At 44.6% G+C, this 125,918-nt stretch overlaps 4 protein-coding genes, 2 long non-coding RNA genes and 1 pseudogene across 13 annotated transcripts in view; 5 read left to right on the top strand and 2 right to left on the bottom strand.

Moving 5' to 3' along the window:
* Positions 1-21,881: 21,881 nt before the first annotated feature.
* Positions 21,882-41,751, bottom strand: UHMK1 (U2AF homology motif kinase 1). Its single transcript, XM_084794689.1, has 8 exons — positions 41,305-41,751; positions 38,708-39,000; positions 37,873-38,064; positions 35,295-35,389; positions 33,500-33,576; positions 33,270-33,368; positions 32,424-32,512; positions 21,882-28,518 (listed from the first exon to the last, which is right to left on the bottom strand). Exons 1-8 carry the CDS (start codon positions 41,570-41,572, stop codon positions 28,372-28,374), a joined length of 1,260 nt encoding a protein of 419 aa, XP_084650815.1. The 5' UTR covers positions 41,573-41,751; the 3' UTR covers positions 21,882-28,371.
* Positions 41,752-41,836: 85 nt separating this feature from the next.
* On the top strand, positions 41,837-52,729 carry LOC311604663. Its single transcript, XR_014781608.1, has 3 exons — positions 41,837-42,427; positions 42,877-42,938; positions 52,657-52,729. It is a non-coding gene; the product is annotated as an uncharacterized lncRNA (long non-coding RNA).
* LOC311597301 lies at positions 45,557-46,537 on the top strand. Its single transcript, XR_014779178.1, has 2 exons — positions 45,557-45,783; positions 45,820-46,537. It is a non-coding gene; the product is annotated as an uncharacterized lncRNA (long non-coding RNA).
* A 5,483-nt stretch (positions 52,730-58,212) lies between the features above and the next one.
* Positions 58,213-78,499, top strand: SH2D1B (SH2 domain containing 1B). Of its 2 annotated transcripts, XR_014777605.1 has the most exons (5): positions 58,213-58,481; positions 71,664-71,727; positions 73,956-74,118; positions 76,034-77,874; positions 78,298-78,499. XR_014777605.1 is itself a non-coding variant. In XM_084774270.1 (4 exons), exons 1-4 carry the CDS (start codon positions 58,348-58,350, stop codon positions 76,069-76,071), a joined length of 399 nt encoding a protein of 132 aa, XP_084630396.1. In that variant the 5' UTR covers positions 58,213-58,347; the 3' UTR covers positions 76,072-78,115. The 2 variants fall into 2 exon arrangements, 1 of the variants encoding a protein (XP_084630396.1); XM_084774270.1 differs by lacking the exon at positions 78,298-78,499 and having other exon boundaries at positions 76,034-78,115.
* Positions 61,374-62,687, top strand: LOC311596743 (ferritin light chain 1-like; annotated as a pseudogene). Its single transcript has one exon. The product of its transcript is annotated as a ferritin light chain 1-like (transcript).
* A 20,465-nt stretch (positions 78,500-98,964) lies between the features above and the next one.
* LOC311606000 (carboxyl-terminal PDZ ligand of neuronal nitric oxide synthase protein-like) overlaps positions 98,965-125,918 on the bottom strand; it is a 306,430-nt gene continuing 279,476 nt past the window's right edge. For 3 of the 6 annotated variants that reach the window (XM_084796910.1, XM_084796908.1, XM_084796909.1), the window contains exons 9-12: positions 120,489-120,654; positions 118,739-118,891; positions 103,577-103,904; positions 98,965-102,573 (exon numbers count right to left, since the gene is read on the bottom strand). In XM_084796910.1, the coding sequence (XP_084653036.1) occupies positions 102,078-102,573; positions 103,577-103,904; positions 118,739-118,891; positions 120,489-120,654 (1,143 nt within the window). In that variant the 3' untranslated portion in view covers positions 98,965-102,077. Of the gene's footprint in view, positions 102,574-103,576; positions 103,905-106,932; positions 109,610-118,738; positions 118,892-120,431; positions 120,440-120,488; positions 120,655-124,108 lie in introns of those variants that run through there. The other 3 variants (XM_084796911.1, XM_084796912.1, XM_084796913.1) reach the window with 3 other exon arrangements.
* SPATA46 (spermatogenesis associated 46) lies at positions 109,736-112,956 on the top strand. The gene is made up of 2 exons (XM_084796975.1): positions 109,736-110,013; positions 112,298-112,956. The coding sequence occupies exons 1-2, from the start codon at positions 109,803-109,805 to the stop codon at positions 112,807-112,809; spliced, it is 723 nt and encodes a 240-aa protein (XP_084653101.1). The 5' UTR covers positions 109,736-109,802; the 3' UTR covers positions 112,810-112,956.

Below are 125,918 nucleotides of genomic sequence, written 5' to 3'. Positions count from 1 at the left end.
GTGAAAATAATCCAATAATTAAAAAGTTCGATCATGATAATAAATTACTCTGATTTTTTTTTCTTAAAACCACGTGCTTCATACTGTGACAGTTATTCTTCAGTGTCAACTTGACAAGATTTAGAATCACCATGGAAACAAATCTCTGGACATTTTTGTGAGGGTTTTTGTTTTTACAAGATTGGAAGACTTACCCTAAATGTACACAGGCTGAGGTGCCACCTCAATTTAAAAAAAAGGGGGGCGGGGAGACAAGGGAGCCAAAAAGCAGTATTTATCTCTCTGTGTTTCCTGACTATGGACATGCAATAAGGTAGGCTGCCTGCTGCTCCTGCCACCACACTTTCCCTGCCCTGATAGACTGTATCTCTTCAAACTGGGAGCCAAGATAGACCCTTCTTTCTTTAGGCTACTGGTATCAAGTGTTTTGTGTCAACAATGAGACAAGTAACTCAGATCAACATTGTGAATTCTAGGCCAAATATTGAATACTTAAGCTTGGGAAGGTACTTGTCTGGAACTTCTTTTTTAGACAGCTTCACAGTGGTGTTGTCTCCAGGGGATGACATTTGACTTATGGATGAAACTAGAGTAAAGATACATTTTGTTCGAAACCTGCCTCCCCACCTATGAGGTGACTGTTGAGCCGCCCACCTCTGCTTTACTCTACAACTGTTCACAGTACTGTCTTTCGGATATAAATGTTTCTCAAAAGGCAGTTTGGATTTATTATGTATTTTACCTTGGATGCTTCTCAACTAAACATGAATGGTGGACATAAGGTTATCTCAAGTTGTTTTTGCTGGAGAGATCTTTTAGTCTTTGTGTTTAGGAATGCCTACATATTAAATTTGCTTTATATTTTTTCAGGTAATACTTCTTTAAATTAAGAATTTATTTTCTGTGTAAGAGTGTTTTTTTCTGTATATATGTTTATGCACCGTTTCCTTCCTTCTTTCCTTTCTTTTTCTGCTTTTTAGAGACAGAGTTTCTCTGTTTAGCTCTGGCTATCCTTGAACTCACAGAGATCTACCTGCCTCTGCCTCCTGAGTGCTATGGTTAAAGAAAGGCATATGCCACCACACCAGGCTTCTGTACACCACTTCCATGTCTGGTACCTGCAGAGGCCAGAAAAGCATGTCAGGTGTCCTGAGACCGGAGTGAACAGATGTCTATAAGCTGCTGTTTGGGTGCTAGAGTTGGACTCAGCTTCCTTGCAAGAGTAGACTGTGACTGCTGAGCCACCACTCCAGCCCCTCTAGGTAATATCTTTAAACAAGGAAGGGATCAAAAACAAACAAACAAACAAAAAACAAAAAATCTGTTCTACCCTCTACAAGCATTTTTTGTTCTAGGCCCCATATCTTCCCTTAGTCTGTGTCATTTAACATTACTTAGGTAAGAAAAGACCTATGACACAATCAAAGTCTCCAGCAATGCCGGTTGGTTTGCATCAGAGTTAAACTATGGAAGTATAATCTTAAAGCTTAATGTGCTGTGCATGAATACAATCGCAGAGCTCGGTGTGGTGTCATATGCCTTAAATCTTAGCGTTTGGGAGGCAGAGGCAGAGGCAGGTGGATCTCTTGAGTTCGAAGTCAGCTTGGTCTACAACGTGAGTTCCAGGGCAGTCAGGACTACACAGAGAAACCCTGTCTTGAGGAAAAGAAAGAGAGGAGGAAGGGAAGGGAAAGACTCAAGACTTAGAAGGCAGGGTCACGAGTATCTCAAGTTCCAGACCAGGCTGGTGGCATAAAAAGTATCTAGAAACACTGGGAAGAGGGAAAGACTTTCTTGGATTCTCAGGTTGATTGTCTAATTCGTTTCCGTGTCCCCACAGCATTAGCTAATTCACTTCACTTACGCTAGGCAACTCAGCATAATCAACGACAGCATGAACTCCCAGCAGCATGAGTTTGGACTGTGGCTCTGTCTGCAGTCACTAGCTTAATGTCATTAACAAGTTCCTTCAGATCTTTGGGCCCCATCAGGGATATGAATATCTACCTATTAGGGATGTTGTGATGATGGTTATTTTTATAACACTTAAGAGTAATTTCTAATACTGAATTAAAAACAAAACAAAACAGGGCTGATCCCTGCTTGAAAACCAGCATTTGCTGAATGTAACTAGGTGTCAGGAAGTAGGATATAATTTTCTCCTCTGTCCTTGAGTTTAGGCAGGACTCTTTTAAAAAAAAAAAAGTGATGAACTATTGCTGTAGTTTGCATGTCCCCATCAAAACTCATTGAAATCTAACCCCCATGGTAAAGTAAAGTATTAAGGAACAGACTGAACAGGACATAGAAGAGTTGGTCAGATCATGAGGATTCTGAATGGTTTAATGAGCTATTTTAATGGCGTAATGGCTCTGTTTTAGAGCAGGTCTTTTATAAAGAGTTTGACTCTGCTCTTGCGTACACACTTTTTTTTGTTGTTTTGTTTTTTGAGACAGGGTTTCTCTGTGTAGCCTTGGCTGTCCTGGACTCACTTTGTAGATCAGGCTGGCCTAGAACTCACAGCGATCCACCTGCCTCTTCCTCCTGAGTGCTGGGATCAAAGGCCTGTGCCACCACCGCCCAGCCACACTTCTTGCTATATGAAGCCCACTGCTGCCTAGGGACCCAGCAGTGTCACCACCCATATGACCTTGGCCCTCCTGGCCTCTAGAACTGCGAGCTAAACAAAGCCCTATTTATATTTATAAAGAACCCAGTTTGTAATACTCAGCTTTAGCAACAGCAAATGAGCAGAATTTTGTGTTGCATGATGAAGGGGATGGGATGTCCCACTCAAGATCATGTCAGTGGACTTACCTTCATTGCTCTGCTGGCCTTGAGAAAACAAGCTGCTACTCTGCCAACAGCTGTGCACTGAGCTACACGGCAGAGAACTGCGTTAGTGTCTAGATGCTGGGAGTAGACACCAGACAAGAATAAAAATAAGGTGCAGGCGTGCCGGCCTATTCCTGTGATCCCAGCACACAAGATCACAAGACTCAGTGCCAGCCTGAGCGACGTAATGGGGTGCTAACTCAAGACAACAATCCTGCAGTGAAAATATAAACAACAAGCCTACAGTTTTCAATTCTGAAAGCACAAGGAAATAGTTTGGTGGTATATTCTCTGATGGAGCCTCCAGGGTAGGAAGCCTCAGATCTGATACCTTGATCAATCGCAGCCTTGTGAGAGATCTTCAAACAGAGGACATGACTACCATAACGTGCAGGATAGCCATCCTACAATCCACAGACCCAAAGAAGCTAAGTAACAAGGAGGGCCCAAGAAAGGAGGATGCTTGACTCTCACTCAGAGGGGGGAAATAAAATAGACACCTGAAGTAGATGGAGGGAGGGAACTGAGTGGGAGAGGGGATGGGAAGGGAATGGGGGCGGTAGATCACCTGGGGGTGGGGGCTGGGAGAGTGGAAATTGGTGGGGCTGGTGGTGTCTCTGGGACTGGGGAAGCTCCCAGGAGTCTCTGGTGGTGACCCTAACTGAAACTCCTAGCAGCAGGGGGATATGGAGCCTGAAGTGACTACCTCCTGTAGCAAGGGAAGACTTCCATGGAGGGAGGGAGACACCAACCCACCTATAAAACCTTTGACCCAACCAAACAATGACTGCCCCAACTTGAGTCACATGCCATGAGAGAGCCCACTATTAATAATATTCTGCTATACTTGAAGACATGAGCCTAGCATAACATTCATCTAACTGGCTTCACCCAGCAGCTGGTGAAAACAAATGCAGAGACCAACAACTAAACATTAGGTGGAGCTCAGGGATCCTTTTTTTTTTTTAATAATTTATTCAGATTATACCTGAGTTGTTATGCTCTCACTTGTATCTTCCCATCCTACCCTCCCTCCCTCTTTCACCCTATTCCCCTAGCTTAGACCTGCGACAGAATGGGACCTCCTCCCTCACCATATGATCACAGATTATTAGGTCTCATCTGCATAGCCAATTTCCCCTTCCTTTGAGTGCCACCAGGCCTCCCAGCAATCACATGGTGCCTCACGACCATTTGTAATGAGATTCAGTGCCTTCCAGTGGTGGGCAGGCATACATGCAGGCAAATACTGTATAAATAATAAATAAATCATTTTTTAAAGGAAAAAAGAAAGAAAAGAATAGGCTGGAGAAAACCAAGCAACCATGCCATTTGATCTGACTTTCTGGCTTTAAATTCACAGTACACCCCTTTAATCCTAACACTTGAAAACCAGAGGCAGGCAGAGCTTGGGGGTTAAAAACAACCAAAAAACCCCAAAAATTACAATTGAGGTAAACTCAAAATGTCTTGACAGGTAAAGGTGCTTGCCTCCAAGCCCAACAACCTGAGTTCAATCCCCATACCACACATGGAGAAAGAACTGACTTCCACAGTATACACACACACACACACACACACACACACACACACACACACACACACACACACAGTCAGACACTTCCAGCACTCCCAGAAGTCTATAAAGAGTGTCCAGGATAGCAAGGTTACACAGAGAAACCTTGTCTCAAAAAGAAGAAGAAGAAGAAGAAGAAGAAGAAGAAGAAGAAGAAGAAGAAGAAGAAGAAGAAGAAGAAGAAGGAGAAGTAGAAGAAGAAGAAGTAGAAGAAGAAGAAGTAGAAGAAGAAGAAGAAGAAGAAGAAGAAGAAGAAGAAGAAGAAGAAGAAGAGAAAGATCCATAATTATTGTACAAATACTATTTAATATCTGAGACTTCTATTATTTACCACACACTTACTCTCAACAGATAACCTTGTTCTTTCCTTTCATTGAGACATGATGCCTTAGGATTTCATTGCTGTGAAGAGACACCATGACCACAGCAACTCTATAAAGAACAACATTTAATTGGGGCTGGCTTACAGTTTCAGAGGTTTAGTCCATTATCATCATGGTGGGGAACATGGTAGCATGCAGGCAGACATGGTGCTGGAGAAGGAGTTGAAAGTTCTACATCTTAATCTACAGGCAGCAGAAGGAGGTTGTCTTCCTGGGCCTAGCTTGGGCATATATGACCTCAAGGCCCACCTCCACAGTGACACACTTCCTCTAACAAGGCCACATCTTGTTGTAACAAGGCCACAATTTCTAATAGTGCTACTCCCTATGGGCCAAGCATTGAAACACATGGTAAGAGAACTTTCACAGACCACCACCACCACATCTACCCAACTGCTGTATCTGTGCTTATGGCTCTTCTTCAAGTGTTCATGATAAACTGCCCATGGTCCATCCCACTACCTGTCTACACATGGTCATGCAGAGGTCAGAGGTCAGAGGACAACCTCAGGTGTCATCCTCAGACCACCTTCCGCCAGGGTCTCTCATGGATCTGGAATTCACCAATCAGGTTACACTGGCTGCCCAGTGAGCTATAAGGACTGACTCTACTTTCCTAGTGCTAGGATTACAAGACCACACCGCCATGCTGATGGCTGCTGTTGCTGCTGCTGCTGCTTCTTTCTCTTCTTCTCCTTCTTTTTAGATTTATTTTTGTTTTTATGTGTTTGAGTGTTTTTCTACATATGTGCACCATATATGGACTTAGTGCCCAAAGAGTTCAGAAGAGGGTGTTTGAGCCCCTGGAACGGGTGTTACCAGTGGGTGTGAGTTGCCGTGTGGGTGCTGGGAACAGAATCCCAACCCTTTGCAAGAGCAGTGAATGCTCTTAACTACAGAACCAAGCCTCCATCCCCATGCCTGACTTCTTGTCTGAGTTCTGGGAATTGAACTCAGGTCCTCATGCTTGCAAGACAAGGATTTACCATCTGAGCCATCCCTCAGGCCCTAGTAGAAGGGTTTTATTTTTGGGTTTTGGTGTAGTCCATTATGTGGTTTGGAACCCACTAGGTAGATCAGACTTACTTACTCTCAACTGATAACCTTGTTCTTTCCTTTCATTGACACATGGTGTCTTAGGATTCTATTGCTGTGAAGAGACACCAGGGCCACAGCAACTCTTACAAAGAACAACATCTAGTTGGGAGGATCCTCCTGTCTCTACCTCCCTAGTGCTGAGATTACAGGTGTGCCCCACCATGCCAGCCTTAGATACTTCTCTTCATTACATAAGCACTATAAACATTAAAACTTTAAATATATAAAAGAGAAGAAGGAAGAGAAGGAAGAAAATAAGGGAAACACCCGCTGGGGCTGCCTCAGATGAGAATTTATATGAGTATTCCAGTTTCCTTACAGACTAGAAATTCTAAGTACTTTTGAAAAGCATATTTACAGATAATCTGCAGTGCCCCTACCCCTCCCTCTCTCTTCCCCTGAGGGAAGTTTTTGAAAATTTCACTCAGTGTTTACAAACCACACCCTGTTCCTGCTGAGCTCATCTCCAGCCAACAAACTTTAGCAGAGACAACTTGGGATTTGCTTTGTCTGTGAGCCCAGAACTTCCTGACACCTCACAGAAGTCATTTCTGACAAGGCTTTCTTAACTATAAGGCTGTCCGTGTTTTTGTTTTGAAAGAGAAATTTCATTGTCCTATATTACCAACAAATAAAATAAATGGATGATAAATTATAAGCAAAATAGACTGAATCCAACCAAAAAGATTAAATCCTTTAATTGAAAGAAAGGTACACACAGGTGTGGTGGCACATGCCTGTGATCCCAGCACTCTGGGAGGCAGAGGCAGGCTGATCTCTGTGAGTTTGAGGCCAGCCCCCCCCCCAACACCTCCCTCCCCAAGACAGAGTTTCTCTGTATAACCACTCTGGCTGTCCTGGAACTTGCTTTGTAGACCAAGCTGGCCTGGAACTCACAGAGGTGGGCCTACTAGGGAAGGGAAAGGAGGAGAGAGGCGGAGGGAGAAGAAAGAAGAGGTAAGAGCTGAGAAGAAAGAATTCTGAAATGAACATACATCTAAAACAAACCCCTGGCACCTCACCATCCCACTGACAAGCAGCCAATAATCATTTAGTGAATATGGGATTTGACACACTTGAGCAAACCAGTTTTTGTGTGTTGTCTGAATTTGGGGGAAGACTGTTCTACATATATTTGTACCATCTTTTTTCCCCTGCGCTTCAGAGAATCTTCAAAGATAATCCCTAGCAGTGCATAAATTGAACATGGTACTGCTTGCTGCAATTGCAGCACCAAAGCAGTCGACCTAGGAGGAGGATCGGAAAGCTCAAGGTCTCCATGACTACATAGTGAGTTTACAAGGAGCCCAAGATACACGCAACTGCGTCTCAAAAATAAATACATATAAATGAAGACGAGAAAAAAATGAAAATGCCTTTCTCAGTAGTATTGATACATATAGTCACCATTTCTGATGCTCTGGATTTTCTTCCTATGGATTCAAAATGTCACCTGGGCCACTTCCTTTAGCCTAAAGCACTTCCTTCAGTGTTTCTTGAAAACAAGTCTACTGCAAAGAATTCTCTCACACATATCTAAATCCAGGAATATATTTAGCTTGCCTTCATTATTTAAAGCATAGTTTTCCAGAATATAAAGGTCACCCGTTTCTTTCTGATAAACTTTCATATTCTTGCTGAAGCATATGTCTCACTTTCCACCCAAATAAGCCAGCACTCTGCAGCCCGGAACCTTGTGCTCAGCACTGTGAGTCCCACTGGGGCACCCAGGGAACTGGATCACACTGGCAGGAACACCACAGCCTCCATCCAAGCTCAGACAGAAGTGCAGCAGCCTCCCAGAGGAAATGCATATTAATTTCTTGTTTGCTTTTGATCTTCGCCCCAGGCTTGTAAACACTGCTTTTTCTTAAATGCATGTGTGATTTTCTAAGAGTCTAGGAGGAAGGGCTTGCAGATGCTCTGGCCTGTAAGGATTAAGAGTGCTCAAGAGCTTAACCCTTCAAACAGCAGCCCCTGGCTCCAGGACACTTGGTTATGAGAGCTGCAGGGGTTGTCACAGAAACCTGTCCCTCTGAAGTATCCCATGTTAGTTTTTTTCTGCTGGAAATGAGAAAAATGACCTTTTCGTCAGAGATAAAAAAGGGACTCGGATTTCCTGACATCTGCTTGGTTCCTACTTTTGCGTCTTGTCCATGCACTATTGCTCTGCAAAACAGAAATCTGGAATCTGGAAGACCCAAGTCATAGCTCATGTTTGTAATCTCAGCATCTAGGAGGTTGAAGCAGGAGAATCACCGTGAGTTCCAGGCCAGCCTGAGCTACAGAGGGAGATCTGATCTCAAAAGATGATGACAGATCCATCAATGACGGATGATGAAGATGACATGAAGATGAAGACAAGAAGAAGAGGAGGAGGAGGAGGAAGAGGAGGAGGAGGAGAAAGCAGTGGTGTCAAGGTGACAACCTGGACCTTTTATTTCATAAAGTTTGAAGAGCACAGGAAAATTTTACCTTTGGAAATATTTTAAATTTCTTCCACCCCAGAGAGAAGTTTACATGTTTGACATTTGAGTCTATTTTAGATTGCTACCATCGAGAGAAAGACACACTCAACAAATCTGGCATGGTGCCTGTTCCCTCTTTTTCTCTTTCTGTTTCTCTCTATCCCACTCACCCTCCCTCCCCCCAGTGTGTGTGTGTGTGTGTCTGTGTGTCTGTGTGTGTGTCTGTGTGTCTCTGTATAGGAAAGAGAGAATGTGTATATTTACTTCCTCTTAAGATTACAGCCTCTTTCAATGCTTGAGTACAAAAAGCTGTGATGTGGTAGTGCACACCTTTAATCTCAGCACTTGGGAAGCAGAGCCTGGGAGGCAGAGGCATGTGGATCTCTTTGAGTTCTAGGCTAGCTTGGTCTACAAAGCAAGTTCCAGAACAGCCAGGGCTACACGAAGAAATCAAAACAATAAATTTTTTAAATTGTAAAACTTTTTTTTTTAGCAACCATTGGGCATAGACAAGAAATTCATAGACTAAACCTGAGTACAAAGACATATATTTTGATTATATATATTTTAAAAATCTCTATTTTAAGAAGAAATGAGGTGTTTGCCTTCAAAAATGGAGTTTGTTTATTTGGTTAGATTTTTTAAGACAGTGTCTTGTGTCTATATTTATTGTCCTTTATATTAAAATTTTTCATCCCAGTGGCTACATATTTACAATCATGAATTTTCACATATAAATACAGTTTGACACTGTTTGCTCTTTAAAAGTATTGGCTTTAAGTTTGTGAATGCATGCATGCATGTATTGCTGATTTTGAGACAGGGTCTATTATACAACCACGGATATCCTAGAACTTGCTATGTAGCTTAGTCTGGCCTCAAACTTAGTGATCCTCCTGCCTCTGCCTCCCAAATGCTGAGGTTACAGACACACGCCATCATGTTCTATGTAACGATTATTACTGATAGCAGGATAGACTTCCATCCATCAGAACACACGGAAACAAAGGAGAACATTTAAATCAGAGGCCATGCTTCCCCTGCTTTATGGGCTAGCCAGAACGGAATTTATAGAACAGGAGCCCAGGACAGACCGAATGCTTCCGTAGCCAGGAGCAACCACGCCAATAGTGACATCTAATGTTTGGTTTGTTTCCTTAACCTTTATGAGTAACATCCCCAAGGTGGGGGCAGGGGTGAGCACGGGGTAAGTAAGTCCTTAGTCTGGACTTGTGCTCATTTTTAGAATGAAGTCGGTAAGCGATCACTGGCTGACAGGTCATCAGAGGGAGGAGTGCTGAACTGGGAGTGGAGCACCCACCCTCCTCTCTCATTTTCACTCCAGAAAGAGGAGGTTCTCAATCCCCTGGGAGCTGACACAGACTGAGCAGAAAGGGCCATCCCTGCCAACGCCTGAGTCACTTCCCCCAGTGCTTAGGCAAACCCAGAAGAGGCGCAGTTCCTTCGGCATTTGGGACTGAAATTTCACAATGGCTACGGAGAACCTCTCAGATGGAGGGATTTGGAGTCAGGGAAGGGAAAGAACAGAGGCCTGAAGGCAGAAGAGAGCGTAGAGAGATTTGTTAGGCAGACAGCCTGGGTTCTGAAGCCCCATTTGGGAGCCCTGGGGAGGATCTGACCTGGACTCAGTCTTAGAAGTTACCCATTTGCAAAGGTACATGAGGACTAGTCCCAAGTTCAAAACTACACAAAACTTCCATGGCCAACTCCAGCTGTCCCCGAGTGGATTTTCATTGTTCCCGAGAGCATCGTGTTTAGTTATCTACATAAATAAAATAATCTCTGTGCCATGGTGTGTGTGTGTGTGTGTGTGTGTGTGTGTGTGTGTGTGTGTGTGTGTGTTGTGTGATGTGTTTTGCTGGGGACAGAACCCAAGGTTTCATGCATGTTAGCCAAGGGCCCTACCACTGAATTTCCCCAGCTTCCAGAAGTAGCTCGCTCCTTGCTGTGTCCATACACTAGCCTATGTGTCTACCGTTTAATTCTCCAAAGGCCCATTGAATGGTTCCCCCCCAAGCAAAAGCTAATTAAATTTCTCTAGAGCTAGAACATCTGGTCTGCAAAATTAGTGGTTTCGCAACCTGCAGCTGCAATCCAAAACTTGTTTTAAAGTGACTGAAAATTTCCTGGCTTCTTGTTTAAAGTGTATCTTAATTAACCCACCAAGGGTATTTTCTTCTTTCTTTTTATTTTTGAGATAGGTTATCACCTTAGTTTAGGTTGGCACTGAACTCACTGCGTAGCCCAGGCTAGCCTTGGATTTGAGTTCATGGCACTCTTCCTTCCTGTCTTAGCCTCCTGAGTGCTAGGATTATAAACATAACCACTGTGCTCATCTGAGAATATTTTCTTTAAAAAAAAAATACACTCATATTATGGGTGGGAAAAGTATCATTTGTTTTTTATCATACTAATCCCTAGGCAAGATCACATGGCCTGGCTGTTTTAGTTTCAGTTCTGCTGCCTGCCTAGTGTGGTAAAGCAAGGCCTCCTTTTCCCACTCCTGGGCTCTGAGTGTTCATCTGGATTATTCTAACAAAGGTCACAACTGCAATACTTAGTATTTGATTAAAATTATATTTCTTATAAAAAAAGGATGTTGTTTCAAGCTAGTTTAAAAAAAAGCTCATGTGCCTGGCCCAACCATGGGAAAAAGCCAACCCCTGACATTAGTGACACTCTGCTATGCTTGCAGATGGGATCATAGCCATCCTGAGAGGCTCCACCCAGCAGCGGATCCAAACAGCTGTGGAGACTCACAGCCAAACATTGGGCAAAATGTAGGGAGTCTTGAGGGAAAGTGGGGGGAAGGGTAAAAGGACTTGGAGGTGACAGAAGCTCCACAAGAAGACCAGCACAGTCAACTAACCAAGGCCCACAGGCCTTGAGACTGAACCACCAGCCAAGGACCACGCAGAAACTGCATCTATGCCCTCAGTTGCAGCACAGTAGCAGATGGGCAGCTCATGCTTCATGTGGTACCCTAGTAAGGGGAGCGGGAGGGGGACAACACTTACTTGGACATGGACTCAGTTGCCAGCTTTTTGATTACATCCCCATGGCAGGGCTGCCTTGCCCAGCCACAGGGGAAGAGGATGTTGTCAGTCTTGCTGCGACTTGATGAACTCGGGTGGGGGGGGGGCTCCCCTTTTCTGAGGAATAGGGGAAGGGAGGAGTGGGAAGAAGGGTGGGACTGGGAAGAGAGGAGGTAGGAGGCCACAATCAGGATGTAAAGTGAATAAATAAATAAATTTTTAGAAAAGGCCTGTGAACTGAGCTTGAAAACAGGTGTGTTCAGGTCAGATTCGTAACCTTGGAGGTTAGCCTTAATGTATGTCTTGTTTTCTCTTGTGAATAGAAATTTAACTTTTGTTTGTTGCGTTAACCTGTTTACAATTGCTATGACCAAAATACCTGACAGAAATGGGAGAAGGATTTCTTTAGGATCACGGTTTCAGTAAGGCAGGGCAGGGTGGGCAAGGCATGTTTGGCAGGGCAGGGTGGACAAGGCATGTTTGGCAGGGCAGGGTGGGCAGGGCATGGTGAGCAGAGCATGGTGGACAGGGAAGGGTGGGCAGAGCATCGTGGGCAGGGCAGGGTGGATAGGGTATAGTAGAGCAACATATCTCATGGCATGGCAGACAAGGAGGTAGAAAAAGGGAGGAGATAGATGATGTATTCAGCTGGCTTTCTCTTTTTATTTATTTTTGTTTTTAATTTATTATGTATACAGTGTTGCCTGCATGTACACCTGCAGGCCAGAAGAGAGCACCAGATCTCATTATAGATGGTTGGGAGCCACCATGTAATTTCTGGGAATTGAACTCAGGACCTTTAGAAGAGCAAGCAGTGCTCTTAAGCTCTGAGCCATCTCTGCAGCCCTCAGCTGGCTTCCTCTTTTCACCCTTCTGGTTATAAGTGGGCTCTCAGCCCATGAGATGTTGTGGTCCACCTTGTGGGTGGGTTTTCCCCAGCAACTGATCCTCTCGGGAAATTCCCTTACAGACACACCTACCAATCTCCTAGATAAGTCTAAATGCAGTCAAGTTGTAAGATTAATCAGTTCCTAGCCATGTTCCTGGAGCATGAATCAGGGATAATGACTCTGAATGTGAAACATGTCCACCTGCATAAGGAATATGTAGACCAGGGGCAAATACACAAAGCTAATTATGAAAGGCATAATTAGAGATTGAGGGTTTAAAATTCTGGCTACACAGAGGAACAGACTCCCTGAATTCATCTTTACAACTCTATTCCTGACACTAAATAAACACAATGACAAGCAACTAGGTCACATAGATACACTCCTACATTCATTGTAAAAATATCACTTATGAATTAATAATCACCTACTACCAAGATTTTCATCCATGTAATAGGTCCCCCTTGGTGTGTTCATGTAGCTATTGGCTAAGAGATATTGCTAAAAAAAAAAAAAAACCCTCGATAAAACCCTCACCCAGGGATTTAGATCTGACTTTGGATTATTGAAATTCACAGTAGAACTTTGAATAGGAATGGCCCTATAAAGGCTCATATATTTGAATAACTGGTCACGAGGAAGTGGCACTACTCAACAGGGATTAGGAGGTGTGGTCTTGTTGGTAGAAGTGTGTTACTGGTGTGGGTTTCAGAAGCCAGGCCCAGCAGCTCTCTCTCCTCCTGCTGCCTATGAATCCAGATGCAGAACTCTCAGCTACTGAGCACCGTGTCTGTCTGCATGCCACCAAGTTCCCTGCCATGATGACAATAGAGCTCCATCTAAGTGCTTTCCTTTGTAAGAGCTGCCATGGTCATGTCTCTTCACAACCATAGAACGATCACCAACTAAGACAGAAGCTGGTCTTTCCCATGTAATAATTTTATATGAAAGAAAAATACCAGTGATAGAAGCATCAAAATTTCCCATAACATCAAAAAACATAGTGTAGAGTTTACATTTAATAATTTCTTGGCAGAATTAAGGCCCTAATGAAAGATAATAGTTATAATAAAAAAGAGAAAAAAAATCATTAACAAGTATGTTTCTGAATCTATTGCAGATGATGTGCTGTCCGTAATTTTAATTAATAATGAGTTGTCTAGGGGGCTGGAGAGATGGCTTCAGCAATTACAAGTATGTACTGCGCTTGCTGAGGACCTGATTCCAGACCTAGAACCCACACTAGCAAGCTCACAATCAATCACCTATAACTCCAGCTCCAAGGCCACATGACCCAGGAGAGCCAAGGCTACACAGAGAACCCATCTCAAAAATCAAAACAAAAACACACAAAAAGCTGACTGAGTCCTTGACCACAAGCTAGGGGGCACCGTGCTTCCTGTGCTAAGGGTGAAACATCTAGTCTCCATTCCTGGTGCTCCACGAGGAAAGGGCCCCCTTGCCGCAGTCTTGCTGGCTCTGCTGTCACACTCATGCCTGTTCAGAGGACTGGTACACTGGACAGTGGGATCAGAGCATAGACAGGCTGTGAGTGGACAGTGGGATCAGAGCATAGACAGGCTGTGAGCCAGGGCTCTCCAGCCAGGACCAACAGGATGCAGATAAAGAGAGACAAAGACAAATGGAGGAGGCAGTGTTTATTACAATTGACTAGTGCACGTCCAGGGATAGCAGACTGCTGGTGCCAGAGAACTTGAATCCTGACATCCAAAGGCCAGAGGAGGTTGTCCCAGCTCCAGGAGAGCAACTTCACCTTTCCTCTGTTTTTTATTCTGCCCAGACTGTAGTTGGTTAGACAGGAGGACAGATGTTCCCCATTGAGTTCACTGACACAAATGCCGATCTCTCCCAGGAACATGCTCCCAGAAATAACACTTTTACTAGAGATCTGCATAGCTTTCATCCAGCCAAAGTGACACCTAAACAACTTCTCTCCTGGTTCTGCAGAAAGTGTGTGCAGATAGGGTGTAGGTGAGCCAGCAGTAAACGTGCCACGTCTGCAGCGGACAGTCTCACCAATTCTGCACGACTAAATTGTAGTCACCACACCTAAGCTGTTCTGCACCTGTTCTAGCCGGGTCAGAAGCCACCTGACTCCACAGCTGGACCAGCTGCTCAGGAGGCTCAAGACTTGTTCAGAAGCAAAAGAGGGTATTTTATTTATTAATTCTTTCATTTACTTATTTACTAACATAAAAAGTATTAGGTTTTATTACAGCATTTTTTTTTCAAATAAAATTTGTTTGGGCTGTATCTCCTGACCCTTCTGACTCCCGCAGTCTTCTGCTTTCACGTCACGTGTCCTTTTGCTCATCTCCCGTCTTCCTTAACACCTGCTCCCCTCCTGTAGTCTCATCACACATATATAAACATCAAAAGATTTGCATATGAGAACATGTGAGTTCTGTCTTTCTGAATTTGGATCCTCTCACTTAATATAATACTTTCCAGATCTGTCCAATTTCCTGCATATTTCGTAATTTCATTTTTCTTTACAGCTGGGTAAAATTCCATTTGTTTATATGCCACATCTTCACCATATGATCGTGTGTTGACGGCCATCTAGGCTGGCTCCATTTCCTTACCATCAGGAATGTAATGCAGCAATAAGTACAGATGTGTAAGGACCTCTGTGGTAGGATACGAGTCTATCGCTATATGAGCCATCTTAATTTTTCAGTAAATGCCACACTGATCTCAGTAATGTCTGCACTAGTTTACAATTGCACCAGCAGTAAATATGGACTCCCATTTCTCTACATTTCTTCAAGAAGCCACAGGGCATTCTGGCTGTAAATGTATCCTTTTAGCTGTAAAGTAAGCTCGATACAACAGTCACTGCTTTAGAGATCTCATATACAATGAAAATAAGCAGGAAATGTTATCAAGTGTGGACATGAGATGACTAATAGCTGAGTTGGCCTGGCAAGTGCAGGTCTGCAATGCCTAGTTCATGGGTAGAGCCTTAAAGGATATGTGCTGTGCATGTGGGTACTCACACTCACCCTCTTACTCCTCCCACTTCTCCCCCCCCCCCCCAACTAAAATAAAATGTAATTAAATTTTTTTTGTATTTTACAAAATAGCAGGCTTTACTACATGTTAGCTAATTAAATATCTCCAGAACAATGGCCAGGGAATCAACATACCAAGAAAACAGTTTTCCTTTCTCTTTTCTTTTTTTAAATAGAGGGTCTCACTTGCTGTGCTGCCAAAGCTGGCCTAGAGTTTACAATCCTCCCACATCGGCCTACTAAGAACTGGGGCTGCAGACACATACCATCATGCCTGGCTTCTGTAACTTTGGGCAACACAGTCTAACTATGAAGAGACATTGAAGTGCTTAAAAAAATGGAAAAGTAACCAGGACACAATTTCTACTGTGTTGGTAGAGTGGAGCCTGAAGTCACAAAAAGCACCACATTAATAAGCAACGGATTCTAATTGCGTACAACAAGCTGCAATGAATACATGGGCCAGAGGCCACGTTGAAAATGCATTTAAGGGCCGAGTGTGGTAACGCACACCTTTAATCCCAGCACTCAGGAGGCAGAGGCAGGCGGGTCTCTTCCGAGTTTGAGCAGGACAGCCAAGGCTACATAGAGAAACCCTGCCTCAAAAAACCAAAAAAAAACAAAAAACAAAAACAAACACTAAGGAGCCAGAGACAGCTCAGTGGCTATGAGTATGCATTGGTCTTGCTAAGGATCCAGGCCTGGTACCCAGCACTTACCTCAGGCAGCTCACGACTGCCTTTAACTCCAGCTCCAAGGGAATTCAAGGCCTTTATCCGCTGTGGACACCTCACATACCCATACATACACATAATTTAAAAATAGTAAAAATAAATCTTTAAATAATGTATTTAAGGAGATGGCTCCACAGGAAAAGACATTTGTTGCATAAAGTTGATCTGCATTCAGTCCCTACAAACACATAACAGGTGGATGGTGCCTTCTGAGAGCCACTCCCTGCCACGCACACACCCCTCCTCTCGCACACACCCCACATAATGGTAATAAATACAAATCAGTACAGTTTTGGAGCATCTAAAGTCTAAGAGTTACTGAGCGCATGTTGACAAAGAGGGAAAGAGTAATATAATACTGGACAGGAGAGAGACTGACAGCTCCAGGCAGGAATACATGGGAAGCGGCCACAGTCTAAGTGCCTAAGTTAGAGAAGCATTAAGCAGCCTGCCGTGCCAGGCCTTGGGCTGGGGTAAGACCTGGCTGCACTGTTGTTCTTATGCCTCATAAACTCACGTATCCTGACACAAACTCTGGTCAGCTGCTTATATAGTTGCTGACAGTCTAGGAAGAGAGATGGCAAATAGGATTTGGGACATAGTGAGACTAAAATAGCCCTGAGACACTGAGGTGAAGACATCCAATGGGGGCTTTGACCTGTGAGTGTAGCACAGTGCAATCTGAAGGGTTATGGTCATTTCAAAAGAACAGAAGGAAAGCACATAAGGAAAATAAATGCCAAAGGAAAGATTTAAAAAAAAAAATTCCAGCCAGGTGCAGGCACATCCCAGCACTCAGGAAGCAGAGGCAGAGGCAGGGAGATTTCTATAAGTTTGAGGCCAGCCTGGTCTACAAAATGAGTTCAGGAGAGCCAAAGCTATTACACAGAGAAACCTTGTCTCAAACAAACAAACAAACAAACAAACAAAACCAAAGCAAAACAAAATACAAGTCATTAGGACATTAAATGATTAGGAAGCAAAGTTAATAACTTGTTATTTCCTGGAGTGTAGAAATGATCCATTGGGTATTGTGGTAAAGAAAATTGTCCTTCCTATAATTATTAAATATGATTAAATCATATAAATATAATTAATCTAATAAAACTAAAACAATGCATTAATGAAGAGAAAACGTCATGCCAACTAGACATAACACTATATGAATTTTCTTCCAGATGTGTGAAGCATCCATAATCGGTGTTTCCATTCCTTCTTAGGAAAAACCAGCTATTGCTGAGCAGTGTCCATGATGCCACAGATTGCTCAAGGAAGGGGAGTAGTGCCACAGCCAGGCTGAGGTAAGAGCCAGAGTGCCTGAGTTACACACTGCTCCCAACCTGAAAACCACTATGGGATGGGAGTCTGTCTGCATGGTTCCCAAGCATGTGCTAAGCACTATTTATTTATTGGAATTTTATGTAATAAGGCTTATTATTAAATGATCATTGGACTAGGACATATGTCAAGTATGTTAATTCGTTGGACCATATCTGTTCTTTTACCTCTTACACTCAGATATCCCTTTAAATATGTATGTGCATCCCACGATGCAGCCGAGGCTGGCCTTGACCTCACCACGCTCCTCCCTCAGCCTCCTGAGTGCTATGACTACAGGCATACTCCACCTTAACCAGCTAAGATATTTTTTAAAAGCATAGCCTCTGAAACGTATGTCATTTTCACATGCCATTCCCCTGGCACACACACAGATAATATGTTGTATTGACTAGGCACATGCTATAGACAATTAAAGTTTAGACACATGTGCTGGCTTGAATATCCAGAAGGACAACAGTGGACATCTCGGGACAGTAAGTCAGCTGTTGATGAGTGACACTGGATAGCCAGAGGGCCTGGGGTAAGCAGTGACAGAATCTACTAGATAGCTACTCCTGGGGAAATGCCACTTTTGTGTGATTTTGTTTAAATATGGCAGAGAGATCAAAGGCTTCACCTGTGTGTATATAGGCAGGTGTGCCTGATTCTGTGTAGTCTGTGTGTGGTGACGTAGTCTGGGTGCCTAGCAGCATCTACCTGTGTCAGTGAGTAAAGTATGTCACATCTGCCTGTGCCTCCTCACATTTTTAATTTCCCAGCCTCCTGACCTTTCTCCTTTTCCAGTTTTGGAGCTGAGACAGACAGACAAGACAGACACACACACACACACACACACACACACACATTCACATGCACGCATGTGCACATATATAAGCACAAGCACACATGCATACACACATAAGCATATCCACCAACATGTATATTCACATACATGCAAACATACACAAATAAAAACACTGGGACACACAAATGGACATAAACACACAAGAACACAATTATGCATCCAAACATATACACACACATATATACATGTGCACACACTTGCCCAACATACCGACATGCACAGACACAAATACATGCATACATGCAAATGTGAACTTGCCCACAAATACACATGCTTTAAAAGCGTTAGCATATGCCAAATAATAAGAAAAGGGTAGGCCAGGCGGTAGTGGCGCACCTTTAATCCCAGCACTTGGGAGGCAGAGGCAGGCGAATCACTGTGAGTTCGAGGCCAGCCTGGTCTACAAAGCGAGTCCAGGACAGTCAAGGCTACACAGAGAAACCCTGTCTCAAAAAACTGGAAAAAACAAAAAACAAAAAAAGGAAAGGATCTTTAAACATACAATCAAACTATTTTCTCACAGTGTCCTAAGAACACTGCAAACTCACAGATAATTTGAAAACCAAAGATCCGATAGCATGGTGGTACATACCTATAATCTTAGTGCTTTTTTTGTTGTTGTTGTTCTGGAGGCAGGAGGACCAGGAATTCAAGGTCATCCTGGATACATAGTGAGTTTGAGGCCAGTCTGGGTTACATAAAACCCTGTCTCAAAAAGCAAATACACAGAATTTCACATACACAGAAGGTGAGGGGGCAAGGAACTAAAAGGCATTTCAATGAGCAGCTAAGCCACAAGAATGAACTCAGAATGAACAGAAATGTGAGTAGTTCAGAATTAGCTGAAGCATGGACTACAAACTGGGAGGGAAGAGGCATTGACCCAGGACTGGTGGGCGGGGCTAGTTCCTGAAAAGTCTTGACTTAAGAGGATTAGACCACTAACTAAAAGCTAATGGGCAAAACCAATGTATTTTAAAGCAGGGAATGGTGTGATCAAGCTTATGGTTAAGAGATGTAAATGGGGGGCTGGAAAGATGGCTCAGAGGTTAAGAGCACTGTCTGCTCCTCCAAAGTCCCGAGTTCAATTCCCAGCAACCATATGGTGGCTCACAGCCAACAATAATGTGATGTGATGCCCTCTGCATACATGCTCTGTATACATAATAAATAAATCTTTTTTTTTTTTAAACAGAAAGAAATGCAAACAAGCTGCAGGAACGGCTTGGTGACTAAGGGGACTTGCTGCTCATGCAGAGGACGCAGCTTCAGCTCTCAGCACCCATATCAAGTAGCTCACAACTGCATACAACTCCAACTCAAAGGGATTTGGTGCCCTCTTCTGGCCTCTGTGTGCACACACACACAAATACATGTTAATTTTTAAAAGGCACACAGCAGTGTAAAGAGAATATAAAACTGGCAGCAGTGGGGCCTTGAAACCATCTGTCAAAAGGAGAGTTCAAGGGCTGAAGTGTTTGCATAGGAGATGGCAAGGTGACTGTGAAGAGACGGAGGTTCTACCAAGCAGTGGTGCAAACCATACAGCAGGAAGGCTGAGGAGATGGCTCAGTGTTAGAGCATTATGCTGTATGCAAAAGGACTGGCCTTGGGATCCCCAGAACCCACATAAATGATGGGTGGGTGTGTCAACACACCTGAATTCCAGGCATAGAAGACAGAGACAAGACATCCCCAGAGCAAGCTGGCTAAGCAGACCGCTCATATTAGCAAGCTCTGGGATTGATGGGGAGATGCTCCTTAAAGACTAAGGTAGCAGAGTGAGTGACTGAGAGTCCTCACATCAGCCTTAGGCCTTGATGCATGTATGTGCACAACGCCCCCTACACACACACACACACACACACACACACACACACACACACACACGGAAAAATGAGCACAATGCTGAAAGATAGACCATCACTTACTCACTGTACTTACTAGGCAGCTCACGAGAGTCAGCTTCAACCACAGAATGGAATGAGTAATTCCATTACACTCAGAGACTGCGACAGCTCCTCAGAAGGCTACATGGGGGAAGAGATTGTCTGAACAGCTGCTACTGTAGTTACAACTGTCAGGGGTCCCAGGCAGCTTGTGAGCTCGAACTGTTTCCATACTACTCCATAACCAATACTACACTTAGAACAAGAGCTCAATAGTTCTAAATGTGGCTCCAGGCAGGCAGCAGCTGTTATGTACCCATGAACACATTACAAGTGCAGTCTCAGATCTTACAAGGATCTCCTCAGAACCCAAAAGCAGAGCACAGCAACTGTATTCTACAAAGCTCTCTGAGCTGTTGCTTTCAACATATATAATCTCCAGTCAGTTTTTAAAAAAGATTTATTTTATATATGAGCGCTCTATTTGCATGTACACTTACATGCCAGAAGAGGGCACCAGATCTCATTATAGATGGTTGTGAGCCACCACGGGGTTGCTGGAATTGAACTCAGCACCTCTCAAAGAGCAGACAGTGCTCTTAACCTCTGAGCCATCTCTAGTCAGTTCCTGAAGTCCCATGAGATGTCTCTCCTACCTTTCCCTATAATTCATCATTCAGATCACTGTTTTATTTAAAAATAAAAATAAACAAGGTGTCAGTGTCCCTCCTAAACCACAGAAAGCAGATCAGCTTCATGAGATGTTGAATCTCAGAACATTAAACATGATCTGAACTCTGGAAGTCAGGGTCTGCCACCTGATATCCTCTCATGAATGGCTGTTCACCATCATGCCATTTCATTCACTCCTCACAAACACACAACCACTGCCAAAATAACACCACTTGATTAAAGCCACACTATCTGGTAGAATTAGCATACAAATCTCCCAACTGTGGATTTTGTTCAACCAGGTTTATTTCTGCAGTCTCATGAACATTTTTCCTAAACTAAAACTAAAAAAAAATTTACAATTCAGTACTGTCAATTTGACTCACTACTTACCAAAATTAAATATACAGGTTTTCTTTTCTTTTGTGCCTTGTATTTAGTGGCATGTGTGTGCATGCCTATGCATACATATGCTTCAAAGAGGAGCTTTTGGGGTTGGCTTTCCCTCCATCATAGGATTTCCTGGGAAAGAATTCTTTTACTTCATTTTATGTGTGTGTGTGTGTGTGTGTGTGTGTGTGTGTGTGTGTGTGTGTGTGTGTGTGTGTGAGTACATAAATGTACACGCGTGTTCCTGTTGCCCACAGAGGCCAGGAGAGGGCAGCATGCACCCTGGAACTAGCATTACAGACAGTTAATGAGCTGTTGTGTGGGTGCTGGGAACGAAATCTGTGTCCTCTAGAGGAGCAAGAAATGCTAACCACTGAACCATCCGTCCAGTCCTGGGAAAATTTTAGTGGATTAAATCTAGGACCTCATGCATGCTTGGAAAAATTACTAATGATATCTTTTAGTAAAGATTAAAGCATAAAACACATTTATCTATTAGATGAACTTGAATATTCATACTATTAGAAATGTATGAAAAAAATGAGGGCAGTGGTACACACCTGTAACCCCAGCACTTGGGAGGTAGAGGCAGGAGGATCTAGAGTTCAAGGCCAGCCTCAGCCACATAGTGAGCTGAAGGGCAGCTGAGTGACATGAAATAAAGGAGCACTTCTTTTCTTGGTAAGCTTTATTTTACCACTCTTATCCACCACACACCAGGAAGCTATTGACAGTGCATCACATGGCGAATCAGTTTACAACAAAACTGAACAAGGCAATTGTGTTTACAGAGAAGTTTTCAGCAAAAGTACTCAATGCAGCTTGCTGAAACACAGTGCTCACACTTCATAGGGAGGTGGAAATAAAGTCCTCTGCTATACAGCAAGAAAACAGACGTTTGAAAGACTGATACTGAAATCAGAAATTTAGGGATTTGAAAAAAGAACATCTTAGTACTAAAACACATCTATCTACATTTATAGTCCCACTTAGTTCAAACAAATAATAACAACAACAAAAAAACCCCGACCATTTACAAGCAGTAAAACATCATGAAAAACAGAACCATAGCATCAAGAAATGCAAGACCAACAGGCTACTGAAACACCAGGTAGAAACGTTACAGACAACCACTCACTGTGCACTGCAATGTTCCTGTCACTCTGCGGTGAAGGTAAACCTCCTTACAACTGGCTTTGGTTTAGGTGATCTTACACATGTTGTTTAAACCAGACCTTCTTGCCCAAAACAGTAATTCCATGTTTCCAAGGGTTTTGATATTCACAACCAACCACTCTAGTGCCGACACAGTCTCGAGACCAGAAACTATTAAAATGTACTGATTATAAATTTCTAAGAGTGACAAAGAGATTGAAAAGATGGAGCCCTTTTTAGGATGGGAAGAAAAAAAAAAAAGCCCTCTACCCCAAATCTGACACTACTGAAAGGAGATTAAGGAATGTTAAAGTATTTTAAGATTGAAAAGAAAAAGAATGAAAAGTAAATCCTGCTGGGAAAATGTGACAGCTTAATACTCTGCTAGTTTACAGAAGTCAGACTGAAGTCTTTACTGTAATAATAAACATGTCTCACACTTGTTTTCACAAGGTGCTGTACCTACCTCTGCAGTTAGTGCAGACTCATGCCACCCACCACGTGGGTAAAGGGGAGACAGAGATGGCTGAGCTCAGCTTCTTTCTGAGCCTTGATTCACAAGCACAGTAGTGACACCAAACACACAGGGCTGGAATTCAAATACTTTTTAAAAATTAGGACAAACTGAATATGGATATTTAATCTGGCCTCATAAACTCTGACAATAATCTTTTGGGGAAAACAAGGAGGAATGTGCACGAAAGCTAGTAAGTCTAGATTAGACCATGAACTCTCCATGAAAAAGTACTGACACCAGTCAGGGAGCCAGCTTCCTTCTTATTTTTTTTCTCTGTTCATATTAATCTTTTTCTTCCTTACTCCTATCTCTGACAGCTTTCCGATGACTCACCTAATGAAACAACACAGCGAGAGGTAAGTTCAAGCAACTGAAGAGGGTCTGAGTCAACTACACATGCACACTGTTTCAGCATATCATGTTGTCTTGGTAACCATGAATATTAAGAGAAGCTGACAGAGAAAAGGGAAGTGATTCCAATGGAGGATTTTAAAGAATCCATCTTCACAGATCCACTCACGGATAATCAGTAGCCGAAGGTGGCAGTAGCCTGCTGTTCACATAAGTTTCTTAGTACGAAACAAACAAACAAACACAAAAGCAAAAAATTCCAGTTTTCTTCTCAGAATGTGACTTGCTTCATTAAACAGAAGCAGAGCAAGTCCACTGTCTTTTGCACAACAGAGATTCATGGCCACGTAAGGCTAGTAAGAGCGTATCTCGCTGCCTTTCCACCAAAACACTAGGAACTCAATTCACAAAACACACGGCCTTCAAAAGAGCCACCATTTTTCCTTCCCAATGTTGTGCCAGCACCCCAGTTTAATGCTCAGGCAATGGTTTGTGAGGCTCCCACGAACTCCAGCACTTAGGATGGTGCCGACAAACACAACGGCCACGACTGTTATAACTCTCTGAAAGGCACAAATAGAGCAGATTTAAAGCAGTCATCCCACAAGCAGCACAGAAACAGGGAAAGTGCTGAGCTATAGAAAATGAAGTTCTTATCAGGACAACAAAATTTGTGTAAACTTTTGTGTTACTCTTACATCCTGAAAAATCACCTTAATGACCATCTATAAAATGAAGTTTTCTAAAAGAGCTGAGCCTGATGGTGCACACTGTGATAAGCAGTACTTGGAGGCTGAGACAGGAGGATGCTGAGTGGGAGGGCTGTCTAGGCTACACTGAGAAACCCTGTCTCCAGAACGCTTTTTATCCTAAATGTTCCCTGGCTTGTACGTATTTCTTTGACAGCTCATTTCTCCTATAAAGTCATAACAAAAAAATCTAAAGCGTTTACGTTCTTAAATACCTACTAGCTGCCAACTGCTTGTCATGTATGAAGCATTAGTAATCAGTGAACACCATCTAGGGGAGGTGGCAAGGAGAAAATCATGGTCCATCTTGTGGAATAAGATGAAGAAAGGGAAAAAAATCCATTTTTAAAAAGCAGTGGGGGCACTCTAAAAATGGAAATATCCAAGTTTCTCCATGATTAAGAATCTGAAATCTAATTCCAGGACAGCCAGGGCCACATAGAGAAGCCCTGTCTCAACACCCCCTCCAGCAAAATAATCTAAACATACTAGACTCCACATGACAGACTCAACAAGGTAAGTGTATCTTTGAGGAAGCTAATACCAAGTGAAGGGACCACCAAACCCCTGCACGAAAGAAAGGTGAATCGCTGAGCACCTCAAGAAATTGAACTCTTTTGAGCTATCAGTGACCAAGGACTGGTCTGTATGTGACCACAACTTACAAGAAAGAGAGAGCAGGAGCAGTAAGATTTGAGAAAGGAACCTGACCAATGAAACTCGACTCCAGAACTAGACATGCTAGATGACTAGCCTTTCAATCAGTATGCAATACTGAAATAAATCAAATTGGAATCGTTTTATACATTTTAAAAAAATAAGTCAATTTTGGACTCACATGACTCAATCCAAGTTATTCCAAGGCTGCGATGGTACAGTCATCACCTGGAGCTTTCACCCAGATGAGGTTTAATATTCACTAGAAAACACAAGGCACTTGCTCAAAACTTGAGCTAGCTACACATCCAACAGATGGAAAGTCAGGAGGTGGTCCTATCTGTGCCCCAATTCGAATAAACAGCCTGTAGCCTCTGGAGAGAGTCAGGGAAGGACTCCAGGTTCCCAGTGTCTCCCTGACAGATCCCCTCACTCACTGTGCTGCTATAATTACTGCCGAGTCTGACGATGTTCATGTTCAGTGACTGTTGAAAATAAAATTACCTAATAAGCCAGAGTAAGGACACCAAAAATGATGCTAAATTGTCACCCCAAAAGAGCCATGAAAACAGCAAAGTTATTCTGTAAGTGATGCCCTCGCTTGAGGGAAAGTCCAGTGTACTAAGAAAGGTTTCCACCCCTAATACTTCTGTGCCTTTCTCTACGTGGCAGCCCGGTTGTTGGCAGGTTAACATACCTCAACACTCTTTAGCAGCTAAGTAAACAAAGAGAAGGTCATGCTTCTCTCAATTAAAACAGAGACAGATGAGTAACACTAGGCTAGTCATTTGATTCTAAAAGCAGCCATAAATTTAGCTCAAGAGATAGCAGAAAGGGAGTGTTCCCCAGGAGAGCCACTGTGCCAAAGGCCACAAAGGAAGGAGGGTATCCAGTAATAATAAATGCAGATTTAGGGTGGAACGCAGCTCACACCCTTCTGAGGTGTCCAGCTCTACTATTCTCTTCTAAATACAGTTTTGATAATGGCTACTAGTCACCTCCTCCAAATAATTCTAAAAAATTTCCCAGGGGGCAACTGCTTCCTCTGCCTTCTCAGGGACAAAATGTGCCGCCATATAGTAGTACCTTGGAAGAATAAAGAAGAAACTGGGAGAGTAAGAGGGAAGGAAGCACAAATGTTAATATAGGGAAAGAAAAACTACCTGAGATAAAATCTGCCCCAAGAGACAGGGGCTAAGTGACATGAACCCTCACCTCTTTACCTTACCTCTTAACAAGAAAATTCTAGGTTCTTAATAACTTCAAAGATTTAGAATTCCTGTGCATATATTAACTGTGAAAATTGCATCTTTTGTTGTATTTGGTCCCAGTTTAAGAAAGATATTAAAATGAACATCCTGATAGTATGAAGAGAGGAAATCTGCATCTGTCCTCTCTGTAAATGGGCTACAAACTCTCAGCAACAGTTTACATCATAGTAGGATATCTTTTGTTTTCAATTCTGTGGCGTCAATGTAAAATATTTAACTCAATGCAATTACTTGGGCTCATCATTTGCTTCCTCGGCGCCCTTAAAATCTAGCTAGCATCTTCTGTGGGAAGTCTACAGTGTCAAACACTGCACACCTGCATAACCACACCTGCCGTGATGAGGCTCACATGATGCTGTAAGCACAGCAACGTTAGCAGCATACCGCACCACAAAGCTTGGAAGCCTATCTGCAGTGTACTTGCAAGGATCTCGTCTTTATGACATAGGGGAACATGTGCTAAGCATATCTGTCCTTCAAAAGAATTCACTTGTTTCCTGTATTCATCAGCAGAAATGTCGAGACCTGCTACAAATGACCACAGAAGCAGCTCCTTATGTAAATATTTATGTTTTAGGAAAGCTTAGGGTCTCACAGTACTGACTCTGTGCTCTTCAATTTTGACTTGAAAACCAACTACCCAATGAACCCCTGAAACAGAATTCTTCCTAAGGGCACACAGCAGGGACCATGGCATTAGAGCAGTAGGTAATTCATCAGTATTACATTCCCTTTTACCAAATTAAACTTCTTAAGAAGGAGCTCTGAGTAATTTGATTATACTAAAAAATGTGGACAGTAAATGTTTGAATAGGGTAAAATAATTCATCCTCTATAAAATGTAAATTTTAATACAGTTTGCAGGAACCTGTATAGCATGGACAAGAGACTATATTAGCAGGCTGCCAGCAGGGAAGGAAACAAACACTCTTTCCTAAAGAAAAATAAATAAATAAAACTTTCATTCAGGTAAGGAGATAGGAAAAACTTCATACCAAGTGTACAGTTATGGGTTGTCTTATATAATCAGTGCTTTACAACGGTTTCGTAAGTTTGCACCTTTCAAGGCAATCTACTGTAGAGTAAGAATTCACACTCAAGATACTCAAGTCACAGTCAGCCAGTGCCCACACTCATGACAACAGGCACCTCTATCAAGGAAACGTTAGACTGCTACGGCTCTTTTAAAAATTGAGTGTTTCTTCCTTTCTCCTTCCACCTTATAACACCCCAACCTTCCTTTACTCCCTTATAGTCAAAAGCCAGATGACTTGGGACACTGTCCTCCAGCTGCAGACAGAGGCAAAGGAGAAAGGTGCTGAAAGTGGCAGGGCAGCAGGGAGGACGCAGAGAGGAGGAAAGGATCCGTGATTAGCTACACTCTTTGTACTTTTCCCTTTACTGTACATCTAGCTTTTTTCTGATCCATTTCTATTTTCCATTATAACAGAAAGAATCACATCCGGAGAAACTTTACAATTATCACAAGAGGTTCAGTACAAAGCAGAAGAGCCAATCTTGGGTCTAATGTGGAGTGAAGAACGGGATAATTTACACGTACCCAAACTTTTGTTCCAGTCACTTTGAAGAGTTGTAATGTAACGCTGGTCTAAGACTCCATTTGTTCTGCACTTTACAGGAATGAACTGTTTTGCTACTTACATTCTGTCAGTCAGACCAACTTTCAAGAAACCTAGACCCCAAGTCTCTCAAGTGGGAAACAGGTAGGAAGAAATGATAGACTGTATTAGCTTACAAGACTCACACTATAGAGTACACTGACTCACATTTCTCTACTCTTTCACACCCACACACCCACTCAAGCATACAAACTAGACATAAAAATTGTGCAAGATCAAGCATCCGCTTTCTATTTTAAAAGCCTTAATAGTAATTTTAAAAAACACCGATAGGCTCACTGCAGTTTCTTCAGAGGAATATTAAATCCTACAGTACTCCTTTAGAAAAATTCACAACTCATTGTTAAGAACATGGTAGGTAACTGCTGCTTGACAATGACTTAACATTACTGAGCATCCAGTGCCAGCTAGAATAACAAGGGGACACACCTGACAATACAAACAAATACTCTGTGATGTCACCAACCCTAACAAATTTGTTAATAATTTTCACTATGACAAATCTTTGCTTCATCACCACATGAAATGACATCTTTTTAGGTTACATAATAAAGAGCAGCACCTGCCCTACTGCACAAATAAAGGGTGCCCACATGGGTGCGCTAACCCCCTCAGTGTATAGCTGAGAGGTCTTGTCCTACTCAGTGCCAATGTTTGCAATGCAGTCACTATTTGGGCAATGGCTGCACATTAGTAGGATTAAATAAATGTACAAGGTACCCTTTAAAATGGGTAAAGGGGCACTCCTGCATTCAGCTGTGGAAGATAATAATCCAAGAAATGGAAGAGGAGAAACAGGAAATAGTTCTTAGGTTACTGATTAAAGCAAGGTTTGATATAGGTATCCCCTCTTGTAGGCACTCAGCGGGTAGAATGTAGCCACAACAAACTTCCCGTCAAACATCCTTCCAGTCAGCAACTTCTGAGCAGCTTTGGAATCGCCAGCATTTGCGTACTCAACAAAGACCTGAAGGAGGTTAGAGAAGACAATGTCATTTCACACAGGGCCTTTAATTTAGATCAGTGCTTTTTCAACTTTAGTGTATACTATGACATGGGCCACGTAACACCACCAATGAAAGACCATGTAAAACACTGGTCTCTAAGATTAAAACAGAACTGAAAACTTAAGACTGCCTGATATTTTTTACTGTGCTTACCAGTGTATTACAGTTGCTTACAGTATTCAGAACAGTAATACCCCAGTTTTGTAGCCCAGCAACATCAGACTACATCATACAGCCTAGGTGTTTTGTAGGCTTTATCATGCAAGGATAAGTATGCTGTGTATCAGTTTACACAAGAAAAGAATCACACAGAGACACATTTCTCACATTTCCTGTTATTAAATAACGCATGACTGTATTATCACTTGGAGATTTTGTTAAAATACAGATCTTGCTTTCATCAGTCCTAAGTATGGCTTCAGTGTCTAAATTCCTTTAAAATTAATTCAGAGAGAGAGAGAGAGAGAGAGAGAGAGAGAGAGAGAGAGAGAGAGAGAGAGAGAGAGAGTGAGTGTGTGTGTGTGTGTGTGTGTGTGTAAATATGTGTGGAGGTCACAGGACAACTCTCAGGAGTCAGTTCTCTCCTGCAACCTTGTGGGATCCTGCAAGACCTGAGGCCATCAGACCGGCTCACAAGTACCTCTACCCTGAGCCAGTGCACCTGATTGTGTCTGCTCCATCACATTTCATAACAAGCTCTGAAGGCAATGCTGATAATACACTGAGCACACTTTTTAGCAGTAGGTTTAAAACACTTTCCTAGAACTCAGCTCAGTTTATCAAATTCTTAAGAGCTGTCAAAACCAAGTTAGGTGAAAAAGGCATAGAAGTTTGTATGAAGATCAAGGAGTGAGGATAAAGAGCCCAGAAAGCAAGTGTAACACTACCCTGAAGAAAGTTACACTGGTACAAGCACACGATGGGGATACATCTGAGTGAGGCCACCAAAAACTATGCCTAGTAAAAGATTAGTACAAACTACAAACCAAAACTGTAACAAAGATGTTCAAACCTGGTGATCTCCCTTCCCAGGGATCTGAATTCTTTCCGGAGGTAGAGGCTGAGACACAGTACTATTCAGTTCTCTTTGTCGTTGTAAAGCAAAAGGGCATAACCAAGAGGGCATCCCACAATGTTACCCAGAATAACACATTGGCTATGCGTACTGTGAGATAACCGAGAACACGCCATTCCAAGCCATTCGTTCCGCCGTCTGCTCACTGGGTCCCTTATTCATGTCAAGAATTCATCTGAGCTCGGATGAGCAGACTTTCGAAGGGAATGTGAAAATGGATCCTAAGAAAATCCACACTTAGATCCTCACCTTTCAGCTTCTTGTTTCAGACAGGGTCCCATGTCACACATGCTGACCTGGACTTATGTAGCTGAGATTCCCTTGAACTCCTCCTTCTTCTGCCTCTGCCCTCAATGCTGGAATGGCAGGCACGTGCCACCATGCCTATCTCTTATACACACTTTCTTTTATATGTTTTTCTCAAATTAATCTACCTACAAATTCAGACACATTCCCAGTTTCCACCTCAACTTTCACAAGAACCCTTCTCTCATTTGAAAATACTAGCTAAATTTGTTTCCATGGGATATAAAAGGAAAGTTTCTAATTGAGTTCCATGTGCATGCGTGTGTGTGTGTGTGTGTGTGTGTGTGTGTGTGTCTGTCTGTCTGTCTGTACAGATGCACGTGAGGACAGCTGTCTTCCTCAATCACTTTTCTACCTTATTTTTAAAGACAGGGTTTTCCATGAACCAGCTGGACTGGATGGCCAACAAGCCCCAGGGATTCTCCTGTTCCCAGTCCCTCAGTGCTGACCTGCAGGTGCATGACAACACCCTTGGGATTTTACGCTGACACTGGTGATTTAAATAGGTCTTCATGCGTGTACAGGACCTTCCCATCTGTGCACATGCCCAGCCCCTTCATTAATAGACCAAGCCCTATGTGACTCATGACTAGTCATTCTATCTTACCCAAGTATTCTGTTAAGCAGGCTGTATAACACAAGCCCTAGGAAACTTGGCCCTCTCATGGAGTTTTCTGAGTTTATATATATTGGAAAATGGAGAAGTGGTACTAATTTTGCTCCTTCCATTAAATATTCCTAAGCTACACACTATTCTTGAAGACAATGTGATGATTATCCAATGATAAAACTTGGCTTATTTTATATATATATAAAAGATTAACTGGGGGCTGGAGAGATGGCTCAGAGGTTAAGAGCACCTGCTGCTCTTCCAAAGGGTCTGAGTTCAATTCCCAGCTACCCATATGGTGGCTCACAACCATCTATAATGATATCTGGTGCCCTCTTCTGGCCTGCAGGCACACATGCAGGCAGACTACTATATAATACATTCATACATACATACATACATACATACATCTTTTTAAAAAGATGACAGCCCCTTGGATAGGATAATTAAAAAAAAACAAAAAACATAAAGCTAAATGGGAGATGGAGAGAAGTCTCACTGGTTAAAGTGCTTGCCCTGTAACAGTGAGGACTGGAGACTGGATCCCAAGAACCCATGGAAAATGACAGGTAGGTATGGCAGCTTGTCTGAATTCCAGCTTCTGAAGGCAGAGAGACAGGGGATTCTCCAGAACAAGCTGGCCAACAAGAGCAGCCATACTGACAAGCTCTAAGTTTAAGTAAGAGATCTGCCACAATAAACAAAGAGGAAAAGCAATGGGGAATGATTGATTCCCAACATCAGCTTCAGGCCTCCACACGCACACACACACACATACACAGCACAGAGATATACGCAGCACACACATGCACGCACGTGTGTGCACCCGCGCGCACACACATGAAAATGAAAATAGAAAATTAGACAAAGTGATACTTGTCAGCTGTTCTGAAACCTCATCTCTAAAATGTGTCATTAAATGAAAATAAAAGCATGTGCAAATGGCAAATACAATGTTCTACCAGGTTGTTTGGATGCAACTGTATGGGGAAATACTACTGATAAAACTATGTGCAATGTCTGTCAGAGTGTGCATACCTCCTATAAGGTAGTTATAATCTGTATTATTCAACTATGTCATCAGATATATAATTTAACACATTAATGAATATTTTATCTTCTCTTTTGTCACAAAATAAAAAGTATATGCTGGCTACAGGCAGCTTTCAGCAGCACACTTTTAAACTAAATATAAAAAGAAGGTTAAAATATGATATCCAATGAGAATAATGAGTCTATTTCTGGTTTTTATCTGATTATCCACTATTCCCAAATCAATAACCAAGTTCAACTCATTAACACGTCATTTGCAAAACCCATGTTATGTCTCTTTGACTGCAACACAAATGGCCTGCAGCTCTACAACATATATCAAATCACACTAAATAAACAAATAAGGTATCTTATTTTACAATATACCATAAAATTAAATAACTACAAAGTATATCATATTAACTTTCTTTGCTTTTATAACACATGTATTATAAGATGTGATGTATTCATTATTTTTCAGTCTTTTTTGTTTCTCTTTTTATTTAATTATTTTATTTTATTTTTGGTGATGCTGGAGATCAACCCCAGGGCTGGACAAATGATCTCCAATCTCAAGTGTCCCCCCAATGTCCCTTTTAAGCTTGTGCAGGCATGCATCCGTGCCTGCTCACCTCCTTCTCTTCCTTGCTTTAGAGGGCCTGTGAGAGGGTTCAGGTTGTGTACACACACAAAAAATAAAACTTTTAGAAAGGTAAAAAGCATAAGGAAGTAATGATCATCTATAACTGCAAAGAGTTTGTGTATACCTTCCCACAGAACCCATTTAACACAGAAGTTTAATAAATCTCCAAATAATCCTGTAATTATAAACATATACTTACTTGTCCTCTGCCAGGATTTTCCTTTGGAACAAGCAGAGAAACCACTGGTCCGTACTTCTGACACTCCTCTTTCACATCTTCTACAACATCTGTTTATAAAATGACACAGCAGCCAATTATTACTTGAGAATTCAGTGACATGTAGCTAAGTAATAAAGTTATTTTCCTTACCTTAGGAAATAAAGCTTGAGAATATAAATTCAGTGCATTAACAATTTCTTTTAATAGCCTACGTTTAATGTTTTAAATACATACAGCCAAGGCTACACAGAGAAAATCTGTCTTATAAAAAAGAAGAAGAGGAGGAGGAGGAGGAGGAAGAGATGCTAAAAGCAAAAAAAAAAAAAAAAAAAAAGAAAGAAAGAAAGAAAGAGAGAGAGAGAGAAAGTGCACTATAAAGCAGAAATGATAGCACAGAGAAGGGATAGAAAAGACAGAATCTGCTGGATGGTGGTGGCTCACACCTTTAATCCCAGCACTTGGGAGACAGAGGCAGGTGGATCGATGTGAGTTTGAAGCCAGCCTGGTCTACAAAGCCAGTCCAGGACAGTCAAGGCTACACAGAGAAACCCTGTCTCAAAAAGAAAAGAAAAGAAAAGACAAGACAAGACAGAATCTTATTGGGTAAATCTCTGTTAATTTGGTAAAATGAAATGTCAGAGTCCAAATGACATTATGAATCAAAATGTTCAAATATTTTAGACATCCCAGAGTTCAATGGTCTTTTTAAATGTGTGTGTTTAGAAGGAAAGGGAAGGCTCGTGGGAACAGTGCGTACTGTACAGACACTAGCTGCAGCCTGTGCGCAGGGAAGAAGCACTGCAGCATCATGTGGGAAGCACCGACCTTCGTACTCATCTTCATTCTCGAGATAATCGTCATCCAGCACATTAAGGAGTCTGAGCACTGGAGTTGGAAGCATCACCAGGTCTTCAATATGAGGGGCTGTGAAAGGTGGCAATATGCTTAAAAGGAAATCCTCCACAAACTGATGAACTGATCAAATAAGGAGCCTGAGCATAAAGGCAAATGACTGGCAAGTGAGGGGAGGAAAAATAAAGACAGACACAACTTACCAAAAGGAATGCTAAAGAATGGGCTGCACAATGCCATCTCAGCAGGGATCCTTCTGCTCGGGTCATCGTGGAGCATGCTGAAACACAACAGCATCATTATGATTATTGTCAGATCTTCTGAAAGGGAACCTACCAGAAAAAAGGGTCAGTGTTCACATCAGCACTACCTCTATTAGCATGGGTTGCTGAACCATTCCCCTGTGGAGAACACAAAGGCCACCTGAGCAACAGAGCAATAAGCCATCAAGCATTTCTGACATAGTATGCTATGATTAAATGATTAAATAATACACATAAGAAAGTGTATCTAATAAATAATACATCTTTAAAAAAAACGAAAAAAGATGAACCGGGATTGGTGGCACATGCCGTTAGTCCCAGCACTTGGAAGGCAGAGGCAGGCAGGTCACTGGGAGTTCGAGGCCAGCCTGGTTTACAAAGTGAATCCAGGACAGCCGAGGCTACACAGAGAAACCCTGTCTCAAAAAAAAAAAATTGGTATGCATGCTATAGCACACTGGGCAAGGGGACAGACAGATGTTTATGGAAGCATAATTGTTTTGTTGTTATTTTTTTTCAAGAAAGGGTTTCTCTGGATAGCCCTGACTATCCAGGAACTCATTCTGTAGGCCAGGCTGCTCTTGAACTCATAGAGATCCACCAATCTCTGCCTCCTGGGCTCTGCCATTAAAGGTGTTTACCACCACTACCCAGTTTGTGGTATACAATTTAAAGACAAGAAACAAACAAAAAACAAAAACAGAAACCAGAAGATAGCGGTTAGATAATTAAATCTTGCCAAGTCCCCTAATGTTAAAGTAAGTTTATGTAAAAATCTACAGGCAACACCAGAAACAGACTACTGGTAAGAGTAAGGGGCATTCATTTTATAAGAAAGTGGAGAATAAAGAAGTGTACAGTTAATAAATGAAAGAAAATAAGGCAGGAAACAAACAAAACAAAAGCTAACAGATCATCACTGGGAAGCAAGTAAGCCATTGTTAAAACAGCAGCTGAAACTACGGGGACTTCTTCACTTGTATCAAGTAAGCACAAGCAAGCCTCTTGGAAATCTTAAAAGGCAGATGGAGTAAGCCAGAAACTAAGACCTCCTAAAGCAGCCAGCTCAAACACCTGTCCATGGAAAATCCAGTGTGAAAAAAATCTTGAGAAAAGAACTCAAATGATCAAAACGGGAGAAGACAAGGAGACAGAGGGAGAGAGATGGAGATTGAGGAAGGAAAACAAAACAAAAACAAGAAAGAAGAACCAGATCCCGGTGGTAGGGGGGACAGGACGGGACCAAAACACCTGTGTTCCATCTTGTTTGCTGCTTTGAGACAATGGCTCACAGGTAGCTCAAGATCTCCTCAACTACAGCTCTTCTGCCTCAGCCTCCGAAGCACTGAGCACCGGCACATGACATCATGCCTGACTCCGTAACAGCACATAAGACCAGCAGAAGGATGACCCTACGGAATTAGAAAGCCTGTCTCTACTGTTCTGTTCTGCCTGAGACAAGGTCTCACCATGTAGCTCTGGCTGGCCTGGGACTCTCTTTGTACAGACTGGCCTTGAACTCACAGAGCTCCCCCTGTTTTTCTGCCCCAGAGTGCTGGGATTACAGATGTGTATGTACCACTCACCTGGCTAAAATTCCTGACTAAAGTTCTTGCCTACATAACTAGGCAAATCAGTAATAATAATAGAAATAAGCTCAAGAAAGGGGGGAAAAAAACCCCAAAACTTTAGCTGGTAAAAGTCTGCAAAGCAAGTTGTACTATATCTAACATACCTTTTGATAAGGTCTCTGAGGTGATAGGCTGGAATTGCGGCATTCACCACTGCTTTACTGGCAAATATGTGATCAATAATAGCAGAACTGTTTGCCTAAAAGGGAGAAAAGTCTTCCTTAGGTTATGCAACTTGGCCTCATTTATCAAGCAGTAGCCATGTGACACTATTCCATAAGTAACATGTAACACCTCTTCCAAGAACTTAATGGAGGAGACTGCATTATCATGACTTTCTTTCTTTTCTTTTTCTTTCTTTTTTGTTTTGTTTTGAGACAGGGTTTCTCTGTGTAGCCCTGGCTGTCTGGACTCACTTTGTAGACCAGGCTGGCCTTAAACTCCCGCCACCACATCCAGTTCACCATGCATTCTTATGAATTTCTGAAGGCACAAATACAGTACCTGGCCCTAAGAACATCTCCTAAATGAATGTGTAAAACTCAAGAAATTACAATGAGATACAGCTTTATGCATAAATGCAATAGGTGGATCACAGTGCCTAAAGAGAAGTCTTGGTTGGGTTTCAGGTAAAAACAAACTGTCATTAAGGAAAAGGGAGAAGTAGGAGAATGCCGTCTGTTATGTCATTCACAACTTTATTTACAGATACTAGTACTCTGACCTTGAGTACTGTGGTGGTTAATCTTCACTGTCCATTTAGAACAACTTAGGACATTGGTAAGGTGCATCTCTTACTTTTGCCTGCTAGGACATTCCAGAGCATATTAACAAAAGACAAAAGCCTACACAGCATGCGCATGGCACCATCTCTTCAGCCTGGGGAGAGATTAAAGGGAGACAGCCAACCAAGCACTAGGATGACCCTTCTCTGCTTCCTGGCCACCATGATGCAGACTACTCTGCCATGCTCTCCCTGCCAGCATGGATCAATACCTCTGAAACTGCGACCCAAGATAAATATTTCCAGCAGGTACAAAAATGTAACTAACATTATGAAACAAGGTCCTGTGCTAACTCAGATGGTAGAATTGTGTAAATAGCTAAAAAATCAGACACTCACCACAAGTCTACTGGTTACTCATCATGCACCACCGGGGGAGGGGGGAGGGCAGGCGGACTTACCATGCACCACACACTATGTTTTAAAACTATGTAACGTATCTTTTTTAGCCTTAGTACTCTTATAAGATATTACACCACCTGTCTTCTTATATTACAGGAAGTAAATGGCTTAGTAAATGCAAATAGCTGAGTAGGAGGTGAAAGTAAGACATAGTTGGACTTCAAAATAGTGCTCATACCCACTTGGCAATTCTGCCTCTGTAGAAGGTGCTAAAACAGATTATAACACTGTACTTAAAGGGACATATAACTGAGATGCCATTACTATAAGTCATGCCTTCAAATTTCATACAAATTTGAGTGTGACCTATGTCTGATGTGCTCTGGGCCAAGGAGATAACAGTCCACAGGGCCAAAACATAGTCTAAGCTAATTTAAATGATTGGTCCATATTCAGAGTAACACTAAAGGGAAAAACAAAACAAAACAAAAACTCTAGCTTGTGAGCTATTTGGAAATATCATTAATAGAAAATATGATACTGGTTTTATGCCCACAGCAGCATTTTTGGGGCCAAAAAATAAACATAAAGCAACCCTGCTAAAGAATTAGTGTATTCCTTCCAAGAATCACTAAACCATAAATCAGTGACCAGGGCTTAGCACAATAAAACTATATTATAATGGTCACCTACTATTTGGTAGATGTTTATTATTAAAATATTTAATTTCAAATACTTATTGCTTAAAACCAGATCGAATGATAACTTCAAACTCTTATATATCAAACCTCAAGCCTAAAGGATACTGAAATCCTTACATACATTTGAGAAAGTAATTATGGTTAATTCCTAACTAGAGACATACGAAAAGTTTATCCCAATGTCAGGGGTTTAAACTCCCGACCCATATTCCTGCAGAAGCCACAAATGCAGTGGCCACTATACCAAAGCCACATGAGCTAACCTGCCGGTGCAGACAGTTAATACCCTATGGAATATTAATAAATCCAAAGTACCACAGAACTGTGGGAAACTTCTAAGCTTGGAGTAGGACTGATGACCCGGCATGTGAATTGGAACAAGCTATATTATACAACTGTGCCTCTAGCTTTCACTTGTAAAACAGAAGCAGCCAATATCCACTCCACCTCATTTGAGAATCTAACAAGAGTATGCATTAAAGCACTTATTACCTGTAAAGCATTATTAAAAGATTATTATTTAAACTTATCACCGAGTAACACTTCCAAAGGTAATATATAACTAATTGCGTCAGCAAAGGGAACTTCTCTCGCCTGTTTGGGAAAGTGCAGTCAAACGTCTCAGCAAATGCTTACTACACCCCAGGACCTAGATTAGATTAGCAGCTGTGAGGACGAAATGTCATCATCAGTACATTTGAAGCTGAAGGGATGCTACTCACTCAAAGTACTATAAATACATACAGGGAATGTGAAGGAGAGGGTGCAATCAGATTCCGACACCCCCCACTATCATCATAAAGCAAATATTCCTAAACTGGTTAAGAGCCACAAAGCAAACTCTCATGCAGTTACCTTCCATTCCTGAGATCTGACTGTATGTTTCAGTTTCATTCCTGAGAACATTTCCAGTAAAATGATTCCGAGGCTCCAGAGATCCACAGCTGAGGTGCACTCTGTGTCACTCTGCAGGCCAGCCTGGGCCAAGCAGTTCTGCAGTTCTGCTTCAGGAGCTCGGTACCCGTCTGTCTGAATGTACTTTACATCCTATAGAGGACAAGCAACGTGACAGCCAGTAAGAAGCGTCTGACTTCCCAGCTCTACCACAAGTTCTTCAACAGTACAGCAGGTCACTGACAAAATAAATGCAGTAATTTTGAGTCCTTATCTACCCTAATTCTTTAGTTCCTTAACTAGACGGTTAACACAGAAAAGCTGGACATGTTCCATACAGTTGCTCAAGAAGGCTTTTTTTTTAGACAAATTCTTACCTATTATGCACTGATGATAAAGACACTCTGCAAAAACCTGATACATCATAGAGAAAGGAAGCCTTGCCTGAACTGTCACATCCACCACCAGCCATGAACACCAACTCCAACACCAAAGAAACACATACAGCAACCCAGCAACTCACTCACCAAATGCTGACACTCTGAAGAGCGTTAGGAAGGGCTAAGTATGCCTATTAATTTCTGAGCTTTCTTGAACCTTACTAACTACTTCTACCTGACCCAAATTTATGTCCTTTCACAAAGCGTTAAATTAAAATTTTAATATGCTCTATTAGGAACACTTTGATATTTTGGAAGTGAACCATCAGTCCCTAAACTACCACTGTTATTAAACAATATTTGGTTTGGACCATTAGGTTTTTAACCCATAATGGGTAAGGAAAGGCATGTCTTACCTGATTGCCTTCTTTGAAGCTGAGTCCAAAGTCAATAAGCTTAAAGCACTCGTTCTCTGCACTCCACAGTATGTTTCGTGGTTTGAGGTCTGCATGGACATAGCCCTCATGATGAAGAAAAGCAAGGGCCTCCAGAACATCTCTGGCACAATGCTGTATCATCCACATGGAGCAACCCTGGTGACTGGAATATAAAAGGAGCTCCGAAACACTGACATCCAGGAGTTCAAGCAACAGACAGCGTGACGGCACATTTGGGGAGAAGTGTATGGTAAAGACTCCATATAAAGTCACTAGAAAAAGAAAACAATTACAATGCTTAAGAAAAAAAAAATTCAACTTGGGAGGCAGAGGTAGGCAGATCTCTGTGAGTTCGAGGTCCATCTGGTCTACAAAGTGAGTCCAGGATAGCCAAGGCTACATAGAGAAAGAAACCCTGTCTTGAAAAATCAAAACCAAAACCAAAAAAAGCCAAACTCATAGGAACTCACTATGAAAGTAGAGATCCCTGCTATATAAATTTGAGATAGTAAAGATAAAGAGAATTCTATTTTTATGTGTGCACACATATGCACACATGCAGGACTGTTGTGAAAAGCTAGTGCTATACTAAAAATTTGAATTTTCCTCTGGATCACTGGTTCTCAACCTTCCTAACGTTGAGACCTTCAGCTAGAAAATTACTTTTCTTGTTATTTCATAACTGTAATTTTGCTACTTTTATGAATTATAATGTAAACATCTGATATACAGGATTTCTAATATGCTTATGACTTCTGTGGAAAGGTTGGTCAACAACCAAAGAAATCTGCACCCACTGGTTGAAAGCCACTGTTCTCAGTAGACTTGGCATTGTCTCTTCCCTTAATAGTTAATCCAGAAGCTGGGTGGTGGTAGCGCATGCCTTTAATCCCAGCACTCGGGAGGCAGAGGCAGGCGGATCGCTGTGAGTTAAAGGCCAGCCTGGTCTACAAAGTGAGTCCAGAACAGCCAAGGATACACAGAGAAACCCTGTCTCGGGGGAAAAAAAGTGAATTCTGTTGGGTGGGTCAATGACCTGTCTAGAGCCTATCCCAAGCCATGCTACAGAGCAGGAAGAATATTAGTCCATGCTTTTCTCAGTCACCTTCCTCTAGAGCTCCCCTTCAGGCCTTGAGGCTGCCTGACCACTCCCACCGCCCCACTCAAACATGCTTGACTTCCATGTTGGGTTACCACAAGCAGCATGTTTTTGCCTTTTATTTTCCCTTCCTCAGAGCAGTGCTGAGATTTATAGCTTGCCTGCCCTGGGGTTTTTCTTTTAAACTCTAATTAAATTGTCCTCACGCATTTCCCCAGTGTCATTTAGGCACTGAGGGCAGTCTGCCCCAAAATATCAAGAGCAGTGGGAACTAAGTTCAGGCCCTCTGCAAGATCAGCAGGCTCCATTTAACCACTGAGCCCCCACCCCCACCCCAGACAAGGATAACTTTGATAAGCAGGAAACCTCCACTATTTTTGCAGCAAGTAAGATCTTTGGCCAACTGGACTACTTAAATAAAATACGGTACTGTACAGAGCAGTGATTCAACCTACATTTCACCAAGCATTCAGTGGCGGGCGAATACGCACTTAAGGTGTCAAGATAAAATTATTTTTAAAACTATAATATTAAGCAACCCTTGAAAACAAATTGAAGGTTGCTTGACTCAAAACAGCATTCCATGCTCTCAATATTAAAAGCAAAATCAAGACACTGCAAACATTCTAATGTAATCATGCAGACTCAACAAGTACTGAGGCTTGCAAAAAATTTCCCTGTCAAACACCAAGGCTATAGTGATAGCTCACTTTGCAAGCTTAAAAAAATGTATTAGGAAATTCTTCTGCCAACGCGCATATATATACATAATGTGATATATATATACATATATATATACATACATACATATAATTTAAAAGGTCCTTCTTCAAGTTATACATGGGTTCTATTTGCCAAGATCTATGGCATTTCTTTATTAACCAGTTATAACTACTTATAAGTTCTCTGTTGAAATAACAGACTGTTTCCATACACCAATGACCAATAATACAAGCTTACACTCTAAATATCTGAGTCATGAAAGTCTCATTGAAGCAAATGCAGTGTTCCTATATTTCACACTCTGTAACTTCTAGGCTCCCCTCCCAAATTCACACTAAATACGTATCTTCTGAATTGCTAGCGTGTTATTAGATGTCACGGATGCCATCGGATGGCCATAGCCCTAGAATATTTTCCATTTTCTACTGGAAGGAAAAGATGCAAAAAATTTCCACTCAAGACATGACTACCTAACAAAGTCATGCCTTTTACTGCAGAAAGCGACTAAGTGTCGGATGCAAACCAAACTCTACTAAGCATTTGCTATGTGATAATCACCTCCACTGTACTTCAGAGAGCTGCCTGGTAAAGGAGGGTGGCAAAGGGAGGACCTGCGTCGGATGATAATTAGTGCGGCCCGATCCTCTCCTCCCACCTAAAGGACTACAGGCCAGGGGCCAGGCTGAGGACGTGTGTGCTTGGACCGGGACCGGGACCGGGACCGGGGCAAGAGATGGGAGACTGTCACAATTACCGATGTTCCTGTGACCCTGTAACTGCTCCAGCGCCGCCCTCTCTTTCCGGAAACCATACTCCGCGGCCGAGGCAGCAGCCCCGGTGGTTCCCGGAGGCAGGAACTGCTTGAGGGCGCCGGGGGGCGAGCCTGGGGTGCCGCAGCAGCGTACCCGATAGACCGAGGCCGAGGAGCCGCTGCCCAGGCGGCTCTGTACCTGCCACAGCCGCCCGAAGGCCTCCAGGAAGCGCGGCGGCTCGGCGCCCCAGGCGCAGCCGGACCCCGCCATGGTGCGGGCTGGGGCGAGGACACCGGAGCGGACACGACGCGCCAGGCAGGCCCGCGGCGCCCGCCGTCACATCCCCGCCCGGACCCGCCGCTCCGCAGGGAGGGGCCTGCAGCGCCCGCACCGACTCCCGGGATCTCAGGCCGCCATGACACCGGAAGCGGGAGTGCACCCAGACCCAGCAGCCGGAAGTAGGGGGGGAAGCCAATCATAGAGGCTGAAGGAGGCGGGCCTAAGAGGGGCGGGGCCTGGGGGAAACGAATTTGTTTCGGCGGAAGAAAAAATGACTATGAGATAATTAAACTTAATTATTGTGCGTGGGGGTGTAGCACAGTGGTAAAGTACTTGCCTAGCATGCGCACGAAAGGTCCTGGATCTAGTCCCCAGTAACGTCAATTACTGATTTTTTTTGTTTTACTTATTTTTAAGTTCTTACTATATTTGTTTTTATATGTTTGTGTGTTTATACCACATGTGTGCGAGAAGTCAGAAGAAGGTGTCATATCCTCTGGTGATGACACTATAAGTGTTTATGAGCTGCCGGGTTTGGGTGATGGAAACTGAATTGTCCTTAGGAACACAAGTACACCGCTCAGCCACTGACCAATGTCTCCAGCTGCTGTCTTATTTTTCAGTTACCTATTATTGCAAGTTCAATGCTACGTGCTTTCAGATCCATATGATATACATCATCACTACCCTCCTTTCTAATAGAACCCTGATTTTGTTTGGGACAGTGATGTACACAGAAGAAATACTTGTTCTCTCAGAGCTGGTTATGAACATGCCCACAGGTCTGGTAAATAAGACCTTCCTGCATAACTGCCAAGAATTTGTTGGAAAGGTTTGCTTGACCAGGTGGGTGTTGTGTTTTCTTCCCTGCCATTTCCTTTCTTCTACCTCTGTCTCCTGGGATTAAAGGTGTGCCTGTATTCCAGCTGGATCACACAGACCTAGAAAGAAGGTCTTTGGATGTGATCTTTTGCCAGAGCAGCCATGATCTGAAACAAAATTCCTTTACAATGGTACTTATTTTTCTACTCCCATTATCTAGTGCTTAACTAGCCATATACTTAGCCGTAATCATCCTCCAGTCATTTTGCTATGTTTGTATGGAGGGGAGTACCTATTTGATTAAAGCCTCTTAAAATTTTAAGAATATGACAATTTTCTTAATGCAGGTCAATATGCATAGAGAAACATTTACCATGCCAATCATTTTAAGTGTGTAGTTGAGTACTATGGAGTACATTTACATTGAATAAACATTATTAACAATTGTCCTTGGAACTTATCTCATCTTGCAGAACCCAAACCTTCTTCCCATTAAACAAGCCTCCAGTCTCTCTTTTCTCCAGCAGCTGACAAGGTACCATTTCATTTTGATTCTTATACCCATAAGCCTCTTTTTTAGACTATTTGCTAACTTGTGTTAGCATGGATAAATCTCTTGGAGACTGAATACAAGTACTAGCCCATAACTCAAGGATCGCTAACTGACCAAATGGCATGAGATAAAGAGGGGGTGGGGCTTGACTTTAGCCTCCACCACGCTCCAATTTCAGCAGGAAATAGCCAGAACTGAAGTAGACACCTATAAGTCCCTAGGGCCCCATCTCCCACTACGCCCTCTTCTAGAAAGTCTTTGATATAAGCAAAGGGTATATAATGTTAGATCACAGAAGAGGTCAACCATGCCTTATAGCCTATGTAGTACTTTCCCCCACCACCACCACTCACACCAAGATGCTGGCGTCTTAGCATGGAGCAACCCCAAGATGGGGGCAGCAATAGAGCCAACACTAAATTATAGGTTTATATTCCTCAGTAATCTATTAAACTCAGGCACCCCTCCCCTCTAAACTCAGACACTTCCTTCTAAAATCTATAAATATGAGATAAGTAACTCCTTTGTATTGTGTGTTGCTGTTAGATTTTTCTATCCCAGTTCCTACAAATGTGAGTACCAGGAATTACTGAAAGATATTCTACCTGAAAGGGAAAAAAAAACAAACAAACCCTCACTGGTCCTGGTGGCGCTGTAATCCAGCTGCTTGGGGGCTGAGACAGGAGAAGCACAAAGTCAAGACAGGCCTAGACTATTAGACTAGGCCAGGCTGAGGAGTTTATCAGAATTTTATTTCATAATTTAGTTTTAAAACTTTAAAAGTTCTTAAAATATAATTCAGATTGTAGGACATTTGAGTGTTGCAGGATATTTGATCCCACAGTGAATGGTAGCAACCTGTTTCTACTTGTGGAGTGGCTCAGCCCTAGAATAAACCTTTAATCCAAGAACTTTCTATTTATTGTAAGCAGGTTGTTATGGTGTGGCTCAGCCCTAGCATACACATTTAATCCAAGAGGTTTCTGTACAAGGATTAAATAAAGTTAACCCTGGGTCAAGAAGCAGAGCAAATAACCAGCTGACAGGGATTAAACAGAAAGGAGGAACATTAAGAAAAGCATATTTAAGACAGCCTGAAGGAAAATAAAGGGTGATTTTAGGGTTTTGTCAGTCAGTGTCCAGCAGCAGGGCCTGGACCGCCTGTGGAATGGCTCCAGTGGTCCTTACTTCTGGACGAGAACAGCAGACCTCCAGGTCAAAGGTCCTGAAGTCCCATTTCTTGCTCAGGGGCCAGATTAGAGCATTTAGGGTGAGGCTCGTGGCCTGGGGTGCTAAGCCAGGTCTTACCAGGGGAGGTGGAAAATGAGTTTTTCACCGAGTATTACAGTTTAGCTCTTTCAGAATGAGATTGCTGGTATCAGAAGGCAGTGGAGACTCAGGAGCGCCACAAGCCCATAAGGATACCGAAAGTCTTACAGCTCCTGGTTTGAGCCTCTGTGCTTCACCTGGGGTCAGCACCAAGCCATCGGCAAAGAAGGAGCTGGCCCCAGCAGCAGCAAAGGCAGGTCCACCATTGCTGCCTTGACTGCCTTAATTGGCAGTCAAGCCTTAGGCATTCAGCAGCAAGTATTCCTCAAAATAAGTGGAGTCTCAGAGATCCATGGTGGGGAAATGGTGAGCAAGAAAGCACACCCTTGCCCCCCAACTCCCCCTCTGGCCCCCAGCAAGCCAGCCAGCCTTTATTTATAAACTTTGGGCAGTGGGGTGGGGGGGGGTAGGTTGAGGGTGAATGTGTCTGATTTGCTAGGGCTAAGGATCCCAGGATACTTAATCTACATACATTAGTACCATAGCTCATTTACATGCAGTTACTGGGGGTCCTATCATAAGAAGGGAAACACAGTACTTAACTGTCCTAGAGTGAGGGACTCACTTCAAGGTTCAATTAGAGGTCATTTGCTGGAGGCTAGGATCTCCTCAGCATAAGGTGGGGTACTTCCAGGAATTCCCTGTGCTTGAAACAAGGTCCTTATCAGGAAAAGGTAGACCTTTAACCTTTCTTGAGGGCTATGTGACATTGCTCACAAGATCTGCGGTTACCAGATCAGGTGGAGTGGGAACCCCATTGAGAAAAGGGAGTCCACCTTCATAGACTGAGTGCAAAACAGCTAGCTGGAGAAGCCAGACTTCAGCCTTATCCAGCGGAGTCCTAGAGGTTTTGGTTTTGGTTTGTTTTTTAATAAGCATTTGGCTTTTGGCTTTTACCTTCTGGGATGTGAACTGAGTAGAAAGGTCAGCTGGGTGCATTCTCTGCCTCTGAGCTAGTAGGTTTTCACCCCAATATCTGGCTCCAGAGTTTTCGTTGCTAAAATCAAATGACTGGGATTTATTTATATTTTTGGTTTTTTGAGACAAGGTTTCTCTGAGTAGCCTTGGTTGTCCTGGACTCTCATTGTAGATTAGGCTGGCCTTGAACTCACAGCGATCCACCTGCCTCTGTTTCCCCAGTGCTGGGATTAAAGGTGTGTGCCACCACGCCCGGCCCAATTAGTGTTCTTAACAAAATTGCTCATTCCTTTCTATATTATGATACTGTTCTAGCACAGTCAAAAAAAAAAAAAAGAAAGAAAGAAAGAAAAGAAAAGAAAAAAAGAAAAGACTGCCAACCTTCTCTCTCACTCATCCTTTCTCCATGGAATAAACACAGCAGGAAAGAGATGATATTAAAGTATGCTCATCCGCATCCTTTTCAGGACCCTGAACCACCAATATGACTACACATTTGACTGGACAATGTTAAAGCAGAAAGCAGCACAGCAGGCAGCCTCTTCCAGTGGGCAGGGTCAGCAGGCCCAAACCCCCACAGGCAAGCAAACTGACAAAACCAAGAGTAACATGAAAGGTTTCTAAGCCTGAATTGAGGAAGAGAAGCAGCAGAGCAGATGATTGGAGCAGTATTTGTTTCTCCCCAAATCTAGACATTTTAGTTCATATGTACACTAGCCAGTGGTTGTGGACAATCATTTACTTGGTGTAAAGAACTTAATTTCAGTATAAACTGGCTCTGGGCAGTACTGCTGATCCTGAGCTGTAGCCACTGTAATTGTGAATATTAACTGAGGTAGTGAAACATAGTGTCCGGTTTTCAATTGCATTTTTTTTTCAAGTGGAAAAGTTAACTAAATGGTTGACATACAAATTGGTGGAGAAATTGTGCATATGCCTATTTTTTTTTATTAAAACCTTTTATTTTGAACTTTACTGCTTTGAGATCTCATTTCAGAAGAATGGCATGAGCAGTCTTCAGCCACAGTTGTGATGGTTGTAAATGTTCACCGTTGTGTGTTCTTAGGGTTCTCCATCCCTGGGGTTTGCAAGTTGTTAACTTAAAACATTCTTTAAATGGCTGGCTTCTTGTTTGCAAGCCGGCTGACATGGTAGCAACCAAAGATTCCAGTGTTTGAGCATTTGACAGACTCTGCCTGCTTACCTGTGCTAGAGATAACAGCATCTACAGTGAAGACGGAAGAAAAAAACATAGCGACTACTAGATTATCCTTAGAACTCTGCATTAACTCTATAATGTTCTTGCTATTAAAAAAGCATATTTGTCACAGGAATTTAGTTACCGTCTTTCAACTGAACATGTATGTGTGTTGCTTAGATAAATGTAATCACTGTAAAAAAAAAAAAAGTATGCTCAGTCCCACACAGGCCATAGAGGGTTACCCAGCACTAGGGTTTTTCCTCAGTGTAGACACCTTCTTTTCGCTGTTTATTAACACTCCCACCAGAAGGTGGAGACAAGAGCAGGGAGGTTAAGAGGTCTATACTACTCAGACAGTAGCCTAGGGGAAGGGACTGTTTTAAGTCTGAGAGAAAGAGGAGAAGGAAAGGAAGCTACTGAAATGTACTGAAATGGATGGCCTACTGTGTTTTCCTAGCCCTCTGTCCTCTGTCTCCTCCTCTCCTTAACTTACTTTCTCCAAATCCTTCCCAGCTTGTGTGTGGTAGTGTCTTAGTTAGGGTTACTATTGTTGTGACAAATGTGATGACCACAGCAACTTGGGGAGTATGCTGGATAGTTTGCCAGCTTGACGTAAACTAAAGTTATCTGGGAGGAGGAAAAAGTTCAATTAAGAAAATGCCTCCATCAGACCAGGCTCTAGATAAACATCTAGGGCATTCTCTTAACTAGTGATTGATGGAGGGTCCAACCCACTGTGGCTGGGGCCACTCCTGGACGAGTTGTTCTGAGTTCTGTTCAAAGCAGGCTGAGCAAGTCTTGAGTCCAGGATAGCCAAGGTTACACAGAGAAAACCTGTCTACAAACACACACACACACACACACACACACACACACACACACACACGTACCAGCAAGGAAACATCTATGTCAAGTTACCTGACTTACAATAAAAAATAAAAAATAAAAAAACCGAAGTCTAATATTAAAGGAAAGCCCCCAAAGCCCCAGACACATAGAATTCTGAATTTCTTTGCTATAAAGATCTTTAGTAACAAAGAAAGTTGGAATATCAATCTTATAAGACACTAGGCAGCCAGCCCTATTCCCAGTTTTCTGAGAAAGCACCAGATAGATTTCCAAAGTGGCTGTACAAGTTTGCATTCCCACCAACAATGAAGGAGTGTTCCTCTCTCTCCACATCCTCACCAGCATGTGGTGTCACTTGAATTTTTGACCTTAGCCATTCTGATGGGTGTAAGATGGAATCTCAGAGTCATTTTGATTTGCATTGCTCTGATGACAAAAGACATTGAGCATTTCTTTAAGTGTTTCTCAGCTATTTGATATTCCTCTGTTGAGAATTCTCTGTTTAGTTCTGAGCCCCATTTCTCAATTGGGTTATTTGATTTGATGGTGTTAATTTCAAACTGTTGCACTAACCAAGGACAATACAATAGTAAATATCGAACCTGTACTCTGATCTACCCAATGGACAGGACATTCTCCACAGTTATGTGGAGAGCAGGGACTGACTTTGACATGAACTCTGGTGCTCCATATTTGACCACCTCCCCTTGGTGGGGAGGCCTGGTGGCACTCAAAGAAAGAATAAGCAGGCTACCAAGATGAGACTTGATAGCCTATGACCATATATAGTGGGGGAGGAGGTCCCCCTCGGTCATAGACCTAGGGAAGGAGAAATAGGGTGAAAGTGGGAGGGAGGGAGGAATGGGAGGATACAAGTGATGGGATAACAATTGAGTTGTAATCTGAATAAATTAATAAAAATTTTTAAAAGACGCTAGGCAGCAATAACACAAAGACAGTATAACAGAATATGGTATAACTTTACTGGAAAATACCCACCCAAGCCTCTGCTTTGGTGAGTTCAGGGGAGAATCTGGGATGGGACACAGAATCCAGCATTTGCTTTATCTCTTAGGTGGCAGAGCTGAGGGCAGCTGATCATGACTAACAATTAAGAGAAGAAAGAGAGAAGGGAGCCCAGGATTCCTTCTCTAGGGACCTGGGACAGGCTGTACTGCAGCTAAGGAGGAAAATGTAAACTGACCACAATTTTCCTGTAGATCAGGTCCACAAGCTAATGTAAACTTCAGCCTGCTAGCCTTAGAAGGCTGATGGTAAGGCCCTGAGTCTGTTAACTTATGTGTGAATCTACAGGGAAATAAGAAACAAGCGTGAGATAGAAAATAGACCACTCACACGCACAAGCATTCAAATGGAAAAGATGGGCAAAGATTAAAAACTTGAACACCATATATTGCCTGGCCATAGATTTTATACCTCTGAGACAAAGTTCTCTATGTCAGAAAAGGAATTAACTCCTGGTCAAAAAGGCAACCAACTGCAAAAACAGATAAACTCGAAAATATAACAGGTTACATGGTTTTTTTTCATTAAAACTAAACATTTCTTTTTTTTTAAGATTTATTTATTATGTATACAATGTTCTGCCTTCACATGTGCTTGCACTCCAGAAGAAGGCACCAGATCTCATTATAGATGGTTGTGAGCCACCATGTGGTTGCTGGGAATTGAACTCAGGACCTTTGGAAGAGCAGACAGTGCTCTTAACCTCTGAGCCATCTCTCCAGCCCCTAAACATTTCTTATCTATATATCCATTACATTAAGTTCATAGTAAGTTCAGAATGACAAAGGTTGACAAGGCCTGAAAACAGTGTCTAAGAGATTTTAATAAGATATATGTCTTTTCAATTAGAACTGACCTGGCTACACAGTTTACAGCTATCTCTTAGTTTATAGAGAACTCAGGACAATAATTTCATCTGTCTTTCATTCCAATATCCAAAGTGAATTTAGAATGACAGTATTTTATGCCGTAAGATGACAAGGTATAAGGAATTACAACAAAACAGTTTGTGTGTGGGGGTTACATTAAAGTTTATACTTAATTAGACATTATTTTTGGGGCTCATGGAAATTTAAACCAACATGGATATACTTAAAGTATCTACCAGGATGGGTATTATCTCTAGAGTGAAAGCTTATCTGGGGCTCTTTCAGGCCTGTCTCCTAGTGAGGCGTCTGGAGGTCCACAAAAACACTTCCTAAAGCCATAAACTTTCTTTCAACTATTTAACTTTTTAACTTCTAAAATTGTTTGAATCAAATCAGAAATTCCATAATCAGGAATTAATTAATCTGAACAAGAGTGCCTCTTCATAAAGTTCACACAGGAAGCCTGCCCAACCAGAGTAGGTTAAAACCCAGAATGTGAGGGTTCACACCAAAGCCAGACTTCCTGAGAGATGCAGCAGCACAGAGAAGAAGGCGTGTCAGAGACTGGGAGCAATTCTGGGGTGGATCATAGTTCAGACCTTGAAAAATACTGGACTGTACCTTCCAGAAAGCCCCACATGCCCACTGAACTTCCCCAAGACAATGGCTCTTAGCAATATCATTTATTTCCTAAAAAGTTAAAAGCCTCAAGTTGGGTTAGTCACTCAAGTGATGCCTTCAGCACATGCACGTGTTTTGTGAGCAGAACAGCATGGTACAGGATACATCAGCGTCTCCTTTATTCTTTGCAAAGTCCTTTGCAGCTGGTGATATTTCTATTGTTTTCTAAGGAAAGAAACTGTAGCCTGTCTGAGGCTGAACTGTTTCTATATATTATCATAGGCTCTGACTTTATCAGTGTCCCCAGGACTGCTGAAATACGAGTGGTCACTTAAGAACCGTGGTACAAAGCACCCAAGCAGGGACCATGAGCCTTGGCTGGGACCCCTCACATGCAGAATCTTGCCGTCGACGCTTGCCAGAAATGAACCTCTTCTTCGTTGTAATAGAATAGTAAGCCATCATCTTCTGAACCTTTGCAGAACCGGTGAGAATACTATGAAGAGTTCTAAATAAAAAAGAGAAGTTGCAGAGAGAGAGAGAGAGAGAGAGAGAGAGAGAGAGAGAGAGAGAGAGAGAGAGAGTCAGCCTAGCAGAAGACAGCCTGACCAGAGAGCTGTGGCAAGCACAGACAGGAAACCATAACTGATTTCTCAACACAACAGATCTAGAAAAGACTGTTGTGTGAAATAACATCTGTGCAGTGTGGCTTGGTGGAGATGTGTCTGCCTTTGTAACTTGTGGAGTCAAGCGAGCGCTCAATGGGTGGGAAGGATTTCTTGGTCCACGTGAAGGGAAAGGGGTGGGGAACTTTCTGTAACCATAGAGAGGCCATACGTGAGAGAGAGAGGAGCCTTGGCCTGGTGTCACCTGCACTGAGGGCATCAGTCAAAGGAAGGAACATGTGAGACAAATAGGTCCTCATGGTGATCTTCAACTTTCAGATTCTGGGGTTTTTGCAAAGTGTCTGCATATTAAAAAAGAAAACATTTCTGCAAGTTCATTATAGAAAACAAACACAAGCCAAAGGCATACAGGATAGAGCAGGCATCTTACAATCTTATTCCATTCAGAAATTATTAGTAATAGTATCTAGATGATTTTTTTTGTAGCTTTATTTTTCTTCTCTTTTTCCCTCTCGCTACTTTTCTTTGTAGGTTCTTTTCCTAACCGTCTCCTAACGGTACCCTCTCTGGGTCAGCTCAGTTTCTCTTTTCATTCTATGGCTCAATCTCTTTTCTGCATCATCTGCCTTCACTTCCCACTCTATTCAAGCGTCTTTCTTCCTCTGCTGGATTTTTATGTCCTCTCCTGTTCCCAGAAGCCCAAGAGACAACCAACACTGAAGGATCTAGGGGCAAGCAGCTCTAACAGCTAAGCATTCCCAAAGAACCGGTTGACTAGCAACTGTAGATCCTTTAAAGGGCCAGGCACACAAAATAAACCACTATAATTTTTTCTAGAGTAAACACCCCCCCACACACACACACAGAGAACAATCTGGATTGCTGATCTCCAGCTCTAAATATACCGTGGTCATTTTTAGATATTCACTAAAGCAGATAGTACTAAACCCTATAATTGGGCAGTATACAGTGGATTGGTGCTGTGTAGTTATTTCCTGCAAATAAAACATTCATTCTTGAAGGGAAATTACTGATGACACAGGAAGTAAATAAACTCATGAATTCCTGAAACAAAATTCACAAGGCTCTGCCCCAAAGCTGAGAGACAACAAATCTGTTGTTTATGTTGGCCTTCCTGGTCAGATGGAAAGATATCCCGGGACTCAGAAGCCCAGGAACCACACAGCTCTGAGAGGAAGCCTCCTCAGCAGAGGCGTTGCAGCTCCCAGGGGAGGGTGTCCCCAGCTGTGCTGAGGAGCCCAGGAGCCTCAGGCCTGTTCCACTTCTTCACTTCTTCCCCTCTCTTCACTGCTTCTTGGCTTCTTCTGATGAGAGAGCCACACCAGGCAGTGAATCTCCTAAAAAGAGATGTATTGGAAGGATCCAGAGAGAGAAGGAACGAATCCAGGGTCAGTTGCCCCCGCCCCTGGGAGAGGATAGCAGGGGGAACTGTGCAGATACAACCTTTATATAGGATTTCTTAGAAGGTGGAGCTATCTAGAGCAGAGATTTCCAGGGTGAGGATTGGTGGGATTTCAAATACTGAGCTTGGGGGAACCTCGAGAATTGGTATATTTTCCTGTTCAGGGATTTCCTGCTCAGGGATTGGTGGTTTTCCGTGGGAAGCTCAGGGATAGGTGGGTTTTACTGATCAGGGATTAGAGGCTTTTTGTTCAGGCTTCCCACCAAAGTATGGGTATGAGCTTCTGTAAGAGAGAGTAAGCAATTCACTGTCCCAGCACTATGACATTTTGGTGGCGCTGAGACAGTGGTTCTCAACCTGTGGGTCGTGACCTCCATAGGGGTCACATGTCAGATATTTGCATTACTATTCGTAAAAGTAGCAAAATTACAGTTATGAAATTACAGACAAATAATGGTGGGGGGCATCACCACACACAAGGAACTGCGTTAAAGGGTCTTATTATTCGGAAGGTTGAGAGCCACTGTGAAGTTACATCTCAAATCGTTGTGGATAAGCCTTTTGGCCCCTCCCTCGTTTGATAAGAGATATGTGAATTGGTTCCAGATGCCTTATATGTAGATATAATATGATAAAGTGAAACCACAAGCCACTAGGTTGCCCAAGAAGTTTAGTCTATTGTACTTTCCCTGTAAATGGGGCTTTTGGTGAGATCCTGCTGCGATGGGAACACAGCTTAGGCAATTTTTACTGAACTGGATTGTGGATTTCTGTTGGGGCGAAGCATCAACCAGTTTCCCTAGTAAGGGAATATTTTTTCCCTCTTATGTCTCTCCAGATATTCTCTGCCCTTCTACCCTGCCTCAGGATCATCACAGTGGAGCCGCCAGAAACACTGAATAGCAACAAGTGTCCGTGCTTATGCTACAGCTGTAATGGGCTACCCTGCCTCAGGATCATCACAGTGGAGCCGCCAGAAACACTGAATAGCAACAAGTGTCCGTGCTTATGCTACAGCTGTAATGGGGAACAGCCGATGATCCGCGACCTCTCTGAAGGTCCTGGCTCCCATTAAGGCCCAGAAAACATACTTAAAAGAGGCAGAGCCAGGAGTGGTACATGCCTGCGATCTCAGCACGTGGGAAGTGGAGGCAGGAGGATTAGAATTTCAAAGTCATCTTTGGCAATAACAGTGAGTTCAAAGCAGGCAGGGGTTACAGGACATCCTTTCTTAAAACAGCAACAGTAAGCCAGGCATGGTGGTGCACGCCTTTAATCCCAGCACTCGGGAGGCAGAAGTAGGCGAATCGCTGTGAGTTCGAGGCCAGCCTGGTCTACAAAGAGAGTCCAGGACAGCCAAGGTTACACAGAGAAACCCTGTCTCGAAAAACTAAAAAAAAACAAAAAAAAAAACAAAAAAAACCCAGCAACAGTAAAGAGCATGTCAGAGAAGATAGCATCTGACACACATACTAGGGGCGTGGAGCCAGATGTGGTTTCCTCATGCTGACCAGGTAGCGCCTCCTTTGTTTCCTATTGTCTGAGTACTAACCAGGCTCAGCCGTGTTTATCTTCTGAGGCGAGATGAGGCGGGACATATGTAGGGCGCCATGGCCATACAACTTCCCTAACTTCCATTTCTGCCTGACCTTGACATTTGCTTCGGCATCCTCTTTTGGTTCTTTCTTCCCTTGGTCATGCGCCACATCTAGTCCGATAGGCTAGAAAATGGTCCTCTGAGCACTGAGCCATGTAGATACGTGTAGATATGTTCCGTCACTTGACCCAAGGGAAAAACATGTGACATGGGAGCTAACTGGGGGATAGGGTGCAAAAATGGAACAGAGGGACAGGAGAGAATCAAAAACAACACTTGTTTGACAGCTCCATGAGTAAACCTAATACTTTGTCTAGTGATTTTAAAACTAGGTTTTTTTTATATCTAAAAATAAGCTAAAAGTTAAAAAGATGGTTTTCAGATGAAATTAAGGTTCCCAGACAGCCAGTTTTAAAATAAGATTATTCTGATTCAATGCAGATATATCCAGTGTGAAAAAAGAGGTGGTCTTAAAAGTGGAGGAAGATAGTATGTCAGTCATGGATATGCAAGAGAGGGGGTGGGGGAGAGCGAGCATAGAGAGACTGACAGAGAAGTCAGTCATCACTATGACTTGCTCTGATCATAGATGAAGGTGATGAACCAGGGAATCTTGGAAGTATCAGAAAATTGATAATGGTCTTAACCAACAATGAACAACAACAACAAAAATCCAATCATTACATCCTCTTAATTGCAACTGTAATGAAACTAGAGTCCACCGATGGCGCCAGTGCACAGGAGATGGATTTCTTTTGGTAGATTTTTGAGACAGGGTTTTTCTGTGTAGCCTTGGCTGTCCTAGAACTTACTCTGTAGACCAGGCTGGCCTCGAACTCACAGCGATCCACCTGCCTCTGCCTCCCAAGTGCTGGGACTAAAGGCATGTGCCATCACTGCCCAGAAGCCTCAAAAAGGAGCATTTCTCCATGAACATAGTACTATCTTAAAGAATTATATTATTTTTATTTATGTCTATGCATGTACAAGTCACATTAAATTATGGGAACGTGTGTACATTCACCAGAATACATGTGCATGAGGAAGTCAGAGGCATTAGATACCCTGGAGTTGGAGTTGTAGGGCTTTGTGAGCCATGTTTCAAACCATACTACAGAGATATATAATACTAAAAACAGCATTGTGCTGGCATAAAAACAGACACATTGATTAATCAAATAGAATTGAGAATGCAAATAGAAGCCCACATGCCTACAAGCCACCTCACTTTTGATAGAGGCCAACAATGCACATTGGAGAAAATGTGGCATCTTAAAAATTGTTGCTGATTCTGGGCCGGGCATGGGGGTGCACACCTTTAATCCCAGCACTCAAGTGGTGCTTTGTGAGTTCGGGGCCAGCCTGGTCTACAAAGCAAGTCTGAGATACACAGAGCTCTGTTACAAACAAAGAGACAAAAAAAGTTGTAGATAGCTACTTGTAAAAGAAAAATCTATACTTATTTCTCATCTCTCACCTTGCACAACTCCAGATGGACTAAGGATCTCAACATAGGACCTGATACCCTAAATCTGATAGAGGAGAAAACTAGAGCCAGGTGCAGTGGCGCACATCTATAATCCCAGCACTCAGGAAAGCAGAAGTAGGTGGATTGCAGTGAGGTCCAGGCCAGCCTGCCTACTCTACAAATCAAGTAACCAAAACAAACAAAAACAACAACTGGAAACATGCTTGAAATTATTGGCACAGGAAACGACTTTCTGAACAGGACTCTAAGCAGCCACTAAGGACAGCAACTAATAAACGGGACCTAAGGAAGTCAAGAAGTTTCTGTATAGTAAAGGACACCATCACTGGAGTGAAGACACAGCCTACAGAACTGGGGGCGGGGCTTTACCAGCTATGCACCGGACAAAGGATTGGTATCTAGAATACACAAAGAACTAAAAACAAAAACAAAAACAAAAACCCTCAACATCAAGAAAACAACCTGATTAAAAAGTGGGACATGGAATTAAACAGAGCTCTCAAAAGATGAAATAGGAATGGCGGAGAAACATTTTTTTTCAAATGTTCAACATCCCTACGTGTCTGGTAAATGGAACCTAAAAGTACTTTGTGAAATAGCTTACTCAAATCAGGGTAGCTACGATTCAAAAACAAAAACCAACAAGACAAATGATGACAAATGCTGTCATGAATATGGAGAAGGGGAAACACTCATTCACTGCTGATGGGAGCACAAGTGTGTGTTGCCACTGTAGAAATGAGCGTGGAAGTTCTGCAAAAGCTAAAAATAGAGCCACCACATGATCCAGCTATACCACTCTTGGGCATACACCCAAAGGACTCTATGTCCTCCTATAGAGACGCTATTCGTCCCTCCTCATTGCTGATGCAGGAAACTGAAACATCCTAGGTGCCCATAAACTGATAAATGGATAATGAAAATGTGGCCCCTTTGCTAAATTGAATATTATTCATCTGCTAAAAAGAACAAAAACAAGAAATTCTCAGGTAAATGGTTGGACTATGAAATAATCATTCTTGCCAGGTCTGGTGGCGCATGCCTGTAATCCCAACGCTTGGGAGGCAGAGACAGGCAGGTTGTCGGGAGTTCAAGGCCAGCCCGGTCTATAAAATGAGTCTACACAGAGAAACCTTGTCTCAGGAAAAAAAAAAAGAAAGAAAGAAAGAAAGAAAGAAAGAAAGAAAGAAAGAAAAATCATTCTTAGTGAAATAATGCAGACCCAGAAATACAGAAACCACATGTTTTCTCTCATTTGTGGATAATAACTTTGAAGCTTCAAACATGTATGTTCAATTTGAAATACCCATAGAGATCAGGAAATTAATAAGGGTCCACGGGGCGGTATTTCAATGTAGATTGCAGTGATGTAAAGGGTTAAAGGGAAGTTATGGTACAGGAAGTGTTAAATGAGGAGTTGGATGGGAGGGTAGGCCAGACGAAGGAACACCGGGAGGGATAACTAACACCGAAGACATTTTGAAAACAAAACTTTCTGCTGTTTCTACTGAAGCTGCGTGTGTGTCTTATAAACATAAAAAAAAATTACAACAGAGTTGCCTGTGATTGTGAGCAATGCCTCTGTCAGACACTGCAAACTGAAAACTAAAAGTCCTATTTCCAGGAATGCGCTGCCTCTTTTGGAGCTGTCCAGTGAGGTCCCATAGACCTCACACCTTATAGGGTACTGCACTGTTCTTGGTTATTCTCCAGAACTCTATGGTAAGACCCTGCTGCTGAAGGCACCATATAGTTGAGTCCCAAAACACAGAGAAATTAAGCTGTCTCTCACGTGGAAGCTTTATCCGTCTTAGCTAGCTTCCATAGCGCTATGCATGCTACTAGAAAAATAATCATTACTCTTACCCAGCTGCAGACCCTATGAGCTGAAATAATGACCAACCCAGCAACACATGCCCACTCGTGCAACAGAGGCACAGATGTCATAGAAGTAACCAGCCCAATTTCTGGTTGGCTCTAAGGCTCACTCCAGTAGTTGAAATTGTAACATGCCTCCAAACCTTAGTAGGCTACCAGGCCTTAGCACAACTGACTCCATGATGAAAATACCAGCCAGGACAAAAAACTCAGCATATAGATGCTGTACCTGCCAAAATAGTGGTTCTCAACCTTCCTAAGGATGCAACCCTTGAATACAGTTATATTGTGGTCATCCCCAACCATAAAATTCTTTTGCTGCTGCTTCATAACTGTAATTTTGCTGCTGTTAATGAATTGTGATATATGACTAACGTTGGGGTCATGGACTGCAAGTTACGAACCACTGTGACCAAACAAAAACAAAGACCTAATCTGTCAAAGCCCACAGATCTGGTAAAGTCTCTAAAGGTACTAACCTTGCTTTCCGTCCTCTGCAGTTCTGGTTCAGGCTAACTGTTCTTGCTGAGGTATGTTAACCCAGGATATGGTTTTGTGCTTAAAATTTCACCCCAAGAGGGGGCTGGAGATATGGCTCAGTGGTTAAGGGCACTGTCTGCTCTTGCAGAGGTCCTGAGTTCAATTCCCAGCAACCACATGGTGGCTCACAACCATCTATCTATACTGGGATCCAATGCCTTCTTCTGGCATGCAGGTGTAAATTCATATAGAGCACTCATACATAAAATAAACAAATAAATCCTTTAAAAATTCACCCTGAGAAAGGCTCAGGGCTACTCTGGGATCTCAAACACCTGGTGTAGTTGCTGCCCAGCTAATAAAGAATTTCTACTGTCTTAAACCCATATGTAAGTAGTCTTCTCTAATGGATGCCCTGAAACAGAAATACCCATGTCTAGAGATGTCCTTGTAATTAGCGTAGAACCTACTTACTCTTGCTTTGTAAAATGACATGGTACCAAGACAACTCCTAAAACGACTTACTATTATCGCAGCCACAGATCAGTGCATTTCTCAGCCTTCATTAAAGAAGCTTACCCTTGAACAGATGATGGTGAATGCAGGGCACTATCAGAGAAAGCCCAAGCAGAAAATGGGTGCCCAGTACCCCAGGGTCTGTGGTATATTCCCTAGAAAACACACTAGTAGCCAGAAAGGGCTGAAAACGGGTTTGGGCCATCCTATAACCTGGCTCCAGGGAGCCTGGCATTAGTGCTGCCGTTGCAGCCACAACCAGCACTGCCTGTGAGCTGGAAGATGTTCTCACAGTTCTGTGAGTCATATTTGAGCCGCCCACCTCTAGACCAACCACACAAGACCTAGAAGTGTCTTGGTCACTTCACCGCCCCCACCCCCATCCCTTCTCATTTCCTGAATCTTGTAAAGCTGACTGAACTCCACAGAGTAGCCTCATCTTGCTTGGGCAACACTGAAGGAAGGGACGTTCGCCTTCCACTGCTCTCTCCACATCCCTCTTCAGAGGCACCCTTTGGCCAGGAAGCGGATCTCAGGTCCACAGGGCAGCTTAAGCCTAACAGCCCTCCATGGATCTGCCTTACTACCATGGCCAGCTGACCAAGCGAGAGTGTGAAGCCCTGCTCCTCAAGGGAGGCGTGGATGGCAACTTTCTGATAAGAGACAGCGAGTCTGTGCCGGGAGCCCTATGCCTCTGTGTCTCGTGAGTAGCCCCATCTCCGTGCAGTCGAACCCAGATGGCAGCCAGTATAACCCAGGGAGTTGTATCTATCTCATTCTACTTTGTAATGCTAACAAGGCAGGCACAGCGAGGAGAGGACGGAAGGATGTGCCTACCCAGCACTTCTGCCCGCCTTTCCCCTCTGTGCTGTGGATGCCACAGGAGCAGACCCTGAGACAACAGAAGAGGAAGGAAAGCGAGAGGGTAACAAGGAGAATGAGCTGTCAGAACGCCATCTCCTCTACATGTCTCTTTACTTGATAAAAGGCCAGGGGTGCTCTATCATCTTTCAGCCTGAAAGGCTACTTGGCTGCATTCAGTTCCAATGTTTAAAGTGCTAGTATTTCATACTTTGTCAGTGTGTTAACGGGCTTTACCAACCAAGCGGCGTTTTCTTGTTTCTTTTTATTATATTTTTTGGGGTCTCTTGAGGCAAGCAGAAGTCATTGTTATTTTATAGATGAAGAAATAGAGAAACACTGAATCCTTTGCCGTGCCTGTTATGGACACTGAGGAAGCCTTTATTGAGGGTCCTCTTGACAGGGGTAGTGACTGGTGGGGAGAAAGATTGGCTTTAACTTTGAATACACTTTGAACAAATAGGAATTCATGGCAAGCAGAAGGATGGGGGGGAGCAGTGCATGGAAAAGTACGAAGATGAAACTTCAGAGAGAAGGGAAACTCTAGGTAAATTGACCCCTAGCTGAAGAAAGGCCACTGTGATTAGATATCATCTGAAAGATGATGGCAGATGTAGACGTTGATGAGACAGTAAGGCTGCCCAGATAGTATCGGAGCAGGAGTCTTTAATGACGCAGAACCGTGTAAGGAAAGGCATAGGTGGGCCTAGGAGGTTGACTGAAGTCTGGGTGAACCAAGGCTGTAAGACTTTTGCTTCTTAGAGCTTGGGAGAAAGTTGCGAAGGCAAAAGTGATTGTCACTACTGTTGCATGGGGATCTTTGGTTCTTTACGTGGTGCCAGAGAAACTGGTGACAAAGACAACATTAAGTCTATCGTCATTTTTCAAGATAAAGGTGATACCCAGCTGTTTGCTTGGGTGTGCATCCATTGGTAGTTTATGCGTCAGTGTCACGGTCCCCATGCAGTGATGTGAAGAGATGGTAAGATCTTTAAGAGATGGGGCCTAAGATGAAACCACAAGTCCCTGGAACTATTACCCTGGCAGGGGGAATCTTAAGGGATGCTGTATCAGTGCTTCCTAAGAGGGCAGTTCTAACATGAATAAGACTGGCCCTTCCCCCGGCCCCTGCTCTGGTTTACTATCCCTCTACGTGATCTCTCCCTCTGCATGACACCGCCAAGTAGACCCTCATCTGAACTGGGACCATACTGAGCAGATGAGCGGCAAGTGCTGGGGTTTGGAACTTGACACTGATGAGGAGGAAGTATCAAAGCTGGGAGACTAGCATCCTACACAGTGCAGCTCCAGATGGGAGCTGCTTACATGGCAATAGAAAAAAAAATGCAAGGGACATCCTAGAGACAGGACAGATCTTGGCCAAGATCCCACATACATGACCTACAATGAGATTCTCTTTCATCTCAATACTTACTCACAGCTTCCCTGAGGTGCTGTCAGCCCAGCACACATACTCATCAAAAGCAAGGGTCACGTGGACTTGTGTTTAAAAAAAAAAAAAGTCAAATGAGAAAGGTATAAATATTTGCTGAGCACATTCGCAGGCCCCGCCTGCCCATGTCATGGAAGAGCGGATGAGATGTCATGTGTGCTCAGTCATAAGGTGTAGAACAAGTGACCCCAGTGACCTCATCACAGACTTGGGTGATAGTTTGTTATTACCATTATTTAAAGTCTCTCATAGGCCAAGCACTGTGCTGGATCTCTAGCTGATAGATCTAGGGTAGTGAGGGCACGGGCCAGAGCATAGTGTGGAAAGTTACGGCAGTGGACCTTGTGGTGCTCGCAGTTGTTGCAGTGCATGGGGCATTGTAGGAGCTGACAGCAAAGAATGGTTGATCCATTGAAAAGGAGAAAGCCTCACATTGGTGCAGTCTCGGGGGATGGATGGAACCCTCTTTTATTCAGTCAGTAAGTGTACCCTCAAGCTCTTTAGGGTTCAGGCATGGTCCTAACATTGGAGCTGGTAACAAGTACTTGGGGAAATGTCCCTTGCCGAGATCCTTGTAGTAACTAGTGTTGCCCCTATTTTAGGGGGGGGGGGGAGACAACTGCTCTTTTCTGTTATTTATGGTTTTTGAGACAGGGTCTCACAAAGTCCAAGTTGGCCTTGTATTCATTATGTGACTCAGACTGGCCTCAAAATCACAAAATCCTCTGTCTGACCTCCCAAATGTTGTGATTACAAGTGTGTGTCAAGTTGATCCAATGGCTTATTCGAAGACCAGACTGTGTCCATATTCCCACAATGCTTTGACTTTACTAACATCCCCAGGGCGACTGAAATATGTTCAGGGTAGTCACATCAGAACCATGTTATAAAGTGCCCAAGCAGGGAGCCTTGGCTCAGCCCTCATATCCAGAATCTCGCCATCCTGCTTACCGGAGACAAGCCCCCTCTTTACTGCACTAGATGGACTTCTGGGCTGTCGCAGAGCCAAATGAGGAAAGGATGAAAAGTTGGAGATAAAACAGTGGTGGCTCATGCTTGTGAACCTAACAATTTGTATTGCTAACTTGGGCTACAGAGTGAAGCCCTGTCTCAAAACTCCAAAAAGTGGAAGAAAAGGAAAGAAGGAAGGAAGGAAGGAAGGAAGGAAGGAAGGAAAGAAGGAAGGAAGGAAGGAAGGACCATTTAGCCAGGCATGGTAATGTCATCAGCTTCAGCCCTTGAGAGGTAGAGGCAAGAAGACCGGAAGTTCAGAGCAGCGCCATGGAGGTCCGGTGGATCTGTGTCTTGCTTCAACAGTGTTTGGACGGAACAGACCCGAGGACTCCCCCTTTGTTGGCCTCCAGCGGCCTTAGGGTCTCTCCAGCCGCCGCCCTCCCTCGGCTCCTAGGACCAACCAGCACCATCTCTGCGGTTAGCTCCAGATTGCATATCAGCCTGACCTCCCGGGTTCGTCAGAATTACTCCACCGAAGTGGAAGCTGCGTGAACCGCCTGGTCAACTTGCACCTGCGGGCTTCCTACACCTGCCTTTCTCTGGGCTATTTTGATCGGAATGCCATGACGTGGCTCTGGAGAGTGTAGGCCACTTTTTCCGTGAATTGGCCGACCAACCGTGGGGGCGGGGAGGGGGGGAAGGGGGCGCACTCTCTTCCAGGATGTGCATAAGCGGTCTCAAGATGAGTGGGGTAAAACCCAGGAGGCCATGGACGCTGCCTTGGCTCTGGAGAAGAACCTGAACCAGGCCCTCTTGGATCTCCATTCCCCGGGTTCCGCTCACGCAGACCCTCACCTCTGCGATTTCCTGGAGAACCATTTCCTGAATGAGGAGGTGAAGCTCATCAAGGAGATGGGCAACCACCTGACCAACATCCGTGGGGTGACTGGGCCGCAGCCAGCACAGACTGGGCGAGCATCTCTTTGAACCGCTCATTCTCAAGCGCGACTAGGAGGCCTCCCGCCTTCCAAGGGCTCCGCCTCCTCAGCTCTGCACCAGCCAGCCTTAGGACCTCCACCTGAATGAACCTCTCAAGCCACTAGGCAGCTTTGTATCCGCCCTGGAGCCCCTCCCAAGTCTTGGACCAAGTAAAAATAAAGCCTTTTGAAAAAGAAAAAAAAAAAAACCAAACAAACACAAAACAAAACCAGAAGTTCAAGGCTATGTAGTAAGTCTGAAGTTAACCGGAGCTATATAACATCCTGTTTAAACAAACAAACAAACAAACAAACAAAAACAAACAAACAAATGGAGGGAGAAGATGAGGAGGACAGGAAGAGGATCTAATGAAAAGGGAGAGAAAAAGCCTCAGGGACCGTCGTCCACCTAGCAGCTTGACCAGAAAACTCCTGTACACTGGGACAGGAAGCGGCACCCTGGTGTCTCAACACATACAAGCTAGAAAACCTCAACATGTGAAATGTCTGTGTAGTGTGACTTTGTGAAAGTGAGGAAATTGAAACTGGGTCTGTCTTTGCAACCTGTAACATCCAGATAGGATAGATATTAGGAGACCAAACAGATTCATCTGTGGAGAGAATCCATCAAGGGAAGGGTAGACTTTCTGTAGCCACGGGGAAGCTGCAGGTGCTATGGGCAATGAGCGGATTGGAGCAATGCCTTTCTGTCCCCAGAGTCATTTGCAACTCCCAAATTCCAAGAAAGAGTTAAGTCCAGAAAGAAAAGCAATAACTCAAACAATGTATACTGTGCATAAGACATATGCAAACTCCTTTTAGAAAAAACAAAATGCTGGGCGTAGTTCAGTGGTAAAGAGCTTGTTTTGTCTAGCATGCACAAGGTTCTGAGGTCAACCACAGCACCAAAATTACAATTACTAATACTAATATCATTCTCAAAATAAAATTTAAGGCTGGGCATGGTGATTTTTGCCTGTGTTCTTTGTATGAAGGCAGCTGGGGTAGGAGGATTGTCATGAGTTTGAGGCCAGCCTGGGCTACAGAGTAAGTTTCAGATCAGCCTGGAAGATGCGGCCATAGGGCACGTGCATGCAGTAGTGGGGGGGGGGGGCGGGGGGGAAGAGGGTAGAAAGAAGAAAAATAATCATCAAAGATACATGAAAACAAAAGTGTAAATTATTTCCCTCTGCCTCAGAAAGTCATTCATATTTTAATACACACATCAGCAGACCTTTTGCAGTGCACATCTTGCAATTGCATATATAATGAATGGCTCTCTACACATGATAGTTTTAACCTGTTTTTCAATGTATATGGTGTGTGTGTGTGTGTGTGTGTGTGTGTGTGTGTATGGTAGTACGTTGGTTATGTAGCTGGAACTTGCTACTTTGTGAGTTCCCTTCTCTCTTCCACCCTTCTCCACCCCCTTACTTCTTCCCTTTCAGCCCCCTAACACTAGATAAAAGAAAAAAAAAAAGGATAGAGGGGAAAGGGGGCGTGGTTATCGATAGACTGCTCCTGTTGATAAGGGGCAAGTGTGCTCTTCACCATCAGGATATCAAATTTCTTCTTCTCATTACTTTGCACACCACAACTTGACAAATCACAACCAACAGCACTCAGCCACCAATCAGCCACCCGCCTATCAGGGCTGAGGCATTTTTATATATCCTCTGAAACTATCTGCAGCTGGCAAAACCACCTCCCTGCCAGGGCATCAGGCAAATAATAGTCAGCTACGTCAAAGTAGTCCCATATCCCTACACCTGGGATTATAGCGAAACTGTATTCCTATAACATTTCTCATTTTTAAAGAAACCAAATTACAAACTTCTTACTACAGAATGGTGCGTACGCACATACACATGCATATGTATGTATGAAGGCCAGAAGTCAATGTCAGACATCTTCCTAAATTGCTTTCAACCTTATATTTTGAGAAAGTATCCTTCATTGATCCCAGAGTTTACTAATTTAGCCAGACTAGCTTGCCAGCCATCCTCAATGATCTTCCTGACCCCTCTTCCTCAATGCTAGGAATACAGGCACACAATGCCATGCTCAGTTTTCATATGGGTGCTGGGGATTTGAACTCAGTTCTTCATGCTTTCAAAGAAGCATTTTGCTGACAGAGCCACCTCCCCAGCCCAACAAAGCTGCCACTATCGTTCCTTCATGACTGAGTAGCATATGGCTGATTGTAATTATTATAATTTATATATAGTCAAACACCCTTTGTTTTCATTTTATTTTGCATTTTATTTGATGGTTCACACATAGTTTGGATCAATTTTGTACCTACATCTTTTAAAACTTGCTTCTCTTAAAAATCTAGATATTTGAATTTTGTCATGCACATTGACAAGTTAACACAACACCAGCTCTCACTGACATGCCTCTAAGGAAGATCAGGAAAAAGATGGGATGTCAACAGACTCAAAGCATTGCTTATTACCTTGGATCCTCCAGGGTTTCCAGGCACGTCATGGGAAAAAAATGTAGTTCACAATTGCTTGACACCCTGGGGTCCAATAGGTTCCATTTCCTTCCACTGATGTTTCAAAGTTTGGTTAAAATAAAACTAAAAACACGTAATACAAACACGATTTTCCATAATGCTGGCCATGGCTTGGGACACAATATTCATGAAGGAACTGTTCCTGAATCAACTGAGATCTACGTACAGCGCTCCATGCTTGAGCACCAAATGACCATTCCCAAGGCTAGCTCATGATGCAGTTCAAATTAAGTGAAGCTAAGAGGGTTTAACCTTTTCAGTGTTTTTTTTTTTTTAATCTTTGATTAATTCTTTGTACTAAAGTTTCTTTCCTCCGTGATGTTTATTGTGCTGCTAAGCCCATTCTAGTATATTCTTTTCAGACTCAGCAGCCGTTCACTTAAGCTTCATCTCACTCCTTTTTGTATCACCGTCAGCCACACTTTAAATTTTCATATTTTCTCCAGATTCTTAATCAACTGCAAAACCAATTGTGTTATCATCCTTGTCTGCTGCCTCTATTATCTGTTCCATTCCCAGGTCTATTTCTATTGATTAGCTTTTCATTATTGGTTTACCCTTTCTCATTGATTTTTATTTTGTCTTTACTTGTGCCTGCCAAATTTTGACTAGGCGTTAAACATAGTGAATTTTACCTTTCCGGGTGTCAAGTTTTTAGTGTTCCCGTGAATATTCTTGAACCGTGACGGTTGCTTTAATTGTCAACATGCACAACGTAGAATCACGTCGGAAGAAAGCCTTAGGGAAGCAGTCTCTAGGTCAAGTTGATCTCTGTGGTTTTCTGTGGGAAATTATCTTGATTCTGTTCACTGGAGTGGGAAGGCTCACCCACTGTGGGCGGCACCATTCCCCACACATAGTCTTGAGCTATTTAAGAAGAGGAAGATACTAAAGTAAGTTATAAGCATGTGTGCGCTAAGTTTTCACTCCTTCCCTCTTGACTACGGATGCAGTACCAACTGTCTGATGCCCATTTCCCATAATGATGGACTACCAGCTGGAACTGTGAGCTAAAAATAAACCCTTTCTCCTTTCCCCTGTATTACCACTCCACACACAGGTATGTAAAGCTTCTCAACAGCTGGCAGTCTACGCAGTAGCTAAAAATGGACACAAAGGCAAGTCCTCAGTGCACATTGAAGCCACTGATGTGCCTCTTCCTCCCGGCCCGCACTCCCTTCCTTTCTTGACTTTCCCTTCCTCCATCCCTTCTTCCATCCTTCCATAGTGTTTGTCTTAAACTTCGCATTTGAATAAAGTCATTTTCCCCCATGATTAATAGGAGGATGTTAGGTTTATGGAGTTTGACATGTTTTAGAGGATATGTTTCTATTTGTGTGGGAGGGAGGGGGTATAGGCGCGCATGTGGAGGCCTGTGGTTAAGGTAGGAAATCATGAGTTGCTCTTCTTTCACTTTATTCACTGAGGCAGACTCAGACCTTGAGCTGATGGATAAAGCTAGTCTTACTGAATGGCCCCTTGGGACCCAGGATTAGGCAGAGACCACACTCAGACACCGATTTCCAACACAAAGATTTTAAGAGAGAGCGGGGAGAGCAGAATCTGAATGGGCCAAAACAGCAGCAAGTGTCTCTGCAGGAATGGTTTTTAAGGAGAAGATCGGGAAGTCCATGCTAGGGTAAATTGCTAAGTCCTGATTGTTGGTCAGTGTGGCCAAATAAGGAATGTTGATAAACTGGGCCTTGGTAGTCATCCTCAGGGACGAGGAAGTGCCAAGTAAGGTAGTCTAGTGGCTTAGCACTAGGAAGAGGAGGGGAAGGGCAGCCTGCCAGTACCATTCTTGGTTTTCTTAGAGACCTTCAGTTGCCAGCCAGCTTGTTCTGAGGTTCCCCTTTTCCACCTATGTCTTCTGAGGATGGAGTTACCAGAAGTCAGCCACACCCACTGGGAATTTCATGGATTTCTGGGGAATCCAAACTCCAGTCCTTGTACTTGGCATTGCACGTGCTTCAACCACTGAGCCATCTTCCTAGCCCCGATCTTGTGGCTATTTTAACAGCTCAATTTATTCCTATTAGAAATAATTAGGTATTTTATTACTTTATGCTTTTGCTTGGGTTTTATACTTATGAATTTTTAATATTTTATTTTATCTTGAAGATGTATTTATTTTAGTGTTCGAGTTTTTGTCTGTATGTGTATATGTGTACCTCGAGGGTGCCTGGTACCCACAGAGAACAGAAGAGAGGATGAAATCCCCTGAACCTGAGGACAGATGGTTGTGAGCCATGCGGGTGCTGAACTGAACCTGGGTCCTCTGCAGGAGCAGCAACTGTTCTCAACTGTTGAGCCATCTCTCCAGCCCCCTCTTAAATATTTAAAATGAATTAAATGTTCGGGCTCACCAACCTTTACTTTTTAATAAGTGATAAAATGTTGGCATTATCCACTTTGTTTCACTATTGCTATCCCACAAGATACACATTTTCTAATTTTACTAAACGTTATCAAATTGCTCTCAAAGACATTACACCCCATGGTGTATTAAACTTTCTCTAGGGCTTCATCACAACAAATATTTTGCATTGGTAAATTCTTCCAGCTCTGCCAGACTAGTGTGAGATGAGAATTTGGGGTTGCTTAATGTGCATTCCTCTGGTCGGTAGTGCAATGAAGCATCTTTCCTAGGCGTACTGACCGATGTCTCCTTTGTCTTAATATTCTCATTACTTAGTAGCGCTGTAATTGACTTCTCCCACTCTCTGGACATTTTCATTTCATTAATAGAACAGTTTGACAGACAGAAACTGTAACTAAACACACAAGCACATTGCTCTGCTTTATAGCTTGCAGCTTTTACAGTTGAAAATAAAAGGCTCCTTTACCTCAAGGACTTTAGGCTGTTCGTTTATAGTTATTTCTCCAAAGTTTAATGCTTTGTTGTTTTTTTTCCCCCATAATAGAGTCTTTGGAGTATAGAGGAGAGATCCAAGTTTATGAGTTCCTACATGAAAATGATGCCACATGTGATCTCTTCCCCCCCCCCATTAATAGTCTGTGCTATTAATACTCTTCTTGTTGAAACTAGCTCCTCACCAGCTTTGTAAGAAGCCCCATGATCTGTCGAAACAGGACACCCCCACCCCACGCCGCCCCCAAACACTCCAGTCTTCTGCTTCTCTAAAACTGGCCGGTCTATTCTAAGCCTAGATTCTCTGTGTGCAGAGGAAGGACATGATCTGACTCACAGTTTATAAAGGGACCATGCAGACTCTGGAGGAGAGAATGGTGATGTCAGAGAGAGTGAGCAAAGAACGGCCTGAGCTGTGTCCTTAAATAGGTAAAAGGGAAAATAAGAGGAACACGATTTGGAGAGCAATACACAGAGTCTGTCTACAGGGAAAATGACAGAGTGTTTGAGGGGAGGCTTTGATGGGTGCAAGGGTGGCAGCGATAGGCGTGGCAGCGATAGGTGTGGAAGCGATAGGCGTGGCGGTGATAGGCGTGGCAGCGATAGGTGTGGCAGCGATAGGCATGGCAGTGTATCTGAGAAGGAGTACTGAGGAGCATGTGGGCTGGGAGTGTCTGATTGTTTCCATCTTCTCAGTCCCCATTTCTTGTGATGACTTCACTGAGAAGATGCAAGCAATCGGGAGAGATTAAGACTCTCTCTCTCTCTCTCTCTCTCTCTCTCTCTCTCTCTTTCTCTCTCTCCCTCCCTCCCTCCCTCCCTCCCTCCTTCCCTCTTTCCCCTAAACAATTAATAGCACTGGCCAACTTAAGTACCTGACAGTTATGTGGTGCACAAACATACTTGCAAACTCCCATACACATTTAAAAAATAAAAAAGCAAATAACGGATTTAAGGAGAAAAGACAAGGTAGAAAATCAGAGGAGCACAGGAAAATAATTGATTCCCTGGAGCTATTAAGAGTTTGAGTGATACTAGACGTTATAATAATGATTGATATGCCACGCAACAGATTTAGGATAAAGGAGGTTTACTGTGGAAAGGGGATGGGGAGGAGAGAGAGGAGGGCACCCATGACAGAGAGAGAAGGAGAAGAGAGGCAGAGAAAGGGAGTGAAACCGAGAGAGAGTGCAAGAGGCTGGGGTGGCAGGGGTGGGGTGGGGAGGGTGAGGGGAGCTGTCCTTTTTATTCCACACACCTAGTGTGCACCTGGCAGCAGCAGCAGCAGCACGTGATGACATCAGTGGTTGATAGGTCCCTTGAAAGGCAGGCTAGTGGGACCACCTGTATACTAACACCAGGTGGTAGTGGCATTTGCCTTTAATCCCAGCATTTAGGAGGCAGAGGCAGGCAGATCTCTGAGTTCAAGCCGAGCCTGGTCTACAGATTCAGTTCCAGGACAGCCAGCGCTCTGATCATAGTAGCATAGGTCTTTAACCTCAGAAGGCCAGCCTGCTCTATACCATGAGTTCCAAGTTAATGGGATTACACACTGAGACCCTGTCTTGAGGGGTGGGGAAGCAAGAGGGAGATTGAGAACAAAGGGAGACAGTCTTACCTTAAAACAAAACCAATCTACAGGACTGTGTTTTCCTCCCAGCTGTACACAGATGTAGGCAGCTGAGCTTAATGAAGGTTCTAGTTTATTGACTGAGTAAATAAAGCAGAAGCTGGTAAAAAATAATCGAAGGGTGGATGTTCCTTGGTTTACAATAAAATTGTCACAATAACTCCATGTAAATTGAAAATACTATCTAAATCACACATAATACACCAGACGTACCAAACAACGTAGCTTCACAACACAGGGCACCTCAGAAAACTGGCTTTGGCTCATGGGTCACTGTGGCTCAGTACCATGTGGAATGGATATAATATATTGATTAAAAGTTCAAGATCTGAATTGTAATTTTTATTGAAAAAAGGGTCAATTTTCATACACAAAAACTAAAGAAATCATAAAGTTGTAGCATGTAAATCAAACCATTGTATTAGGCTATACTGCTTCCTTATACATTTATATAAATCATATACATATGTAGCACCTGAGTATTAAAGGAAGTGCTGACGGTCATGGGTAAGTAATCTAAGCAAGATAAATGTATTAGCTTGTTTCCTACTGCTTTGATAAACATCTTGACTGTTAGGATTAAGTGGCAAAGGTGCCTTGGTGGGTCTGGGCTAAGGTGTGCCACTAAGAGATCACACCATACAACAGATTTAATGCGAGAGGTTTATTAGATGGGGGTGGGGTGGTTAGGCAGTGTCAGAGTGGGGGACATAAAGGAGAGGCAGACAGACAGACAGGCAGACAGATGGAGACTAGAAGACAGGGAGACCGAGAGAGGGCCATGATATGGAGAGGAGCCTTTTAAAGGGCGCACACACATCTCATGGGAAAATATACGACTGGTACCCACAGCGGAAATGCGCTGAACTTGGCAGCGGCAGATGAAGATGTAAAATGCTGGTGCTGAGCCACTGATGGCAGGCAGGGAGGATGCCGGGTTTATAGTAACAACCACAAGCAAGTTCAGGAGAGAGTAGTTTATTTGGTTTACGTGTCCAGATCTCGGTCCATCATAGAGTAAAATTAGGGCAGGAGGCCAAGCAGGAACCATGAAGGAAGCTGCTTACTGACTTGCTTGTTAGGCTCATGTTCAGCTACACACACACCCCTGGTCCCCTTTTCAGCCATCATATCTGGTGTATTTATTATACACATATATGTAAAACAATGCATTCACGTGGGATGTAGAAACACAATGGTCATTATTAGAAATGAGCAGGCAAAGGCAATTTGTGACTAGGAGAAATCTGCTTCTGACTATCAAGATTCAGAGTATTTCATGCCGTCTTGATAATGATGCATGCATGACTTTTAAATACCCCACCTCTTCCCCCTAGGGAATCACAATGAAATGATCTTCTCCTACCGTGGTAAACACTAAAAAAGAAGTTATTTGGTAATGCTATTTTAAGCACCGAGACAAAACCATTTCTGTTGTAATAAAAGAATATGCCCTTGGAATTTTAAAGGAAATACAAAATATAAAAAATTCTGTATGCATATATATATATGTATGTATGTACGTACGTATGTATATTAGCACAAGCCAGAGAAGTGCTATAGAGTCTGAAACTCCTGGGAAAAGACCACAGATGCAATCCGGATTATAATTAGTTAAATTCATGAAAACTGTTAGCACGACAACAACCTCTGAGCAAAACTTGAGAGTGCCATGAGAAGAGGTGAGGGAACGATTCTTAAAGGGGAAACCACAAGAAGATCATGAGTATCTGCGTAGTCAGCTTGCAAAAGCCAAAAAAGCAGTTAGTCATATCACAACAGGTAGATAGTCATGGCTGCACATTTTTGGGAGGGGGGCGGGCACTGGGTATCTTCCAAGGTCTGGCATGAGAGAGAGACAGAAGGCTAGTCACTGCCAGGATGGATGCCAATCATAAATGGAGTTTCTTTTATTATCACAAAAGGAATAATGGTATTTCTCCTTTGTGTTCTTAAGCCAACTTTTGCTACCTTTTTTATATTTAATAGGCCCACCTGCCCAGGGATGACGCAGCTCATAGTATATTATGCCTTCCCACATCAATCATTTATCAAGAAAAGGCCACACAGACTTTGCTACAGAGCACTGTGATAAAAAGCATTTTCTCAGTTGAGGACCCCTCTTTCCAGATGACCCTAGTTTCTGTCGAGCTGACAGAAAATAACCAGAACAACCAGTGAAGGATTTGAAGGCATGTAGGTGAAAACAGTGAAGGGGGTGGGGCCTGATGGACTGGAAAGTTCATGGGTCAAAGCCTAGTGAAACCAGCTAGGCAGAGGAAGAGAAGAGGAACGATAGAAGAGTCATGTGGGTTGTGTGGGGTTCTGATTGCAAAATAATCGTATTTCCTGACAAAGGCCAAGTTGTAAGCAAGGACCTTAATTCCTTCCCCCCATTCGCTTTCCTAGACTTCACACCCCCACCATCTCTAAGAGACCCCGCATTTCAAAAATCTTTCTTTCTTTCAAATTCAGAGGAGAGGATGTGGGAATGGGCAGTTTCTTCTTGGGATTTAAGACTGAAACTCACATTGTGTCTAAAATATAGCGACAGCCATCACAGAGATTTGGATATATAAGAACATTATGATTCACAGAGCCATTTTTTCCCCCACAGGTTTAAAAAGTATGTCTACACCTACCGAATTTTCAGAGAGACACATGGCTATTACAAGATACAGGTAAGCGTACACAGGGACTGCCACAGCAACAGTGTGGGAATTAGGGAAAGCCTGGGGTGACCTCTTGACCACGTGGAGGCTTGCAAAAACAGGGGTGCTGCCACCAAGTTAGATAAGCAGTGAGATTTTTCTGCCTCTCAGAGCAACAGGCCAGTGATCGAGTTGTGTTCATATTTTAATAATCCTGGCAGTTCCTCCAGACCGTAGAGGCAGCCAGTCTCATTTCCTGTAAAGGCGAAACATGTGGACCTGAACTCCATTTAAAACTGTTGTATATCCACTTGCTTGTAAACTGCGTGGTGTCTTTGTTTTTAATAGCTCAGTAGTATTCCACTGTATAAATGTACCATAGTTTCTCTACCTATTCTTTAGTTGAGGGACATCTGGATGGTTTCCAGAGTCTGGCTGTTAGGACTAACGCTGCTATGAACATAGTTGAGCAAGTGTTCTCATGGTAGGATGGAGCATCTTTTGGCTGTATGCCCAGAAGTGGTATAGCTGGGTCTTGAGGTAGAACTATTCCCAATTTTCTGAGAAACCATCAGGTTGATTTCCAAAGTGGTTGTACAAGTTTGCACTTCAACCAGCAATGGGGCTGTCTCCGACTCTGTTGCCTGCCTTTGGATTCCTTTCCCATAGCTGGGCTGCCTTGTCTAGCCTCCGTAGGAGAAGCTACCCTTAGTCTTGCTGTGACTTGAGGTACCCCTTAGGGGAGTGTTCCCTTTTCTGAGAGGGGGAGTAGTGGGGAAAGGGGTGTGAGGGCAGGACTGGGAGGGGAGGAGGGAGGGAGCTGAGATTAGGCTGTAAAGTGATTAAATAAATAAAAAATTTAAAAAAGAAGACAAAGATAAAATAGCAATCTAACTGGCTGGCAATCTAGATGGCTGAAAAGTAAATGAAAGATTCAAGTGGGGGAAAAAAATCGTACTTCAAGTTTGATAGAATAAAAATCTAGAACAATTTTTTTTTAATGTACCGAGAAACGTGGTACATGCCTTTAATCTGAGGCAGTCAATTCTCTGAATTTGAGGTCACTGTCTCAAAAACAACAACAAAACAAAACAAAACAAAACAAAACAAAACGAAAACAAAAAATCCCAGCAAACAAACAAACAAAACAGCATCTATTTTTTTTTCTTCCACTGCAGAGGACATCCTTGAGGCAATTAGTAAAACTTGGATTCATTTCAAACTTCAAGCAAGATTAGTAACTGCTACCTCACAAAAGTTGGTTTTTCTCATTTGAATCATTATAATATTTTGGTGCAGCATCTTTGCCTTTTGGACTACTGAAGTACTTAGAATTAATGAAAGAAATATCAGGCCTTCAACTTAACTCCCCAATGTTTTTGAGTATTTGGGGGGGGGGTTATAGTATATAGTTACATCTTATACAATATAATGAGGTTGCTTTATTGCCTTGGCCTTGCCTCCCTCCAGACCCCACCCCCTTTTTTTGAGACAGGATTTCTCTGTGTAGCTCTGGTTGTCCTAGACTCCCTTTGTAGACCAGGCTGGCCTTGAACTCACAGAGATCTACCTGCCTTTGCCTCCTAAGTGCTGGGATTACAGGCATGCCCCGCTCAGACCCCCACATATACTTCTCTTTTTGCTCTCTTTCAATTCATGGCCTCTTTTGCTTCTTTGAAGTGGGAAGATGCACTTCTTTTTTGTTTTGTTTTGCTCTTGAGACAGAGTTGGTTTGTGTAGCTTTGGCTGTCCTGGAACTTGCTCTGTAGACAGGCCTGTGGTTTTAACTCAGTTGCAGCTGACAGCCAACTCTCAGAATAAACTGGAACTTGGTCTTCTATCTGCACCCCATGGAGAGGCCGCATGCATCTTCTACGTCAATTACATAGCGTGCATTTTCTATCAGGAGTCCCATAACTCAGCAAAGGCCAGCAGCGTAGCAGAGTCTGATGTAAGTATTGGGGGCTGTTAGCAGTTGATCTACAATAGTAAGCACCGCAGAGAAATTGCCAAGGATGGGGCTCACTTAATACAGTGAGTGAGTGAATTGAGGATTTTTTAAATAGATGCCCCCTTTATACAGAGTAACTTTCCTCTTCAAAATGAGGAACCTCTGTGAGAGCACTCAGCCTGAGATGCTGGCCACTTTCTTTCCACTTGTCTACTTTTAGACGCACCCTAAAAACCACTGTTGCAAGAAGGCTTGCATTCTACCCACAGTTGCACAACCGAGAGCAACCACTCTTTTGTCTTTGCAGACCGAAGATGGTATTCCAACACAGATCTTTCCAAACCTAGAGGAATTAATCTCCAGATATGAAAAACCAGGTCAAGGAATCATAGTCCACCTTTCAAACCCCATAATGAGAAAGAACTTCTGCCCAAGAAGGCAAAGACCAACGTTACAGCCAAATGTTTATGGTAAGAGCCCTGACATGGGGTCAGAAGGGACTCGCTAACCCCGTGTCCCTGTGGCCTACCCTGCCGAGTCAATGGAAATTGATGATTTGTTCTCTAAAGAGCTGCATCCCACTAAGCTGTAATCCCTACTGTGCTGAGAACTAGCATCTTCTAGCCCAGCCACAGGCCAGGACAAAACTGTTTGTCCTAAGACAGTCAGGAATGAGAAGGGGAAGGTGCCAGGCAAAAAGCTGACTGTGCATTCATTCTGTCACCAAGTTTGGGAATAAATGCACACGTGGAAAGGTTGTCACCGAGAAACTCATGTCAAACCACCTACCAAAGTTTGTTCTGTTACATGTTGCTCCGTTTTTGCTACGCATTCATTTATAAAATGATCAGGGACAAATATAGCCCTAAAGCTCTGAAGTCATCGAGAAGGATGAGGGATGGCCAGTACACGTGAAGCAAGTCCATTCACAGAACTCTCAGACCATAGTAGGAGCTTACGTGTACCATTGTCGGCTACCCATTGCAGGGCATCATCTAGCCATTGCAGGGCATCATCTAGCCATTGCAGGGCATCATCTAGCCATTGCCGTGAATTTTGAATTAAACACAGGCACCCAGAGACACTTCTGGTCCCATCCAGTTTCTCATGATGAAATGTATGGTTTCACTCTTCACGAGAGGGGATTTCAGTTGGCTGTAGGCAGCCACAGTGATGTCAGTAGATCTGCTAACTAGGGAGAAAGATGAGAGGGCATGAGTTCTCAGGGAACCTGCAAGCATCCATGTCTGTGCTATTCTGTCTAAGGAAAGTTGCTCTTTAGGCTGCCATGGTAAGCTTTTCATTTCCCTAAAAAGATTAAGCATGGAATTTTAAAGATTAAGATAAGACCTGGGCCCTATTTACTGTGTCTATGCCCATTCACCACCATTCAGGGGACTGTGTGGCCTTTACAATCTGATGATTTTTCTGTACGTCCAACCACAGATATGGCCCCACCACCCTTTTTCCAACAAAATTTACAAAAGTAGGAAGTATTTATAAAAAGTTTGAGAAATAGCCCAATTGGTAAAGTGTTTGTCTTGCAAGTGTAAAGACCTGAATTTGACCCTTAGAAATGATGGTTTTGAAAAATCTGAACATGGTGGCACATGCTTATAATACCAATGTTGAGGCAGAGGCAGGTAGAACCCTGCAGCTCCCTGCCTGCAATATCAGGTGAGCTGCAGGGCAGAGGGAGACCCTGGTTCAAGAAATAAGGTAGACGAAACCTGAAGAACAATATATGAAGTTAACCTCTGACCTCCGCACACACAGGCACCCATGTATACACACATCTGCACACACTTGCCTACACACTTATACACAGAAGCATTGAGGGAAAGAAAACCTAAATGTGTCAAAGCCAGATGCCTGTGGAAATCAAGATGGGTTGCTGCGGGGTGGTTGTGCTGACAAGAATCTTGTCTACGCTGTAATAAAATGCTGTCAAACCCCCTTGAAGACAAATCCAAATCCCTAGAGAGATCTTCCCCCAAGAACTGGACATGGATCTGACCACATCACTTTTTCAAACATGGTCAGACCTGGCAGAGTGACCTAGCAACCAAAGGGAAAATGAGCCTTCCCATTGGCTGAACATGTCCTTCCCTTCCTCTTCCCTCCTTGGAACAAGCTCTGGGCAGTGCTATTCTGAGGGAGGCACAGGATTTCCACTGACGAAGGCACACACTGAGTACTAGAAACTAAGGCTCCACTTGTCCAAGGAACACCTATCTGGCCAGGAAAGCTCCTAATGACACGGTAGCCTTGGAAGATGTGGCATCAGCACTGATTTGTCCCTGCTTTTCTTGCCCTCAAGTGGAGCTGGCTGCTGGGACTTCTGGGTGTAGAATCTCACGGTTGTCTTTCACTTTCCCCCCACAGAGAACACCAACAGCGACTATGTGGATGTCTTGCCTTGAATACTAGGATGTTTGGACAAAACAAGCTGAAGGAGAGATGGGGGAGCTTTCAGCTGCCACACCACATCTGCAAGCGTCAGTCTAAGACACCAATTTCTGGTGGGCCACTGAGACCCTCCTGCTCTGGGTACCAAGGTCTTCTGTCCCGCAGCCTCAGAGGAGTCATTTCCTACATGCCTGCCGTTGGTCAGACTTCACAAAAGGCTTCACAGCCGCTACTTACCTCTCATTCCTCTATCTTGGAATTAAGCAGCCAGAACCCAGGCTCCAGACTGGTTAGAGGCTCCACCCTTGCATCATGGTTGACACCATCCAACAGGACAATGGGAAGGGCAGCTTCATACAGAGGAGAGAGTACTCCGTAGTGTCCCGTGGCTCTGTGACTTTGGACAAATCACTCCAGCCTCTTCTCAGCTCCTTCATCTATTGAATGAGTGGTGGAGTGGTTGATACACACTACCTGGACCCCCTGTTGAGCCTGATTGTCTCAGGTGGAGTTGGAGTATGAGCAGTGGGACCAGGGTCTAAGGATACTGAGGAATTGACATGTCCTCCACCTGTGAGGTCTTGGTCCTGATGGAAGCTGTAACCCGTCCAGGTTCCCTTTCCTTTCAGTTTTGGCTAGTCCCCTCTCTTCTTTCTAAGGTTGACCTTTTTCCAGACATTCTTCTGGCCACAATTTTTCCCCAACTTGATATATGCAGCAATCACTTTGCCAGCTTTGTTTTCTAATGAATGTGATTGAAATATTTATTTTTATTAATTTTTGGTTAGCATACAAAGAAATGGGTTACATTCCAAGATTTTTATACCTATAGATTTTTTGTTGTTGTTGATGATGGCTCTTTTTTGTTGTTGTTTTTAGTTTTTTGAGACAGAATCTCAATCTAGCTCAAACTGGTCTCAAACAGGGCAATCTTCCTGCCTCAGCCTCCTACAGGTGCAAGTGACCACATGTGCCCAATACTTTCTTCTCCCTTGACCTTCCTTTGTGCTGCCCCATCCTTCCCACCTTGCTGGGACCCTCCTATCCCCAAAGAGGCCCTCTTCTGCTTGTATCCCATTGCCTTTCCTTTTCTTCTACTTTAGACCTCTTCCTTCCATCTCATAGTTTGCTTCCTAAACTCTTAAGTCCTCCATATGTTTGTATGTATTTACACATGCAAATTTAAATCTAGATTTTTGCATATGAGAAAAATCGTGGCTTGTCCTTCTGAATCTGAGAAATCCCACTTAATGTAATGATCTTCATGTTTGTCCATTTTTGTTTGTGAATGCTGTAAGTCCACTGTCCTAAGTCCATTGCAGATGTGTACCAGTGTGTGAAAGATGTTTTTGTGTGGGTGGTTCTATTTCTGCCTATGATCTAGGTGCCATCAGGGCATGGCTGTGCCCTGCTCATGGAAACAAATGATGGACAGAGATTTACACTCCCTGAACACAGGAACCATGGACTGAAAGCATTTTTTTCCTGAAGGGTTAGTTGAGTTGACTTTAAAGTCTCTCAAATGTTTCTGCTAGTTAAAAATGTTAATCTGAAGGCTGTACATGTAGCTCAATGGTAGAGAACTTGCTTAGCATGTGCAATCATGAGCATATATATATATAAAATCAACAAACAAAGAAAGAGAGTTAATGATGGTATGGGCAGAAGCCAACTGCAGCAGTATACATCTAAAACTCTAAAGGATTAAGAGTTTGAAGTTAGCACCTGAGGAAGCAGAAGGAGGCAGATCTCTGTGAGTTCACGGCCAGCCTGGTCTACAAAGTGAGTCCAGGACAGCCAAAGCTACACAGAGAACTGTGGGAAAGATTAAGCTTTGTCACAGGTGGAAGCAGTCTTAGCAGGCTTTACCCTTGGGGCAAGCCATGAATACCTTGTGACAGACTGTTTGGAGCCTTCCTGGGCTTGGAATTCAGGAAGCCGACCTGGGAACCCCACCGTGGCTATTGTTTTCCTAATTGACCCTCGAAGGGAGAAGGAGACCGCCCTTTGCTTGTGACTGGGAAGGTGGGGCAAAGAAAAACAACAGGTGAAGGCGAGCAGGGCGTACGGAGAGAGGAAGGGACCAGACCAGCTCGCGGGACAGAGACACCTAAGGACCCGTCCTGCGGAACAGATTCCAAAAGGTTTACTATTCTGTCCCTTTAACCTTTTTTCCTTCTTGTATATGATAGTTGGGTTGTATAATAAAGTTTAATTGTTAATAAACAGAGCCAACAGAGAACCCTTGTCTTGAAGAAAAAAAAAAGGGTTTGCGGTTAGCCTAGGCTGCACAGTGGTGATTGAAAATGAGGACATGACTGATCCAAGGTAATGATTAAGGAGAAAGTTTTATTGTAGATATGACGGAGAGAACAGCCAGAATCATATGGAAGGTTCCAAGCTGAACCAAGTCAGTAGACTGAATTGGGCCATGGGGGTGGAGCTGGTGTTGGACTCTCACGCCCAACTCAGGAAGGGGGGTCGCCGTGAGAGACCACTCGAGGCACAACACACTGATGCAAAAGCAAAGGTTTATTGTTATTGCTGATGCGTCAGGGTCCCTCAGCCCTCGGGAGGTGAAGGACCCCGAGTAGCTGTTACAGACTAGTTTTTAAGGGCAAAAACCACAAAGCACGTGGGGTTCCTTATCAAGCTTAAACCATATGGACATTGGCAGTGGGAGACTTCTTGTGGGGACTTGGGTGTGGGTCCCTAGGGCGGTTACTAGAAACCATATGGGACTTCTGATATAGGGAGCTCGCATGTAGCTATTCTGGGAACTAGGGTGGAACTCTGAAGCTAGTAGTAACGAGAACTGGGAGAAGCCGCTGGGCAGGGCAAGCAAGCGTCTTACATTTTATAATTTTACAATTTCTCATTGGTATGAAGAGAGGAAGAGAAAAGAGAAGCAGCAAAGAGAGCACATGGGAACCAAGTAACCGAGAGGCCACAAGAGGAAGCAGGAATCAAGGGAGCCTGTAGTCAGATGGCTGAGTTTATACAGGAAGGAGAAGCTGGAGACAGGAAACCAGCCCTGGGCCAGAGAGGTTTAGAGAAGGGAGCAGGATGAGAAATGCTGAGAGGAACCACAGCTACCGAGTGAGACGTTCCCCACATTCACCAGGACCTGACACAGCAATATCCCTTCTCAAGAATAACAGTTAGCCAACCTAGTACCTGCTGAGCACACATGTTCCATGCTTTTTATTTTCAAACTGTAAGCGGTCTATGTTGAAGAGAGGAACTCGAGAGGAATCAGATAAACTGATGTTGTCACATATTCCCCCCAGATGTGAACAACTGTGAGCCTGAGTCCTACAAATTCCTTCACTACTACTCAGTAGAGAGGCAGCAACATGAATGGAGCCATGGTCAGAAAGCTGAGTGGAGAAACCCTGCAGGCATCCTCAGTAAAGGCAACACAAGAAGCAAGCCTGCTCTCTGAGAGTCAGTTCCTAATCTCTCATTCTGTGGTACCAACAAGCCGGCTTCGGTTCCCAGAGCCTGCGGGAATTGTTGGCTAGGAAATATATCCGATGACTATTTCCTGAGTAAATGAACGTATAGATAGATCTATAAGGACACGATCACTCATTTTGGCTAGCCAAGATTTGACAGAGCTTTATACATTTCTAAATCCAGTCTTTCTCTGTAATCCAAGCTGAATCTGAACTCATGGAAATCCTCCTGCCTCTGCCCATCAATGCTGGGATTTATAGGCACATGCCACCTCCTAGAAGCAATCTCCTCTTCTGTTCCCATGTTGAGGGTTGTGTGATGCCTGATCCCAGTGACCTTTGGCGCCCTTTCCAGACGACCAAAGCCCAGGCCTGATGTTGACAACATGCTGTGAATCCCTGATATTTTTCAAAGATGTTAAATGGGTCACATGTTGAACAACTGGAAACTTGGAGCATGTGTCACTGGTAAAGGCCATATTGCTATTATTATTAATATAATTATAATAATACAATTATGTTAGAGGACCATGCTGTTTAAGGTTGAAGTCCACCATGCCCAGATCACTCTCCAAGGTTGGTATGAAATGGAGGACTCCCCCCTTTCAGCGGGAGCCTCCCACTCTCTGCCTGCCCCTCTCTGGAGAGGGTCTCTAGGCACAAGTGCCTAACCATATCTGGAATATAACTTTTTAACACAATTCCCTGCAAATGCTCTCGCTTGCTGCCCATAAGATAATTTGGTTTTATGCTCCCATCCATATGACAGGACTGTGCTGCCAAAATGCAAATAAAGCACACTGTGGGCACACTGAAGCTGTTTCCGGAAAATTATTCTATCATATTCACACCACCTGAACCCTGCTGACTGCTTCTGTTCTCTTTGTCCTCTCGGGCTGGTGACCAAGGTCCCCCAGGGGAAGGGGGGGGGTGTGACACAGATGGCTCTGGAACAGGGACATCCAGAATGCTTAGGATTGGTGAGTACCTCCCCCAGCTGCATTCTTTCTTGACCATCCTGACCTGAGGACTGAAAGTCTCTTTTCCTTTTTTTTTTTTCTTCTATACTTTCCATTTGAGCCTTAGGAGGGACCAGATAGGATTTGTGGACAGCTGAGGCTTTTTTTTGTTGTTGTTGTTTTTTGAGACAAGGTTTCTCTGTGTAGCCTTGGCTGTCCTGGACTCGCTTTGTAGACCAGGCTGGCCTCGAACTCACAGCGATCCGCCTGCCTCTGCCTCCTGAGTGCTGGGATTAAAGGCGTGCGCCACCATGCCCAGCTCGAGCTGAGGCTTTTTGATCAGGGCTGCTCTCCAATATTGGCCCAAGGTCCTTTCTATCTTCTTTTCAGACTCTGGCAGCCCAGCTGGGTGCTGGCAATAACCTTATAGCCTCTCATGCTAACAAACAAACAAACTAACAAATAAACAAACCTGGTGATGCAGCAACCATTTAAAAGTCTCTTGGACAGTTGCCAGTTTTGTTAAATCTGTGGAAAGGCTTGTGACTATTTTCTCAATCTCCGGTGGTGATTATCCCAGGAAAGCTGAGCATCTCTACTGACACTTCCTTCCCTCTTTTTTTTTTCTATCATTGAGGAACTCAATATTACATCAGAATTTCAAATTCATTCCCTTAGAGCCCTACTGTTAGACTCAGATCGTCAGAGTCTACTCCTGGAAGCCCAGTTGAGAGTCAGAGTCCAGAGCTGATGCAAAAGCAAAGGAATTTTATTGAGTCGATGCACCGGGGTCCACCAAGTTCTGAGGAGATGGAAGAGCTCGTCCTGCAAAAGCTGAGGGTTTAAATGCCCTTTGCAGAAGCAGAACTCAGCACACAGTGGTTAGTTATCAAGTGATAGGCTAACAATAGATGACCTTTTACGTGATTGGTGGGTCTGAGGTAGTCAATTCCAAGTAGGGGCAGTAAATTCTAGGGGCAGGGTTGAGATGGAGGCTGGTAGAGAATTTTTAACTTGTTCTTCTCCGTTTACTGTTGCCTTGTTTGCCCTTATTATTAGCCCGCAATTCTTAACTTGCTTTGCTCAGCTAACAACGCTACTGTTATGATGGCTAAATCCAAGCCACCTGGAATTTTACACAACCTGAAAGCATAATGGCTGCACTCATGCTAAAGCTGATAGCACTCTGCTTAACTTGAATTCCACACTACTTAAATCAAGAGGACTTAAAATCTCCCAAAAGGAGAATTCTGGAATGAGGTGTTCAGGGTCCTGCCAGCAATGGGACAGCTGAGACATGCAGGCCAAGGGTTGGTGGGTCCACCCTGAGTAGGCCAGAGGGGGTGTCACAGCTCCACAGGGAGTGTGTGCATGGGATGGTGTCAGACAAGCAGAGCTCTTGTCTCCTTGACACCACCCTGTGGAGAGCAGCGATGTGCCGTGCCTTAACAAGGCACAGGTTTCCGCCATCCCGACGGCAAGCGCTCTCTAAGATAAACAAGTCCTTATATGGCAAAAGGCTGTGCAAGGGTAACTGGTGATCTGATGACGCGCAGTCCTGCTCTGACACGGACCTATGAGGAGGTGCCACCTGGCATGAGCTGATTGGCCCTTGAGTTGTACTTAAGCTTGGCCCTTCCCTTCTTCGGGGCCATTCCCACTGAGCTTAATCCTGAGTAAAGATCTCGAGAAGAAGTCTGGTTGTTGGCGTCTTATTTCCGCTGGACGGTGCGGCGCCGACACCACCCTCTCCTGCTCCCTCCTTCTCCTCCATCCTTCAGGTGAAAGAGTTGGGGTGGCACCTGTCCAGCCTGCTCTCCCAGTCTCCCAGGCCTTGCCTTGGCCAGTGCCTAGCAGCAGACTCAAAACTGGTGCAGACCAGGGAGATGCTACTGCTAATTAAAACAAAGCATCTCAAAAGGCCTGCAAGTGGGTGTTTCTGACCAATGCTCTTAATGTCAAAGTAAAAACATTTGATGGGCAGCTAAAAATAAATGTCAAAGAGCAAGAAGACTGGGGTTTCAGTTCCTAGCATGAAAATCAATCTGATATTATAGATGGTACGAGTTACTATGGCTGTGAAAAACATTGCTTAACATGAATATTTGGATTAAGAAGAAAAAAAAGAAGAGAGAAAAAAGAACAGAGCTTTCATAAGGACGGGCAGAAAATGAGAAACTATAAGAGAAACAAAGGAAATAACAAAGATTAATCCTCAACACAAAGTAGGCAGCCTCTCTTCCTTTAAAATGGAAAAATGAGTAAATATGAGTTGATTCCCTCATAATCTAAACTTTCTGTGAACAAACAAGGGTAGAGGTGACTAATAAAATTGGACTCTACCACAGTGGGAAAAGGAGAGGCACCTGAACGCCCTGTAGTTAGAGTTCTTTCAAGTGAAGTCACGCATCATGCCAATGTCTGTCATGCTAATGGCTATTTTACCCTGCTTAACACTAATTCCTCCATATAGCTTACAGCTGTACCAGCAGCTAAGCCCATGCCAACTCCTCATAACGCTGTTTTATAGGAAAAACAAATATTGGAACAAATAAGATTGACAGCATCCTTGAATAAATACATTCAATAGTTTACTAATCCCCTGCCCCCTTCATCACATACCCAAAAGCCTCTCAGGCCTTTCTTTGCACCTCTAGCACCCACTCTCTGCTTGCTGCAGTGTCCACAAATACCTCTGTGGTAACACCAACGAAGAAGAATGACACCTACCCAGACCTTCATGACATTCCCCCTCCCCACACCTTTTTGTTTATTTGTTTGGTTTGGTTTGGTTTAGTTTTTGGTTTTTTGAGACAGGGTTTCTCTGTGTAGCCTTGGTGTCCTGGACTCACTTTATACACCAGGCTGGCTTCGAACTCACAGTGATCCACCTATCTCTGCCTGCCGTGCTGGGATTAAAGGCATGCACCACCCACCGGGCAGCATTCCCCCTTTTCGATCAAATGCCCATCCACCTTCTCTGTTTTTTAGGCCTATACCAATGATCTAATGATGTGCTGTCAATCAAACTGTTACTGGCTTAACTTGTGCATTGTCCCCTTTCTTCTTTTAGTGTAAAGGAGAGATAACCCTCTGCATAAACACCCCTCTATCAGGGGTTTGTACCCCCTGTTAGGATTATCCCACAGGTTTATCTCTACGAGGAAGAAGAGGCAGCACTACTGCTACAAACAAGACACGATGAGAGGCATTCCTCTCTTTACTAGTAAGAATAGGACCCCTTGGATCTCTGGAACCGAGACAGCAGCCATTGTACAGACACACTATCTGGCTAGAGACCTTCAGGACAAACTCAACCAGGCAATGGCATCCACAACTGACAGCTCTGAATCCCTCCAGCAACAGATGAAATCTCTTGCTGAGGCTGTGCTCTAAAACAAGAGGGCACTAGACTTAATAACTGCTGAACATGGGGACACTTGCATGGTATTGGGATAAGAATGCTGCTTTTGTGTAAACAAGTCAAACTTTGTTGAGACTAATGTTAAAACCCTCAAAAAATCATAATAACTCGCTCTCAAGATTTTAACCCACTGAACAATTAAGTTGGTTCAATAGCCCATGTATTCCTGGCTCCTACCCCTTATCAGCCCCCTAATTATTCTGTGCTTTATTTTGATGCTTGCCTCTTGCTTCATATGATTCCTCTAGCAACAAATTGCTACCATTGCTGAAAGCACCACCAATCAGGTCATGGTATATTATCAGACCCCAGATCCCTCTGATACACATGACATGTTTCTCAGGGCTCATGACCACACCTCTCCATTATAAAATAAAATAGGGGGAGATGTGAGAGGGCCCTGCTGTTTAAGGTTGCATGTCTGGATTGCTCTCCAAGCTCAGTGTGAAGTGGAGGCCTCTCTCCCCCCAGCAAAGGCTTTCCACTATCTGCCTGATCTTGTCTGGAAAGCATCTGTAGGCACAGATGCCTAACCATATCTTGAATATAACCTTTGACACAAACTCTCTTCCCTGCTGCCCATAGGATAATTGGATATTGTGTTCCCATTCTTATGACAGGACTATGCTGCCAAAATGCAAATTAAGCACTCTGTGGGCGCCTATTAAATGAAGCCTTGAATACCACCCCATCCTATGAGTTGTTGGATTAGATCAACCTATATACTTTAAAGATATTTTAACATCAGAATATGAGTCAGGCTATGTGTTATATTGGAGAAGAGATTTTGTTTATATTTCTATCGGTCATGGGTTCCATCAAAATTGATAAAGGTCCAATTTTTATCAATGAGAGAAGCTTCCACATGAAAGGCACGGCTCAAGAAAGGAAGAGACACAGAAAGATGGTCCCCCCACCCCTCGCCTCCCCTGCATGGAGACAGCTCCATAAACCAAGTGAAGAAGGACAGATCATTCATCAGGCTGAAAACCTTGATGCCGAAATGGACTGTTGCTGAAGGACAGATGATCAGCACCACAGCTATGGGATAAAGATCATCACATCAACAGCTATTCATAAGGACATTCTGAATATTAAACTACTGTTGCAATCGTTAAAGTATGTACAATTTTTAGCTTAAACAGAAAGGGGGGAGATGTGGAGGAATTCTAATGCAGCAACATGACTGCTTTGGCAAGGGATCACATCCAAAGACCATCTGGGTCTATGTGATCTGGCTGGAATACAGACATGCCCTTAGGACTCACCTTTAATCCCAAACAATGAAGGTAAAGTTAGTTTGTAGAAGAAAGCTGTAGTGAAAGTTTTGGTTTCTTTCAAGTGTTTTTTGTTTTGGTCCTAAGTATGGGATGTGAGAGTGTTTTTCGACTGCTGAAGGTAGTCTTGTGAACTTTGTTGGGGGAGAACAGACCCATGAGACAGCACATGATGTTTTTCTGGAAGCTGTCTTCTCAGCAGACATGTGATATTTTGTTGAAAAGAGACAGGTAAGAGGGTATGTGGCGTTTAGAAACAATATAAATAGAACCCCGTAGACAGTGAGACCATGCTTTTGCATTGCTACACCATGCAATGGTTTACATCGTTTCACTGTTTCACTAGTCTTTGCTTCGCAGAGAGAAACATTCTAGAGAACTTCTGGTGGTACTCTGGCTGAGTCTGGCTGCTTCTGCTAGCTTGTGATGTTTAGGTGGAGCCTTGCTGCTCCGGCTGGATGGTGCAGCTGCTACTGATTTCTGTTGCTGTTTGGTGTTTGCTATTGGACTGGACTGCTGGTATCCTGACAAGACAGGAAGAATAGACCCAAGGAAGTACTTCTAAACAGGCCCATGATCTTCTTTTTCTATTAACTTTCTTTCTCCTCTGTCTCTGGTCAGTGGGTTAGAAGAGTGGTAAAAAGCATTTAAGAAAACTAAATAAAGTAGATTTTTGAAAATTGAAGCCTACACCCATGTTTGAAAGTGATGTCTAGGGCTGGAAAGATGGCTCAGTGGTTAAGAGCACTGTCTGCTCTTCCAGGGGTCCTGAGTTCAATTCCCAGTAACCACATGGTGGCTCACAGCCATCTATAATGTGATCTAATGCCCTCTTCCGGCCTGCAGGCCTAATGCAGACAGAGCATTGTATATACGTAATAAATAAATAAATCTTTATTAAAGAAAGTGATGTCTCATTGAGAGGCAGACAAAGTGACTAATTAGAGAAAAGTTTGACAGAGTAGGATATGCCCAACTCTTATGAGAACGGAGAGGAAAGAGAGAGGAATTAGGAGAGCAGCAGAGAGAGGAAAGAGAGGCGACTTAAGAGAGAACAGCACAGAGGAACAGTTTTAGAGGGGGAGGCAGTTTTACCATGAGTGCTTTACAGAGACAGGTTGAAGAGAGGACAAGCTAGACAGAGGAATGAGCCAGAGAACGAGAAGGAGCCAGAAGACGAGAACAGATTGTTAGAGTGAGTTTGGTGCCAAGCAGAGCAATTCAGTGAGAAGCTGAGAGAAGCCAATTTGAGTCAATCAGCTTGGAGAGGAGTTTGAGTCAGAACAGCTGAGTTGAACCAGCCAGCCAGAGTTCAGCAAAGCTCTAGAAAGGGTGAGTTTTATTCAGCAGTAAGTCTAAGGGAGGTGAAGGCATTCTAGGCCTAGATAAGATTGTACCGAGGCTTGAGGCTTCCGGGACTAAGCGTAGGTTAGCAGACGGAGGCGGTAAGCCTCTGAGGTGACAATTACTACAGGCGAATAAAGGATACTTTTACATTTCTAGAGATGTCCCACAGCTGTTGGAATTAAAGGTATTTTCTATGCCCACTCTAACTCCCAGTTAGTGAGACAGAGACCTGGTATATTCATTAATAAACTCTAGAGCACTACAGCTGGGCAGATTGATCTATTGGAACCTGTACTCTCCTGGCTACTTCCAAGCCATGTGCCCCACGCTACTTGCCCTCTGATCTCACCCCAGCCACTCCTGCTTCATCTTGGTCCTCAAGGCCCTGGCAAACTCCCTCTTCTCCTCTCCCCCCCCCTCTCTCTACCTGGGATCCCCAGACTGGGAACAGAAATCCCACTTCCTGTCTCCTTTACCCAGTCATTGGCTTTTCAGCTTCTTTATTAACCAATCAGAGGTAAATGGGGAGTAATTTTTACACAACGTTGAGGCAGGAGATTCCCCAATAGCAAATGCAATACCAGCATCTGTTAGCATTTAGCTCACTGCAATTAACAGCCGAATATAAAGAGACACAACTTAATACAGTGTGATTGAAGGTCACCTCCACACACACACAGAGCCTATCCTGCATAATGGTCCAAGTGGAAGGTGATACATTTTCCAGTGTATCACTCCAGTCTCTAGTGATCACAGTGAGAAGCTTTCTCTCTCACTTCTCCTCCTCCCTTCTTTCTTTCTTTCCCTTCCTCTTCTTCTTCTTCTTCTTCTTCTTCTTCTTCTTCTTCTTCTTCTTCTTCTTCTTCTTCTTCTTCTTCTTCTTCTTCTTTTTGTATTTAGGTATTGAAAGTTAAGTTTATCCATTCTTTAATTTATTTATTTTCATTTTTATTTTTTGGTCTTTGGAGACAGGCTTTCTCTTGTAGTCCTGGCTGTCTAGGACTCTTTGTAGACCAGGTTGGTCTTGAACTCATAGAGATCCACCTGCTTCTGCCTTCTGAGTGCTGGTATTAAAGGCATGCGCCACCATGCCAGGCTCATTCCTTAATTCTTAGTGTGCTATCAGCATTAGTTTATAAAAAAAGCTTTTTATTTCATTTATTTTTATTCCATTCTAATGCTCACCTCCCTTCATAGAAGTCACTTCTATACTTTTGATTGAAGGCATTGGATGTGGATTGAAATACAGAGCACTGACTCTGGACCGGTGCCTCTGGCATTTTTGTACACAGTATGGCAGCATTCCTCCAAGTCTGTTATTACTTTGATTCCTGTAATATTGTGTGGTTTATTCCACAGCTTTGAGTCTACATCTTATTCTATCTGATGCGCCTCTATCTGACACATCATGTTCCAGTGTGTGCCTGTCATGTTTTGCTCACCTGTTCCCCTAGAACTAAGCATTAAAGTTGGTTCCAACTTCCTACTGCTGCTTCCACAATCAACATGGTGATGGTAGTCTTTCACAAGGTTCCAAGGGAACAGTGAGGTATCCTCTAGACCATATTGATGGATCAAAAAGTATGCTTATATTTAATTATGAAGCCTTTTTTCCCCAATATGTTCTGTGCTTTTCTGGTTCTGGTATAGGAAGCAGTCCTCTCCCACTCCAAGGTCATAAAAAAAATGATGCTGCATTTTCTTTTATTGATTTTTAATATTTACCCTCTACTTTTAGGGGTTAACAATGCTGAGAAACCCTTTTCACTAACATTTATGTAGTATCCAGGGAAATCTTCCACACATAGTAGATTCTCAATAAGTATCTGTTGAGTACATGGTGAAAATAGGCGTAATCATTGTATATCACAAGAGATATAAACCTAACTATATTTTTTCAACTCTAGGAAGCCAGTTTTCACATTTCATTAGTAGGAACCCTACTAGTTAGTAATCCATCTTAGTAATCCATCCCTCCGCCTACTCTAATTTATGGCTCCTTCATTGTATAATATCACAATGGTCTTAAAACTCCAGCTCTGTTATGCCTTATATCTTTGCCTTAGTAAATTGTGGCTTATTGCTTGCTTTGTAGGACAAGATGCCTTCTCCTATTTTTTCAAAACTATCTTATCTATTACAAATCTTCCAATACATTTCATATTATATGTTAACTTGCTCATGATATTGTGGTAGAATTTTGAATGAAACTGCCATTATCTTATAATTAGGAAAGAAATGGTCATCCTTGGGGTATTTCCCTATACATAAATACGCTTCCTGCATTTACCAGTCATCATTGGTTTGTAAAGGAGTTCCAAATTTTACCATACAGGCTCTGTATATTCCATGGTATTAGTTCTTTTCAGTTGCCTTAAATTACACCTTATATTTTATTGCTTTTCCATTAGTCTATGAGAGTTGGAGAATACTTTCTCAATAGACCTACTAGTTTACCCGTTGACTCTGGGTTTGTCCCGTCTAAATTTCGTTTGGGGTGAACTTAATAACCAGTATTATTAAGTAATTCTCTATTTTTCAGTATCGGTGTGTCCTCTTTTTAGCTTTACTTCGTTGGCTGGGACCCCTACTATACAAATTAGCCCTCGTAATGATATGGACACTCTTGTTTTATGTTCAGTATTTTGGGGAGCTGTGGTGGAGTGAATGGGAATGGTTCCCATAGGCTAATATGTTTTAACTCTTGCTTCCCATTGGTGGAAGAGTTTGGAAAGGATTGGGAGGTATGGCTTTGTTGGAGGAAATGTATCACGAGGGGCGGGCTTTAAAAGACCTGTGCAATTTCCAGTGCGCTTTCTCTCTTGCTGTTTGTGGCCCAGGATGTGGGCTCTTAGCTTTCCTGCTACCATGCTTTTGCTCTGCCGTCATGGACTCTAACCTTCTGAAACTTTAGGCTCAATGTAACACTTTCTTTATGTAAGTTGCCTTGGTCGTGGTGCTTTGTCACAGAAATAGAAAAGTAACTAAGACTGGAATGATTATTTTTTTTCCTCAATTTAAGAATATTGTTAGAGTTTTTAGTAAATATTTTAAATCAAGGCAGTTTAAAGATTTTTACATAAAAATTTTTAAATTTATTGTGTTATTTTCATGCATTTATTGAGATTGGCACACTCCTTGTATCTTCACTGCATTATAAAGTTTAGTCACTAAAATGAATGAAGTAAGCCGGGTGTGGTGGCGCACGCCTTTAATCTCAGCACTTGGGAGGCAGAGGCAGGTGGATCGCTGTGAGCTCAAGGCCAACCTCGTCTACAAAAAGCGAGTCCAGGACAGCCAAGGCTACCCAGAGAAACCCTGTCTCAAAAAACAAAAAACAAAAACAAAAAAAGAAAAAAGAAAGAAAGAAAGAAAGAAAGAAATAGGCATCAAACTATCCTTGCATTTTGCTTAACTTAATAATTTATATTTTAATAATCTATTAGATTTGGTGAGTTAATTTCTAAGATTTCTCCATTAAAATTTGCTAAATGGCATTTGTTACTTTTCTTGTTAGTAGAAGGACAAAAATATCTGACAGAAATAGCCTAAAGGGGAAAGGGAACTATTTTGGCTCACGACTCGAGAAGTTTAGCCTGTCACATGGAAGACATGGCAACAGAAGGGTGTCATGGTGGCTACTCACACGTGGCAGATCAGGAAGCAAAGAAAAGAGGTCCAGAAGCAAAGTTGGGCTATAGCCCTCAAAGGCCCCATCAGCCAGGCCCTACAACCTTCCAGAACAGTACTATCAACTAGGGTCCATGCATTCAAACACATGAGCCTGGGGCTGGAGAGATGGCTCAGTGTTTAAAGTAACTGGCCACTCTTTCAGAGGACCCAGGTTCAATTCCCAGCACTCATACAGCAGCTCAGAACTGTATGTAACTCCAGTTCCCAGGGATTCAATACCTTCTTCTGGCACTACACATGCATGTGATATGCAGACATACATGTAGGCAAAAACACCCATACACATAAAAAAATTATCTCAAAAATATAAGGCAAATCAACAAAACACATGAGCCATGGGAATGTTTCAGATCCAGCGCCCATAATACAGCAAATAAATGAATTAAAGCATTCCACCTTTCCCTCACTGTTCCTTAGAAATGTTAGTACATTTGTAAAATTAAGTTTGAGCCTTTCATGAAAGGAAGTCTTTTATTACTAATTAAATAATAATTGGTTTATTAAATTATTTTTACCAGTGTTCTTTTTGTTTTTGCAATGATTTTTCCACTCCTTTTTCCATAATGATTGACAGTTCATTTTCATTGACAGGGTATAATTTTTATTAATGTAACACTCCTTTTGCAACTACAGATATACCTCCTTCATTACGCTGTACCTTATTTATTTCTTTCTCTTTTATATTAATCAATTCTATCGTAGTCACTTCAAAGACAGTGATTTATATTTATTTTGAATCAGGTTCTTGTTATGTAGCTCAGGCTGGCCTAGCACTCACTATGTAGTCAAGCTGGCCTCAGACTGGTGGCAACTCTATTCTGTCCATTTACTGTCTTTTTTTTTTCTTTTTCCCTCCTTTTCTGCTCTCTATTGGGAAGACTGAGTTCATTTCTTTTACTACAAAAACTCTATTGAAGTGTTTTGGTTTTCCCATAATTCATTATGACCTATACTTTTGTTTTTTCTACAATACTGTAAGAATATCAATTGTTACAATGTAGCGAATTCTTATTTTCCTTGGGATTGTCACCAATTCAACATGGTTTTCTGATAGTATCGAAAATTCAGCCTACTCATTTTGTATCCCTTATCACTTAGATGATGACAGTAGATCTCTGAGCCAATGGCTTGTCCTTTCTTCTTATGCATCTCAAAGGACACAGTGTCCTGCTGCCTTTAGTATTCTTAGTAATGTGTTCAATGGCAATTTTTAAGTTGCCATTCTTCTGCAGGTGAGTGCATCTCAGAGTGGATTCTCACTAACACCCTGAAGAATGAATGGTTTGTGGTTACACTAGCACCAGCTTTGTTACCGACTGCCATGGACTGTGGGCAAAGTGCTTAAAACCCCTAAAGCTTTGATCTGGGATACCTCGAAGACAAGGAAGGACTCCTGCTGCAAAGGCTTGTGGTGCGGACTCCACGAGCTTCCCAGGGGATTCCATGAGATTCCCAGGGGACCCCACGAGATTCCCAGGGGACTCCACGAGATTCCCAGGGGATTCCATGAGATTCCCAGGGGATTCCATGAGATTCCCAGGGGATTCCATGAGATTCCCAGGGGACTCCATGAGATTCCCAGGGGACTCCATGAGATTCCCAGGGGACCCCACGAGATTCCCAAGGGACTCCACGAGATTTCCAGGGGATTCTACGAGATTCCCAGGGGACCCCACGAGATTCCCAAGGGACTCCACGAGATTTCCAGGGGATTCCACGAGATTCCCAGGGGACCCCACAAGATTCCCAAGGGACTCCACGAGATTTCCAGGGGACTCCACGAGATTCCCAGGGGACTCCACGAGATTCCCAGGGGACTCCACGAGATTCCCAGGGATTTCACAAGATTCCTAGGGGACTCCATAAGATTCCACAGCATCATTTTAAAAATGTAGTCTGCTGTTTCCTCTTCTGGACAACGGAGGGAGCAGAGGAGAGGGTTTCTGATTCCTATTTTGACTGGATATTCAGCATTCAGGGGGAATTGCATTTATCCTTGGAGAAGGTCAAACTCAAAAAGCGACTTCTGGGCCATGACTAGGCCCTGGAGTTGTGCGTTTAACTGGTGTGAAGACGTGCACGGGGCTGTGGGTGGCAGGGAAGATGAGTGGCCCCTGGTCTGAAAACCTTGGCTTTCATTAAAGCTGGCCTTTGAGTGGCAAACTTTCTTTGGCCTTGAATGCTTTATGGTGTCTTTTAGACTTTACACTTTTTAGACATTATAATTGACTAAACAGCAAATAGTAGATTAAAAGCTGACAATGTAAAACTGCTAAGTTACTATTATTAGTCCCTTTAACTTTGTGCATGGGAGTCTTACTGAGAAAATACATCAACTGGATTTTCCTTCATAGCTGATTTATTTCCCCGGGAAATTTTAAAGCTGGTTTGTCTTTATAATATTAAATTTCCATGAATTGTATCCAGTTATAGGTTTTTATTATTCTCTCTCTCTCTCTCTCTCTCTCTCTCTCTCTCTCTCTCTCTCTCTCTCTCAAACTTTATATCATTTGATTCTCAAGATCTCAAATATTTGGAAACCCTCTGTCTCTCTGTCAACAGGTCATCCATCACTATGTATCTAAGGATACCTTGGTAGTTGTTAAGTAACCCAAGCTAGCCTCACATTGCAAATTCCCTTCTAAGGCATTATAGGACTGCAGGATTTTATTCAAAAATGTTCTTCCTGTCATCTCACCATCCACAATGTCTAGTTAAGAAGTGTCCTCTCTTTTATTTTTCCCCCTACAAACTACCTGTGGAATGGTCTTACCATAAATACCAGCAACTCTAGGCAGAGGGCAGCATTTAGTAATGCCATTTTTGTCATGAAAAAAAAAAAAAATCTTCCTCTTGTGGAAGAGGAGAAACTGCGATCATAAATCGATCCACAAGGGGTCAGCCAGCCATCAAGAAAGCTAGCACCACGAGGAAATTTGTTTTGCTTTTTTCAAGCACTGTTGAGTAACCATTGTATCTGCAAAACCTGAATGATTTCCTTGGCAGGTGTTTGCCAAAGAGGACTCAGTGCCCAATTGAATGCTTAAACTCCAGGGTCGATAACCAGGTAAGTGCATAAGTCAGTCCTCCCTGTGTTAAACCAGTCCTCCCTGTGTTAAACCAGTCCTCCCTGTGTTTGTCACAAGTGCTCCTGCCTGCCTCAGAGTTCCGCCATTCTTTTGCAAGTGAGTGCATCTCAGAGTGGATTCTCACTAACACCCTGAAGAATGAATGCTTTGTGGTTACACTAGCACCAGCTTTGTTACCGACTGCCATGGACTGTGGGCAAAGTGCTTAAAACCCCTAAAGCTTTGATCTGGGATACCTCGAAGACAAGGAAGGACTCCTGCTGCATAGGTTTATGGTGCGGATTCCATGAGATTCCCAAAGGATTCTACAAGATTCATAGGGGACTCCACGAGATTCTCAGGGGACTCCACGAGATTTCCAGGGTATTCCATGAGACTCCTAGGGGACTCCACGAGATTCCTAGCACCATTTTAAAAATGCAGTCTGCTGTTCCCTCTTCTGGATAAAGGAGGGAGCAGAGGAGAGGGTTTCTGACTCCTATTTTGACTGGATATTCAATGTTTGGGGGAATTGCATTTATCCTTGGAGAAGGTCAAACTCAAAAAGTGACTTCTGGGCCACGACTAGGCCCTGGAGTTGTGCGTTTAACTGGTGTGAAGGACGTGCACGGGGCTGTGGGTGGCAGGGAAGATGAGTGGCCCCTGGTCTGAAAATCTTAGCCTTGTGGGCTTATTTTGTTTTTCTTCCGTTGTAAGGTTCATCGCTGCCCCCTACACACACACACACACACACACACACACACACACACACACACTGCTGCCAAAATACTTCCTCTGGAGATATAAGAATTAATGGCACGTATGGATTTTTTCTGAACTACATAGTAAAGGATTATCTGTGTCTGGAAAATGGGCTTAATAAGATTGCCTTATACTGTTATTGAGAACAGCAAAAGCGAGGGCGTGGGCAAACTGATCAGAACAATTGCCGACTACCCCACAGGAGCTTTGGAGATACAACTAAGCACCAGCGAATCCCTAGAAAGACCAGCGGGAGTATTAAGATCTGGAGCTCAGGGGTGTGAGCATCTATGGGACATCAGCAGGTGCCTAGCATACTTGCGTTAGCCTCAGGATCAGCATGTTTCCGGGCACCCCATCTAAGGAGCAGAGCTAATGAAGGCTCTGGATGCACATAAATGAACTACTTACTGATCCATTTTGAGCATGGCCTAGCATAGTGCTCCATGCAGTGAATAATAACCAGGGCCAGAAAGTCTGCTCCAGATAGAGACACTGAGGAACACAGGCTGAAGAGGAGGCAGCGTTGGCTGGCTCTACACACAGGTAAGCTCAGTCTCATCTGCCCCACACAAATCGAAGGACAATGTTGAGCACATCTTTCCCAAGTCCCCACAACATGCAGATGCTGGCTGTGTGGGAACTGAGAATGATATATGAAGATCATATGACCTCTGTCCTAAAATGCTCAGAGGCGTGTGGAGAGATGCCTGTACTATTCTGCAAACCACATGGGGAATATATGATCAAAAATGTGGACTGTAGCTGGGCGCAGTGGTGCATGCCTGTAATCTCAGCACTCAGGGAGGCAGAGGCAGGTGGATCTCTGTGAGTTCGAGGCCAGCCTGGTCTACAAAGCAAATTCAGGACAGCCAAGGCTACACAGAGAAACCCTGTCTCAAAACAAAAACAAAAACAAAACAAAACAAAACAAAAACTAAACTAAACCAAACAAACAAAAAATGTGAGCTGGGGTGGGTGTGGTTTGAAAGTAAGTATTTCCCATATGTTTAAGTGTTTGACTACTTGGTCCTCTGGCTTATGGCACTATTTGGGAAGGGGTAGCCTAGCCTGGCCTGGAGCATGTGATTTCACATTCAAAGAGCAATAGGGTGGGAAAAGGGAAAGGAAATACAGAGGAAGGGGAAATGGTCAGCGGGAATGTGAAGGATGAACTGCCACAACCTGAGAAAATCAGAAGAAAGAAAAGGAAGGTGGTGGCGAATGCCTATAATCCCAGCACTTGGGAGCCTGAGGCAGGAGGACTGCAAGTCAAGCCTAGCCTAGGCTATGTAGTGAAACCCCATCTCAAAAACAAAAAACAAAAACAAACAAACAAAGAAACAAACAAAGCAGGACTAAAACAATGGCAGGGAAGCAATTTTGGGTGATCTGGGGTCCTGGGACAGAGATGGAATGGTGTCATACAAACCTGGAACAGTAAGTAGGTGGGGGCTGGGCAGAAGATGATCTAGAATGCAGAGAACCGTCTGACATCTTCACTCCTGGCTTCACAGCGGGCCCCAGGCCTGACCACAATGTTCACTACCCGCAGTCACTGATTAGTATAGGAGAGGCATGGTCAAAGCCGCTGAACCTACATGTTCATGTGAGCTGTAATGCACACAGTTACTCCCCACAGGACAATACAGCATCTTCAAAAGATGAAGCTCCCAGGGAAAAGTACCGACTACAGAGCATTTTCCAGCTGGGCTGTCTGTTCCAGACAGAGCACCCAGCACTAAGCTGAGCCAGGAAGGCCAATTGGAACCGGAACCGGAACCGGAACTGGAACCGTTTACCCAGAACCAGGAGGTGCCGGGGGAAGGTAATACAAGACTGGGTGTGCCCATCACAGGCATAGGGGACTCATCCACGGTGCCGAAGTCTCAAGGTGATGGGACTTCCTTCCCTCTTCCTCGGAATCCAGGCTGCTCTTTCACTACTCTTTAGTGGCTGGGGTAATCCCAACCTTCCTGGGGAGTTGTGAGTTGCCTCATGGTGTGGGATGAACACTTGGATGTCCTTGAACGCCAGAGAAAGCCACCTAGAATTATGTAAGAGGCACAAATTGAGTATAGATACGGTGGCAAACAGAGGGATGTTTTAAGGAAGAAGGTAGCTAAGCAGATGGCACCGGGACCAGCTGATTGATGAAACAGTAAAAGGAGAATCAGAAAGCTGCAGTTTGTTTGGGGAGGTTCTATTTGTGGGGCCTTTTCTTTTCCTACAGTAAAGGAAAACACAGGCCATGTTTCCCCCGCTCCACGCAACCAACGTAACCTTAGGCAACTCCCACGAGAGAGAATGCAGTCTGGTGTATTCGAGTTGGCCCTTAAATATTTCTTCAAGCCTATTTCTCCGTCTGTATTAATAGCCAAGTTTCCTGGGGGTAGAGCTTCCCCAGGCTCCCTTGGGCTGGGCTATTCATCGTGGCATCAGCTGGAGATAAGCTGGACACAAAGACTTGTGTCTCAAGAGGGTCGGTCCCTAGCTACGGAAAGTGGAGGAATTTTCTCATTAGTAGGAAGTCGGTGGTGGGTAGCCTCAGTTTTCATCGTGTGCCCCTGGTGCAAATGGCAACAGGGAGGAAGGCTCACCAGAGGGGTAAAGACCTCCACAGGGCTTTCGCTGGACACCTGGGAGTTTCCAGAGTGAGCTTTCTTGACAGATGAAAAGCAGACATGCCACTTGTACTTAGGGAGGTGATGGCTCTGCCCACAGGAGCTATCAGTATGTGTCCCTCTTACTCCCAGGAGAGCCATGGTGGGAGGTGCTTCATGCGAGGCCCTCTAAACTTGGGAGGATCTTGTTGGGGGACACTACAGTGAAGCCTAGGAGGCCATGAGGGCCAAAATCTCAGAGAGAATCAGTATGTGTTGTCTGGGCTGGGCAACTCAAAAGGCGTGGGGTGGCAGGGAATGAAGAGACAATAAAAAAAGCCTACAAAGTTCCTGAACATTCTTCACATCCACACACCTCAGAGAGATGCCAAAATCGGTGAGCAAACTGACCAAGAGGGAATTCTCTGAGTCCAGAACAGCATCTGGGGTGCACATATGGAAGCACTAGCTCTTATTACCTTCAACTATCAACTGGGGGTCTCTACCAGCATTGCACAGACTCTGGGGACCAAGTAGCCTCCAGTAGATTGTCAGTATCCTTCAGCAACTGCTGTAAGCCCGGAGGAAATGGACACTCTTGCCCCTAAAATTAATTGGCCTGCTTTGGGTTATCCTGTCTGTGCTCAAATACATCTTGTTGGCCTAATACCTACAGGGTAGGCATGGCATCCTCATCTGTTGTTAACAGACAGGGTGCTGTATCACTTGTCACCAGTGTCTGAATAAAAATGCATCTTTGTCCCCTCTAGTTTCTAGAACTGTGGCTCAGCGTAGAGGACCACACTGAAAAAGTGTCATATGTACACCCATTTCTACACTTAAAAAATTCCTTAAATTTTTTCCTAATCATTTCTGCATACTTGACTGTAGGCAATAAAATAAAATAAAAACTTTGCACAGTGGTGGGAAAGAAGAGCATGTCACAGGCACATTTTACACCTGACTTGATGACAGAAGTGGATCCCAAAGCCATCCAATGGGAGAGGTCGCCTAAAGAAAGGTCACTGGAGCACACACTTGAAGAAAAATGTTGCTATTATAAGCATTTTCAATGCCTTTCCCCATGCATGGGATACCGCTGGGTTGGTTTTTGTGTTACTCCCGCTTTCTTGGAATGACATAGCTGTGCCCCACAGTGGGGAAAGCAAGCTAGCTTAGAAAAGCCCAGTGTTTCTCTTCTTTGACACCTCTGGGAAATCAGTGAGATGCAGAAACGGTCAGAGCCTTCACTTCATGTAGAGATTCTTCCTGACAGAGAACCAGGGAATCTCTACATGCTAGACTATAGAGTCCAAACCCTGGCTTAGTCATGGCAGCAGGTGAAAGGTCTAGATAGACAGACCCCATCTTTCCTTGTTGGTAATGTGAGTTGCTGTGTGTACACCACAGAATCCCCTGCTTCCTTCCTACTTTCCTCTTTTGAGGAAGTCAAAGGCTCCATTCATTCTCTAGGGAAGCGGTTCCCAACCTTCCTGATGCTGTGACCCTTTAATAGAGCTCCTGTTTGTGGTGACCCCCCAACTATAAAATTACTTTCATTGCTACTTCATGACTGTAATTTTGCTACTGTTGTAAATCATAGTGTAAACACCGTGTTTTCCTATGGTCTTAGGTGTCCCCTATAAAAGGATTGGTCAACTCCCAAAGGGGTCTCGACCCACAGGTTGAGAACTACTACTCTAGAACATGATTCCTCTGGGTCCTGAAATCTGTCAAGCCAATGACATCATGTGATCTCAGCAAATGACATCAAGGGCTGCTCCAGTTCAGAGCAGCCATGGGAACAACTCCCCAAAAGTCAACAGCTTTGTGTATTTTGCTGCTAGCTGCTGGTGCTGCTAGCTCCCTGCGAGGGAGCTGCTCTGGTCCCTATGGGGAAGAATGTACATGCCAACATGTTGCATCCCTCTGTGGTGGAAGCAGGCTACAGATCCTAGAGTAAGACCTTTAAGGAGGATCCGATGGGGGTTGTGTTTCCTTACAGTATTCCCTCGAGGAGGGCTGGCCAAGTACACATCATGGTGATGATACAAAACAGACGTATGTGGAGACCCTCAGGGCAGTCAGCCAGTCAGTGATGTAAAGATGGCCCATCCTAACTTGTCCTCGTTACTCTAACAGGTTCATGTTGGAGGTTTGTTTCTGGTATTCCTCTTCCTTTTTTTCTTACAGCTCCATCAGTCTTCAGGTTTGCAGAGTAAGATGCCACGGCTCTACACCCACCCTGGTGCCCTCCAGGAACCCAGGACTCCAGAACTCTCCACCAGTCAGGAGGAAAAAAAGACAAGCCAGCAAGACACATTTATCATTTTATTATGCAATTTCCTTCTACAAGAAAAAAAAATCTCTAAAAATATAAATATGAACTCTCTAAAAAATACTCAAGAATAGAACTATATAATCTTGTTCTTTCAAACAGAGGCCAACATTATTCTTTAAAAGATGATGGATTAAAAACTTGTGTCTTCATATCTTCCAGAAACAGAACATTCACAGATACATTTCTAGAGAGAAGTGTAGGCTGGGGCTGGGAGAAGAGACTTTCTTTCCTTGTTTCTGGAAGCTTCTTTGTGATCTATCAAGGTAAAGCTATAGGCTGAATAGGGATGTACAATGGGGCTGGAAAGAAGTGGGGGAGAAAAAGGCTCCAAGGCCCCCGCTTCTTTAAATAGATACAGAAGTTAGACCCTTCATTTCTCCCCCATTAGCTTGCCTCTGCCCTGTGCAGATCAAGCTACCTAACAGCCAAGATGCAGAGGACCTGGATTCACTGTGAAAGCTGCCATGCTGCAGTCCACACTGCCAAGATGGTCAGCGAGCCTGATGGGGCACTAGATGGAAGAGCTGATGTGAGTCTAAGCACTTGGGAGAAATTTGTTCGTGCTGGTCCCTGGGGAAGCACTTAGCCCCCAGCACCAGGCGGTATCTGCAGCATCTAAGACAAGGCTCAGTTTCAGAGGGCTTCCCGAAGTAGCAGCATCATTCCTGTAACAAGGATGGGTCAAGATACTAGGAGTTGCTGCAGGCATCCACAACACCTATTTGAACATCAGGTACAAGTCTAAAGTACACAGGACATCCCCTTTCAGGGGGTCTTGGACGAATAGGATGGGATCTCTTGGCTCCAGCAGCATCCTACGGTCTTAAGCAAGCCGAGCCTCATGCTGTCAGTCTTAGGCAACCATATCACTCAGAGGACAGCTATCTACTGTACTTCCCTTCAGAGGAGCAAACCTAGATCCTGGTGTGGAGAGCTCAGATGCACACTCTGGTGCATGCTTAGACCCTCTACCCTACAGCCCAAACTCTCTCTGTTTTAGGGTAATATTCCAAATCATTCAGGGAAAGTTAATAGGTCCTCAAACGCTAGTCCTAAGGACTTCTCTCCCTTTAGGATCAGGTGTCACATCCTTGGGATGCTCTTGGTGTAAGGCACATGTGCTACCTATGTGCTAACAGTCCTGTATGCTCCACCAGGGCCTTCAGATGCCTGGCTGCATGGATTCTCATCTGAAAGGAAGAGATGGGAGTTTGCAGAGAGCATGGGACGAAGCCTTGCTTTCTGTGGCAATGGAAGATGGCGGGGAGAGAAGAGGGTCGGAGGGCAGAGACGGCTGAAGCAAGTATATGGAAAGGAAACCTCATCCCAGGGATCTGGCTGAGGCCTCCTATCCTGGTTCTGTGGGAGTTAGCTCAGATGTCTGCTGGCTGGGAGGAAGGCAGAACACTGGTGACGTTAAACTGGGAAGTGAGACCTAGGTCCCCCAGTGTCACAGATGGGGAAGCCAAGCAAGCAGAACGGGGAAGGCCATAGAAAGCCAGGCAAGAGGACCACTGTACGGGCTGCTCTGGCTGACTGCAGCAGCATCCCCAGCCTCCTCGGGGGGCTCTGGCCTCCTTGTTTAAGAACACGGATGTCTTCTTCTGGCTACAAAGGTCTTTGTGGCTGGGATCACTACAGAGTCTCCTGGCCACAGGAAGACAGCATGATAGGGCCCCTGCAGGGAGAAGGGAATACAAAGCAAGTTAACCTGGAAGGCAGGCACCAGTGAAGGGTTGATAAACCTTGTTGGTTCCTTACACAGATCCCGCTGCCAGAGGCAGAGCTGTTACCTGAATAAAGGATCGAGGCTCGGGGTATCTGGGCAGGCCCGGTGCTGTGGGGGGATCCAGGCAACTTCAGCACAAGCACAAAGAAACACGTTCACTTAACGACAACGGCTTTGCCACCACAGTCCACACAGTCCTCACCACATTCCAGTCTCTAACATGCTCCAGCCTGGCTCTAACACGTGCTGTTCCCAGGTCCCCCCCCCCCGCACTGCCTCCTTCTTGGTGTGGAGTGGCCTGAAAAGCTGCTCTGACTCTTAGCAATGCCTTTCTCAGTCCCTCACTTCCTTCTTTTCTAGGATCTCCGCTCTTGGCTCCTGTGTTACCACATTCTCTCTGAACATCAGAACGCTCTCTGCTGCCTCTGCAGGGGCCTGCCTACCTGTCTTCACACACACACACACACACACACACACACACACACACACACACACACACACACACACACAGAGCCAAGGAGCCCCAGCACGGCTGCCCATATCATCAGCCCAAGTGCCTAGCCAGATAGGTAGTGGTGCATCTAACTGAACGAGAAAACCATGGGAACACTGGGTCACAAGGTTCAATGTTGAGGAAGCTCCCAAGGCCATAAGCCTCAGAAACACTTCCTCTGGCCCCAAGCCAGAAGCAGAGGAAAGATGATGGTGGCTAGGGGTCCACACAGCTGAAAGGGACTGTGGCAAGGTTGTGGGCAGGGTGTAGCTTTCCAGGCCAGGTCCCACCATCAGGCCAAAGCCTACAATTCTTCCCTAGCTGTATTCCCTTCAAGGCAGGGAGGCTCTAGGCTGCTATGGAAGAAAGGGACAGAACCAGGGCTTGGGGGGGGGGGCGGGGTGAAAGACCACACAGCGTGTGAATCTGAGCAGACAGACAGAGAATCCCTGCCAGATCTGTCCTCCTTGGCTGGTGGCCCTGTAAATCAGTAGGAAGCTGGGACAGGCCCGAGGGACGATGAGTTCCAGCAGCCAGAGGAGCTTGCAGAGCAGCAGGATCCGAGATGCCCCCGTGTCCTTTTGCCATTCTGCAGACTCCTTGCTATGTCTCCCATTTCAGTGGTAGACTCTATCTGGGAAGTATCCGCAGAGATAGCTGAGCAGTGGGTGGAAAGTCCCGGGCCTGCCCAGGGGACAGCTCTGTCCCATATTCTAGACTCCTTAAGTGGGTCCCACAACACCTCAGGTGGAGAGTGGGCTCTGCTGGGCCTTCCATGAGGAAGATGAGGCTGTGGCAGAGTTGGGACAAAGGACCTGTGTGTAGTGGATGACAAAGTGAAGAGGGTGCTCAGCAGGAAAGAGTCACTACTCGAAGGACAGCAGGTCTGGGTGGAGACCCTCATTGTCAAGGCTGGAGGTCCGTGGCTGTGGAGGTGGGCTGCCGTTCCCCCAGGACTCAGTCAGGCTGACGGGGCTCAAGCTGAGTTTGAGGCCATTTCTTTCAGTGGGGCCAGGGGAGGAGGGTTTTCTGCACTCAGCTGCCCTTAGCTTGGATTCCTCCTGGCGGTTCTTATGTATGAGATCGGGTGCCAACAGGGACACCTCACCATTGGGCAGAGCCTCGCCCGCATCCCCCATTTCAATGGTAGACTCTGGCCGGGAAGTATCTGCAGAGACAGGCTGAGCAGTGGGTGGAGAGTCCTGGGCCTGCCCAGGTAACAGCTCTGTCCCATATTCTAGACTGCTTAGGACGGGCTGAGATGAAATCAACATGTCCTGGGTTGTCTTCAGGGCCCGAGGGGTTCGCTTCCGGGTTATTGGAGGCGGAGGATCCAGCAGAGGGAAGGCTTCTTGGACTGACCTGCAAGTCCATGACCATAAACATTTAGGCTTTATGGATGGTGAGGTACCAGTCTATAAATGTTCTGAATTCTCTATTCCACCCGCCCCTTCAACCACCTCAACCAGATCCCCCTTCCTCCCACCCCCACCCGCTACAGCAAGCGCTTCCTCAGTTGAGCTCTTGTTCTGGGTTTAGGGTGTAGGTCTTTGCAACTTTAGCACAACAATCAGCTATGAGGCTGGTTCCCTCCTCCATCAGGGCTCAGAGCAGCACAAAGTGTTGCCTCTGTAAGGCTGGACCACAATCTCAGGGAGCCAAGTCATCTCAGAACCCAAGCACCGGGCCCCATTAAAGGGCACGTGAGGTCACAGTTACGGGTGCTGCAGTCAAGGCCCAGGAAGGTGCTGTTGACAGAGACGGAAGTAGCTGCATCAGGCTTCTCCCTCCCCATCTGGCACTCAAGTCTATTTGAGCCATTCTGAGGAAGAGCAGGCACAAGAACCCATGTGAGGAATTTTGGGGTAATACCAGGGTTAGAATTCAGTTCCAAACACTAACTGTGCCAGCTCTCTGAACTTGGGTCATCGCAAATGAAAATATATCTTTTAAAGTAGGGTGTGTGGTGGCTCACACCGATAATCTCGGGGAAGCTGAGACAGAAGGATTGCCACGACTTGGAGATCAGTCTGGACTGTGAGTTCCGGGCTAGCCTGGGCTACAGAGTGAAGCAGAGCTAAGGCAGAAAAGTACGTCTCTGGTTACGAAGGCTGAAGTGGGCTCTCAGAAACACAGGCCAATCGCTTAATTTTTTTTTTTAAACATACAAATGTTCATCCATTCCTTGGGTCTGTTCTCTCTTGAGTGTACTGAGGTTTTACACAGGCCAATCGCTTAATTTTTTTTTTTAAACATACAAATGTTCATCCATTCCTTGGGTCTGTTCTCTCTTGAGTGTACTGAGGTTTGTTCTTGTTCCTACCTCTGCAAGTGGGATGAAGGGCGGACGGGTGGGAGGACTCACCGTTCATCCCCTAGCCAGGCTCCGCAGGCCAGATCTTCCCCACCAGCCAGCTGGGCCTCAGCGGTCTTGTTTATCTCCGTGACACCAATGCTGCCGAGGCTTGAGGACTCCTTTCTTCGTAGGAGGTCATTAACCTTGGCCCCCATGGCTTTCCCCAGGTTCTTAAGGTGCTGGCTGCTGCCTACCCTCAGTCCTGGTCCCCCTGGCTCTGCAGAGCCAGGGGTGATGGAGCCTGGGGCCACAGGTCTGGAGAGGTGGGGGAAGGAACGGCTGGATTGCAGCTTTGGAGTGAGGGTTGTGTTCAAGTTCTCAAACATGCTGTGGTCAACTATGAACAAAGGAAAACGAGACGTGTAAGTGGGATGGAGTAGGCCCTGGGCTTTGCCACTTGGCTCTCCTTTTTACAACACACCCAAAGTTTATCACCCCCACAACTTTCTGGAAACTTCCATGAAAGATGCATTTAAACTGTCCAGGGTAGGTTTGTTGTTTTTCCCACCTGGTGTTAGTGAGTGACTGACTCCAGGCATGAAAAGTCAAGTGTATTCCTTTAACCCAACCTTCTTGGCTCATAGTTTGACCTCTTTGACCTTGGGGTCACCAGGCCCTTTGAAGCACAGAGAAAATGAGGATGAATCAATGAAATGTGACATGTTTACACTGCTGGGGGCACATGCTGAGCTCTTTCTCAGGCACTGAGGACAGGGCTGCTGCAGGAATGGCAGATGAGGATTCTGGGTTGGGAGCCTCCTACTGAAGGCCTGATTCATGACACATCCTGTCCATGGGATATGAGCCAGCAGCTCCTAAGCTCTTGTGGAGTGGAACTTGGGAGAGTAGCTAAGCTTGTGGACATGGAAGCCAGACCCAGTATATGCCACGTGAACAGGAACGTGCTACTGGTGAGAAATACACATGTCCTGACAAACCCATGCTTTCAATTGCTCCCCATGAGAACCTTATCTTATGAAGGAACTCATCAGACTAGAGAGAGGCTCAGAGTAGTAACTATGATGTCACAAGACCAGTTACTGGTCAGCTGGAATTAGAACCCAGGTATATGGCTCATTCTTCTATGTGGGGCATGGGATAGCTATGGGAAATGGCCCTCTTGGGGCCTCTGTATGGCTCGAATAGTTAGCTTGAGGGTTATCTTACTGGAAGGAAAACATCCCCAAGGCTGAGATCACACTCCATGTATCTTTGTATGTGTTTCTTCAACACCAAGCCTGGGCATAGTACACAGCAGGCCACTCCATGAGTATCTCAAGCAAACGGCCCACATTCACTTTGCCTGTGGAAAATTATGAAGGACAAGATGGTAGCCCTGAGGTCTGTTGTTGACATGGCTGGAACGCCGAGCTCTGTACTACACTGCTCACACACTGTGTGCTGGATAATTTTATGTCGACCTGATACAGGCTGGAGTTATCAGAGAGGGGGGGAGCCTCCATTAGAAAATGTCTTCATAGGATAGGGCTGTAAGCAAGCCTAGAAAGCCTTTTCTTAATTAGTGACTGGTGGAGGAGGGCCCAGTCTACTGTGGGCGGTGCCATCCCTAGGCTGGTGGTCCTGCATTCTATAAGAAAGCAGGCCGAGGAAGCCATGGGAGGCACAACAGTAGGCAGCACTCATCCATGGCCTCTACATCAACTCCAGCCCCCTCTGTTTGAGTTCCTGTTCTAACCCATTTCAATGGTGGTCTGTGGATGTGAAAGCTAAGTCCTTATGCTCAGTCTCTTTGGTCCGACACTGCTGGGCTCCAGACTAGGGTATTGGGGGTTGGGGGTTGGGGCGGGCATGCTTCACTTTCTGTGATTTGAGTTGTGAGATCCTAACTGGGTCAACCACCCTCGATAAGTTGTACGTGAAGGGTTCCCTGGGTGGCAGGGAGAAAGCCACTGGAATGAGCGTGCAAGGACCTCCACGGCCCTCACGTGTGAGGAGCCTTGTAAACCATGGGGTGGAGGGTGGGGGGGGCAGCTCCTCAAGCCTCTTCTGGTGGCAGGGATATGCCAGGGAACTTGGGACAAGCCCGCAAGCTGCCTGGACTCCAGATGCGCATCCACCACACTGGCGGAGCTGTCAGCCTACCCTACAGCCACTCGATTGTTCTCCTCAGCGTGTCATGTCTTTCCACGTCATGCACTTTGACATAGTCAATCTGCCTATCATGACTCAACTCCTCATTTTCTCTACTTCTGCACTCTGCAAGCTAGCAGAGGTGACCTGGGAACTGGTTTCACCATCCTCCCCATCCCCCACCATCCAGAAAGTGAGCCCAACAGAAGGGAATTGTTTGCAGTGCTCCATGGGTGTGTCTTAGGAGCAGGAAGTTCTTCCCTGTTTGTTGAACCTCCTATCTCTCTGGTGGTTTCTTTATATTTTCAGAGTAGGCACATAAATTGTTTATTTGTTTTGTTTTTGTTTTGTTTTTGTTTTCATTTTATTTATTTATTTTGTGACGAGGTTTCTCTGTGTAATAGTCCTGGTTGTCCTGGATTGGCTTTGTAGACCAGGCTGGCCTCAGACTCATAGAGATCGCCTGCCTCTGCCTCCCAAATATTGGGACTAAAGGCCTGTGCCATCACTGCTTGGCTAAGCACACTCATTCTTAACACCGGAAATGCTAAAATTGCCCATCAAAGTGAGCACCTATTACTTTCTAAGCACACTTTTAACAAGCAGCTTAGATGATGCCTCGTTTGGATTTCCTGTACTACTTCTCTTTTATAATATAGTCTATGAAAGACTCTAAGCTCCTCAGTAATTTAACGTGAGTGTAATATATGCTTTCCTTATCATTACCTCAATTTCTGCGAAGTGTACCTCGTCTATATAATAGAATGGGAAACCCCTCAAAAGGGGCTACACAACTTGAGTGCTTTCATCATCTCTAAGGCCTTGCTCAGGGGCGTGCCTAACAACAAGTATTTAATAAATCAGTGTGAGTTTGACTTTTCTGTGGATTGTTAACCACATCTCAATGATGAGCTGACAGAAGAAGGCTATCATGCAGACCGTCACCAGGCTTGTGACTACGGTCTCAGGAACCACTCAAGCCCTCTTTGTGGCAGCGGTCCCAAGGGCTTGTGAGGTCAGGCCAGAAACCATTGTCGCCTCTGCGAAGTTGGCCTCTGTCTTGGGCCTCTGTGGTACCCACAGGGAGCCTCTCACGCCCTGTCCCTTCAGCCTCAGCACTAGTCTTGGTGATGGAGAGGACGATGGTGATGGCGTGACAAACGACTGGGTCCCAGCTGGGAGGCCCTCCCAACAGCACCCCGCCACATGCACACACTCAAGCAGAGGAGGACATCCAGGAGGATAAGCCATCTGTGAGAAAGACGGGCTCTTACCTGTCCGAGAAAAGGGCTCGAAAAGCAGGTGGGAGACAAATGAGAGAAAGACACATTTATGTAGTGACCAGCCACTTTCAGAGAGGTTTAGCTTCTGTTTGAGCCATCGGCAACAACACAGGCCAAAGGCTGTGCTACACAGGAGTGCAGCCAACACGGGAACAGCTAAGTTCCCATAAACTCTCCCACAGCTCAATCAAAACAGGTTCGTTATTTCAAAGCAACACAAAGACACTACTGCAGCCTCCCCAGTTTCCCCTCCCAACATTTTGGGCAGCCATTTATAAGAACTCCATCTACCTAGCTGGCAACAGGAACACTTCTAAGTCCCTTGGGTCCTGTGCACATAGCTCACCTCTGTCCTCCTTTCACATGTAAATTGCTACACTGCAGCCCGGAAGACATTCATTACTCTAACTCAGTCTTTAGAAACAGTATGGAAAAGCCAAGTGGCACAGGCTGCCCAGCACACAGGCAGCTGCTGGAGAAGGGGACTCAGAATCATGTATCTTGACTCCCAGTCCCCTGAGCTTGCCTTGACACTATGGTGATCCAAATAAAATGGTCATACAACCTCAGAGGCGCCGAAATATTGAAGTTCAATTTACAGTGTAAACATTCTAAGTGGACTATGTAGAAAAACAGGAGGGGCATTAGGTTCCCTTATTCCTTCAAATCTGTAAGTAGCTGGGAACAAATGCTCAGACGTGTTCCATAGGATGGGCACAGGTGGAGTTTCGGAGGAGACTGTCTTTTGTAGCCAGTGTCAACACATCACCACTTACAGTCAAAGCCCTTCTACGTGTCTAGGCTGATGGGCTGTGGTGGTCCAGCATGGGGCACCTGCATCTTCTCTTCCAAGTGTCACAATTACCGTTCACTCTTACTCTGCATCAGACTAGGGTGCCAGGTTGTTTCATGGGGAAAGAAGGCAGAGAGACAAGGATGCCCTGGGGTCATCAGCACACTTACAGCTTTACAGTGAGCAACATGGGATGGAAGAAGCCACTTGCCTAGAAGAGCACCTTCTATTAGAGACAGGATCTGGTCCCCAGTCTTAGGAAATACACACTCAAGTGTTTAGGTATAAAAGGATGTAGGGTAACTTACCTCCAAATAGTTCAGAACACAAATAAGCAGACAAAACACACGTTAAGGCCTGGAAATGTCGCTCAATGGCAGAGTGCTCACCCATCATGCACAAAGTCCATGATAGTTTTATACCCAATGACTGACTGACTGACACTAACACACACACAAACATACACACATATGCACACACACACATGCGCGCACACACATGAACGTGCACACACACACACACACACACACATGATAGCAGGTGGAGGAACTGATAACACAAAAATGGGATAAAATGTTAAAACAGGAAAACTGGCTGTACAGTATACGGTACAAATTTTAACTTTTGCGATTATTTCCTGAAAGTGTACTTTAAAAAACACGCCCTAACAACATAACCAGAAACAACACAAATATTGGGTGGTAGAGGCCAGAAGAATAAGGGAGAAGAGAAGCAAGGTGGTCATTGCCAGAGACAGGAGGCTCTCAGAGGGATGAGAATGTACACACAGAAGAGGTGACAATCATAAAGAAAATACACCACTGTAAATGGCTCTACAGTAGTTTTCCTTCTTGCTGGGTATTCTCAGCCAAGACAGGCTATAGAGGAATGGACAAGTTAAACAATGTGGAAGCCGGGTGTGGTGGCGCATGTCTTTAATCCCAGCACTTGGGAGGCAGAGGCAGGCGGATGTCTGTGAGTTCGAGGCCAGCCTGGTCTACAAAGTTAGTCTAGGACAGCCAAGGCTACACAGAGAAACCCTGTCTCAAAAAACCAAAAGGAAAAAAAAAAACCCACCAACAACAAACAACACAAAACAAAAACCTGGCTCTTATCCGCATCTGAAGTACAGGTAGCAGAGATTGTCTCCCATTCTCTGGCCTACCTAGTTACTCCATTGATAGCTTCTTTTGCTGTGTAGCAGTTTTTAAATTTCATGTAATTCCCTGAGGCTATTTCCTGAGTCACTGGAGTTCTGTTTAGAAAGTTCTAGCCTATAGCCATACCTTGAAGTGTATTCCTTATGCTTCCTCAAGCAATTCCAGCATTTCAAACGGTTTGTAATTGCCTCTGATTTACCCTGAAGTGACCTTTGCACAGGCTGGAAGATAATGGTTCTAATTGTATTCTTTTGCAGACAAGTATCCAGTTTTGCTAGAACTATTTGTTTTTCCTTCCCATTGCACACTTTTGCTAAAAATTAGGTGGCTATAGCTTTGTCAGTTTGTTTCCAGGACTCTTGTTTCATTAGTCTGTCTGTGGAAAGTATAATATTCAACAAGATGACCCAACTAAAAAAGATAAAAGCTGGGCATCTTTCCTGTGCAGGTTCTAGTTTGTGATGTGTATGTTTGTATGTATGTATGTATGTATGTATGTATATATGTATACATATATGTGTGTATAAAGGTTGGTAAAGCCAGAAAAAAACCTAGAATGAGACGGAGAGATAATTAAAAGGTATGTGGGATGCTAAGGAAAGTGGAGAAGGACCATAGGACACATGTAACACAAAAGCAGAAAGGTGCGGGGAAAGGTTTTAGGGGTTGGGAGGTTAGGAGCTGTGGTAGAAATGGGAGAAGAATCTACTAAAACACACTTTGTTCAAAAATTCTATAATGATAAGTAATCTTTTGTATACTGACTCAAAATTCAAAATTAAAAAGAAAACAAAAAAGTAGCTAAGTTTTAGACAGGGAAAAGTCTTGCATACAAAACCAAAAAACAAACGAACAAAACACCCCTACATCCATTTCTCAAACTTGTAACCTAACTGGTTAACGGAATCATGGGACCTTGTGATGTCAGCTGCGTGCGGAATGTTTATCGCCTTGACAACCTGGCCAGCATCTCAGGAGCAGGTGTGCAACCTCCATTACCTTACAGTGGCCAGACCATGGAGAACTTCTCACTCCTCAGCATCTCTAGACCTCGCATCTCTTCCTCTGCCCTGAGTGCTTTTCCTGATATCATGTCCTCGCTTGCCACCAGCTTGCCAGGTAACTGCTGACGTCACTAGGACTACAAAGTGATGTGGGATTTTTGCTAATTAAACCTATCTGAGTTTTGTTTCAAATACATGATCCTGTTAGGTCATGCTATAGGATCACGATTGGTTGAGAAAGCTAAATACTAATCGGAGAGAATGTGTGTTTTCAAAAGACCGCATCACTGCTAAATCTTGCTGTTTCAAAATCTCTGCAAGGGACAGATGGGAATAATTTGTTGTCACATTTCTTCCCCCAAGGGCCTGCTTCTACACAAAATCTTGAGGTGGTGGTCTGTCTACATAGAGCCCGTGCTTGCATTAACTTGGCCTTCTACTGCAGGAAAAAAAAATATTAGTTAGTGCAATTTAGGCTAACTGACGATCACGGGTAGGAACAACAGTAGACAGGTGAAGACTTGTCAGTTGAGGTGTGACCCTGACTCTTCAACGTGAGCATCACCTGGAAGCTGAGAAAGACTGGCACTCAGACCTCCACAGATGCAATGGTTTGGAACAGATCCTTCAGGGCAGTGGTTCTCAACCATCCCAATGCTGTGACCCTTTTAATACACTTCCTCATGTTGTGGTGACCCCAACTCTAAAATTATTTTCGTCACTACTTCATAAATATAATTTTGCTAGTGTTATGAATGGTAATGTAAATATCTGTTTTCTGATAGCCTTAGGCGACCCCTGTGAAAAGGGTCACAAAAGAGTCACAGCCCACAATCGAGAACTAATTCTATGGAGTTCCCATGTGCACAGGAATTGAGCTGTACTGCTATGGAAGTTCTCCTAAACATCAATTTGCCTCTACAGAAAACATTTTCAAATCTATCTCCTAAAAGCCTAGCAATTGCTCTGGAGGTTAAGGCAGACTCACTTGCAAGCTCACTTAGTGATGGGGATCAAAGCCAGAGCCTCACGTGTGCTTGCCAAGGAGCCCTGAACGACCCCTCAAGCCTAGATGGCCATAAACTTTTCTTAAGTCAACTTTTCATCTGAGATTTAGTAACTACTCCTGTGCACAACACACAGCAAGGGTCCACATGCCTGCCTCTGGCTGAGGGCTTGAGATCCTTCAATTGAGAACCTGGCTTGCTTTTCATTCTCATAAGGGATCATGCGACATGCCTAGGTGGGCTGTGACCAGAGCCTCCTTCCTGGAACCTGTGTCCAGAGTCCTGAGAGAGTGAAGTTACTCGTGTTAAAACAGGAGCACCAGGTGAGGGGTGGGCCAAGGAGAAAGGTTTGAAACCAAGGCTTTAATTCACGTTAGATATGCCTTTTACTGCTACAACACACCTCTGGCCTGGCCAAGTCTTACATCTTGGGTTCCAGAGGACCTTTCTGTACGTCTGAAGGAACTGCCCCACCTGTGATTCTCTGGGACACTGCCTAGAACAGGCCTGCTTGTTTGAGTTTAGAAGCCATGGCTGTTCATTACTTATGAGATCCCTACACATAGCACACAGAAGGTGAACCTCTAAAAGATGTCTTTGGGAGTCCCCCCATCTCCCCAAAGAGTACTCCCAATCCTGCTCAGCTCATTACTGTTTCATCTGTAACCCAGACACCACAAAGGCAACGGTATTCACTGAGGTATCCAGCCCAGCTTAGCTCCTGCTACCCCAGAACCCAAGCAGATGCTCTCCAGCGTGGGGGCATAGCCGGCTACTCTCACCACGTGAGGCCTTCTCTTCTGGGCAGGGACCCGTGAGACGCTAAAGTGGAACAGGGGCTGTACCCTTAAGGGATGGATCTCTGAAAGACCACTCCACATGCTGCCTGTGCATCTGTGCCTCCCTCAGGAGAGGTTCACAGGCCCACGAGGGCTGCTTGCCTCCTCAGTCCCGTACGTGAAGCTCATGTGAAGAGCTCATGTAAAGCTTTCTCTCTGAGCAATCTACAGATGGATGAGGATGGGCAACGTGGCTGGCAAGGTGGTCAGACCACTGGTGGTAGAAAGATTAAGGTATCCGATGGCTACTTTCTCTTGCCTATCTTTAGAGGAGTCAGGAGTCAAGGTGTCTTTACACAGGGAAGGGTCAGTCTCCTGCCCAGACATCTGATGTTTACAGGGATATACATTTTCATCAACAGAGAAAGGAGGCAGCAGGAACGGATGTCTTAAGCTGTCATTTTTCCATCCCACCTTTATCTGGAGCACAAGTGCCCCTGAGATCATGCCTAGTCAGCCTGTCTGTCTGCCTCTTCTGACTGCTTCTAGCCACTTCTGCTTCGCTGTCCGCTGCCCTCAGCCCCAGACTCAGACCCTGCCCTTTCCTTTGCAGACTTGGGGGACACCCAGAATGGGGAGCAGCTGAGGCGGAACTGCACCATCTACCGGCCCTGGTTTTCCCCTTACAGCTACTTTGTATGCACAGACAAAGAGAGCTCCCTGGAAGCCTATGGGTTCCCAGAGGTGGACCGGGAAGAGGGAAGAGGGGACAACTGCCTTATTGAGGATGTAGCTGAGAGTGTCTGCTCGTCTTCCTCCTCCCACGAGAACACATACCCCAGGGAGGCCAACAGTAAGTCCAAGCATGGCTTGGATTCTATTACATCCCAGGACATCCTAGTGGCTTCCAAGTGGCACCCAGCCCAGCAGAATGGCTACAAGTGTGCAGCCTGTTGCCGCATGTACCCCACTCTGCACTCCCTCAAGAGCCACATCAAGGGGGGCTTCAAGGAAGGTTTCAGCTGCAAGGTGTACTACCGAAAGCTCAAAACGCTCTGGGGCAAGGAGCAGAAGGCCCGGCCAGGAGAGAGGATCTCCTTGGGCAGCTGCCAGGCCTTCAAGTAGTCTACTGACACCTCAGGTAAATAGGGATGAAGCCTACTTATGCCTCTAGAGAAATAACAATAAACTCAAGTTAGTCATAGCCTTTTTATTTTTTATTTTTTGGTCAAGTTTGGTCACCCTCCATCATCTGCTGATCCTCTTGGTACCTAGTGAATCTTCATCACCTTCAATTAGTGGTTGCCTAGCAACACCAGACCCGCCTCTTTGCCTCTCACTTTTCTCTTTTCTGTTAAGAAAAACCAATAGTTTGAGACTATCCTCTAAGTGGCAGTTAAAGCAAGGTGCCCCGACTAGCAGTGGTGGCTGCCGCTGGGAACTAAAAGAGGCACAATTCTTAGAATCCACTTGGTTCTACTCAACTCAGACATTCTGGGGTAAGAGCCTGGCCACCTTTTGCCCTAAGGAACCTCCAAGGTTAGGAATGAAGCAGTTCAGAGGTAAACACCACTGCTCCAGGGTGTTGGTTTACAGGGTTAGACAAAGGGTAGTGCCTGCAGTTTGAAAGCATCCTAGATATTAACCTTTTGAGGGTAGTAAAACTCTGGCGAGGAGAGACAATGAAGGTGGGCTATCTCCACCACAGGCACCATGACTACTGCTCAGAGTGGGTACCTCTGGCTGAAGTGGGCAGAATGCTTAACCCAGGGGATAGCTTTCCATGGTATTTTGAGTCATGTCAAAATGGGCAGGTAATCATGTGACAACACTACGTGCTGTCACCACACAATGTACCACACGGACAGTCCCAATCCTTACTTCGTTTCAGGGCAAACCTCTCTGCCAATCTAAAGCAGAAACATGACTCTGCATTTCCTCTTGGGGACTTGGTATTAATCATGTGTGTGGTACCTCCTCTGTCTTTCCCATAATACACAGCGACTCCTCCTGGAGCCTGACTTTATGGTTTTAGCAGAGCTGCCTCTCATTGTGTTATTAAAATATCATGTACATTCTTATGTTTCTCCACCATGAGAAACGCTCTGCTCAAATCCCTGTCACTTCACTTGCTATGAAAACCACCCTGGTCCGTCATCCATCCCTGCTTTTCACTGCCTTTTCTGTACCCTCTCTACTTAGCCAAGAATCTAGTGTTTGACTGTAGGCCTCAAGAGCTGAAATTTGAAGGTCACAACCTGACATCACTCCCTGGGTACCATTCGCCAAGGAAGACAAGTGACTGGTATGCCTTTCTTCCACCTATGCTGTTTCTTAACTGGAAAAGCCACTTAAGTCTGGAAGGTGGCTGCTGACGGGTGTGACCATGCATATGTGTCATGACCCTTTGACAGGGCTCCTCAGCAAGTACAGGGAGAGCATACACAGGAGAGGCCCCTCTTGGTTTTACCAAATGCCTAAGGAACTGGCTCTTTTTCCTCAGTCAAGCCCATTGCTCCCTGTTCCAGGGCCTCCGCATCACCCTCCCCCCAAATAGCCAAGGGGGAAAGCAGACGCTACAGGCCAAGCTGCGGGACCACAGCACAGGCTCATCACTATCCAGCAGGTGTTTAGGATCTCCTTGCTAGTAGCAGGAAGGTGTGTCCACATTTTGCATTTAATGTACTCAGTGTCATCATAACCCCAGGAAAATTTCTAGGACAGGAGTGGGGAGGAGGAAGCACACTAAATGCAAACTTTACTGTACCCTGGGGCAGCGCTAGGCACCCTCTGCTGGGGCTTTTAAAACCCTGTATGTTCTCATGAAAGCTGCGTGTGGCATACACCAACCCAGTGTACAGGTAAGAAAATAGCCCAGATCACTTCACTGTCAAGAGGAGAAAACGTGGAGTGGAGACCTGGTCAACAGCCTTCCCAGTCTTCCCTCCGGCCTGGGCCTGAGAAGGCAGCCTGCTTAACAAGCCTCCTGCCTCCAGAACAGCCAAAGTCCCAGGTTTTGGAAGTCAGAAAAGCCTCCCAAATGAGCTGTGATTGTTGAGACTCTGCAGGCCATTGCTGCAACATTCCTTCCTTTTTCTCATCTCTGTTCTGTGCCCACAGTTCCTCCGTGAGTCCTCAATACTCGGTCCTTTGGGAAGATACTGGGATGAGTTTGATTTGTTCCCTGTACCTGACTGGAATGGGCCCATATGGGCACCAACCAAATAGAAATTTCAGACACGGAGTCCAGCAGTCAGTGAAATTGTATAATCTTCATCTTGTTGTGGTAGAAAATGGCAGAGTGTTTTTATGCCCCAAACTCACTGCTGCCACCCTCCTGTGCTAATAGTATCCGGGGTCTGAAAATACCTGGGGTCAGAGGAGTCTAAAAAAACAAAAAAACAAAAAAACCCCCAAAAAACCCAAAAACAACAACAACAACAACAACAACAACAACAAAAAAAAACCAAAAAACAAAACCTGGGTTTTGGCTGGGGCATTCTGATCTTTGTTTTAATGGCCTTGGGCTGGATAATTCCTTATTGGGGTTGTCCTATGTGTGGCAGGAAATCTGATTTCTGCCCTCTATATTCCCAAAGCATCCATTCCCTAGCTATGAAGAATGAAGCATCCAGATACTGTCAAATGCCCTCCCCCCATGCCCCCTGCCCAGGAAGTAAAACTATTACCAGTTAATACCAGTGGGTAGTCTAACCCAGCACAGCTGGTCCATATGCCTGTAACCGATGGTCCACTCTGCTCTTCCTCTCTGGGGAATATGTATTCTATATCTTGTCCCAGAACTGATGTTACCTGCCTCAGGAAGTGGGTACAAGGGAAAGGGACAGAAGGAGCAGGTTAAATAGAAGAAGCAAGTAGAGACAATGGGAAAGCTTTTTAGAAATAAGAAAGGTTTATTTAGCAAAAGCCACTAACTAGTGACAACATCCAGGGAGTAAGTGCACTTACATTAACAGAATAGATTCCCAGAGAGCTGATCCAACAGTTAATGACAGTTTTAGGAAGCAGAGGGCTAGGGGGTGGGTGGGAGGGAGGGTACAGGAAAGCCATCAAGCAACGAGTAAATAAAGGAATACAACTCGTAAACAAGGTCAGCTAAGAGGAGTGAGGCTCAGGAAGGTTTTTACAGATAGCATCGATATAAGCAGGAATAGAAGGAATATAGCTTTCAGTTCCCATGAGCAGTCCATCCTGTGCAGAGAAATTCTGTCCTACCTTTGCAACTGTGAAGCCTTGTGTGCCCAAGAGCTTTCTGGCACCCAGCATAGGCACCAACGAGGAATCCCTGGTGTCCATGTGCCCTCCACATAGGGCAGGGGAGAGGGATGAAAAGGAGGAAGGCAGAGTTGAGTTAGCAGAGAAAGAAGCAAGGAAGGCTGCTGCTGCTGCTGCTGCTGCTGCTGCTGCTGCTGCTGCTGCTGCTGCCGGGAAATCAGGTCTGCAACATTTCCTGTCCCTACCCTTGGCCTAAATGACACCCTACCCCCCAAGGCCCCTAGATCTGCTCTTTGACTCTCATTTCCACATACCAAGTGTGTCCAGATTTGGTTCTAACTAGGGAGGATACAGGACAGGAATGAATTCTCCAGGGAAGGCCTTAAGCAGGGACAGGGGAAAGAAGGCAGGGTGAAAGGTGAAAGGTGAAAGGTGAAAGGTGAAAGGCAGGGAGAAAAAAGGCAGAGACCAAGGGCAAAACGTCTTGTACAAGTCTCAGTCAGTATCCATCCATTAACCACTCTCTCCAATTCTTCCATCTCACTTCCATGTCTTCCTTTTCCTCCACGAGCTTTTAAAACCCATTATCTTGCCCATTTCCTTCTTCACTCCATCCTACAGCCCTTCCTGCCCACGGCCCATTCACCTCCACTTGACTCTGATTTTATCCCGGAGCCCCCTGGCTCAAGGAAGTAGACCTTGAAGAAACAGACTACCCACTCTTCCAGATACACAAAAGCCTGGATCCAAAGGTCCTAGACTCAAGGGACTCTGGGTTGGGATTGAGTCAATTAGACAGGCTTAGCCTAACTCGATTCCCGCCAGCTGTCCCTTCAGTCTTGTGGATCTCACATCTGGAATTCTTCCTTGTGTATGTGGACTTCCTTCCTGTGGCTAATTAAAAATATTAACAGACTACTACCTCTTCAACTAAACGCACGGTGGAAAAAGGATGCAACTCTATCTGAACACCCTGGAAATCTTTCTAATCACTTCTCGGCACGTCCAAAAGCATGTCCATAACACACACACACACACACACACACACACACACACACACACACACACCTTACTACAATCAATGCCCTGATGCACTAGAGAGTAATAACATAAAGCTGTGTTAATTCCCTTTAACGTGACTGCTTAGTTTAAAGGAAACCCCACTGTGGCTGTAAGAAGGGGCCATGCTTGCAATCAGACACCACTTCAATGCAAAGCTGCACCTGAAGAACTCCACTTGGGCAACGCTACCCTTACCAGCTCTCCCTCTGATAACACTGCAGTTTGGCCTACAGCTCGTCTAGGATGAACATGACCCTCCTCCCAGAACCCCCCCCCCCCTTAATATGACTTTGAACATGTCTCAGTTCTCTCTTCAGGGGTTGAAAAAAAATCTATTAACCCCTTAAGGTCTTACAAGGGGCAAAGCAACTTTTCTCGTGGGCCTAGCTAGCCTATTACTGAGTGGAGACCCCCTAGGCAAGGCCTAGATGGTTAAGAGATTAAAGTTGCACTTTTAACACCTGTGCTCAAGGCACGTCCCCACAGAGAGATGGCCTGGGGTGGCACGGCTGTGGTCCCTAATCGGATCTAAGTGGCAGTGATTCTGAAGGGTAGACAATCTCAGCTATTGGCTTACATCTCCTCCTCCTCTTCCTTCTTCTTCTTCAGTAAAAACTGGCCACTACTGCCCAGTGGAGGGGACAGGCAGAGAGGTAAGGCAGGGGGCTCTGGGTCTTTGAGACTTGCACAGAGGTATAGTACTGCAAAAGGCAGGCACGCCCCCTAAGGTCAGAAAGGGGGTGTTAGGGTAGTTCTTAGCCTCATTTATATGAACTGGGCTGCAGGCAGGAGGAGGTTGGGGCAGGGTTTTCAGACCTAAGTGACTATCAGCTGTCTTCCCCTGGGATCTCACAGCAGGGTCCTGAATTGTATTAACAATCATGGCTTCCTCAGAGGCAACATCCAACACCCAGATAAAGAAATTTCCTAGTTTTTCCACTGTGACTTGCGACTCCTGTCAACTCCACGTTCTCTGAAAGGCATAGATAGATAGCCTCACTTGCCCAACAGCCCAGGGCATCCAGCCCCTACAATCTCAGCCAGGGCTTGGGGAAGGAATTCTCCTATAGCTCAAGGGAGGGTTAGGCAATTTGTAGCATCCTGATATCCAAAAACTAAGTACCAGAGAAGGTACCCATGGCTTCCTTTTATGGCGTGCACCACAGACACAGGAGAGTGTGGGTCACCGAGGCAACACGGGACAGATTGGTTGGAACCTGACTATAGTGGCGAGAGCAGCAGGCCCTTCCCAAGGCCCTTAAAAGCTCTGCTTCCTCCACCTTCAGTCAGCAGAACGCAGGCGCTGATTCCGAGAATCGAATCCAATTTCCTCACCTGATTTACCTTCCAAAGCAAAATCACGACCCTCTTCTGAAACCCTACACTCTGCCCTGGATGTTACTCTCAGCAGCGCCTTCCCCTGGGCGTCCCCAGCCAGGAACAGGCAGACTTGACCTCCTTGGCATCACCTCCGCCAGCTCCTTGCCCTGCACCTACACGGCGATCTCATCATCCAAACTGTCCCCCAACTCCTGCCGCTGCAGGACATTGAGCAGGCGTGGCAGCTCTTCCTGCGACCATGAGTCACGCTCCTCGCTTTCGTCCGTGTTGGACTCATACTCTGAGGCGATGCCTGACTCTCGGAACTTGATGAGCTCCAGGCCACCTAGGAGCGGCTCACCCTGCGCCATTGGCCGGGTATCCTCTGGCGGGAGGAAACGAAAGCACTCCAGCTTCACCAAGCAGTCACGCCTACCTAAGGGGCTGCCCGCTGGGTGGGCAAAGTCAGCTAAGCCCGCGCCCAGCAGCGGTGAGTGTAGGTCCTCTGGCTTAGGGGTGGTAGGTTCACAAAGCACAGGCAGGGCACCTGAACGGAAGGTGATCTCCAGCAAGCTGTCCTGGGATCCCACTGCGGGGAGACAAGGGACAGGGGAAGAGAGGCAGTGTTAGGCATGGCTTCAAATGTGAGGTCCTCTCTATTAACCCTGTAGCTTGGAAAGCCCTGGCTCTGACAAGGCAGGGCCCTGAAAGGGTCCTTCCTTGATTGTCTCTGTAGCAGCAGCGCTGCTAGGTTTTACATCTTAACCAAGCACTCCTTCCCTTCCACGCCTGCAGCATCAGACAGATGCACCTGGCTGCAGGGGAACAGCTCTTGGAGGGTCGGGAAGGCTGCTGAACGCCCTGTGGTGGATTTGTGATGGGAGAAAAGGTAGCGACCCAGCCACGCGCCAAGTATGGGGTCAAAGCAGAACCTTGTAAGAGAGGAATGTGGACACTGCCTTACACACAGTGGCTCCCGGCTGCACCTTTCAGACACTCAGCCCTGTCTCTTGATTGCTGCCGAGGAATCTCAATGGGCCGGACTGTGTAACAGCTAAGGGGGGTAGCTTTGGGGAACTGCCCTTAGAGTTAGAAAAACATTAGATTTGCCATGAAGTCTAAGTGTGAATCTAGGCGTCACTCACAGTTTGCTAACTGTGTGACTCTGAGCTTCTTCAGTTGTGCAAGGGGCATAACAGCATCTACCACTACAGAGTAATAAATAAGCTTTGTAATAGCTGATCAATAAATAGGTATTTGTCAGCCCACAGTCAACACAGACTTGCCCTACCCATAGGCAAGTTTATGACAAAGGCCTGGAGCTAGACTGCCTATCGCTTTCCAGTTCAGCCTGGAAGTGTCTGCTATACGGGCAGCAAAGAATCTCAGACCAGGGACTATACAGTATAGTTACTGACCAGCACAGCTGGTTACTGGCAGTTACTCACTCAGCTACCTTATCAATTAAATGGACATACATTTTTCTCTGTGTAACAGGGTAGTGACTATATAGTGCAGAAAATGAATTACTAAGGAGTTTGTGGGCCAGAGAATCAACTACTAAAGAGTTTATGGTGCCTGGTGGTGGTGGCAGCAGCGGCGGTGGCAGCATTGGCGGTGCCCGCCTTTAATCCCAGCACTTGGGAGGCAGAGGCAGGTGGATCTCTGTGAATTCGAGGACAGCCAAGGCTACACAGAGAAACCCTGTCTTGAAAAACCAAAAAAAAAAAAAAAAAAAAAAAAAAAAAAAAAGTTTGTGGGCCCTGCAGAGTTCATAACGTGATACCCCATATAGACTCACTATATTTTCATTGGGAAATCTGAGGAAGAAATGGGCACAGTGACCAACCTCTCTGCAAGGCGAGAGTGGATGGACATGTAGCAGTGTCTCTAGGGACCTCCAGGGTCAAGTTTGGGTGGTGAGTAGAAGGCAGCCAAGATGCACTCTGGCCTGGCCTTGCAATCCTTATTTATGAGATGTAAAGGCTAATGACAGTGCTGCCTGTGCTGTTGAGATAGAAGGGCGCCATCAAGGCTCCAAGCACAGCATCCTGGGGCTCATGGCAACTGCTTGCTTTCCAAAGCTCGCACACAGACCCCGAGGCTGGGTGTGGCTCTCCCTGGCTTACTGGCGTTCTGTCCCCCTCCCTGGCTTACTGGCGTTCTGTCCCCCCTCCCTGGCTTACTGGCATTCTGTCCCGACAGCTTCAGCTCCAGCTCCTGGACCTGCTTGACCAGCAGAGAGATGTGCTGGAGCATGTCCTTGTTCTGCAGCAGCAGCTGGTGCACCCGCGCCTGGGCCTCCAGCCGAGCCTGGGCCTCAGCAGCCAACTGGTCCTTCAGCAAGTGAACCTGCAGAGAGGAGGAGAAGGAGGAGGCAGGCAGGCAGGCAGAGAGAGGAGAAGGGGCAAAGAAAAAGAGAGGGGACATTAATACAAATGACAATTGCCAGTGGATGGACAGGACCAGAGAGATACTGCCTTGTCATGTTCAATTTGAGATAAAGGAAACCTGCATGGAAAATTGAGTGCCTGGACTTGTAATTCGGCAATAGTAGCCAAGAGAAGACAAGTCACCGGCCCTGTGGATTTCTCTATACGCTTTCAATGGCCGTGATGTGTCTGTCACTCAGGCACCATTCTGGGCCCCGTGCCAAGTGGAGGAGGCAAGGAAGACATTCTCACTTCCTACAGTGCCCCCACAGTGCCTTCCATTCCTGCTTTAAGAGTTTACTTAGGCCCGAAATAGCACAGCCATGTGAAAGGAGACACATTCTTCTTACTTCATTTTGTTTGTTTTGGGACACGGTCTTTACATGTAGCACTAGTTGGCCTAGAACTGGCTATATAGACCAGGCTGGCCTTGAACTTGCAGTCGCCTCTCTTTTTTTTTCTGCCTCTTGAGTGCTAGGATTACAGGCATGTGGCATCAGACCCAGTTTTACCTGTTATCTCTTATAGAACAAAAGCAGCCAGGTATGGTGGGTGCCTGCTGTAATGCTAACACTTGGGAAAAAGAATTCTGACGCCAGTCTAGTCTACATAGCAACTTCCAGGCCAGTCGGAAATACCTCACAGGACCCTGACTCAAAATGCAAAAGCTACTACATTGACTGGACCATCACAACATGCCCCGCCCCCCACTCCTGCCCACAGTCTTGTAATCTTTCCTCCCGATTTCTTGAACATCACTGCAACAGGACACAGGAATTAGAAAGACACTGCTCTGTGAGCTGGCTGTCATAAAGCTTATCTTCGCCTGTCTGGGCACCAGCTTCTCTGTCTCCCTATTCTCTTCTTATTCCCAACGGATATCCATAGAACCTTGATTCCTGCTTGGAAGGGGTTAAGTGTCTGTTGAGTGACTCACAGATGTGCTCCTCTGACAACCACACAAAAGCTGAGGTTTGTGTTTACAACAAACACCTCATCTATTTATTCATACCCTTGCGGTACAGGGGCCGCCATAGCACACCCAAGCAGGCTCTACGCCAATGGTGTCTACATGTCTGTTCCTGGTGTATAACCCTTGGCAGTGGGCGGAGAGGGGGAAATTATATCCAGGACTCTGAATCCAAGAACAAGGTCACAAGGTCAGTGTTCACACACACACAGACATGATTCTTGTGCTAGGAAGTGGACCAGGATGGTTTTTAAGAAGGCTCTTGAGAAAGGGGATTGGGTGAGTTTGGTGACCCGGAACCAAACCATGGTGTTGACAATGAGCCACGGTGGGTGGGATATTGGGAGGAGGAGAAAACTGAAAGATGGGAAGCATTCGCTGGGTCTTTCTCAGGCAAATGCTTTTGATTTCTGAAAAAGCAGTGTGCTGTAAAATTCACTTTTTACTGAGGCTGACCGAGGCCTCCACAGGCCTCCGCATCTGCCTTCTCAGGACATGGGACTAAGAAAACTATCCTTCCTTCTCTTCCCTGTTCTAGAACCCGACCTTGCAGCTGGCTCTGCTTTGAACCATGCAGAGCTACTAATGAGATTTACCACCACTTTTCATTAGTGGATCCTCAAGTTGGGCTCACTGCCACGCCCCACCCCCCTCACTCCCCCAGGAAGGTGATGCCTAATGAATCTAAAGAAAATCTGTCCTCCCTAAAGAACTGCTAAGGGCAGAGCTCTTATTTTGATCAGGATGTCAGCCCCTTTGCTGTTTCATACTCACAGGAGGGCTCAGAAGGGGAGTGAGACCAGGAAAAGAAATGTCAGCAACATAGCAGCCTGGGTTTCTGATGTTGGGTGGCTATGAAACCTGTACCTTCCTTGGAAACTGAGGCACAAAGAAATTTCACCCCGGAGTCTCCTAAATCCTACTGAATCTAAGAAACAGGGAAATGGCAGTGGGAGCCCCTACCTGTACTGTACCCGCCGGCATTGTTATATCGAATAAGAGTATTGGGGAAAGAAATCTACCATCTACTGATTAGATCTTTCACTTTCTACTTACTTTGGAATCAAATAGAAATGTAAGATAGAAATATGGAACATGGCTGCACACCACTAATTAGCATCTGTTATGAGCTCTCTACACACCTGGTGCATCCTCGGGTACCAGCATCCTAGCATCCCAACAGAATAGACCATTAGGAAGCAAGCATGGGACTAGCAGCTTGGATGCTGAAGTCTTTATTTCTGAGACAGCTATAGGCAATTTCCTCTGGGCCTCAGTTTCCCTATCCGTCAACAGAGAGGGCTGGCTAGGGGCTGAAACAGTTGATTCAGCATTCAGTTAGACAGTTGTAAACACTAGGCACAACTTGCTAAAGGGTCACTGAAGAAAGTCCTCAGATCCCTGTGGTGGCATCTGAGAATTAGGAAGGAGAACAAAAAATGTTGTTCCTTCTTACAGACGTTAGGGTGGAGTTGGATCCTTCTCTGGCCAGTATCCAAAGTTCCAAAGCCAGAGAAAAGGAACACCACCAACACCAGAGAGACTACCCGCAAACACTATGCTTCTGGTAAAACCCATTGACAGTAAGTGCCATGAGCCAACACCCCAGAGTGTAAGTGCCTCTTGTCCCCCATTACATAAGAATTTTTACCTCTGCGAGTGCACAGCCTTATCATTTCAGATGTTTTTAAGCTCCATGAGCACAGAAGCAACACACTGCTGTCAGTGCCCAAGCCAGCACTAATGAGCCTGTTGTTTCTGCAGCCATCAGAGGTGGCATCAGGCATGAGGATCAGACCTCAGTTACTGCACTCTGTGCTGCAGAACTGAAACCAGGCCAAGTGAGGACAACATCGCTTACACGACGTCCTCAAACGCCGAAGCCAAGTTTATACGGACCTGGAGTATTATGGTGAGGTAGTGTTAGCTTCACCCTTGGTTTGGGCTCTGTTTCTTAACATAGGACAGGAGTGGAAGTACCACCTTGTTGTTCATCCCACCCCTCATCCCCACCCCCACCCCACCCCGCATCATGGACATTTATCTTTGGCACACTTTCAAATAATATTAACATCCCCCCACCCACCCACCCATTAACCTGTCCATAGTATTTTCTGAAAGCAAAGTGTGAATGTCTCCTCTCCAGATTCATACCCCCTCAAGCATTTCGACTATTCCATCAGTCTAGGCCAGTGGCACAAACACAGCAATGAGGCACTAAGGCCACACCCAGTGCTGGTGTCTAGCTCTGCACCCCAATCCCAGAACAGCACTATAACACCAAACCCTATTCACCCCCCCCCCCCCCGCCCGCTCGGTACTGCTCTCCAAACTCTGACCCTCACCCTCAGCCCACCCTGGCCACCTTCAATCATTATCCACTCACTCTCCGGGCCCTACTTGCCTGGACTCCAGCTCCTCCATCACCAGTGGGGGCAGGGCCAGGCTGAGGTTAGGGAGTGGCAGGCACATGGAGATGGCAGTGGAGATAACCAGAGCAATTTGCTCCCCCCTCCCCCATACCAGAGGGAAGAAGCAGAGGCAGGCAGCGCTGTCTCAGCATGCATATGCCAGGGACTTGGGCAGGGCCGGGGACTGGGAGAAGCCACAAGGACAGATGCTACATGGAAGGCCTGGGTGGGTGGGTGGGTGGGTGGGGGGTGCAGAGCATTTTCAGCACTGTTTCTCTAACTACGGCACACACCACCATAAAGCATAAATAACAAAACGACTTGTTTCTAAATAAGCAGAAGTGGCAGGTAGAGGAGGTTTTAAAATAGCAACAACACACGCACATCACTATCATTTTCCCAAGAGCTCGGCTAGGGCTTGGCAAACAACAACCAGATCTGGCTCACTTAACCGCTGTCAGTCAGCCACAATCCTAGAGCCAGGCAAGCCCAGCATGCAGCTATGCAGGCACCAGCTACATCACAGGTAGGATTCAAGGTGTGGCTATGCTTTCACCCACACCCTTGGACTTCTGGTCCACGTGAAAGCGGAAGCTAATGCAGCCAGGCAAGCCTCATGCTGGGCTCGGAGAACTTCAGAGGGACTGGGGCAAGTCACTATTTACACACTGAAGAATGACCTCGAAATACTTAGGAGTTGGTTGACCCTATGTGTTTAAGACCAAGGAAGGCATGTTTAAGATCAGCTCTGAAAGAATTGAGGCGAGGCTGCAAGAGATCTTAGAAAAAAGTCACGACAACTTCAAAGAGAACTAAATGAAGTCCTAAATTAACAGCCCAATCAGATTGGTGTGTGAGAGCGAACTGGGCAGGGGACATGAAGAATGCACTAAGTGACCTTAAGAGCACACACATCTGCATGAAATTGGGACTTTACCTTTAGATTTTAAACTGAGAAGTGCTACAGGAGGGCTTGGAAGCTCAGAGAAAGGGAAACTACGTTCTCACCCAAAACACTGGGATGACAGTTATACCTACAGAATTCCATGGACTCCTGGGGGTTCAATGAAAGAAAGAGACATTGCAGGTTGCCAGCAGTAGTCTGCCAGAACAGGCAGAGGCTAACTTCCCACTGGAAGCTCAGCAGCCTGCAGAAGAACCAAGCACGCTCCTGTTGGTCTGCGGCAGGTGTGTGAAAGATGCTGGGACAACCTATCATTAACCCACCTGCATTTCTTACATAACTGCTTTTACCCATGGAGGGAGATACTAACAGCAAGGCCTCAGACCAAATCCTACAGAGTAAGAGACATAAAGAGGCAGGTTTAAGACTGAATGCACCAGTAGCACCAGGGAGCCAAGAGGTACTCTTGTCCCCTACTGCATGCCTGGCAGTAAATACAAGACACAGGTAGAAGGAAGGTGGTCAGAGACCAACTATGGGGGGGGGGGGGAAGCAAGGACAGGTAGAGGACTGTGTTTAAGAAGTCACCAAGTCTAGTTTGACTGAAAGATCTGCAAGTCTACTACTCTACTCAAGAGTCACTGTGTCAATATAGGGCATTAATGCCCTAAGGTGTCCTTTCATCGCAATACTGCATGAGTTGAGAGTCCAGCAGCTATAGCCAATAAATTCTGAGGATATGAGGGGTATGGGCTGACCACCCTGGTTAAATGTCTGGAACTCTGAAAGAGGCCCATGAAATGAATCTGGGACACTATAGTGTTTCCTTTTCTTAGACCCCGTCTTCTAGATTAGGGCAGGCCACGGATGTTTTTGTTCAGACAGATACTCGCTATGCC

The sequence above is a fragment of the Acomys minous genome (genome assembly GCF_964271855.1).
Source record: "Acomys minous genome assembly, chromosome: 1".
NCBI classification, from domain to species: Eukaryota; Metazoa; Chordata; class Mammalia; order Rodentia; family Muridae; genus Acomys; species Acomys minous.
Note: the sequence above shows the minus strand (reverse complement) of the source record. Positions and strands in the feature narration are given on the sequence as shown.

Excerpts from the sequence above, each read along its gene's own strand:
- SPATA46 (XM_084796975.1), top strand. The coding sequence starts at position 109,803 with ATGGGACCTTGTGATGTCAGCTGCGTGCGGAATGTTTATCGCCTTGAC. Across the intron at positions 110,014-112,297 it reads GCTTGCCACCAGCTTGCCAG|ACTTGGGGGACACCCAGAAT; the intron begins GTAACTGCTGAC and ends TTTCCTTTGCAG.
- SH2D1B (XM_084774270.1), top strand. The coding sequence starts at position 58,348 with ATGGATCTGCCTTACTACCATGGCCAGCTGACCAAGCGAGAGTGTGAA. Across the intron at positions 71,728-73,955 it reads ATGGCTATTACAAGATACAG|ACCGAAGATGGTATTCCAAC; the intron begins GTAAGCGTACAC and ends TTGTCTTTGCAG. Across the intron at positions 74,119-76,033 it reads GTTACAGCCAAATGTTTATG|AGAACACCAACAGCGACTAT; the intron begins GTAAGAGCCCTG and ends TTCCCCCCACAG.
- UHMK1 (XM_084794689.1), bottom strand. The coding sequence starts at position 41,572 with ATGGCGGGGTCCGGCTGCGCCTGGGGCGCCGAGCCGCCGCGCTTCCTG. Across the intron at positions 39,001-41,304 it reads ACAGGGTCACAGGAACATCG|TGACTTTATATGGAGTCTTT; the intron begins GTAATTGTGACA and ends TTCTTTTTCTAG. Across the intron at positions 35,390-37,872 it reads TCAGATCTCAGGAATGGAAG|GCAAACAGTTCTGCTATTAT; the intron begins GTAACTGCATGA and ends TCTCCCTTTTAG.